Here is a 132,556-nt window from a genome sequence, read left to right on the forward strand (position 1 = left end):
GTTTATTTTAGTTTAATCTAACAAAAATCATCAAAATGCATTAAAACCACAAAAAACTGTGATGGGTATTTAAAACTATTCAGTTCTCATCTCTAAATCACAATGAAAAATACAGAAAATACAGAGGTGAGGTGAATGATAAGACAAGGAGTGAGAATCCTGGATCATTTTGAATCCTGCTATCTATCATCGTATCTGTTGTTTAAAGGGAAGTGATATGATGTGTCATCTTGCACACAGACAATAAATAAGATGGATGAAACAGCTTAGAACAGCCCTTATTTGATCAGATTACAGAGAGATCTGCTTTTAGCAGATCAAGCCTCTCTGTGTCTCACAGAGTAGTACAAATATGACCACTGGCTTAAAATAATAATAATAATAATAATAAAAATATGGCAAGGCTAAGTTTCCAGATGCACAAGCAAGTCAGAGGCTGTCAGAAAGTCTCTTGCTTCATTAAGCAAACCATTCCTAATTAAAACCAGGGCACAAAAAAGGAGATTGCAGGACACTAGAATTTATTATTTATATTCTCCTTTCCTTCAAAAGGGACACGGTGGCGCTGCAGGTTAAACCACTGAGCTGCTGAGCTTGCCGAATCTGCATGACGGGGTGAGCTCCCATTGCTAGTCCCAGCTCCTGCCAACCTAGCAGTTTGAAAACATGCAAATGTGAATTAATAGGTACCGCTTCGGCGGAGAGGTAACAGCATTCTGTTTAGTCATGCCGGCCACATGACCATGGAAGTGTCTACAGACAAACGCCGGCTCTTCGGCTTTGAAATGGAGATGAGCACCGCCCCCGAGAGTCGGACACGACTGGACTTAATGTCAAGGGAAACCTTTACCTTTACCTTTATTTCCTTCAATGTGTACAGAGTGGCCCATGGATGTATTGCTGCTGACTCACCCATTGCCTCTGCTCTCCAAAATACAATTCTAACAGGGGGTGTCTGCAGGGAGGGTGTCAAAAAAAGTCAAGATGGCAGCCACAACCATGTAATCAAAACCCGCCCCTTTTTTATGTGCATAGCATCTTAAAAAGGGGTAGGGGCTCAAATGCATGGTAGTGGCTGCCATCTTGACTTTTTGACCCCCTTCCTGCAGTGACCCTTGCAACAACTCTACAAGGTAGCATAGGCTGAGAAATAATGAGTGGCCAAACTTATCCAAGTGAACTTACTGTCTGAACTTTTTTTAATCCCACCTTTATTATTTTTACAAATAACTCATGGTGGGGAACATACCTAATACTCCTTCCTCCTCCTATTTTCCCACAGCAACCTCCCTGTGAGGTGAGTTGGGCTAAGGGAGAGTGGCTGGCCCAACATCACCCAGCCGGCTTTCATGCTTAAGGAGGGACTAGAACTCATGATCTCCTGGTTTCTAGCCCGGCGCCTTAACCACTAGACCAAACTGGCTCTCTAATTGAGACTATCTTCCTCCCTTGTCCTATCGCAGCCTTTAAATACATAACCTGGTCTTAATGCATGAATATTTGGAGGCAAGTCATACAAAAAAATTAAATGAGCATTAAGTATATGTGCATGGGATTGCAGTTCCTCTCTATTTTCTAAAAATCAAAAGCTTATCAGGCAAATTTCTCCCTCCTCCCTCCATCCCCCAGGAATTGATGTGTTGCATAGGAATAATTGCCACCTAGTTATTTAAATTGTACCTCTACATTTCAAGAGTTTGACAGAAGAAACCTTCAAGATGTCAAAAGCTGCAATGACAAAGGTTGGATCAATTTCAGACCCACTTCGGTTTCCTCCATTTCCAAGACTGGAAATAGCAGCATCGTCTACCATGGAAGTTATCCCACCAGAAGGGGTCACATAAAACCTAATCATGCCTCTTTTGCCAATGGAACAGATGGCTGTGCTTTTTGGTAAAAAAACATGGTGCCACACAGACATTGTCTGCAAACTTGTGGCCACGTGCGACTTAACTCATAAATCAGGCAGCCAAGGCTGAATCTACTCAGATACTAGTTCTGTGCTTCATTTATTAATTGTGTAGGTCACCTTGACTGATTTTGAAAACTAAGCAGGTTTGGCCCTGGTTGCTACTTATGTGGGCAGCTGACTAGACAGGAGGGCCAAAGAATTTTCCAGATGTGAAGACACTCTGGCTGAAGCATTCCCCCATTTCTTAAAGATCTTCCTGGGGAAAACACATTGTCAATGGAAGAGTCCTCACCTAGCTTCTTACCTGATTTTCAATGTGCCAGGCAATATTTTATTGCAGAGAAGGTCTTTTGGCAGAATGCTGGGAGCCATATTCCTTAAAAGTGGGTGGGGCCAGGAAAAATAGATGGGGCTGAGAGAAACATTAAATGTTTTCATTTAATTCGCATGTGTATTTGATTCTAATCAGATTTAAAATAATGAATAGGAGCATTTCATGATCTTCCTTTTCTCCTGGGTTAAAAATTGGGACCACACCCAAGGTTTCAAAGGCAGAGGTTTCTAAGCACTGGGGCCCAGGGTAATCTGCAGGGGGAAGGGGGTCAAAAAGATCAAGATGGCAGTCACAATAGCAACTGCCATCTTGACTATACTTGCTGCAGTCCCAGATTATAGACTTCCTGAGAGCATTGTTTTACTGGATTCAGCAGCTCTCCGGTTAGATTATTGTAATCCATTCTGATGGCGGTGTTTTTTCAGATCGTCAGAAATCAGAATTTCCTTTCCACATCATAATGCTGATTTTTGCTTCTGATGGAAAATGTGACAATCATGTCTCCAATCTTCAGGATGTAAATTATATGCTCAACAACGGAGCTATGATTTTCCTAAAGGAGTAATATTTTATTGTATTTTGGACTACAAATTCCTCAATCTTTAGCCAGCACAGCCAGTGGCCATGCTGGTCAAGAATTATGAGAATTGAAGAAAAAGGTACATAAGGAACCCCAGAGCAGAGAAAGCTGTTCGTAGCATGTATAAAACCCCCATTTTCCAACACTGGATTTCCTATAGTGTTCTTAGATTCTTTCTTGCTGGAGGCCTTGCTTCTGAAACTTATTGCACTGAGAAAAAGGGGGTGTAAGAGGAGGATCACACTGCAGAAATGGAACAGGATCCTATTGTGTAATGAAGTTGCTCTTGGCCAATTCCTTGAGGCTAGGTGCTAAAAGAGTATGATATGTAACAACAACCTCAATTAGCAATATAAAGGTTATATATGGATCTTGGAAAACCCATGGGAAAGAAAGAAATTAAGATACCACACTGAATATTGCAGGCCATATTTGCTTCCTATTCAAGGCAGTGGGCTAGTTATTAAGGGTTTTTTTTTTTAACGATGAAGATTTGGCAAGAGGACAATCAATACAACTGATAGGTGATGACTGGCATCTGGCATATAATTCTGAAACCTTTGGATTCCCATGGCTGGCAGTTTTTTAAAAATAATTTTTACCGAATAATTTTTTTAACAAAGTAAAAAACATAAAAGAAATTAAATAAAGAAAAATAGTAAATAGTGAAAAAATAGAAAAAGAAATAGAAAAGAAAAAGAAAAATGATAAAGAAGCGGCTTCCAATCTTCTTGTCAGCAGTTACAGATACATTTATTTTTTGCCCTCTCTCTTTAAAGTTGCATCATAATTTCCTTTTCTCCGCAAGCTTCCCTTTCTAACCTTCAGACCCACAAATCACAAGTTCGTTGTTTTCTTTTTTCAGCAAAAAGTCCGTAAGAGGTTTCCAGTCACTGATAAACGTAGCTGCTGATCTTTATCTAATCAAACAAGTTAATTTTGCCATCTCTGCTAGTTCTGTCATCTTCACCAACCATTCCTCCATTCTGGACATTTCAGAGCCTTTCCATGTTTGTGCATGTAACAGTCTTACAGCAGTAACCATCTATAAAAATAATCTTCCCTGGCTCTTTTCTACCTGGCTGTCCATTAATCGGAGCAAGAAAATTTGAAATGTTGATCTTCAAAAATTCTTTGTACCATTATATGTATTTGAACCTGGAAATTTCTGGCTTTTTTACAAGTCCACCAGGCATGATAAAATGGCCTTTCATGTTGTCAACATTTCCAACACATGTTTGAAGTACATTCTAGACAATTTTTCTGGAGTCATATACCAACGGTACATCATTTTATAAAAATTCTCTTTTAGGTTATAACATAATGTAAATTTCAATCCTTTTAACCACATGTTTTCCCACTGTTCCATCAGTATATTGTGTCCAAAGGTCTTAGCCCATTTTATCGTAGAGTCTTTCACTTGTTCTTCTTCCGTTCTGTATTTCAACAAAAGTTTATACATTTTAGCAATTACATGTTCATCAATGGTACATAATTGTCTTCTGCTGCTCAATTACAAATGCCATGGCTGGGAATTCTTAGAGCTTAGTTAGCACACCGAGAGGACAGCATGTTAGAGAAGGCACGGTCTGAGCTGACTTCAGTGTGACCTCAACAGTCAAGCTGTCACCGTCATACGTCATTTCTTCTCTTGTCCAGTACTGCAATTCCTTGATGTTTTTATAAACAATAAGTGTCCAAGATAGTGTATGGGATGCTCATGACTCAGGGGTGTCTGCAGTGGTGGTGGCGGCCTAAAAAAAGTCAAGATGGTGGCCACAATCATGTGATCAAAGCCTCATCCTTTTACATGTTTCATGGTGTAAGAAAGGGGTGGGGCATCAATTTCATGGTTGTTGCTTCCATATATGACCCTCCCCACCAACCCAGGTGAAGACCTCTGTCAATAATGGAAGAGTGTTTGAATGTGAAAACTTAGCATATTTGGTTCCTTTCTTATTTGAGCAAATGACTGTTTGGTTCTAGGCAAAGAAGAGTGTTAACGATACTGCCGTATTCTAGGGTGGCTGAAATGATTGCCATGTTGATTTTTTTTTTCCTCTGTGCAATTGTGGGGTAGACATATTGGAAAGGGCATATTCCTTTTCAAACTGACCATGAATCTAGGGAGGCCAAAGAATGATGATAGATTTATAACCTGCCTCTCCTCTAAAGAGGTTAAGACACCTGGAACACTCCTCCTTTACGATATCCCCAAATCAACCTGGCAAATTAAGTTAGACTGAGAGAGTGTGACTGGTCAAAGGCCACACAGTGAGTTTTGTAGCTGAGTAACCATTTTAACTAATTAACCACTAATCTCAGCAGCCTAACCATGATAGCAGTGTTTCTCAACCTTGGCAACTTTAAAATGTCTGGACTTCAACTCCCAGAAGTCTGGGAATTGAAATCCAGACACAGTTGCCAAGGTTAAGAAACATAGCATTACACTGTCTCTTTCTAAAATCCTGACGCTGGTGGAACCAGAGCTTTGCATTGCAAAGCTCAGAGTGAGTTCCTCTGAGTTTATGATTTATCCCTGCCTGCTTGAGAACCCCTAAATGTGTCAGTTAAATACAAACTACTACAGCAGCAGAAAAAAAAGAAGTTTGAAATTGTCTGGCTCTGACATTTATTGATTTATTTAGTACACCACCCAATTCCCAGCAATTTGGGGTGGTTCACAGAGTAAAAAGATAGAAAAATAACAATAAGACCAAAAAAAAAAAAAACCAATAAAGACAAAAGGAACAGAAGGTGGCAAAATGGAGAAGCAACAAGAGACATACCCACACAACTCAGAAAAGGCTTGAACCCCACCCCTGGGGGGGGGGCACCAGGATCTGGGGTAAACCTCATCCCAGACAAAGAACTGTTAGGTTCTCTACTGATTCTGTTCACCAGATGTTAACCATTCTAGAAAGATGAAAGATCAGCGTTCCAGCAGAACCCAGACACAGCTAAACGCTTTAAGTCCCATGAATGACTTTAGTAGGAAAGTTGAGCTGAGGCATAATTCTTGCTCACAGAAAACAAGGAAGTAACAATTCTTAATCTGGTCTAGACCATTGTCTGCCCCAGCTGGATCTCCATGTTAAAAGCAATCGTCTCTTAGTGCTAAGATCAAACAGACTCTAATGGCATTTTGATACCAGCAGATTATGGGGAATAATCTGACTGTAAACTGTGCTTGGATAAGAATCAGAAGAAGATCTATTAAGATGGTAGCAAAATCCAGCTGGTTTCAGTTTGAGGGATAGGCATTTGAGCAGAAACAGCTGTGTTTGAAACGTTTGGCAAATTCATTGTGGCGGTCTACTTGGAATCCTACAAATAAAATAAAAATTAACGTTGGGGGGGGGGAAGCTTTTAAAAAATTATGTGACTTTCCCTCTAGCTAGAAAGGGTTTTTCACACATTACATGCTTAGATGTACTTTAAGCTGTAGCATGGAAATGTGCCAAATCCCTGCATCACATCAGAGGTCCCTTAGATTCTATGTCAAGCTCAACCTTAGCTTTCTCTGAATGTGTCAGACGACCCCTAGCAACTTCCTCCAGAGCCATATGCCTATTGTCCCAGTGGCAAGGGCTCTGTATTATCCTGGAAGCTTGCAAACTGCTCATCTATTTCTGTACATCTTTCTGATCTTTCCGGACCAATATCGCAAGTCATGCAACAATCTGTAGGGTCAGTGATGCACCAAAGATTGGGGGGTGGGGGGGGGAGAGGGAGCGGGGGGAGGAGGAGGAAGATCCCAGCCGTCTTTTCCTGCTGCACTGTTGTAGCAAGGACGACCATCCGCGCGGGAACGGAACTGATGCTAGTCGCGTATCTTCGGGTCAGGCCGGTGCCTCGTTCCTCTCTTCCGTACCTTTCGCCTCCCCGGCCGCTTCTCCGCCGCCAGGGCGGGCTTCTTTTTTTAACAGGTATGATGATGTCAAACGTGATGCTGCTCCTCCAGTGACTTAAGCCAGCCTCTTTTGGCGCAGACTCCGTAATTCTCCCCGGTGCTCGCCGAGCTGGATTTCAGAGAAGCGCATCTGCAAAGCAGGTCACATTTCGACGGGGCTCCGAGCATCCTCTCTGCCGGAGTCAGGGGAGTAGAGCGGGCCGGAGCCAAGCGCTTTGCGGCGAACGAGGACCACCGCCATACTCCCACGATGAGAGCCCCAGGCTGCTGTCTGGTGCCGGTTCTGCTGGCCATCGCCTGGGCGGAAGGAGACGGCAAAGCGGCGAAAGAAGGCGACAGCCCCAGCAATTTTATGGAGGACGAGCAATGGCTGTCTTCCATCGCCCAGTACAGCGGCAAGATCAAACACTGGAACCGGTTCCGAGACGTGAGTCCTGTGCCGAGACCCCCCAGTTCCACCGCTCCGAGGACGGGAGGGTTGCAATGCTCCGCTCCGCAGAAGCATGGGCAAGGGGCGGTGGGGGGGGCGAGAGTTGCTGCTGGCTGCCGTTCGATTAGCAGCTTGCAACCACTGCTCCTTTCGCAGATGTAGTGGGCGGAAGGCGAAGGCGGAAGGAGCGGGCTCGCTGGCAGCGGCCGCCCGGCTGGCAGCTGCACTCTTGTCGTGCTTGGAGCCGCTGGAAGTTGCGCGCAGCGGCGCCGCAGGGCGCGGGCGCCTTCCCCGGCGGTGCAGCTGAAACGGGAAACGGGCGGCGGGAAAGGATGGGTGGGTTAGGAACTGGCCCCCGGTTTGCACCGCGAAGGAAAGCCTGGGGTGGGGGACAGCCTTATTTCTGATTAATTCGTTCGGCATCGTTTATTGGTATAACGATCGGGCGGAAAATGGGACGGGCAGGATCGCCGCTCAGCCGTGGCGCCCGGCGCAGTCGGGGCTGCGCGGCGCGCCTTGCCTTAAAAGCGAAACCTCGCCCGCTTGCAGAATGTGCGAAGGCTGCTCCGACCGACGACCTGGCAGCGGCCGCGTCGGTTTCGCCAGAGGGACCCGCCCTGCCAAGCGTCGACGAGCGGACGGGAGCAAACCGGGCATGGAAGGGCAGTCTGAGTGGCGCGTTCCCGCCGCCGAGACCTCCTCCCTGCCTCTCGGACTGACGTCTCCCCCCATCTCTCCTCCCCCCGTTTACCCTTCTGGGCATGGCATGCTTCGCCCACCTGGTACCCGCTAGCGAGGCCTGGGCTGCGGAGTCCTGCTGATGGGAGTGCGGACTGACTGACGTCTTGGAGGGCGCCAGGTTGGGGGACGCATGCCCTGGGAGGAACGGGGGCGAGGGTGGGGCGGGACGCAGAGAACAGAAGAGCTTCACGTGGGGGTGCCTTGGGCCGGGCGGCGCTCCCATTGCTGCAGTGGTGAAGAACTCCCCTTCTCCTTCTCCTTCTCCGGGCACCCCTAGGCGAGGGGTGCTACATTTAATAACCGAATAAACTTGTGGCAGCTTGGTTTTAGGGATCCCATTGCAGGAGAGGCTGCACTGAGTTTGTCAGGGTTTTCTCCTGAATTTGCTCAGATAGGATGGAAGGCTGGATCCCTCTGCTTGCTTCTGTCCAGCATTCTCACAGAGTCATCTCTCTAGCATAAAAGGACGTTCTTCTTTAAGTTCTTTGTTTAGTTTGCTGAACAGACAACGGAGGACTAAAAGGCTATTTGGCTCAGACTCATGCAATCATATTAATAATTCTCACTCCCCTCCCTGGTCTCTAATAGGATAGGATCTAGAATGAAATGAAAGAAGAACGAGTTCACAGAAGATCCTGTTTCCCCTGCTTTACAATTTAACTCTGGTTATGCTTTCTTGCCAATAAAACCATGAAATCCGTTACTTGTGAGACTGCCATCTTTTTAACTACTTTGTCTTTAGCAAAATCTGAATTTCCTCTGTTTGTAAATTTAGCCAATGAAATCTCGGCCACTCTTCTTCATGCCAGGCAAAAATTTTCCTACGTAATTTCTGAGTGCTGGATAGTAAAGGTATAGAAGCAATGAAAAATGAAGGGAGATCCCCATCTAAGCTGCTCTGAGCTCCTGGAGGAAAAAATTAATGAAGTTTGCCATTTTATTCATGGTCCTGTACATATACAGCAGATGGTTTAACATCTGCACCAATAGACAAAAACATGATAGTAATTCCTGTGGGCAGTAACTGAAGACCACTTATTATAAAAATGTTTTCCCTCAAAAGATTTTGGAAGCCCCACTCTGATTTTTAATCACGTTATGGTCAAATGTTGGATCACTCCCAGCCACAAATCAACATTCAGTGTATCCTTGTGAGCCTAGTGGGAAATCTAATTCATAAGGGAGAGAAGCAGCAAAACATTGTAGTGCGCCCGGTCCAGCCAGCCAGCCAGCCAACTGTGCCATCTTCAAGGATATTCCACTCTGTTACCCATTTTCTTTTCTCCTCCACCTCACCCAACACAGATGTCTCTGTCCATCACTAACTGCTGTTAGTCCAGATTGGTTTGCATTGGATCTCTTCACCCCCTTATTTTTTTTCCCATGCATTTTTTGTACTAGTGCAAACTTAGGGTTGCCCTGAGCTTGTTCTGTTGGCAATCCCCCATGGAATTTAGCAACTCTGTGTACAGAATCAGGACATGTCAGCTATTCCATTTCAATCATTCCCCCAAGAATGATGAAAGCTGTGAGCTTGAGCACATATTTTCCAGCATCATCCTGACATCTGGTTTGGTATATCTGAAAACTCATCCCGGAGATTAGACTATCTGCTCAGCTAATGGGGAGAAAGGCCTGGAAGCAGCTGTGGTTTCACCTAATGGCAGCTTCATCAGTAGGGAGAAGCAATTTGATTAAGCAGTAAAACTCAGAAAAGCTAGCTTTTGCCCCTGTGCCCATATCTGGAGAGCAGCTTCATTTTCACTCGCTGTCCCCTTCCCTCGATTTTTTAGCGAATGCCTTCATCAAGGGCGGGATGGCACCCAATCTAAGCAGCTTGACTCAGTATATACAGTACTCGTGGGTCTGTTTTCATGCAGCTACAGGTTTCCTGAGACATCTAAACAAATTCCCAACAGTCTCAGCCAGCCTGGCCACTGGAGAGGGTTGCTGGAGTAGGGAAGGGGCACTGGAGCCATTCACAAGTTTCCCACCTCCAGTGTAAAGTCCAAAAGACAGAGCTAGGATCCCCCTACCTCCAAGTTCAGGAGTTCTACTGCCTCAGAAACTGCAGCCATCAATTCCTACAATTTGTAATGTTGAGCTGCTTTACAAGATTATAGTTAGAAGTATTAGGAGGATCATGCTACGTATTATATATGTATATATGGTTGCATTAAAAGGCACCATAAATGGGGGATCTCTTTTTAATTCTTTCTTAAAAGGCCTTTTCTTTTTCATTTAGTGTTTTCAAGTCAATCTTGACTCTTGGGAACTGTCTGGGCTAGTCCCTGCAGTTTTCTTAGCAGCATTTTTTTTTTTTTTGGAAGTGCTTTGCCCTTGCCTTCTTCCTAGGGCTGAGAGAGAGGGACTGACTCAGAGTCAACCAGTTTGCTTTGGGTCTGACATGGGACTAGAACTCACTATCTCCCAGTTTCGGTAATGGGCAGAAGGAATGACCTTGAGGAACAGGAAGAACTGCAACCAAGACAACAGTCAGATAAAAGAAATCTGACTCCAGGACAGAAATGTAATTTGAGAGAGCGTCTCAGACAGGACCTTCCCTAGTTCTCACAAAGATAAAGGAAGGGAGGGGAGAAGCTTATTCAGACTTGCAAGACTTGTTACTGTAACCTTGTAATAAAAGTAGCATTTGCATTCATAACTGTGGTTTCCTAGTCTGGTCTACCTTGAAGGGCTGACAGTTTTTAGTCCGGTGCCTTAACCACTACATCAAAACTGGCTCTCTACAGTTTTTCTAATGCTCTCATGTGGACATCCCTCTATTCTGTAGCTCTTTTTGGATTCATTTTATATTTTCTATTCATTTCCAAGATGGGAATCAATCATCTGCACTTTGGATGTATTGCATCTCCCCACTTTTTTAAAATATGGCTTTAACTGAATCCGATGTCCTTGTAATCAACCATCTAATAATTTTAGTTATTTGTTTTTTAAATATACTATAAAGGACCACTAAGTAGTTTGTCTAGTATTATGGTAGGCTATGCTGGTCTATGACCAAAATAAAATTGATTGATTGATTATAAGCATAACTGTAGTAACAATATAAAATTACAAGGGAAGGAACATAAAAGCTATAATGAAACAATAAACACAATAATGACCCCCCCCCTTTTTTTTTTTTTAGGATCAGTATTTTAAATTTACCATCTTCGGGCAGAAAATCAAACATTCTGATTTGGTGCTAATACAAAACCAAAGTTGGCACTAATCATACCTTCCTTGGGAAGACATTTAAATCAGATTTTGCAATAGAGAAGGACCTGTGTAATATGTTTGTCCTACAAACAAAGTTTAGAGAAGAATGTCTCCAATGCATGTAGTAAAGTGATAGAGGACAGTTCATGCCATCAAATATTTTAATCCAGGCTGTAGGACTTCAAATGAGAACCAGCATCTTGAGAGCCAGTTTGGTCTAGCGCTTAAGGTGCTGGCCTAGAAACCAGGAGACGGAGAGTTCTAGTCCGGCCTTAGGCATGGAAGCCGGCTGGGTTTCCTTGGGCCAGTTCCTCTCTCTCAGCCCAACCCACCTCACAGGGTTGCTGTTGTGGGGAAAATAGGAGGAGGAAGGAGTATTAGGTATGTTTGCCGCCTTGAGCTATGTATAAAAATAATAAAGGTGGGATAAAAATAAAATAAAATAAATACATTGAGATAGGTGGTGTAGATAAGCATTAACATTTCTGAAGAAGGGATGTGACATCCCTCTTCTAGGATAGGGCATACAATCTGAGTCCCCAAGGCTGCCTGTAAGATGATAAATTTTGAATACCTCCAATTACCTCCAAAATTGCCACCAAAATACACAAGAGGAAAACTATTAAACATATTAAATGTAAATTAACAATATTAAACGCATTTTAATGCTAACTGAAATTAAACATATATTAAAGTAATTCAAATTTAGTTTTTGTCTGGGCCGCATCCACTTCATTCTTCTGGTGCTGTTTACATTTGGGGATGTGACCCTGGTTTGCCATTTAAAGGTCAAACGCAGTTTTCATCCTGAGAAAAGTAAGCTTGAAATGTTACAGCGGATCACAGCACCTTGCTGACCTTGAATGATCTTGAAAAAACAAAGCAGGGTTAATTCTGGCTAGGACTATGTTGTGGGACCACCATGACTGTAAGCTAGACCAGGAGCCTAAAAGAACATCCCCAGAAAAAGGCAGCAGCGAACCATTTCTTCATTTTTGGACAAGGGCAACATACACATCTCTATTCAGCCACTAAGAACTGAGCTTGACTCAGAAGAGTCTACCTTTGCCTATTCCGGACCTTGGTAGTACCACTTCTAGTTTCTGTATTATTATTACAAATTTATTGAAGACCGCAGAATAATCAAATCCTGGGAGAACTCTTAGTATGTGATGAACCACAGGTTAAGGAAAGAACATTTGTTAAAAGAAAGCCAATATTTTTGGGTTCAGCTATTGATATATTTACCAACAAAATATTGGAAGAAGCGTTCTGAATCAATTCTGAATTATATGGGTGCTTGAATCAATTAGTCTGGATGATTTTCCAGTATATCAGAGAATGCTCACATGTGCATGGCATACATAACACAAACAGGTATTTCCCTTCCAGGATGAGCAATGTTACTGCTGCTTTGGCATTAACTTTTTTCATTGTAAGACATGCTGTAATTCTTTTGTGCTTTGTCCATGTATTTTCCTTCCATCAAAGAAATGCAGAAGGAAAATGCTGTTTTTACCATCACTGCCATGTGTTTATCTTTGAGAAAGTAGACTATTTCAACCAAATGTGTCTTTGTGTAGGATTACAGCCATGGTGCCTGCTGGTATCAATGAAAACTAGCTGCAGGAATCTATGCTAGGTTTACATTTTGTGGTGAGAAGCTGCTGGTGAAAGTGTTACACGCAATTACTTCATGTGTGAAAAGTAGTCTTTTCAGTGCTAACATATAAAGCACCCTCAAGCTATGACAATTCCCTGGGATCTATTTAAGTAGAAATGAGAAAGGAAATGTTGACAGGTGGGCATAAGCAGAAGGTAAGAAGCAGAAATAATTTGGAGGATCCTCTAGTGTGTAAAGTGTGTAATGTTATGACCATTAGAAGATGTGATACTAGTGACTGGAACTGAGACAGCTTTGGGGTTTTGTAGTATTATGACAATCAAACAAACCATTCCCAAACATCACAAGAGTGTGCATGGGTGTGAGAAATCCATAAAGTACTGATATTCACATCCTACATTTAAGGAACTTCCCCACAGAAGAGATTTTAAGGGCACATCCACAACCTTCTGTTTTTGCTCTGTAAATCTTTAGAAAAGCACTTGTGCCTCCCTGCAAGGTTTTTAACCTTTTTTTTTTTTGCCCAGGAATAGATTGGCCTTTCAGTACCAGCTGCAAAAATGGCAACTCCAGTTCCTTGCCTTGCTCTATTTGTTTTGGCAGCAAGGCTACGTGGAACTGTATTTCAGGAGGGAGGGGAACACCTGAGGAGGCAGAGTAAGGGAGGATCTTCACCCAGTGGGGAACCCGCATTTCACAACTCCTGAAAAAAAAAGCACTATAGTAGTACCTTGCAAGGTTGCCTCTGGAGAAGCAGCTGAGCTACATGTTAGTTGGCTTGGTTTCTGAAGACGTCCGAAGGCCCTGCAGCACTGTAGGGACATGTGTGTGGCACTGATGCTGAATCTGTACAGCTCTTGAATATGGAAGGGGCCCAAGTTTCTGAGCAGTCTGCAGGGACAGATAGTTGTGCAATACAGAGAACTGGTGTGGTTGTAATCTTTGAGGACATTTTCTTCACTCCATTAAATGCTGCATCATCTTCATAGCAACGTGGGCACGCTCTTCCTTGTAATACTTCACTATTTTTTTCTTATTGTCAGTGGCTTCTTCACTTATTGTCAGTGGCTTCTTCATCTGAGGTGTGAAGATTTAGAATGGGATGTCAAGATTCAGAAACAGGACATTCCAGAAAGCTTCAGAATGTTCTGTTGTGCAGCAGGCCATGCCATTCCAAGGATGTCTCAGCAATTTCCCAGAAGTACAGCTTCTGAACCAGAAATGGTTCAAATGGTGATCCAGAGACACTCTGGATAAAACAGGCCTGTTTGGGGCCAGACCACCCCAAAAATATCTCCAATCACTTCCAGGTCTGAGGATTTATTTCCAGGAAGCCAGTATACCTTCTCCAGAACAGCACAGTCTCTGGAGAAGGTTGGCATGGTCCAGGGGAAGAAAGTTCTATTCCTGAAACTCTTGAGTTTTGCACATCCCTACTTCATCATGGTGCTGCACACTTTTTTTAGATTAAGTATTGTGACTCAGGACTGAGGAGTGGACCACCTTTTCAACTAGATGGTTAGAGATGACCGTTGAGAAACCAGGATCAAGAGAAGGCACATGTACAGTGTGCATATAAAACCAGCTCTTTCTTGTCTGCTTTAAGGTAAGAAATAGGACTTCCCCCACGTAGCAATGTTCACTCTGGCCACATGGGAGTTACGAGGCAGAACTAGAGTTACTAATCTCTCTTCTTTCTTTGCAGATTCTTTAGTTGCTTTCCTCGTCTCCTATCTTCTAGCCATTGGAACCAGTAGAGAGAACCATGAAATCCCTGCCTCTCTATTTTTCACCTTTCAGAAAGGTCACCTGAAAGACAGACTTCATGCAACTCTGAAACTGACAGACTTGCCTGAAGTGGACGATTTTACCCAGAGAAAGTTACCACACACATCTCTGGCTGTAATATTGCACTGTGTATGGTTAACAGGCATAATAATCCTGCTGAAAGGGCCTTTGGATAAACTCAACATCCTGACATATTCAGCCTGGCAGATGGAAGTGTGTGGGGTGGTCTGGACCTTTTCACTCTGTTAAAAAGAAAAAGATCTGTTCCTTTGTTCTGATGCTGCCCATCCCTACCATGACTTCTTTTGACTCTTTCCAGTCTTAGAGTGTCCTGATGTTAGAAAAAGCCAGCCTGGGAGGAAGAGGAAAGCGTCACCCAATGTTTTCAACCTTCTGAAGCTGAAGGTGTTCTTCTGACCTCTGACAAGAACATTCAAAACATACAAAGGCTCCTGGGACACTGTTTCAGCAGCTGTAGTATTGCAGCTGCAAATGTTCTTCTCCAAGGAGATTTGCCTGCTGCATCTTTGTATGAATAACTGCCCTGGAATATAGAAAGCTGCCTCATATTGAGCCAGACCAGTAATCCATCAAACTCTGTGGTGCTTCTACATCAGCAGTGCAGGTTTTGAAGCAGGTAATTGAATCTGGGATCTGCTGTTAGGAAGCATGCTCAGAATGAATGAGTCATGCAAACTCAAGAGAAGGCAGGTAACAGTTATTCTTTCACACTCTGGATGTAACTTATTTTGGTCACAAGGACAAAGTGTGAATCTTTAATACTAATTAAGGAAAAGTATCCCATATCTCAAGAGCCTCATGTGGCGCAGAGTGGTAGGCGGCAGTATTGCAACCGAAAACTCTCCCCGCGACCTGAGTTCAATCCCAGAGGAAGCTGGATTCTCTCTTGGGTAGCCGGCTCAGGCTGACTCAGCCTTCCATCCTTCCGAGGTCGGTAAAATGAGCACCCAGCTTGCTGGGGAAGGTGACGACTGGGGAAGGCAATGGCAAACCACCCCACTATAGTCTGCCAAGGAAACATCGCAAAGGGTCAGGGGGTGCACAGGGGACCTTTCACTTCACATCCCATATCTCAGACTTTGTGGAAGCCCAATGTAACGATTGCCTAAACCCAAATACTCAGTCTCACAAGCTCGGGCTTAAAGATAACTTTTTAGTTTAACTTTAACAGTCAGTGTGGGGAAGTTTCCACTCACCGAATCATGGTTACGCCCAGTTTCTTCCACCTGCCCTAGGGCGCCCTTCAGGGCAGGTGGTAGGCTTTTCCCGCCGGCTGCTCGAATTGCAACTCTTCCTCCTCTTCACCGAAGGGAAGGTCTGGGGGGTCCAGTTCCGCGAGGGCTGCCTTCAGTTTTCGTGGTGGAGCAGGAGCAGGCGTCTTTACCGTGGGTTTCGTCTGTCGTTCCTCTGGACGGCGTCTTGGGCACGAAGTGGCTCGATGTCCTTCTTTCCCACATTGGAGGCACTGACCCTTGGAGAACCGTTGCTCCCTCTCTTCTTCCCAGGTTTTTGGTTTAGGGCGGCTGGCAAGTCCAGATGTGCGAGCTCCTCTAGCCAGACGCGTTTGTCTAAGCTCTTTGGTATGGGCATAGGTTCGTAGGGCATTTTCTGCGCTTCCCGCCAACTGAATCCACCCATATAGCGTTTTAGGATCATCTCTACCCAGAGCCCATCGAAGGATTTCGGGTTCAAGCCCCTGCTTGAACAATTCGATGATTGTTGGCTCAGACCAGTCTTCCACTTTTCCTGCCAAAGCTTTAAACTCCAACGCATATTTGGCAACTGGGAGGGACCCTTGGTAAAGTTTCCGCAGGTCATTTTTGGCCGTTTCTTGAGCTAAGGGGTCTTCGAAATGCTCTTTAAGTGCCCACAAAAAGTCATCGAAGTCCTCTAACTCAGTTGCCTCAGCTTGGCATAGTTGCACATACCAATCCGCTGCCTTTCCTCTCAGCTTGTTAGCAATGAAATTGACCTTGCCATGTTCAGACCGAAAATTTCGACCCCAATCTTCTATGTAGTGCTTGGCATTAGTAATAAAGAAGGAGAGCGTGGTGGGATCCCCATCGAACTTCACTCCAAATGGTGGGAAGGATCTTGCCGGCTCAGCTGGCTGTGGCGGTGCCGCTAATGTCAGCGTGCGCCGAGCCCCCATGGGTGGTCGATCCCTAGGAGGTCTTGCCTCTCGCTCCCCCCCTTGACGGGCTGATCGAGTCTTGCTTCTCCCCCGGGTCACCATGGTACTATGCCTGGGGTACTGTGACGGCTCTTCCTCCCAATCCTCCGGGGTGGGCTCTGCCTCTCCGGGTAGATCCTCTTTGGGTAGATCCTTGAGGATCGTCACAATTAAATCCATTTTATCTTCTAATGCCCTCATACGGGCCGGAGTGACCGGCTCCTCCGAGGGTTGGTTGGTTACCACCACCCTCGGTGACAAGGGGACTTCGTGCTCCCAGGTCAATTGTGGAGACCCCCTCCCCTGCGCTCTTTCCATGACAGTTCTATGTTCACTCCTGAGACTCTCCTGCATGGATATCAGCAGCTCGTCCAATTGGATATCTCGCAACTCTCGACGGGCTGCTCTTTGCGCTCTCGAAGTTAGCACTGGCCGGCTTTTGACCGCCTCCCGCTCTTCTTCGCTTCCCTCACTTGCGCGAAGTTGAGGTTGAGGTTCTGTCATCGCTAGCGTTCCCTCTTATCCAATGATTGGATGGGGCTAGCGGAAAATGGATAGAATGATTCTCAGCTTTATGTAACGATTGCCTAAACCCAAATACTCAGTCTCACAAGCTCGGGCTTAAAGATAACTGATTTATTAAAGGAATAGTATGCAAATACAGAGAAAGCTGAGAATGAGCAAAAGCGCGCCAAATACAAACTTAAAAGCCTTGCTTGTGGGCCGGTCCCGCCCCATCTCCCGTCAGGACGCTCCCCCTCCCAGGTGCTGAAAGCCGTTAGACGCGCCTGGGAAAGTAACCTTGAACAGGAGCGCAAACCCAAACATGCATTCCAAGCCCTCAAAACAAGGGAGGGCGAAAGAATGGAAAAACCCCGGGTGAAGGGATACGGAACAGAGAATGACATGTGAAACGTTACAATGTTAACCAGACATTAGAATGAGAACATGACACCCAAAGGCAGAACTAGAGTAGATAATAATTTTTGTGGCTATTTTTAGATCAAGTGTGGGGAGCCTGGGGCCGTCATGATGTCACTGGATTTCTTTTCTGGTTCAGATGCAGCAATATTTAGTCGGCTTGTTGTCCTCTGAACAACCCCCATCAAGTTCAAGCTATGCTAAAGGCAGCTTCACTTGAGTACTGGACTTCAGTGCTCCAGCGGCATTCCCAAGTGTGACTAAGCTTAAGGTCAGTTTTAGGCCTGTTGAACAGAGTTTACTTGAGGTTAAAAGGAGACAGCCATGCAAAGCTTTCCTATATCAACAGTACCTATGATCCTGATGCAGTCAGTAATAGGGATTTGTGAGGTTTCTGTCTCCTGTCCCCATGTTTCCTTCCTGGCCCTAGACATACCATTCCTGATTCTCTGACTAGGCAGAGCCAGTGCAGCCAGCTTGGTTAACTGCAGTTTTCACTGTTGAAAATGACTAGTTGGATGCCATTGAGTCAAGTCATACCCTTGGCATTCTATGGACAAATGCCTGTCATCTCAGTCTGTCTCCAGTGATGACTCCTAGCTCTCCCAAGAACTTTCCATTCATGTCTTTGATTCTGTCCATCTACCATGTCATTGTCTTCCCCTTTTACCTTCCTCACCTTTCCAAGTGCAGCCATTTTTTTCTAGTACTTCACCCACTCACATGTCATGCCCAAAGTATGCACTTTTCTGCTTGTTGAGCATGGTCTGAAGGGAGAAGTCATCCTTTATTTTTGATCAGAACTGATTGCTTAGTTCTTCTCCCCGATACACTTGGTGACTGTCTCCAAATCCACAAACTGAAAGGGTCTCTCTTCTGTCTCTTGCTCTTAGTATCCAACTTTCACAGCCAAACATTACCACTGATAAAAATATTGCTTTAACTATTCTGTCTTTGTTGTCATAGAAATATCTGTATCCTTCCTGGTCCTGTCTTAAGTTTGTCATTGCCTTCCTCTGCTGGATTTATCTCTTTCCTCCTCCAACCCACCTTCCTTCTATCTAATCTTGAGCCCAAGAAAACAAAGCTACAGTATGCGTTTCCTTCACTTCTCATGTCAACTATAATTTCACCAAGTTGACATCCCTTTATCTTTGGAATAGTCAATATCAACACAAGTTTTCCACTTTCTGTGTTTACTGTCAATGTGGAAACAAATCAGGAAAGAACGCTCTTTTTTCCAAAGGATTTCAGAGAGACATCCTCAGCTCTCTTTCCCCTTCTCGACCAGATTGGATGCTGAGCCACCAGATCAATTTTTCCTAGCCAACTCCTAGGAGTTCTCAGTCAGCATTTCTAAAGGATGTTATGCTGGGGAAGGTTGCCGCAGAATGAATAATGAAAAAATGAAAAGTTGCTGCATAATAAAGGAAAAAAATAGTAGTGAATAAGTATTTGGCCAAAGAAACCCTGAAACTTAGGGTTTGCTTGTCCATGTCCTAGTTTGTATCTCTATTTTTTCCTCCTAGATAGACATTTTATCCTCCTGTATTTGATAGTTGGGGTTTTATTTCTTTTTCCTAATGCTTAATATACACAATTGTCCTCTGATGCCCCCTTCCAAATAAATTGGCTGTACAGTGTGCTGAAAAACTGCAGTAGGCTGAATGGAGGACTGACTGGGCTTCAGAATTGTGTAGTAACTGGGTTGACTATGATTACTTTATTTGTTTTTAATCTGTAGGAAGAAATTTATTGTGTTTATAGGCTTTTGGCTGTACAAGGGTAATCATTCCTCATCCCGACCCACTGAGTTAATCACTTCTTCTTGCAATCCAGATGGTTTTCTTCTTTTTTTGATGCAAGCACAGTCAGCCCTCAAATAGCAGGAGTTTAATTCGTTTTTTGCAATAATGGATATGATTGCAGGAAGCCTGGAGCCTTCTTGTGATTGAGAAATGACCGGCATTCCATCTGTGGCAAAGAATTCTGTCTTGCATACTTGTTCCATGGAGTAAGTCCCATTCAAGTTGATGGGGCTTACCTCTAACATAAGTAATCTTAGGATTATTCTCAGTTTGCCTTGCAACCCATCCATTCAGCCTGGCTTGGTATCATTTGATTAGTTAATTAATAAAAGCTAAAAATGCAGAATTCATCATTAGTAAAAGGTAACGTCATTCTCAAGTTGAGCTCAACTCATGTGGAGGGCAACATGACTATACAGACATGTCTGTGTAGGCTTTTGTGGCAGCAATATGGACAAGGATTGCTCTTGCCTTTCTTTAGAGTGTTTTTCCAACTTCCCAGCCTTGTTTCCAGTACTAGGATTTTTGTGGTAGCATCCCAGCCAAGTACCAGTCAGGTCCAACTCTGTTTAGCTTTCAGGGGGCAGCAAAGTGCTGCCACCTGGTTGAGCTCATTATTAAGCAAACCCTCATTTAGATAACCAGTATAGGGATTGAATAACTATGTAGTTTGGTTTTTTTTTAATGGACCAGTGTGATTGATTCATTAATTATGCTCTATCAAGTTGTTGTTGACTCTTAGTGACCAATAGATAGATTTTCTCCAGGATAGTCTGTCCCTAATCTGGTCCTTCACATCTTCCAACAGTGCACTCATTGCTGTTGGTCATCCTCTTCTCTTTCCTTCCACCTTCCTAGCCTTAGACCCTTCTCCAAAGAGCCAGATCTTCACATAATGTGTCCAAAATTGGATAATTTGAGCCTGGTCATTTGTGCCTCAAGTGAGAACTCTGGGTTGATTTGTTCAACGATCCATCTATTTTTCTCAGCTGTCCACAGTATTCTCAGGAGTCTTCCAAAGTTCAAAAGTGTTGATACCCTTTCTATCCTGCTTTTTCAGAATCCAGCTTTCACTTCCATAGAGTGTCAAAGGGAATACCATAGTCTGCATGATTCTGATCTTTGTAGGTGCAGACACATCACAGCATTGGAATATCTTTTTCATGGCCTCCATGGCTGCTCTACCAGGTATTAGTCTGCAGTGTATTTCTTGACTGCTTGTCCCTTTACTGTTGATGGTTGATACTAAAAGGTAGAAGCTCTCCACCACTTCGATGTCTTCATTTTCAATTCTAAATGGACCGGTGTAGCTGTTTTTAGTTTTAAACGATGTAAAATCACTTTGCTGTTAAAAAGTCAGAATAAAAACAAGAAAAAAATCACTGCTAAAAAGGGTAAAAGACAAGAAAAACACATTGCATGGCTGTTGTTTTATATTTAGCTTTAAAGGCTTAAAAATCAAGCAGGTTTTTGCCTTGCGCCTGGATTCTGATGGATGGAAGTATTTATCATCCCCGCGCTTTTAACCATTTAGCAAATGACCAAGGGTTCAGGAGCACCACAATTTCTTGTCCAGCCATGCCAAGTGACCTGTTCCTTCTTGCATGCACCATCATGAACTTCAGATATGGGGTGGGAAAGAAAGTCCTGTTACTAGTAGTTAAGTGAGAGGCAGGCTGAAAAGCTGCTGAGGTCCCAGAATTCACTCTGGGGCACTGTGGGAAATCCAAAATAATAGCTGGGAGCTGCTACCACCCATTCATGAAAGGGACCAGGCAGGATCCTTGGTCAAAGTCTTCTCAAGGTAGAATTAGCCTGCCTGGGAAGGGGCCATCACAAAATTCCATAATGAGATAGTTTGGTGAACTCTCATGGAATTCCTTTGAACTTGAGTCTCATGTTGTTGGGAAGAATGTTTAACATAAATTCACAATCCGGGGCCCACATTCTATACCCTAACATGTATTTGTCACCCCAGAGCACCTCTGCAATAGATGGAGCCAACATGTTCAGTTTTTTCATTTCGGTGGGTGAGTTGAGTTTAGCAGGCAAAACCAGTCCTTTTTCCCCCTAAAATCCCAAAGAGGCCCAAAATGTTGCACCCATCCACTCTTTGTTGTTGTTATTAGTTGCTGTTGAGTCGTTTACGACTCATGGCGACCCTATGTATAACAGAATGAAACGCTGTTTGGTCTTGTGCCATACGCCTGACTCCATTCACTCTAGCAACACCTTAATGTTGCAACCATTAGCAACAAGATAGGTGAACACTCAGGAGGTGGTGGTGGTGGTGGAGGAGGAGGAGGAGGGGGAGAAGGAGGAGGAATAATAATAATAATAATAACAACAACAACAACAGCAGCAGCAGCAGCAGCAGCAGCAGCAACAGCAGTGGCTTTGGCAGTTGACTCTTCCATCTGCTCTGGAAAACTGCCAGTGCTAATAGGGTGTGAGTCAAGGCACACAGGATGTTTTTTCTGCATATAAACTAATGTGAATAAGATGGAGGATTATGATATGTTTCCATGGCATCTCTTTGATAAAAGTATTCTGATCATAAACACTGTTTAAAAAAGAAAACAGGGCTATAGGTTCATAGAAGCTTGTTTTTATTAAAAGAAATAATGGATGCAATTTTAATGTTTGTATCAGGACATCTGTCACAGATGGCAACCAAGTTATTTCTGCAAAGTCTTTTTCTCTGAAGTCATTTAATCTCTAATATCTCTCTAATATCTTCCCCAACTTTATTCATTCTCTTGGGGTTTTAATTTAGCAAGTTGCAAAATTCCCTTCCAGTTCACATTAGCTCAAACAAATGTAAAAGTGCCTTTACTTCATTTGTAAGAATAAAACTCAGTTCCATGCTAGTTCTGCTTTAATTATAATAATTACTAGTCCAGGTTCAACAGCTCCCCATACTTATGTGGAAATCATTGGTTTTATACGCAGGAAGCCAAAGTCCCCAATTTGGCACCCACAACATACCAATTCCTGGTACAAATGGCACCATAACAGTTCCGTACAATGCTACATCATTAAAGCAGGTGGTGTATGGTGGGTGTGTTTGTTAAAATGTTTCATGGTTCCCTCGTTCTGCTGTGAAAAGCCAAGCTTAGAGGCCTCTTTAGGAGATTGGGCAAAGGATGATCTTCATGGTTTGCATGCTCTTTCAGAGTTACATCACTGTGGAATTGTGGTTTGTTTGGGTTGGGCTTATTGCGTTGCATGAATGCTTTGTAGTCAGTTAGCCATGGTGAGCTTTGTGTGAACTGGGACATTGTAGTTTGTTCAAACCATGGTTAGAAGAAACTGTTGATGATAGTGCAATGATTGAACCCTATAAAGCCACTTTGGTTTTACAGAGAAGATCATGTGCAAGTTATGGGAGGGCACCTGGGAGTTCTCTCATCTGCACACCAGAAAACGCAATTATATTTTTCCCCATCTGTAATGTGCCAGGGGCGTCTGGGGGAGGGGTCAAAAAAGTCAAGATGGTGGCTGCAACTGCATAATTGAACCCAGGCCCCTTTGTACATGCATCACACACAATGAACATAGAAAAGAGATAGGACTTCAGTCACATAGCCGCAGCTGCCATCTTGACTTCATCACCCTCCCTGCGATGCATCCTGTGAAAAGAGAGGTTCAGTCTCTGATCTATCAGGCAAACAATTCAGGAACAAAAGAGTAGTTACATTTTTATTAGATTTGCCAGTCATTTTGCTGGCCCTCTACTACTGCTTTTAACAGCAATCCAAGATAAAGATGTTGATTTGTATGCCATTAAAAATACAACCTCCTGAGTGGCTGGATGTCAAAATAAGACAAAGAGGGACCAGCGGAAATAGCCAATAATCCTTAATTCTTCTGGCTCCTCTCTTGTCTCAGCAATACTTTGCCATTCAATAACACTTTAAAAAACTTTTCGTAGGGATTGAAATCGACTGTACCAGCAGGATTTGCCATCTGATTGAATTAGTTTCATTGCTCAGTTGAATTGTGCAGAAAGCAGCTGCAGTTGCAAAGTAGGAAAATGGAGCTAGGAAAAAGGCACAAATTTTTTAAAAACACACTTATGGGATAAGGGAGACTTGGCTTGGCAATAATAATAAATGTGAAGGTTCTTGGAAATTTCTTGGCTGCTGGAGGCTCTATCGATAGAAGTACAGTTGTGTAATCCTGGCAAATAATAATTCTGCTAATAATTAAACTTTGGTCAGACTCCATCTTGAATTCTGTCTCCAGTTTTGGGTGCCATATTTCAAAAGATGCACGCATATTGGAATGGGTTCAGAGAAATGTTATAAGATGATCAAGCCTGGAAACCACATAAACAAGGAAAGATTAAAGGAATTTGGTAGGTTTAGCTTGAGAAAAGAAAGCTGAGGGAGACACTGGCATTGGTAAGGGGGGTGAAAAAAGGCAAGATTGTAGTCATGGCAGCACGATGAAAGCATACGTCAGTGTCACACATACACAAGGATGGGTCATTGATTGAGCTGCTGCGATCACCATCTTTTTTTACCCCCTTGTGGGAATCAATAGAGGAGATACTGCCAACACTCTTCAGATTCCTGAAAGGAAGTCACACAGGAGAAATTCAAGCCTTGTTCTTTATCATCCCAGAGTGCAGGACATGGGACAATGCTCTGCACACTGTCACTCAAGCCTTGGTCACCTCCAGATTGGACTATTGTGATGAGCTCTACATGGGGCTGCCCTTGAAGAGTGTCCAAAAGCTTCAACTGGTACAGAATGCAGTGGCACAGGCAGTTATGTGTGCCCCCAGAAGAGCATGTATTACACCTCTGCTTTGCAAGCTGCACTGGCTGCCAGTCTGCTTCCAGGTCCAATTCCAGATGCTGGCTTTGACCTTTAAAGCCCTACATGGCAAGGGGCCAGGATATCCAAGGGACCGCCTCTCCCCGATTACACCAGCCTGTCCCATTAGATCAAGAAGGGAAGGCATGTTATGGGATCCACCTGCCAGGGACTTGCGCGTAGTGGATCCCAGGAGGCGGGCCTTCTCTGCTGTGGCTCCCTCCTTGTGGAACATTCTCCCCCCTGAAATTAGGCTTGCCCCTTCCTTGCTATCATTTAGGAAGTCCCTCAAGACCTGGCTATGTCATCTGGCCTGGGGCCTTTGGGAACCAGAGACATTCTTAGATGGCTGCCCCGTGACTGATATTCTTGCTCTATCCGTGGGGTTGATATATTTTTAAAATTTTGTGATGATATTACTTTAACAATCATTTTATCTTTTTATACTGACTGTTTTAATTTATTCACTGTTTTTATCTTATTGTTGTACACCACCCAGAGTCGCCTTGTGTGAGATGGGCAGCTGTCATGAGTGAGGATGGCGAGCAGGGATCTCCCATCCAGGCTGTAAAGCGCATGCGTAGTACTGAGGAATTAGGTGGCCATTCAAAGAGACACAGATTGGGCCCGCCTTAGTCTTTGGGTTTATATGTCTGGGTTTTTCCCACGCTTCTTCAGTTTGTTAGGATTCTCTGTTATGTAGCAGTAATAAGACACTAGAGACCTACTCCTTGTCTCAGCGTGGTTCCTGGCTGTTAGGACAGCAGCCATATAAATGTGAGCAATAAATAAATAAAAATAAATAAAAGATTTAAGTTAAAGGAAGGCAAATTCCAGAGGAACGTTAGGGAAAATTCTCTAACCATAAGACCAACTGTGCAGAAGTTCCAGTTATCTGGGAAGGAGGTGGGCTGTTGGTCAGGGCAGGGTAGATGCCCCTTTCCAGCTGTCTGCTCGTATAAAGATGCTTTCCTCTGAAGCAAGGTTGGTCTTCTCCATAAACATGTTCATTTCTCATGGTGCCAGGGGTCGGAGACTTGGGGTGACAGTGGTGACAAGTGGAGATTTCTCCCATCAAAATAATGTGTTCTCTTCTTCAATCTGCAACATATTAAGCCTCTTTCAGATTTACTCTTCTGCCCAGGGTGGCTGTGTTTTTACTGTTTTCTGTTTCCCTTCCAGGCCTGTTTGCAGAGCCCTGTGACTTTTTCTAAACATTTCTCTATTTGCCAAGTTGATGTGGGGAAAGAAAATGACAGCTTCCACTAGTGTGTGTCTTTGTCTTTCTGGGCTATAATATTCTTTCTTTTTAATGGCTGGCTGTGCTGTTTACTCTTGCGATGCTCCAAATGGCCTGTGAGGCTGTTTTTACCGGGGGTGGTGGTGTAAGCATTTTGTGTATCTTTCTGGGTCTATTTCTGCCCTCTTTAATGATCTGACAGCAGCAGGCTAAAACTGTGGTGCCGTGTTAGGGCCTCAAGGCAATACTTGATTAATAAAGCAAGTCTTTTGGAACGCACTTCTCTGCTGAGAATGATACTGTGCTCTGTGAGTCACAATTAGCCGTGTTGCCAGAGTCATTTAGGTGGCATTAAAAATATTCCAGCCCAAGTTCTTGCCTTCTGCAGTGCAGAATGGAAACAGAGGTGGTAGAAATCTGGGAAATGAGCAGAGCCATTATCTTTCTCAATCTCCTCTTGTATGGTTATTCTTGATATTGTTTTAGAAAAAAAGTAGATTTGGAGCACTTGGTACCCAATAATGTCCTCTCTGATATTCCCATCCTTCAATTACAAATAGACTCATAGAGTGTTGGAAGAGACCTTTGAAACCATTTGTCCAACCCACTGTCTAGTGTGTATCTTCTTGAAAGAAAAGAAGTGACTTGATCAGAAGTGCCCCCACCAGGTAAGTGAGTATGGGATTACACCCTAGCCTTTCTTTTAAAAGCTGCTTCTGCATCACCAGAAAGTCATATCTGTTTTCCAGCCATCTATGTGTCTGCTTTCTTAGAGACTTTTAGGAGATAAATTGGAAAGGCATCCAGTTTTCTTTTTCTTCTAGTCTCCCAGCCAAGTACCATTTAGGTCTCACCCTCCCCAGTTTTTTATGATCAACCAGGGTTGGCTAGGTGCTGAAAAACATCCTAGGAGAACACATTTTTCCTGTTGTAAATAAAACTGCCACTTGTATCTGTGTAGACTCTGGGAGTCAAGCTCAACTTGCAGGTGTCTTTATTGTTGGTTTTAGTTAGCTTTTAAAATAGAATTCATAAATGTGACAAGAGATATTCTGAATCTTAAATCAGCAGTGGCATTCATAAGTCTGTGCCAGTTGGGCATGGTCAGAAAAGGCTGCCTGTCTTGTATTGAATTCTCCCTTTTTCTCGAACAAAAGAGCCAAAGGGGAAGTGAACTGTAGTAGAGATCCCTTTCTGCCTAATACTTTTTGGAGACCTGGGATATGTGTTAGCTGATGGCTGAAATAAGAGATGTCTGCAAGAATGAATGCCTATTTTTCTGTGCCAAAGAATTCAGTCTTTTAATATTAGAAGCTTTCCCTTACTAAGGTCATTTAACTCGTCAAAACATGAAAGCCAGTTCTTCTAGCAGTCTCTTATCAGCACATTGTACCCATAAATATAAAATTCAAAAAGCAAATTGCCCCTTTGTAGAAGGGTTGAATTAAAAGCAGTGCTTCCAATGTTACCAGTCACCAAAAGTAGCCAGTACTGAAGTACTAGAAGTCCTAATGTATTCTTTAGCATCTGTTATGGCAGGAAGTTGCTGTAAGAAAAGGTAGTGTTGCTGTTTTTCATGAACTGGAAGCCTGCAGTGAGAACTTTAAGCAGTGTGCACTGTGATTTAATTTTTGACTCCTGAAGGAGTCCCTCCAATTGAAATTTACCACCAAATGAAAGTTATGGTGATAGCTGTGTTGATATGAGTACTGTGCATTGCTTGGCCAAAAAATGTACAGATGGTGAACTAGGAAGAGTAATTTGCACGATCAAGAACAAAGTGGACAACCTTCAAGTTTCACATGAAAAATGCTGATGAACCGACTGAGGGCAATCAGCAGATCATTTCAAAGGGAAAATGCTGTCAAGCTTGGCATTTCATAGGAATGTGTGGGTCACGTTATTGATGTTCTTCAACATCAGAAGGTTTGTACAACATGGGTTCCTCACAAGTTGACTGCACAGATGAAAGCTTCAGGCATTGAAATTTGCCAGCAATTGTTGTCACACTACAAAAATTAAGGTGAGGAATTTCTTCACAGCATTGTGACAGCTGACAAAACATAAGCTCTTCAGTATGATCCAGAAACACAGCATCAGTCCATGGAATATCATCACAAAGCTTCACCTGTGTGTGTGTCGAGGGGTGGGGGGATAAAAGCCCAGGCTTCATCAGGAAAGCTCACAGTTACAGGTTTTTGGGATGTAGATGGATTAAGTTAGATTCATATGGATTTCCTTGAATTTGGCACCACTATTAACTCAGAGAGCTACATTACACCTTTCAAAACTTTGAAACAAGGATTAAGCAGTGTTTGGAAGCATAAGAAGGACATTTTGCTGCAACATGACATGACAATGTTAAGCCACCCAAGAGGCAATTGCAAAGTTAAATCTCACCATCTTCTCCATCTGCCATACAGCCTAGACTTGGCACCATACGACTTCCACCTTTTCCTGAAAATTGAAGGAATTCCTTTGTGGGCATCTGTTTGACTGAGATGAAGAGGTGGAAATGACTGTGAGGACCTAGCTGAAGAGACAAAATATGGAGTTATCTTGTGACAACTTTAAGCTTGTCCATTGTTGGCAGAAGTGTATAGTGAATGATTATGTAAAGAAGTAAATATAGTTAACAAAAAAAACTCATTTCAAGGATTACTTTCCTGTTTCATTTATTGAATTATCCCTATTTAAACTAAAGTTAAGAAGGCAGAGGCATTGTTTTTCATTCAGTCGTCATATTTTTCAGCACTGTCCCAAGCTTCTGCGTATACAGTACATTTAAGGTGGTGAGGATAGCTTTGGAAGAGAAGTAATGGGTCCAAAGCAGGACTGCAGAAAGTTGGATATTGGGCAAAAGTGTGGGTCTGGTTTGTGTTATATTCCCTGCTTATCACACTGCCAACATATATGTATATTGCAGTTGTTGCTATGTGTATAATTGTGATTATCATGTGCTTCTTCAAGTAAGCTTCCCTTATTTTACAATAACCCTTTTAGGAGTTTGGGTGAGAGACGAGTTCAGAATTTTCTACTGGGTTTTGTTCACCCAGCATGGATTTGAAGCTAGATCTCTCTGCAGATGACAGAATTTGGTTGAGCTTATCAGGGCTTGGAAGCTCAGTAAGGTTGGACTGGATTAGTACATGGATGGAATACCATCTGGGAATTCTGAGTTGTAGGCTAGACTGGGAAGTTTGAAAAACATCCCAAAAGAAGACAGTAGCTGGCCACTTCTGTACTTTTGCAAAGAAAACTGGATAGATGTGTCCATGTACTCACCAAGAGTTAAGCTTGACTTAACATCATTTTTACTCCCTGACCAAAGTCACACTCCTTACTAATAGTCCCTGGATTCAGGGTGGGTTGTGTTTAAACTATGTCCATGATACAGCAATTAGCAACCTGGAGCTATCCAACTATGCTGGGGAAGCTACTCTGAAACTCTGCACTTAGCAAAAGCTGCACTGATGAGAACTCTAGGAATTTCTGTCCCACCATAGGGATGCGGTGGCACTGCGGGTTAAACCGCTGAGCTGCTGAGCTTGCTGATCAGAAGGTCGGCGGTTCAAATCTGCGTGACGAGGTGAGCTCCCATTGCTAGTCCCAGCTCCTGCCAACCTAGCAGTTCGAAAACATGCAAATGTGAGTAGATTAATAGGTACCACTTCGGCGGGCAGGTAACGGCGTTCTGTTTAGTCATGCTGGCCACATGACCACGGAAGTGTCTACGGACAAATGCTGGCTCTTCGGCTTTGAAACGGAGATGAGCACCGCCCCCTAGAGTCGGACACGACTGGACTTAATGTCAAGGGAAACCTTTACCTTAATAGTTGTATAGGTCCAAGTCTAAAGTAGAGAAAGGGAGTTTTAAGAAATGGTGTATGATTTAGTGCTTCTTGCAGTGATATATATATATATATATATATATAGAGAGAGAGAGAGAGAGAGAGAGAATATATCAACCAAATAAATCAGTTGGCAGCTACATTATTTTAGCTGATACTGTTTTATATCAGATTCTAGTCTTTCTGTGTGCTTGAAAGTACATGCATGCAAGTAAGGGGATCCAAAATAGAAAGTCTGCAAATAAATAAATAAATTCTGTTGGGCCTGATTCCATTAGCCACAGATACCTTCTGGAATGGGACGCCAGGAAAAAAGGCTTTTTAGACACCCAGTAGGCCTACTAGGAACACCAGTGTGCCTGAAGACAGCTTCCTTGGTGCCCACCAGATTCCGTGCCCCAGCTGACTTGTACATTTAAAAACACTATCCAGATGTGTTGGACTATAACTTCCACCACATACAACCAATAGGTGTTGTTGATAGGAGCTGAAGTCTAACACAACTGGAGAACTTCAGGTTGGACATAACTGTGTTATAGGTTATTCTTCCCTGGCCAAAGAGAATTTAAGGACTTTTCATTTCCAAAGAGTTTGGAGATGGGAAAGGAAAAATAGAACCAAGAAAGTGGTTTCACATAGAGGTAAAGAGAGATCCCCCTCTGCCTCTCCCATTCTGCCCAGGAACCTGGAAATGGTCTGACAAGAGGGGTCGTTGCTGTGAGTGAGAGCATCCATCTCTGTTTCCCTTCCAGCTAAGCCCTTTTGGCAGATTCTGGGATTGCTATAGAATCTATCTGGCCCTAAATAAGAGGCACATATTCACCCATTGAGGAGTTTTCTGGAACAGGATTGTTGGCTTCTGTATTAACATGTCGTAATGAGCACTGTTCCATGTAGTATTGTCATGGGCATCCAACCATTTGGGCACCTACGCTTCAGATCTCTCAAGCCATGGACACCCCCTGAAAAATGGGCAGGATGGGGGAGAGAGTGAGCAACTTTCCAGGCTTTTTATCCTGCATGAGGCTCCTCTGAAAGATTCCATGTTTGGCTTTGAAGAAGAAGCCAAAACAGAACTTGAGCTACAACAAATCCTCAATTCAGAAAAAGACACAGTGGCGCAGAAGTGCTGCTGACGTGACCAGATTTATAATTGGATTATAAAGCTGGGTTTGTTGCTTGCTTCTTGATGCTGTCTAGATTTAAGGGATTCTCTCATTTGCCAGGGGGTTCTCTTTTTTTTTCACTCTCTGACTGCATCAGTCTTCAAATAACATCTTCAGGTTGTGCCACCCCGTTATCTTGCCTTGCTTCCTGCTGCTGCTGTTCCTTCTTTTTTAATTTCTAATCAGCACACCAATGTTGATCCCTTTGCTTTTCTCCCCACCAGTACTATCATGGATACTTAAACCAGTATGGTAGGCTACCCGTGGCCTCCAGATTTGCTCAACTCCTGGTAATGATATAGATCAGTGTTTCTCAACCTTGGCAACTTTAAGACATGTGGACTTCAACTCCCAACTATGCTGGCTGGGGAATTCTGGGAATTGAAGTCCACATGTCTTAAAGTTGCCAAGGTTGAGAAACACTGATATAGATAGTATCTATGTGGTTTCCCAGGCAACAGTGTAGAATGGTTTGCTCTTTTGAGATGCTTTTTCAACTTCCCAATCCAGTCTACACCCCTGGGTCCAACCAGACTTAGCTTCAAGATGAACTAGTTGCTGTAGAGTAGCTCCAGGCATCCTTCATGACTGAGCATGTTTTCTGGGGATGCTGGGGGTTGTAGTTCAGCAGCATTTGGAGTACCACAAATTGGAGCTAAAGTTACATGTTGCCACCAGCTTTGTGTTAAATATGTGGGTCGTTGCTGTGTAGACTCTGATGAGTGTGCTACCGTGTTGGATAAAGGATTTAAACTGTGTTAGCCTATGAGCCAGAACAATTGTATCTTCGAGTTTGTAGTCTTAGAGTCAAAGGCAAGAAGGAAGGAGAAAGGCCAAGTGTGCAGTTATTGTAGCATTCCTCTGAGTAATCAATCATTAGTATTCCAGTAGATCCAGAGGCATCTTGTGTTGTTGTTTCTCAAGATAGACTCATGAGATGATTGTTACGCTACCTACTTGTTTTATTTACTCCTGTTGGGAGCCCCAGGCAATGCCATGCCTTCCTCTGCCATAATGAGCGGCATCTGTTCTCACTCCTTCATTGACAAGAGAATGAGGAATGGACTGAATGGGCCAGGCTTCAGTCAGACATGAACCACGGCTGTGTCTTTTTCTAGCTCAAAATTCTGCAACAAAATTTGCATCAAAGGAACAGACCTGGCACTAACTCTCCTGCGCTGGGATGTGATGCACTGGCAAGGTCTCTTATTAAGGCTGTATAATGAGATAGCTTCTGGAGGAAAAGGAATTCAGAATTTGCCAGCTGTCAGTTTAAAAAGAATAACTAAACAAAGGTGTCCATTTAGAGAGATTTGAAGCTTAGGCTTGATGGTCAAACTTTTTTACCCATCAAAATTATTAGTGGTAATCACCACTGTCAACTTCTGTTGTGTGGAAATATATAACCCCTGTGCTTATACACTCACACACACGCAGGTGTGTGTAGTCTTGTTTATGCTTATCTTGCCATAAACCCAAACATTCTCTGGCACACAGATTCATGTTATAATAATCTGCAGAAGCAGAATAATAATTTGCAGAACCATAACCAGATAACCACATGTTTTCACTGGGCTCTCCAGCCCCAACCTGCTAACAATGGGCAACTGATCACTCACTTTCAGTTGATCTGAATGGTCTACATCAGTGTTTCTTGAAGTGTGGTCCTAGGATCTTTGGGGGTCCCCCAAGGCCCTCTTGGGTCCAAGAAGTCAAAATTATTTGCCAGCCTGCGTTGAAAATTATTACAATATTCAAATCCCATTAAACAATCATGAGAACGGTAGTGGCAGCAAATGCATCCATTTTAATTTTTAGTAGGTAAATATTAATAAATATAACCCATGCAGACAAAAGCCTTTTTGGGGCCCTCCATAATTTTTAAAAGTGAGAAGTGGTCCTGATTTAAAATAGTTTAAGAAATACTGGTATACATCACCTTCAGTTCATCCCTCTACTGTAGTGTTTCTCAATCTTGGCAACTTTAAGATGTGTGGACTTCAACTCCCAAAATTCCCTGCACAATGCTGGAAATATCTACTTGGACCAGGCACCACTGTTTTAGGCCTTGCATAAGCAGGAATGCTGGCATGGGAGTTCTGCTAATGGGTTAGGGGTTTATGAGACAAGGATCTTACCTTGAGATTATTGTCAGGGGGTGACTTTTGAAGGACTACAGACAGGGATGGTTGCAGGATTTTAACACTGCCCAGTTTCAATCCAAAATGACCAGACCCATCTTTCCTGGGCTAATATGAGCTGGGGATGGCTCTCTCCCTCAATTTCTGCACTTCTTCAAATAATATGAGGGTGGTTTTTGACTCAAGAAGAACTGTGTGTGTGTGTGTGTTTGTGTGTTTGTGTTAAGAAATCTGGATAAAAATACATGCATCTGGGGAGGGGGCAAATAATTCAAAATTCTTGTCTAGGGATTTTGTTTAAAAAAAATCTCAGAACAATATGGAAAAGGATCAGAGCCAATTAAAGATGAACGTAATGTCCAAATGATGTAGAGAATAAGCAGACTGCTTTGGACATCTCCAGATGGTTGCTACGACACAAGCAAGCTTTTAGCAAAACAGGAGCGTTCTGTTGTGCTGAGATGATGCTATCTGTGTGAGGCACATATTCCACTGGAAAGTTAGATTTGTTTTTATTTCAAAATTATTGAAGTTGCGTTAGGCAGAATTACAGCATCAATTGTAGAGAAAATTTGCCTGGGAGATAAGAAGAAGCCATTATGTACTGTGGATAACTGCTCCGTCTGTCTCAGGATTGGCTGTTGGAATTGTGCAGCTCTTGAGATCTCATCCCCAACAGGTGCCTCAAAATGCTTGGGAGCACTAACTAAGTTCCGATCTGCAACTCTTTAAAGCAGCTGTGTATTTTTCTGGGATCTTGTGGTTGCCCTTTGCAACTGCTACACAGTCCCAGAAAAAGGTGCAGCCCTGGGCACTCCAAAGCATCTTGTAAGATTATTTCTGCGGCCCTTCACAGCCCTACTGCCTATGCTGAGTGTGGTTCTCAAGGTTTTTGTGTGTGGAATGTGTCAAGCCCTCCAGACATTGAGCGTGAGAACTTTTACATTCAAAGTGTGCACTCTGCTCTTGAACCTACAGCCTTCTTAATCAACTTTGATGGTGGGAAAAACAAACCTAACTTCCCTATCCCAACCACCAGGCTGTGTTCTTTCACCGAATTATAATGCCTTGTTGTTTTTCTGGTTCTGCAAATTGATACGGAGCACCTGTGATATGGTGATGGAGCTTATCTCTGCATTCACCTGAGACTGATCCTGCTGGATCAGCTATTAGAAAGAGATAAGACTATTAATACACACACACACCGACACAGTATGGTTGCAGTCTAAAAGCTGAGGGCTATTATTCATGCAAGAATTCTTTGGAACACTTGCCTAGGTGATTTGGATCTAATTAAGTACAAGCCACTTCACCAACACATGAGGACCATTTCTTTATGACTCATGCTTGCAAATAAATGGTGGGGCAGAGCTTCGGGGAAGGCTCCTGCCCAGAATAAGAGCTTGAAGAGAGATTTTTAAAAAAGTCTTTGCCTACTCTAGGTCTCAATTTTGGAGTGAGAGAAATAGATGATTTCATTTAGATTGCACATCACACATGCTCACCCACTTATTTCAAAAAAGTCTGGGTGATCAACTGAACAGCTAATAGTTGTCTTATCATGGCTGTTCATACAGTGGTGCATGAATCCTCACCTGCAGTGGTATATCCCTCTCTGGGCTGTACCATCTGACAATCCTGATCCTGTGGTTTTGCTAGATAAGTGCACTTCCATGAGCTGCATGTGCTCTAAACCCTGGCAGTCACCCAGGATGGACATACAATGCACCTTGGATGGTCAGAAGCCTGCTTAGACCCTGCCCTTGCCCACAGCTATAATACAAGCACTTAGTTTCTCTGTCAAGCAGACCCAGAGCTTTAACATTTTGTCCAAAGGACATTAAGGTCTTGCGTCTCACCTTCATGCTCCATTGTATGAGAGAGAGAGGGGAGGGGTACTTCCTCTGAAAAATACATTGCTGTCACCTCTTCCCTGTTTGGGAGCTCCATGCTGTGACATTTAATATAAGTTACCAGCCATTCTCTCAGCCTCCCCACCCGGCTTGGTTGCCATTTCAGCTTCTCTTTTCTTTTCCTCCCCTTTATTAATGACCCTACAAGGAATCAGGAGGGTCATCTGGAGGCCCTTGCCTAAGGATCAGTGAGTAATGAGTCTCTGCTAGGCACCTTTCCTGCTTCCCCCATTCTCTCCCCTCCAAGTCAGTATATTAATGTTTCCCTTAATGTGCCTGGCCAAGCACGGCTGTAATGGATATGCCGAATGGAATGACCTCATTCTGGCACAGCTCATAAGCTTGGATGGAAGCAGCTCCTGCAACAGGGTTAATTGCTTTCCCTGAACTAATGATGGCTACTGAAAGCTAATGCATGGAGCAGTGGCTCTTTTTCTCTCCTCCCCCAATAATTTTTAGTATTATAATTAGGCAACCAGGAGTTTTGAGGAAGGATCAGGGGCAGAGGCAGCAAACCTGTTCCCCCTTGCCTGGAAGTAAGTTCCATAGAACTCAATGGAACGTACTTTTGAGAAGATCACATTGCATTGCACTCTCTCGTTCTTTCTGTTTTGCTTGGAAAAAAACAACCTTGGTGCAACCACCGGTTCATGAGAAGGAAGTCCCTGGGATTTATTTTAACAGGATGATTTGAGGTCTTCACTTCACTTCTTTGGTAAAGACATAAACCAGGAGGTGCTTCAGAAAAAAAACTTTTTTTTGTCAGATTTAATCAGAACTGAGTAAGCTTTGCTTTGAGAAAATAGCATTGGGGATGTGTAGCATAATGGTTAAGGAGTTTGGCTTAGACTCAGGTTCTAGTCCATGTCCAGGCACAGAAGCTCATGGGGACGGTCATTCTTACCTCAGAGGGTGGTTGTTGGGGGTAAAAATAGGAGGAAGGAGCATTATGCATGCTGCCTTGAGCTCCTGAAGGAAAGGCAGACTATTAATCAAATAAATGTATGTATGTATATCTTGAGTTTTGCATGATTAGTTCAGCCAACCACACAATACCATGGCACTATTCATAACCTATTTCCTTTCTTGGATGAAAATAACATTAGAAAGAGTTATGTCTTCAGAGCTTTTTCCTTCAGCACGATCTAAAAAATAAAACCAGATAAACCTTGATCTTCTTTGCTGTAGGAGTAAATATTCCTACAGTAACTAGGTGCTATCAAGGAAGCAAAATCAATCCTGATTACCTCTCCATTGCAGGATGACTTTCTAACCTCCCCATGGATCCATTTCGTTTTGTTAAAAGCCCTGATCTGTAGTAGCTCAGGTCTAAATCTGTATTATATTTGTACAGGTTGTCTCTATATACAAAGATTCTTCCTTGATTCTAGGTTGTGGCTCTCAGGATTGAAAAAAGAAATCCTGGAGCCTCCTGAGGCCTATACTGGCCTTAGAAAAATCAATGCCTCCCATCCAATGTTTGAAGATGTCCACATTTTCTAACAGGATGTCCTCCAGATACGTTGGACGGTAACTTCCAGAATTCCCAGCTCCCATTGATCATGTGGCTGGGGATTCTTAGAATTTATAGCTTATAGAATAGGAAAGTCTGCCGTAAACATATTTATCTTGCCAGGTTCTTGCCGAGAGGAAATGACTCAAGCTAATGTCAGGACCATGCTGCTTTGCAACTGGTGCATCTTGGGGAATTGGGAAATCTTCCAGAGCCCCAGGAAGGCAGAGATCTGTCTAGGCTAGTGAGCCAGTTTTTATTGGTCGTGGTTAGTCTCATACGGCATCTTTGAAATGAGATAAACATGCCCAGCTTTGAAAGATGGAAAGAATAAGTAACTTGCTGAGACTGCATGAAATGTCACCAGTATGGTTAAATGCATCAAAGTCTGGGCATTCCTCTAAAAACAATTGTATTAACATAAGGTTCAAGGCCGTGTTCTTTGCTGCTGCTATTTTAATGGGTGGGCTAAAAGGTAAAGGTAAAGGTTTCCCTTGACGTAAAGTCCAGTCGTGTCCGACTCTAGGGGGCGGTGCTCATCTCTGTTTCTAGGCCGTTAGAGCCGGCGTTGTCCGTAGACACTTCCGGGTCATGTGGCCAGCATGACGACACAGACCGCCATTACCTTCCCGCCGAAGCGGTACCTATTGATCTACTCACATTTGCATGTTTTCGAACTGCTAGGTGAGCAGGAGCTGGGACGAGCAACGGGAGCTCACCCCGCCGCACGGTTTCGAACCGCCGACCTTCTGATCGACAGCTCAGCGGTTTAACCCGCAGCGCCACCGCGTCCCTAATGGGTGGGCTAAAGAACACTTATTCCTACAAGTACTAACTGAGTCCAGCTCTGGTCAGTTTTTCAAGATCAGCCAAATGGCCTGCAATACCGTTGCCTACATAGATCTACTTTGGTTTTATTTGGGAAAGGTCCAGGTGAATAATACCTGTGCCACCTGTTGCACCTATGCCATGCACTGCCTATCCAAGGGTTGCTCTTTAGGTAAGCTTGTTGGTTTAATGTCCAGCCAGGTCTCATGCAATGTAGATATCAGTGATGCTATCAGTGGGTAGCTGTATCAGTGGCTTGCAGAATACAGACAAAGGTCTGATTAGTGCTTGGTATGTATAATCTAATATCTTTGGTAAGCATTGCCATGGTTTGCTTAGGAATGGCAGCCTGGGTGAAGAAAAGGTACAGACAAGAAGTGAAGTCAAGAAGATCTGACCTAGCTGAAGGGCAAGTCAAGAAGGATATAGGAAAGGCCGGAACATCAAAGAGACTGATATTTTCAGAGTAATCATCTGGTACAAACCTGTTGAGATTGCACCATTCCAGGTTCCAGATTGGCTGTTTCACACCATGAAACCAACAGAACTTGGTTCTGTTACATTTAGAAAGGAACTTAAAAGTATTCTAGTGCTAGTTCTCTAAACGCAATTTTTAAAAGTTAAATTGTGTTGTTGTTGTTATTTGGGGCAGCATTAGAGCAACTGATAGCAATAGCTCACAGGCACCAGTTGCTGTGATTCTATTACATGAAGACATGTCATCAACATTACAGTTTCAGCAGCAGTTGGAGAGGCAAGCCTGAAGAGGCTGAAACAGTGTGCCTTTTATCGCTTGCCAGAAGAGGCATCCAGTCTTTGTCCTGAAGAATCAGTTCTGAGAAGCACTGACTGCAGGTCACTGTGAATTGTGTCCTTTAAAGAGATTGTACCCTTGCAAGTGCTCTTGACTGCCAATTGCAAACCATAGATAGATATGCAATTAAGCTGAAGAAGAAGATAGTGATGAAGATGCTCTCAGCTCAGTGACCTGCACGGCCTTTCCTTAATAAAAGAGTGGCAAAGTGCCTTGTTTTTTTTCATTATCTGGATTGTGAACTAGAATCCATCTCCTGCATGAAAGCACTCTTCTGCTTGTGACTGTGCTGTGCTTCTGTGCTTTCAAAGCAGCAGGATGCAGCAGCCGATCGCTCTGCAGTCTTAGTCAGCAGAGCGATAAATGAATCGGTTGATTTCAGCTCAGAATGTAAATGTTGCCTCACAGATCTAGACTGTTTATCCTGACAGGGATTAGGATTAGCTCTGCTGTGCTGCACAATTTCAACCTACTTGAAATGAAGGGAAAAACAACGGATTATAGTATAGGAAAGAGAAGATGGGGGAGAAATTGGTTGAAAATAAATACTGGATCCTGTTGGCCACACAAACGTTCATCCACAGTTTCATAGGATGGTATTATTTCTTTATAGACTTGGAGATAGTCTTAACTTTAGGTGACTGTCTTGGACAGAGGTAGTCAACCCAAACCATAGAGCAGGGTTTCTCAGCCAGGGTTCCATGGAACCCTAGGGTTCTGTGAGAGGTCACTAGGGGTTCCCTGGGAGATCATGGTCTATTTAAAAATTATTTCAAATTTGGGCAACTTCACATTAAAGAGGTAAGTTTCATTCTTTAGTTTGAGTTTAAGAACACTGTTAATGCATATATACAGGCCTACACATGAAAAGAATATAATAATTTTGTAACTTCTGGCCTATATTTGAGCTTGAGTGTGCAGGCTTGAAAAATATTTCAAGGGCTCCTCCAGGATCAAAGGGTTGAGAAGGGCTGCCATAGAGGGTTTCCCCTTCCCTTGTCCACTTGATCAGCCATCAGTGGGATAGCAGCAATCAAGAACTGTTTGTAGAGAGTTGACTGGGAAAATATTTTGTTGTAAAATACAGTGGGAGGATCTGTGTGGCCTAGCAGTTGAGGAAGGTGTTGGGCTAAGACCTGAGGGACCACCTTCAGCCATGGATGACTCTGAGGATGTCACTCTCAGCCCAACTTACCTGACAAGCTTATTGTAGTAAGGAAACAATGGAAGAGACAGGACTTAGCATGCTACCTTGAACTCCTGAAGGAAAGGCAAGATATAAACCAAATAATTAAATAAGAGAATGAATGTGGTTTGGTAGAATCTTTCAAAAATTACCTGATTTCTTTTTTTTAATGGGCTTACGTATTTAAAATCCCAAGTGGTGAATTAGAAGTGATGAAAAGCAGGAGATATTTTTCACAATATTTTAATGAATGTTTCATTTCTAGTGCTTCACCCTTTGAATCTTTGTATTGCAAATACAAGATTCTTTGAACTGATGCAAAGAATCTTTCTCTTGTTCAAGAACAATGGTGTATACGTGTGTTTACAGATCACAGGTGGGCTTCACATGGGTCCTAGTGCTCCTATCTAGCCCCCAGAACTCTGTCTGCAATTTGCTGCCAGTGGTGTGGTTTGATGGTATGGTTTAAAAATATTCAGTGCTTAACTTCTTTTCCTCCTATTTTTTAATGGATTCTTGTAGGGATGGAATTTAACTGTCTTCCTTGGGGATACCAACTTTTTTGAGTGCATTGCCAGGTGTATCTTTCAGAAGCCAAAGCTGAGCTCTTAGGCAGAAAAATAGTTGCCCCCAAGAGATGTAGACATGAACTCCCAGGTTGGCATGGGATGGTCAATGCTTAAATGGGTAAGCATTAGGTGATTTTCTTCACAGGAGCTGATAAGAAAGAAAGTTGAGCAACTGTAGACTGGGTCAATAATAAGTAAGAAGGGACAGGGGGAAATACTTTCTGGTTCAAGAGCTGAATCTTGGTAGGAGGTAAAATGCCACTGTAAAGTTTTGCTTAAGGTGCAAATACTGGAGCTACTGCAGGTACACTTATGCTCAGTGTTATTCATAACTCCTGTCTGCAACAGAAATCATGTTTGTAACAGCTGAGGCAATACATTCCCACCTACATTCTCATTGGTAAAGGAAGCTACACTTTATGATCCTTGTTCTGAAAGCATGATAGAAATTTGGGGGATGTTTTGCTTGAAAGTACAAGAAGCTGTATTTCTTTGAGATTTATGCCAGGATGTGTTTTGCCTGGGAGTGCAAAGAAACAAGAAAACAGACAAAACATTGCCTCTTTTAATCTCAAGCCTAGGAATTGGAGCAGCAAGCTGGAAAGAAGCAGCAACTATGATTAATGCCAGATTGAAGAGGAAAAAACTGCTCACAAGACTCCCTGAAAATCAGAGTATACATTGGCAGGTCACCTTCACCATAGTTTATGATGAAGCTTGAGTTTGCAATCCCAGGCTTCTCCTGCTCATCTGGTGTCACATTCAGACTGTCACCATTGGTTGGTGTGACTGGCCATGTTGCCTGCTGAGGTCAACTCAAGCCATTTTGCTTCCTGAGGAGGGAGAAATGATGGCACCCCCCCACCTCCATTTCACAGAAGTCAACTGAACTGGTAGTTGAATCTTCAACACTAATGTTAGGATGGTATCTATCACCATGTCTGACACAATTGATTATTTTAAGGGCTTCTCCTTTGGCAGAAGGGGAATGTCACCAGTTGATGAGAAATAGCTGGGAGGTTCCCACTGTTGTCCCTTAACATCTGCCATCCAAAGCAGTTGTCTCATTCCTCCTAATGGTGAGGCCAGCCCTGTGACAGACTGTGCCCAGACGGCGAAACGAACCTATATTTCTTCTCTCTCTTTCTGCCTCTCTTCTCCCTACTCGCCCCCCACCTCCCTCTTCAGCAGAATGGATAGAAAGTAAGGCAAAATCGGCTGGTGTTTTGCAGTAGTTTAGCAAACATTAGTAGCTCCCAATACTTTCACAGTAGCAAGCAAATAAATGGGAAAAAAAGAACAAAAGAAAACCCATTTATCTCTGCTCTAACTAAGGTAAAGGTAAAGGTTTCCCTTGACGTAAAGTCCAGTCGTGTCCGACTCTAGGGGGCGGTGCTCATCTCCGTTTCTAAGCCTTAGAGCCGGCGTTGTCAGAGACACTTCCGGGTCATGTGGCCGGCATGACGACTCGGAACGCCGTTACCTTCCCGCCAAAGCGGTACCTATTGATCTACTCACATTTGCATGTTTTCGAACTGCTAGGTGAGCAGGAGCTGGGACGAGCAACGGGAGCTCACCCCGCTGCACGGTTTCGAACCGCCGACCTTCCGATCGGCAGCTCAGCGGTTTAACTGGCCTTTTGCTAATCACCTCTCTCTTAGTCTCCATGTTCTTCATCTATAAAATAAGGAAATGAATTGGAGCTGTTTGAGCTGGCCCTTGTACAGGAACAGTTTTGTGTTTAGAAGCTCCAAGAGTTTTTCACATAGAGATTTTAATTTGTATACATTGTGGCCTACGGTATGACTCCACTCTCCCCTACCACTATTCTGCACCTGGTGTTCTAGCAAATAGAAAAAAGAACAGTAGATTCCAGTCCAAAGTTTATTTCCCATCTCCATCCTTTATGCTATGATGGTAATGATGTGGTGGGAGAACTTCTTCAGATGCTTGAGTGCAAAATGTTGGTGCTGTAAACGAATACTATAACTTAGCCCTTTTATAAATTTTATAAAATAGGCAATCTCCTATTGCCTTTCCCCATACTGATGCCCTCCAGACATATTCTCATTGGCCACCACTGTGAACATGTGAAAGTCTGTATTTTCTGTTTCTCTTAGACAGCTATAAAATATTAAGGTGGGTTTAGCTGACATGTTCCTTCTCATTTTTTATTCCTTTTTTCTTTTAGTAGATGGGTCTTGATTTAGTCAAACACATCAGACTTTAGAGACTTTGAACAGATGTCAGACTTGCTGGAAAACAATTGCCAGAATCTCTCCTGTGTTCTAGAGTAGCTGGAAACATTGTAGATACTTTGAGTCTGTGCCATAAAAGTACTCAATTGCTTGTCCTTCTCCAAGGTAATGTATCTTTGCTAGAAACTTGCAGTCCAAAAATTGGCTAGGTTGTTCAAATAATGAGTGAGATGGGTAGTGACTAAATTTGAAATATAAATAAAAAAAAAAAAATGTTTAAATCAGCTTCACCATTGTCTCTTGTTCTGCCTCCTCCACTTCCATGTTGATCTCCATGTCACAGTCCTGCATTGATGCATCAACTGGCTCAACTCTTTCTCCAATGGTCTAGCCCGCCAGCCCAGAAAGCTTCATGCTCCATTTGTTCCTTTTCTAGGTTGCATTTAGTAGAATGAACAGGAGAGTTCCTGATGCAACAGAGGTCTGAATCCCCACACTTGAAATAAATATAGCAATACACATTACCACCTAAGCAGACTTCCTCCTTCTCCTCCACTTCCTCCTGCTCCTCCACTCCTCCCAATTTAGCTCAAAGTGTAAACTTGCTAAAATGAATTAGCCTGTTGCTCCCCCTGACAAGAAACAAGCTAATGTTTCTTCAGAATCTGCTCTCTGGGAGACATAGTAGTTGATTCAAGGAATGTGGGATAACATTTTGCGATGTCTTTCTTTTTTTATAAAAACTAAGAAGAATGAAAGATTACTGACAGGGTGTGGGCAATCTCATAGACAAGTCCCAATGAAAAATCCTTCCACTGATTTGGAGCTGCTGGTGTTAACTCCAAGTCAGAATCTCCTTCATCTGCCCTTCTGGTTCTTCCTTCTCAGAACATTTCCCGTTCCACAGGTTCCTTGTCTTTAGAACCCATGTTCTTGAAGGATGCTGTGCTATGAGGTTTTTCCCAAAATAGACATGCATTCTTTTGGATGAAGTGAGGATGCTGAATACTCTTCACTGGGTAGAGAAAAAAAATGGAATCTGGATCCTCTCCTTTCCAACACAGTGCTATGCAAATAACAACATACATTTAGGTTTCATTTGAATTCTGATGCATATTGTAGAGTAGATTAGCATTAGATGCATGCATGATGATGATCCCAAATGATTTAACTTCAGGATGAAGGTTCCTTCATTGAAGGTAATGGACCATAACCTACCATACTGGTCTAGTATGGGTTGGTTTGTGTGTGTATGTGTGGTGTCTGTCTGTCTGTTTTATTCATATTGGAACCTGCTATATGGGCAAAATCAAATTCTCCAACCATCTAATCTATGGATGAGGATAGTATTGGCCACATTCTGCTTTCAAGGCCTTTTGAGCCCCCTGAATTTGCAACAACTGATAGTACTCAAGATGGGCATCCCAGTTATGTTTCTAGCAACCTGACAAACAGCCTTCAAGATTATGACTTAAAATGGGCAAGCTGGCACAATGAATTAGCAATTTCTAAATGTCATCTGCTCCACTGAAATCATGTGTTTCCCATAAGAAGCCACAAAGTGACTTTCATAAGCAGGACAAGAAGGGTTAACTCTCCTCATCACTTTGCACCAGATGGATGAAAAATGCATGTCTGTGTTTAAACATGTATGTTTAAAAGTGCTTAGGGGTTTGAGGCTAGATAGGGGAAAGTTATGTCTATGCAGGTGCATCTCATAGCTCACTAACCATTGCTGTGTAAGCTCTCAGAGGTACACAGAACAAGTTACCTATTTCTGATCAAGACCTATCCTTTGACTGAGAATGGGCTGTCTGGAGTCTGAGATGGGAAAGAACATCTCATTTGTTCCTACCTGATCTTGTTATCTGCAGAAGTCTGGGACTGAACATTGATTCTCAGAGTCCTTAATGGTTCATAAAGGCTCCTTGTTAAATCTCAGAAGTAGTCTGTGAAAAGGGTCTATTGTTTTTCTTTGGGCCCCTCTTCTCCCCCTTGTCAAGCATTTATTTGAAGTATCCAATGGCTGGCTGCCCATGTGCCCACAATAGGAAGAACACCAATGTTTTTCCAGCTCATCTTTGCTGACCTGGAAAAGAAGCTGAACAGGGTCAGGCCTGGTTAGCACTTGGATGGGAGACTGCCAGGAGACCCCTGGAGCTGTTGGGTAGACTTGGGATTTGAAATACATCCTGGGAGAAGCAGTGGCAAACTAGTTTTGTGATTTTCTTGAAAAACTGGATGGATTCCACTAGCAGGAATTGCACTCAACTTGAGACATTACTCATTCTAACGCCAGACAATAGGTTTTGTCATAATAGGCATAAAATTGATTGCTGAAACACCAGAATATGCATGGTACAGTCCGTATTAGGGATGGTGGCCAGGTCACATGTTCCCAATCCCTGGAATCTTCTCCCCAGAGAAGAATAATGATATAAAAGTTGAATTCTTCTGTGGACATCCAAGAGATGGGACTTTAAGTCAGTGTTTCTCAACCTTGGCAACTTTAAGATGAGTGGACTTCAACTCCCAGAATTCCCCAGCCAGCCATGTTTTCCAGTTCAGTCTCTGGCTGTTCAAGTTAAAAAGAATAAGGAGATGGGGGATGGGGGATGGGGAAGTTGAGGGAGTAGGCAACACAAGATGGAGAAATAGTTTTATCACTGTAGTATGGTCAGGACATGATGAAGAAGGTGTTTCTATCTTGTGAATTCAAATGAAGACTATTGCATTCATTGAATCAACTTTTTTTAAAAATTGCTTTTAACACTGTGGGCTGATTCCACCCGCCTTCTCTGTGCCTGTAATAAAACAGTGTGAATAGTCTTCTGGTAGTTGTGTTCTGCTACTCTATTGCTCAACCTTCTTTTCAAAAATGTTGATCTGACCCAGTACCTTGAGATAGATAAAGAGGTGGGCTGAGACGGTTGCCCCACTTTGCCAACTGTATTGCAGATGGTGAATTGGGGCAGACAGTATTGAATCAGCCTCTGCATTTTGAATCCCCAAATGCTTTCATGGGGAAGAGGGGGTTTGCAATAGTGATAATTAGCGTCTTCTTATTTCCTCTTTTCTTTTTGAATCCTCTAAGGGCTACTGGTGTGGATGGTGGAGTAACAGAGCTTCAGCTGCAGTTATCCCTGCATTCTTCCATCCATCCATCCATCCATCCATCCATCCATCCATCCATCCATCCATCCATCCATCCATCCATGAAAATAGCAATAATAAACAGATTCAACTACAGCTGCAAAATCTCCTGCCCTTGAAATGTACTTCAGGAGCTGTTTTGCTGGACAGCTCCATAGTGATATCATGTTGAACTCTTAAGAGCTGAAGATTTGGAATATTATTTGAGTCTTAGGTGTGCTTTAAACCATCCATTCACCACCTCTTCTCCTATAAAGAAGTCTTCAGTGCAAGGTCCAGAATCCTGAAAAAGGGGTAGCCAATGCAGATTGCTAACGTAGCAGAAGGAGGAAACTATCAGACTTGACTGGAGAGGAGCCAAAGTATGTTTAATTTGAATTACACTGATGTATAGATGAAATGAAATCAAATTTAGGATTTTATAGAATCAAAGACTATAAGGGTTGGATGGGACCTTAGAGATCATCTAGTCATGTGCAGGAGTCCACTACTGAAGCAGCCCTGACAAGTGGTCATCCTCAAACCTTAAACAAAGGAGAGTCCACAACCTCTCAAGGCAGTCTGCTTAATTACTGGACAGTTCATGTAACCCATTGTTTCTTGTGCTGTTTTCTGGAACAGCTTTGGATGGACAATTTTGCCCCATCTTCAAGTATCCTTCAAATACTTTAAAACACAACTCAAAGGGAAAGTGGACCCTTGGGTCCCAGAAGGTGCACATCTTTGTTTTATCTGGTTCTTGTGCAGACACATATGTAAGAAAATTGGTGTTTCTCACTGTAAATGTTTGAGAACTTTCTGATTTAATCCTTGGGTGCTGGCATCCATAACCCCTCTTTGCCATTAAGAGGGAATCCTTGAAGAGTATTTATAAATAAATCATGGTTTGAAGGAATCCTTTTTACTTTTAACCACAATGTATGTGTTTACATCATTTCTTCAACTGATATTTGTACTTCAATTACCAGGATGAACTTTAGTTCCCAGGTTGACTGGGAGCTATGAAGTCAACATATCTGGAGGACACCATGTTGGAAAATGATGTAGCATTAGTGAACTGTAGTGTGTGTGAGAGAGAGAAACAGAAGGGAAGATCTGCAAATGGGAAGGGAAGAGGCCTCAAGAATTATCTGCCTTGCAAAGTTTTGTTTTCATGCTTCTTTATAACCAAGTCATGATACCTATGAGTTAATGTCATGCTGAACAGTGGATTTTTTGAGACTCCCTCTCAGAGGGTTGAAGGAAGATACCAATTATCATTTCAAGTAGTCATTAATGAATGACCAGCCCAAGAGAAGGGATGCCTCCCAGATTTCTAATATTGCTGTATATTTTGTTCCTTGTGAAAACTCCTGTCTTTGAAAAGCCATCATATAGAAGAGCCATCACTCATGAACCAATCTTCTATAATGCTATCTGATAGAACAGTGATCGGTATAGATGTGACTGATGCCATGAGAGCTAAACAATCCAGTAAGTGGCAATATGGCCTACTCAGAGATCTTGTAATCTCTCACCATTCATCCTTCCTCCCTTTCCTGATACTTTCCTTAATAAGGCCTTTGATAGTCAATTTCTGAGCAGCTCCAATTTTTCCTCCTTGGGATGATACATTTTCTCTCTGGACCTTGGTTAATTGCCTTTTATCTGAATCAGCAGCACTTGCATGAAGGAAAAAGCCAACTGGCTCTATTTTTAGCATGATCTAGTCCCCAAATTTGCCCTCCTGTTGCAGATGAAGTGATGGAGATATGCTGAAGCTCATAAAAGTTTATGAAAGGCATCCTTCCCTAACCTGGTATCTTCTGGAGGAGTGGAAACTATAACTGCTACATGGCATAGGGACTGGATATGGACAAGACCACTTGCTTCAAGTAGAATCTGTCTGCCTGAGGCATGCAGGTAGAGGACATTTGTTCTGGGTCCCATCTTTTATGACAGAAAGTCAGAGAGGACCTGGAGATAAGTCTTCTCTGCCAGATCTCAGAACTGCCCTGAGGAATAAGAGCTGCATCCTCATTATTAATATTTTAAAAGCTGCTAAAAACCAAATTTATTTAAGCCTGCATATGCAAAGTAGAGCTGTATGAATTAGATACTTAAAAAGTATATGGCTCTATTTTTATATATTTACAAATGGACTGAAATTCATGCTAAGGGTTTTTTTAAAAAATAGATTGTACTGTTATTTCTTGCTTGTATGTCTTATCATGTTTGTAAGATGCTTAGATTGGCCTGACGGAAGCAGCATAAAAGTATCAGTGCACTCATAGCTGGGTTGAGATTTGAACCCTGAGCTTGTTGGGGGCACATGTCATGCTATTAACACTGAGATGTCCATCAGATTCACCTACTGTGGAACTAGGGTGATCCCATGCAAAGTTCTCCTTAATGGAAGAATAGGTGGGATGTGTCTTGCGAGTTTCTTTGGCTCTGCTTCATATGATTGGCTGCTGCTAGCTAAAGTCAGAGAAGCACACTTATTTGATTGGACCTCATAGGTGAGAGGAAGTGCTACCACAACTGCGGGGCCATTTTCAGAATACCATGCTGGCTGCGGCAGAAGAATTCTGCCATTACATACAGAGTTGATTCTTAGGCAAGCCTTGAGGGAGACTTTGAAGAGGAAGATCTGTTTTCAAAGTTGAGTTGCTTGACGTGGTTATGTTACAGAAGGCTGACAAGGCATGGACAACCATTACAGCTCTGCACACGCTCTTTGTGAACTCTCTTGCTCAGCAGGGAGATTTCTCTTCGGTACTGAGAAGGACAGGAAGAGTCTCCCTCCATAGTGTGCCTTCCCAAGGGAGCTTCCGTCTCAGGTGACCTGCTGTCTCACTCCAGAAAGAGGATGGCAGAGGTAAAAAGTGCTGACCAGAAAGCTTTGCTCAGTGAAAGTAAACCCTATGAAGACAACCCCCTTTCCCTGTTTTGAGCTTGGTTTAGAACTTAATAAAATTCCTTGTGGAATGTAGATAGTTTAATTACATGTTGCTCACTGGCCACATCTGGATTATCTTTCTCGGTTCTAGAAACTATGGCTTCTAAAGCCTGGTAAGAGTGTTGACCTTGGGCATTTTTTGTCCCTTTGTATTTATATCCTCCTTTTAATCTGAGAGCTCCAGGAAGTTTACATAGCAATCTTCAGAACAATAACCTTGTGAGATGGGCAGGGCTGAGAAAGTGCCAGGCTTAACACCAGGCAATGGCAATACGTTTCTGCCCTCCAGAAATCCAGCCCCTCATTTAATAACAGACCAACAGAAGTGTCATGTTCACGGTTCCAATGTTGCCAGTACATCGTAATGTTTCGCATGTCATTTGGCTGATGTGTGTTTCGTCTGGGAGGGGAGGAGGATTCTATCTCGTGGGATTGTTATATGTTAGCAGCTGGATTGGAATGTGTTTGGGTTATCTCGGGTGTTCAAGGTTCCTTTCCCAGGACATCAGCAGAAACAGTTACCAGCACCTGGGGGGGTGGGGGAAGTTTGCAACGGCAGGGCGAGGGGAGGGATTATGTTTGAGCCAAGGGTTTTTAGTTTGTATTTGGTGCGCTTTTGCTCATTCTCAGCTTTCTCTGTATTTGCATACTATTCTTTAATAAATCAGATACCATTAAGTTCCTGCTTGTGAGTCTGAGTCTATTAGAGTAGGCAATCATTACATAAAGCTGAGAATCTCAAAAAATTTTCCGTTAGCCCCTTTCCAGATTTATTTTGTGAGGGAGAAGTGCTAGTAATGAGCAAACCAAATCCCCAAACCATGGAAAGCGAGGAATCGAGCGAGGGGGAACCCGACTCCATGGTGATAAGAACAGAGAGAGTCCCTCCTCGAGAGCTCTCAGAAGTTCGAGAGGGGTCGAGCTCCAGCCTAGGAGAAGAGGAGGTTGGAGGTAAAAGAGCCCCTGAACCGACCGGCAAGTCACCAGGCGAACTGGTCACCTGGGATGAAACACAGGGACCCCTACCAGGGATGTCCAAAACGTCTTGGAAGCAGCGATACCCGATGTCCCCAACCGTGGTGACGCAGGAGGGAAAGGAGGATTCCCAAACCCCTGACCATATAAAACTGGTGGAGGCCAAATTGGAGTCACTAGAATTTATGTTTCAGAAAATGTCCATGGACTGGGGTCCCTGGGAGAGGAGGAGAGAGGAGTCTAGTAACAGGCATTCGACTCCTTCTTTGCCCCCACCTTCCCCGGAGGAAAGGAGTAGGACCCGGTGCAGAGAGGAAGCAAGGGCGCCGAGGGTGAGAATTTCAAGGTCCCCTCCTCGTGACCAGAGATCCCTGGGAGCTAAAAGGAAGCCCGACCGCCCAGCTGTGGCGAAGGGACTGCCTGGAGTGGGGGTTAAGGGCTTTACCATTAAATTTGATGGAGATCCAACTAAGCTATTGTTCTTCCTTACCAATGCAAGGAGTTATATGGATGAATGGGAACCGTATTTTCGTTCAGAAAGAGCCAAGATTAATGCCATTGCCACTAAGCTCAAGGGGCGGGCTGCCGATTGGTATGTGCAGTTATGTCAATCGGATGCCCCTGAGCTGGAGGAGTTCGAAGAATTCCTGTGGGCATTGAAACTACACTTTGAAGACCCGCTAGCTAAAGAAAGAGCAAAATGGGCGCTGAGGGAGCTTTGCCAGGGGCCACGATCGGTGGCAGACTACGCTCTGGAATTTAAGGCTCTGGCTGGGAAGGTTGAGGATTGGTCCCAATCTACATTAATAGAACTTTTTAAGGACGGTCTGAATACGGAGGTCCTGAGGTGGTCGCTCAGCAGAGACGACCCAGATACCCTGTATGAATGGATACAGCTGGCAGGGAAGGCTGAGCATGCCCATGAAACCTTCGCTCACAGAAAGGTGATGAGATATTCCGGGCTCAGCAAGGGTTCCCGCACTGCTGCGCCCACTGGAAAGTCCAGTCAATGTGCCTGGGAGGAGGAGAGGGAGCGCTGCTATGCGAAAGGGCAGTGCCTCCGATGTGGGAAGGAAGGTCACTGAGTGGCGGCGTGCCCGAAGGGCAAGACCGATGATCGTTCGGGGAAGCCGACGGGGAAATCTCCCTCCCTACCCAGGAAAATGAAGGCAGCCATGGCTGAAACTGAAGTGGAGGAGGTTCCTTACTTCGGGGGCAAGGGGGAGCCCGATCTACACCAGCCGGCGGGAAATGCCAGCCGCCTGCTCTAAAGAGCGCCTGTGGGCAGGTGGTGGAGGATGGGCGCGAACATATTTCGGTGAGTGCCAACTATCCCACACTGACCGTTAAAGTGAAGTTAGGCTCCCGCACAAGAACCGTTGAAGTTTGGGCATTGATCGATTCGGGGTGTTCGCGTTGCTTGATGCACCCTGACATGAAGGCTGCTTTGGAGGCATGGCGCCACCTCTTAGAGGGGGCTAAATGTCCTTTTGAGGTTTGGACTGACCATAAAAATTTGGAAGCGCTCAGCACGCCCTGTAAGCTCAGTCCTAAGCAGATCTGCTGGGCTCAATTTTTCAGTCACTTTGACTTTAAGTTAAAATTCATTCCGGGCAAGAAAAACTTCCTAGCTGATGCGCTTTCCCGTCTACCCCAGGATTCGGTCCAGGCACCTGACGTTGTGGGTACGGTGTGGACAGCACCCCAATTGGGGTTGCAAGCTGTCACACGCAGTCAGACTCTTGCGCAGCTGCCCCCAGCTTCGGTTTCACCAGGTGGGGGAAGGACGCCAATTCCCTCGCAATTGCAACAACAGTTTCTGCTAGAGCTGAAATCTGACACTTGGTTGCAAGCGAATAGAGACAATGTTACATTTGACAGAGGCTTCGCTTGGAAGCAAAACCGCCTCTATGTCCCCGACAGTTTGCGAAGGGAAATTTTGATTAGGTCTCATGATGATAAAGTGGCTGGTCATTCTGGGTTTGTCAAAACCTTGCATCTGGTACGCCGCCAATTTTGGTGGCCCACATTGAGACGTGAGGTAAAAAGTTATGTTGCTCCTTGTCCTGTCTGTGCCATGTCAAAACGGAAGGGGGGCAAACCGCACGGGCTGCTGCAGCCGGTGGCCAGCCCCTCCCGTCCTTGGGAGGAGGTTTCCATGGACTTCATTGTGGAGTTACAAGAAGTCTCACAGACTCAGCACAACAAGGTTAGTTGCTCTATCGCAGATAAGAAAGAATTCGTACATACACAGAAGATTTGCCTACCACGGGACACTGCAGTGCTTTGAGAGTTGGAAACTTCTGTTCCATGTTTACGTGGCATGTCTGGCCTGAGAACATCAGCTGTTGCCTCATCAGTTTCAGACCTTACAGAGAGACTGGCCCCAGTCTCTCAGTGAGCTCTTGATCAAGTCTACAGTCCAAATCCAATAGCTCTGTATCCTTGTGTTTCATTCCTGGTTCATGCTAAGACAGGGTTCCCCTTTACCTGCAATCTCTGTAACCTGCACAACTGAATTCATTTCCTACTAAAAATAATGCAGCTCAGATATGACGTGTGATAATAATCTTATTTACACTCATGTTATCCGAGAGTCAACCAGTTTTTAAGTCTTCTACAGAAAAGAAATCTCTTTACCAAATCTGGAACAAGCATGTATACGGAGTCTTGTGTTTCGCTTTAAAATTTATAACCTTTCCATTTAAGTCCCCAAAGGGAGGTAACAGCTTCCATCTCTCCACCTTGTGGCTTTGGAGTTGGTGAATATAAGTGCAGTGATCTGTCATGGCTGTTTCAGATATTCAGGTTATCCCAAATGGCAGTCATGGATTGAGGAATACACTTGTGAATTCATCTCCTTAACAGCAGGTCAGTTAAGTGGCAGTTAGATTTGTCTTGCCAGTTTCTTCAACTTTTACTTGATCATGCATCTTGGAGAAGGAGTGGGCTTCAGACAGCCCATACTAACACTGAATAACCTAATATAAAGGAAGAGTTAAGGAACTTCCCATCTCTTGCCACCATGCCTTTGGGTATGGAGTTGGTGTGCAAAGAGGTTCTCTGAATCTAGAGATGTTTCTACATAGAGTTGCCTCCTAGGAGGTGGATCCCCTGCATAGGGTAGAAGCAAATGCAAAACTATTTATGGTACTGCCATTGCAAATGGCCTCCCTGAACCAGGTTTTCTCTCTCTAGTCTGCAGTCCACTTTTTTTGAGTGAGTTTATTGCACCTCCTTAAACAGTCATAAGAGAGCCAGTTTGGTGTAGTGGTTAAGGCATCAGGCTGAAAACTGGGAGATGGTGAGTTCTAGTCCTGCCTTGGGCACAAAGCCAGCTGGGTGACCTTGGGCCAGTCACTTTATCTCAGCCCTTGGAAAGAGGCAATGGCAAACCACTTCTGAAAAACCTTGTCAAGAAAACTGCTGGGACTTGTCCAGGCAGTCTCCAAAAATCGGACATGATTGAATGGATTAAAAACAACAACAGTCATAGAATACTTCTGCTTAAAATGGCCGCCATGACTCCCATTCTTGGGTTACTATTGGAATGTTGGATAATGTGCTCTGTGGAATTCAGTTCACAGTTTCCAACATCAGGACTGTTCTACCTTTCTCCTAGTCCTTTTTTTGTATCAAAACAAACAGGATGAGGTTAGCATCTGTTATATGGGACATTGCATTACGTCCCCCAGTGGAGAGGTGGAGAATCTGCAGAGGCAACAAAGCAAAGCAAATATGTAGTTTGCCAACAGTTGCCTCTTGGGTTCCTTTTTTTCCATAGCTTCTTAATATTCAGTGTCTGCCCCCAGGGAACTTGATTAAAAATTCTGAGTTTATTTATTTCATCTGCATTCTTTAAACAGGAATCGGGACAATCAGTGTGTATGTAATATTATGTCAACAGCAATATTTTAGAGAGAAAGACTAAGCAAGACTAAGAATCAAGATTGCCCAAGAACAGCAGAGACATGGATGGGTCTGGACATTCCTTCGATCACCTTGAATTTTTCTTTAGGGTTACTCCTTTTTAAAGGGTATTTGGATCCCTGCTTTTGAAAGCCGTTCCCAAATGGCAGGTGGCTCCGTATTTCAGCACCCCCACCCCCACCGCCACCCCCAATGTGAAGCTTCATTTGTTCACTTGGCAAAGCTGCAGGGGTGGCAATGTGCCAGCTCTGACAATGTGCAGTTTCCTGTTGGGCTGAGATGGGATGGAGAGAGAAAGAAACATGGTCGTGCTTTGTATGCTCACTTTTGGTTGGTGTTATTGAAAACGCACCCAGCGGGAGTGCAGCAGGCTAAAAGGGTTGAGCATACCATGCAAGAGAGAATATATTTTTGTTCTCCAGCCTTGGAATTGGCAGCCCCAGAAAAAGCTGGGAGGGCAGATAGGGACTCCTGATGCATGTGAGTTTGAGCTGTGCTGTGGTGTGGCTTCTTCGGCTGCAAGGATCCCTTGTCTCACAGTTTGGGAATTCCAGCTGGGCTGGGAGCTATGGCAGAGGGGGGAGAGGAGGGAGATACAGCCATAGCATTTTAAAAGAAAAACAATGGGTGAACGGCTGCTACAGGACTGTAGTCAGGGAGATAAATGGCTTTGAGGTCCCTCCCAGAGTGGAAATGAAAGAGGCAATGATGACTCTGTTGAATGGTTGCTGGCTGAAAATACAGCTCTGAGGAACACTGAGAAGGGTATGAGCCTTTCTGGAATGGAGAAATGCTATTGTTGATTTGATGTCCATGTAATTATGAAGTAGGCCCTTATATTTCCTTGAAGATAAATTTGGTTGACCTCACTATTTGGCAGTTTCATTTGGTTGCAATTCTCTTAAGTTCCTGATGGCCCAAATATCACTTCCAGATAAGTGATGGAGGAGCTGTCCATGACAAAGGGACTTCTTATGAGGGAACAAGCTGTTTTTTACAGGTGCAAGGTTTTAGATTCAATTCCTGGCCTGTCTAGTTCCAAGATTTCAGAGGAAGAGATTTTCAAAACCTTGAATTTTAAGTGAAAGCAGATGTAAAAGTATCCAATAATATTATTCATTTGTCTGTGGGATTGACTTCTGGTTGTAACAACTGGCTTATCTGTATGTCTGAATCTGCTTTTGAGGGGTCTCGAATGAAGGTGGTGGGCCACTCCATGAAAAGTACTTGAGGTGAGGTGATAACTCCACATGGTGCTTTACCTTATAAGGGCCTATTTTATGCAGTCTCCAAGAATCGGACACAATTGAACGGATTAAAAAAACTCATCAGGAGATGCTGCTGTCCTGAAGTGCTGAAGCCATCTTAGGAAAACAGTCCCTAGGACCAGCTTCCTTGGGATAATGCAGAACCCTTTCCTAGCTGGATTTTTTTTTTAAATCTAATTGGTTCTTGGATATAGCAGCTAGTTGTGGCTGGACTAGATGACCTGCTGAGATCATTAGACTCTAATCTAGAGTGATGTTTTTGCAAACCATAGACAGCTTCATTTTGCAGAAGGATAGGCTTTCCACTTGAGTGGCTGCTGATAAAACAGGCAGGACTCCTTTTAGCACTGAGTGGTCCCACTGCTAACAAACTACAATGGGAGTAGATCCTTCACAAATTCTTTCCTTGGGATTTCATGGAACCGTGGGAAGTCAAGGAGGCTGCAAATGACTGGAGAGATGATTATGCCCTGGAAGAATAAATATTCTCACCCACCCCTTGTCCTCAACATATATAAGAAGGCTGCACTGTCCCCATGAGAAATTCTCCTAAATTCCCTTCTCCTCTGAAGTATTTTTAAAGCAAAATCTCTTTAATTAAACTGGTAGGAAAAAAATGAAGACTTTCTCTGCTAAGTGCTAATAAGTCCCAAAGGCTTGCACAACCCTGCATTTTGTTTCCAGAGTGTCAATGGGATGCTCAGGCAATGCTCACTAGCTGGGCAGAGTATCACTGTGCCCTGTCACCTGGTTTCCCCAACAACTGGTGCTAATGTGTAGCCCAGCGTTTCTCAACATTGGCAACTTTAAGATGTGTGGACTTCAACTCCCAGAATCCCCAGGGAAAATGGATGGATCATACACCCCTATTTATATAGGTAAAATCTGTCCAGAGATTATGGGATCCTTACATTACAATTCCATGTCTGTTTCCTCATACAGTACAACAAGCTTGTACTATAAGGAGTACTGCCAACAAATAGACTTAATTGTGCCCTTGCTTCAGTTTTATTTAGAGGCAAAGGGAGAAATAAACAAGTGTATGAATTGCAGAGACTGTCAGAGTATGAAATATGTTGTGCAACTCCAGAAGAGTCCACTGAGACTCCATACTTCATGCCCCAAAGGCAGGAGAAAACCTCTGGAGGAAGACATTGCTGCTTAGTAAATGTCCTGAATTAACAGCCCTTGTTTTGATTAATATTCCTTTCAACCCCAAGACCCCACTGCTGTTGTTACAAATGACTTAATGCATTTCAACTGGAGAAACAAAGCAAAACAAAAATTTATTTATTTATTATTTCAATTTATATGGCCCCCCGTCTCAAATTCATGACTCTGGGTGGCCGTACAAAATGGCCCTAGCGGAATGGTTAATAAGGCATCCTTTATGGAGAATGAATTCTGATGGTATCAGAAAGTTATGCAATAGAAAAAAAATTGGGTACCCTGCCCTGCTGGTATGCATTTGAACCACTGTGTGCTTGCTTTTTCGTGCATGAAGGTTTTTCTCTCTCTCTCTCTCTCTCTTTTTCTCTCTCTCTGCTGCCCTTCTGCTGCGGTCTGAATTTTCCAGGAGGTGGAGGTTAGTACGGATTTCTTTTTTAATCTGCTTTTCATTTCATCAGTCCTGTACCATCTTCCTTTGTCTTCTCTGGCACAGTGCTTTGGTTTCCTTTAAAGGGCATTCTAAGTGGTGGAACAAGGCCCATGAAAAATTGGCCAGGCCTTCCTGCCTGTTGGGGATGGCCTATAAATTCAGAGCAAGTGCAGAGAAAAAGATCTAGGCACTGTCTCCAAATAATCTCCGCAGCCAATTCACAGATGTGGGTCAAGTCTCGCATTTGCTTTCTGTCCAATCCTTTTGAGAACCAGCAATTTTGACACTTCCCCAAAGCCATTTGGATTAGAACAAAAGGCTTCTCTTTTCAACCCGGCCTCTAATTGTAAAGATTGGCAGGAGAAATGGAGAGGGATGTATAACACCTTGTCATCTCCCCTTAAAGAGGCTGTTGTCTGAAGTCAAAATATCTCCTTTTATCCTCAAGTCCACCCACCTCCTTTTCCCACCACATCTCTTGAAGGAAAATGGTGCTTGGCGGAATTGATTCTAAATGCCATCTCTGTGTTATCACAAAGAAAGCCTATCTTAAAATCATAGTTTCCTTTGTGTTCCATCATAATCTTTAAAATTGCATGAAAACCAGCATAGACATCACCACATCTAGCTTACAAAAACAAACATCCATGTGTAGTATGACATGTTACAGAGGAAATCGCATAAGATAAAGACAGCTTTTTTGTTTCAGACAACCGCATGTTTCTGTGATCATTTTCTTTCTCCAGGTTTCTCACTGCAGATGAGGTCCCTCATTGAAATAGATGGTTTGCATCAGCTTTTTTTTTTTTTTTTGCTGTAATGTCTGTACTAGCTGTCAAAAATACATGCTTGTTGACAATGCCATCAGTATGTTAAATGTAAATCAAAAGATCTTGTAGACTGAGTGTTGTTCTTCAAGGTTGCACCCATCCCTTGCCAAATTTTCAGCAAGTATTTTTACAAAAATATTTGCATGTTTTTGGCTGTTCCTAGCTTATTGACAGGCTTCTCCTTTTACCACCAGACTAGTAAAACTGTTAACCCCCATGGCAAGGTTACCAGTTTCCATATTCTAGAAATCAAGTTGGGAACTGTGGATTTTTACTACATACAACATTTTCATAAGGCATGGAAATTGAGGAGGAAAAGTGTGGTGTTCAGAACTGATCACGTCAATCGGTTTTAAGCTTCAGCAAACAGAAAGCTGCCATTGTTTTAAGTAAAAAAAGATTGCTGAGATTCTGATGAAACAGAACGGCAATTTTGTACCCTGATGGTTCTATCATTAAACCGTTTTTATTTTGTTCTTCTGGTTTGGTGAGCATGTTTATATTTAATTGCGTAAGGCTTTTAAACCAGAAAATGTTGCACTGATTTTCAGTGGACTGTTACCTTGTTTGTTGCTTGCCACTCTCATTAAAAAAAATAAGAGGAATGAGGATATGGTCTGGTGTTCTGGAACTCCTGGCTTAAACATTTTAATTGAACATGGGCAAATTCCCTGGGTTAGATTTTGTCCATTCCCTTTTTTATTTTTTTTTTGTGCAGCTTTTTGTAGACCCTGGGTGATCCAATACTTGGCTTCCTCATGCAACAAAAGTAAGTCTAACAGAAACTGTAGGCAGATAATGGTTTCTGTTTCTGGAATTAGGTCCATCAAGGAAGTATCAGTGGTTGCACCCTCTGTGTTAATGTTACTTCTAAAGCAGTCTATCCCAACTCAGTGCTCTTTGGCCCTATTAAAACTAGAGGTCTCCCAAATTCCAGTCCTGTAATGCTAAGCCCAAGATAGAGGAAGACTTTTGATTTACCTGGCATTCTGAAAAACAAGATTTTTATAGCTGACATTTTCTGCGGTTTAACTAGTAACTTGTTCTTTTCTTCTTCTCCCTAATAGGATGACTACATCAAGAGCTGGGAAGATAATCAGCCTGTAGATGAAGGTAAATTTTCCTTTTTATAGCCCTTCTCTTTTACAGTGTTGTTGCCTCCAAGAAATGAATGGCTAAAGTCACTTGGAAAGAAAGGTTTTTCTAAAAATCACTGAAAATGAGAGGAACTTTAACTGAGATGGTTCATCTCATTTGCTTGTTATCCAGTCTGTAAACATTTGAAAATAGCTGCATGGCAGGATGATCATAGAGACAAACGTAAGGAAAAAAAGTTCTGCCCCCTTCAGTTTTATCAGCTATGGATGCAGTTTACAAATTGCAACTTTCCTTGTGGATGAAGGTTATTATCTTCCTTTTTACCTTTAAAGCTTGGTATTTTTCTTTTGGAAAGGAGCCAATTCAAATATTAGGACATATCAAAGAACCAGTGCCAGGAGTCAAGGATGCATTCCAATTATTCCTCTCCTTAGTTAAAACCCATCTCTGTTGAATGGCTTCCTTTGTGATTTTATATTTCCTAGTAATTTGTCTGTGTTCCCTTTGTTTTCCCAATTCTCTTGGAAATCCTTGTTATATATCATATATATTAATACAGTACATATAGGCTTGCAGTTTTTCTTGTGTTAATTTAGATTATATTGCCCTCTAATAATATTCTGTTTGATACTTGTACTTAGGATTTGCTATAAACAATTTTTAAAAAATCCTCTGGGCATTAACAGCATGATTGCATTTTGAACTCCATAGAGTTCAAACTGTTGTGACTTCCATTCATATACAACCTTCCTGCTAATGGGTATCCTTAAATTAATTGAATTGCGACTTGAGCACAGGTTATTTTGTCATTTGTTTCCCTGCCCTGGAATTCAATAGATTTGACTATCTATATCCATAGCCAGCTATTTTGTGAGTGAATTTGGATTGTCTTCCAGGTGTTTACTTAATTACAGTGCAATCCTACACATGTCCATTCAAAAGTAAGCCCTATTGTCTTTAATGGGGATTATTCCATGATAAGTTATTGTACAATTGAACTGTTACTCTTTGTTTGCTAAATGTAGTGGGGCTGCACTAAGCCATTGATTTAGTTTATTGGTGGGATGGGTGTTTAGTAAAGCTGAATGTCTACTAAATGGCAAAAATAAAAATAAAAAATAAAAAGATTTTCAAGCCCAAAGACAAATTTGTTCATGATGAAGCTTACTTTATGGATAACAGTGAATACCAATATTGAAGGGGAGAGAGGGCATTCTTCAGGCAGTTTAACCAAATAAATAATTTTGTCTGTTGTTTGGGCAAAATCCATTATTGCCTGAAATTTGGACAAAACTTGGTACCAGTGGGTTTTTTTCCATTAAATCAGTTGAACGTCCATTACACTGAAAATTTTCTATATACAAAAGGAGTCATATTGACCTAACTGGTTAATTCCCAGGAGGTTAAATTTAGTCCCAGACAAATGCATAAGGTTAAGCTAATTAAACCAGTCAGTCATGTTGGGGGACCACCTAAATCCCTTCAATTAATCTAGTCCTCCAAAGTCAAGCGGTGAAGAGAAAGAAGAACTGAAAAATCAAGTCTCTCCATTACAGAACTATGTCAAGACACAGAAAAACAGAACACACCTCCTAAGCACTGATTGGCTACAGTGGCTCAGCCAAGCCTACTGCTGCCTACCAGGCCAATGGGAAAGCTTTACTGAGGCAATGTGACTTTGCCAATGCTGTTCTGGGACTGGGGCTCATATGATGCTAGGTGCTTTGCTTATTGAAAACACATGTATGAACTTTGAATTCCAAAAATATTTACTGTGATCATGGACTATCCCCACTGATAGGAAGTTTGACAGGGCTAGCAGCTGTGGGAACAGGACTGTGGTTTATGTGAATGGTGGAAGCAAGCCATTTTTATATCTGTGGAGTTTACATTTTTACACGTGTTACAGTTTGCTTGGCTTCCTTTCTTGCTGTCAATTAATTGCTAGAATCTCAGAGTTGTGATATCACAATCAGTTGATCCAAAAACATTGAATGGGTGTACAGTATAGGAAATGAGAAGTTTGTTCAGCAGAAGTAAAGAATTGAGTTTTGAGTAAATGCCCATATTATAAAAAGTAAAACAGGGTAGGATTACATTTTATGGAAGAAATGGAATACACAAGGAGATAATGTAATATTAATCAATTATGTTTTATGACTTCCTTAAAGATATGACTGATCTGTAGGATAGCATTCTTGGGAGACACAATGCCATTTTGGAACTGCCATGGTTACCCACTGACCATTTTTATGTTTAGGTATTTGATAAAAAATGTATTATTTCATTTTTTTAAAAAATGAATATTTAGTGTAATATAAAGTGACTACTTCTTACAGTGTTGGCTCAATGTACTGTATATATGAAACAGCTGATCAAGTTTTACAGTTTTGCTGTTTAGAAGGGAGGAGGAGCAGAGGCACAGCTACATTTATTCATTTGTTTGTGTTTTCTCTTTCAAATATTTCTAAACTACTTTTGATAACTAGGCAAGTCTGTAACAAGAAAAGTAATTCCTTAGATAGCCATGCTTAAAGTTGTTCACGGCTTTATATCTTAAACTGAATTAAACTTTGAGCTGAACATGGAAAACCACTGACAAACAATGTATATTTTAAACATTGGGAGTGATGTAGTCACAATGCTGCATACCTCTTAGCAGCTAAAATGCTACATGTTATACCGGTTGGAGCTTCCGACTGCACTTCAGGCATAGTCTCCTGTAAAACACACTGCAGTAGTCAAGACAAGCTATAACCAGGTCTGGAAAACTGCTGGAAGTGCAGCTTTCACAGAGTTTATCAGCAGAGTTGAAATTTAATATCTTGCTGGTACAGTTTTTGTCCTGTCAGTTGATAGACTGTAGAAACATTTCAGTAATTTTTAATAGGTAATGTATAATAAACAAACAAACAAAACTTTTCTTAAAAGGTTGATTTTTAAGATAAGTCTGAAGAAAAGGAGAAAGATGGCTCCTTAGCTTCTGGTGCCTTCCAGATGTTGTAGATGATAGCTTCATCATCTGTTAGCTCCTGGATTGCTGGGTGTTTCTAGTTAACTAATGCAGTAGCATTAGTTATCTAGCTAATCAAATTCCTAGATACCTGACTGACCATGGTGCTAGGGATTATGGGAGCTATATTCCATCCAGAAACCCATTGGGTCAGGAAGAGCTGTTGTAGAAAGACCTTACTGAGCTAGACAGACCAGTGGTACCAATGGAAGAGAATATCCTTAGCTCAGGGGTGAACTGTGGAGTCCTTGGTGCTCTCTGAATTTGGTTATTTGCTTGCAGATGTTTCATTACCCAACTAGGTAACATCGTAAGTGCCCAGACCAGTGATTTGACATAGTACAAGGCAACTTCATATATTCAAGCAGTAAAAATGTGTAGGCTCATCAATTACCACATTGGCAGACTTCATAACATGAGATGTCAACATTTTTAAAAAGAAACTTCCAGGGGAGAAATAAAGAGGAAGCACTCAATCACCAATCCTTTCATATCTGTTAACTTATGAAGTCAGTTCAGTTCAATCCAATCTAAAGCACGTCTTGACTTTCTTGGAATCCTGATTTTTTTGACCTTCAGAAAATTGTATAAGAGCATCTGCCTAACAACCTTTCCCTGCCTGTAACATTTGCTGGTTACAAACCCACAAATTCTTTTATTTTGTCCATTGAAATGGAGAGGCCTAAGGCTACACCCAAGCATTGTTTGCAATCCAAATCTAGCAATTATTGCAGGCAATTAGTGATATGTAACTGGAGGGCCTGCACTGGGGTTGCACATTTTGGTTCACTTAAAGAGACTCAAGCTGTCAGTATGATGCAATATTATGGATAAGCACTGTCATGCGGTGGCAGATATGTACCCTAAGTCAGTGGCAACCTGCCTTTGGCAGACTTCTGATAAACAGATCAGCTCTGCTGGATCAGAGCAAATGGGTGATCATTTCCTATTTTCCTAGACTGAGTCACTATGATTAATTACAGTGTTCAGATTTTGAGCCCGAATGTCACTAATTCAAACTGAGGTGTGCATGACCAGTCCCAAGGTGGTTTGGCTGGAATCCATAGTTACTGTTTCTTTTTCTTTTTTAATCTAAACAATAATATGGGTTATGATTGAAGATGGGAAACAGTCTTTATGAGATCCCCTTACATTAACTCTGGTGGGAATCACATCAGGATTCATGACTTTCCAATATTATGATTCAGCAGATGCTTTGACCGCAAAGCAAGAAATTCATCTGTATAAAACAGTATTTTTCAAACTTGGCAACATTAAGATGTGTGAACTTCAGCTCCCAGAATTCCCCAGCCAGCATTTCTAGACATCCATTCGATTAAAAAATCAAATCATAAAATGACATCAAATCCTGAGATTGCTGCATAAAACAGCACTGTAATAGGTAACCAGGATTGTAACCAGGATTGCTCTGTAGTATATTAGATGACACTCTACATGAAGATGCTACAGTAAAGATTCAGCAGGGTGGGTGATATTTTGGATAGTGTAGTATGTGATAACACACATTCCCTTTGCCTCTTTTTTTAGGTCTGGATACCACAAAAGATCCTTGCCAGAAAATCAAATGCAGCCGGCATAAGGTATGCATTGCTCAGGGCTACCAGCGGGCCATGTGCATCAGCCGCAAAAAGTTGGAGCACCGGTAAGGAACCAACTAAGTTACACATTAATGCCTGACTGAGTGATTTGGCTATTCTGTTACTTGTTGATTTAACCAGATATTTTACGGCTGGCTGGCCTTATGGCCACTTTAGAGAAGGTGGAGTTATTGTAATTCTGGAAGAAATAGCCAAATCCTACATATAGTAGTCTAGGCCAGTGGTTCTCAACTGGCATGCCACAGCACTCAGGTACGCCATGGGCTTTTTTCTTGTAGGCCACAAGATTTTTTTCTTACTTTTTTTTTGTACTAGGTATATTCAGTTTAATCCATATATTCAATACAGTGCAGATATATATTTTTTTAATGTATAACTTCCCCTTAAACCATGCCTTACCCATTTAAAAATAAATATATACAATTAATAATTTTTTGGTGTGCCACAAAACTACTGCTGTATTAAATATTGTGCCATGGATTCAAAAAGGTTGAGAACCCCTGGTCTAGGCACAAGCCTTCCCCAAATCTGGGTTTTCAGATGATGTTGGATTTCTATTTCATTATCCCCAGGCAGCCATGTGCAACATCGGCCAGATCAAGAGTTAGCACAGTATGTTGAGTGCCACGTTTTATGCCTATTAGAGCCTTCCCACCCCCCACCCCCAAATCAGAGGACTGCTGTTTTTGGACCCCTCCACTCTGGATGACTCAGAAGAGATGCTAGGAAGTTGTACTTCTGAGACCTCCTTTGAAGCCTAACATCTGAGGAACCAAGACTGGGAGACACTAATCTAGCAAGATGAAAGTTATTTGTTGTGTTTTGTAAAAGTGTTAATGATGTTTGCCATCTAGTGCTATTGCTCCTCAGTGACTTGCAATTGGGGAGCCTGTATGCTTTTACTGAACAAGGAAGTAGGATATTGCCAGCTGTACTGCATAAATAAAAGGAATGCCATCCTCTTTTCTGGTCTCTTTTTAAATTTAAGAACGAAAAGTCAGAGAGAAAGAGAGGTGTGCGCTGCACACTATTACCCATGGTTGAGGCCCCCTTCTGCTCCTGCACATGGACATCCAGGCTGATTCAACAAAGTTCAGTTTCCATGTGCCTTATCTTTCTCCCTTAAAGACTGCCTTGTCCCTTCTGCCATGAATAAACCATTCAGTTGAAAGCTTAGAGGTGAACCCTTGCTTTTCACTGCTGCTGTGAAACATTTCTCTTGATTTGTGCCTGTTCTCTTCAGGGCCATGAGGCAACCTTAGCTAACCTAATGTCTTTTGGAAGTGTCAACATTACAGCTTCCATAATCCCCATTAGCTATGCTGGTTGGGAATTTGTGAACCTGTACTCAAAACACCTCTGAAGAGCACCAGGTTGGGAGAAGATAGCCCTTAGTGACTTCTCCTCAGGGTTATTAGCATTGCAGTCAGGTCCTCTAGGTCCTTTGTGGAGCCTCCTCCTCTATCCTGTGGGTTGGGGGCATTTCACATTCTCAAAACAGGAAGAGCCCTTGAGCTTAGCCCCACTTTAACATGTGCTGCTCTTTCTTTTTTCTCTCCCTCCGGTGCACCGGCACAGTATCAAACAGCCTGCCATGAAGCTCCATGGAAACAAGGAGAACTTGTGCAAACCTTGTCACATGACCCAGCTCGCCTCCGTCTGTGGCTCCGATGGCCATACTTACAGCTCTGTGGTGAGGAAGAAAACAACAGTATCTAATACTGAAAATAAGCAGGGATGGGGAGCAGAGGGGGAGACAGACTTTGGGCTTGCAGAGCATCAGCCTGCTTTATACCAGATTGGACTTTTTCCTGGGGATCATTGAGAGGATCTGAACTTTTGCCTGGAGTTGGTACCTGTTGCAATGGCCCATCAGTTAAAATTTCATTCTAGAACATAAGTATGTAAAGCCTATGTGTGGGTGAAGCATTCCTTTTTTAAAAGAGTCACGTATTATTCTTGCCACATCTTTCCAATTCTTTGCATCGCCTCTACCCTCACAACAACCTCTGTGAGATACGTTTGGCTGGAGAAGATACCCAGAGGGAGAAAAAAACCCACTGCTCTCTGGGTGCTTGGATTTCAACTCCCATCAGTCTTGACTATTATGGTAGAGGATTTGGGAAATGGTTATCCAAAATACCTGGAGGCTCCAGGTTGCATTGTCTCATTCCCTTTGAAGCTATGCTGAAGTGATGTTAAATTGCTTCTTTCAGCATGCTATTTACATATGTGCCATTAGATGCATGGATTTTGATATGGGAAAAAAGCCTTTAGCAACTCCTAATTCTTAGCAACAGTAGTACATATGGGGGGGGGGGGGGCTTAACCTGCTTAATTTCTGCAGACTATGTATATTTTGATGGCACAGAAATCAGATAACTAGAGCACTAACATCCTGATAACAAATTCCCACAACCCTTCAATTTAGAGTGGCCCATTGAGTTTAATCTGCAGTTTCCTTTGGCAGGCCCTGTACAGTATGCTCAAGTCTGAAATTGAATCAAATGTTCTCTCATGGCCTAGCATGCTCGCAAAGTTACTTGAAGAGTAAAAATTTTGTCCCAGGAGGAAAAGTGATATATAATGTAATAAGTCATCTTGATTTGTATCTCACAAGCTGTTGGTCGTGTGAAAAGTATGGTTATATCACTTGTTAGGTCCTCTTTGATGAGAAAGGAAGCTCAGAGAGCTGATATCTGATGTTTCCTTCTGAGCTAAAGCAGAGTAATACAACAGCTGTTTTTGTAAGAATAAAATATTGATTTGAGCAGAAGGGAAATATATATGTCCTCTGTCTGGATGAAATCCAAAAATGTAGAGAGAAATGCTAGTTACTTAGGTTGCATCCTTTCAGTGTCAAAGCCTACCTTTCTGTTTCAAGGATAGAGATTAGTACGTTAATATCATTCATTTTATCTAAGGTATCTTCTGGGAATACATTAAGGAGATGGGTTTCTCAAAATGTTTGCTTCTCTGTGAAAAGTGGGAACAATAGCTATCTCCTATGAAAACTGTGAGGACTCCACATCCAAAACTGTGAAGCACTTTACACTTTATCACTGCTAAATCAACGATTACATTTATATTAGTAGAGACATCAGAAATGAAGTTACCCAAATTATGTCAGTGATCTTGATCAGAAAAGGAAGAGTTTGTGTTCATATGTTGGCATCAAGATGGCAAACATCTTCACTTGGTGGTGATGGCGACAATTAAAAATAGATTTGCTTAGCTGGAATATCATAGGTAAAGCTAATTGTTTTTAAATGGTTAGATAGCAATAAAATATGGTCAGAGTTTTTTGGGCAAAGCAAATCTCTTAAGTAATGGTGCAGGGGTATAATTAGAATGCCAAAAATGTGTTTCTTATGCGTGCCTTACATTACATTCAGGACAATCAGCCTTGCATTGGGTAATGGGACTTCCCGAATCAAAGCTTATTTGGTTATCCTAGGTTGTGCTGTGCTGTGCTGACCTATCAATCCAAGTCTCTTATGAAGAATTATCTTCCCCTGATTGTCTCAACTCAAATTAGTGTATTCTTCCTACTACAAACAAAGGCTAAGATTCATACAACTCCCATATCATGCTGGACCATGCCGGGGCAATCAAAGCACATTACAACCAGCTACTGGGCAAAGCAGCCATTAGATTACTCTTTATGGGGCTGAAGATCCTTTTCAATCAGTCAAGGGATCATGATAACTTTGTGCTCAGCTTCTCATACATGCTTCAAGGGAGAGTAGATGCCCACTTCCTTCACACTACATCTAATATTATTTCTATCATTTCCCTTTCTTGTTCTTTTTTCCTGAGCTAAAAACGCCTCAGTATGCCTGCATTTCATGCCAGCAAGGTCTGTATATGTCTTGGCAACATGTCAGAAACCTTTCCTACCGATATCCCTGCTACCAACAAAGGCCCCTCTTCCCGTACATCCCATATACGCAATGCTTTGTCCTATGCAACACATCTACCATCACATTAAATGTAATTGATTTCTCATTTTTCATACCCTTTTCTCAGGGCATCATAATTTATTAAAATGTTTGTGCTCAGGTCAACCAATGACTGGAAAACATGTTTATAGCTTGCAGGAGAGAAGCAGTCAGTCTGTAATATATTCTGCATCTAAGAATGTCGGGAAGCCTTAGTGTGATTAGTCCCAAATACAGGACACTGCAAGAAATTTCATTTGGGAAGATTAACTCTAAGAAGATTCATTATTCTTTGTTTTGAGTTCCTCATTGCTTGAAATTTAAATAATAAAGCCGTAACAGGATCAAAAAGCCAGCCTGCTACTAAATCCTTCCCATACAATCCCATACAATCTGCCCTGGAATTTATAAAGTCTGAGTGAAGAGAGATCCATATTGCTGAAAACATGGTAGGGGGAAAGCTGTTACTCTTCTGATATATTGCCAGGAAGTAAAGCATCAGATGTATCCATTTGACTGCTGTGCCAAGAAGAAGTACCAGCTTGGGAACAAGGGAAAATGCACTGGAACGAGAGCCTTTGAGAAATTGGCCACAAGAACCCTGCAGGGCGTATAATGTGTTTTGGACTGAGTTGTAAGCAGGACCATGTATACCATGCATTAAAATTGTGCATGGGTGACCAATTCAGTGAAGGTCCAAGCTGGATTCCACAAACAGTATGCATTTTGCACAATCTCTTCATGTTTTGCAAGTCAGGAGGCAAAAAGTTATTCAGGTCACTGAAGCCTGCTCCCCAATATGTAGAGCTTTCATCCCCCAGCTCCTTCTTAGATTTCAAGCCATCACTCACAAGCTGGTGAGCATACGTTCACCCTACCACAAGGGACAGAAATATGCTTTTACAAAAACTAAAACTAAGAGCTGAGGTTCTCAGGTTGATGGTATGGAAACCAGTGATGTTTTCTTGGTTCCTTTGGAATTGCCATAATCTTAGTCACATACAGTCTGCCAGTTTAGTGAAAGGATTTCTCTCTCTGCAGTTGATCTCTTCAGTAAGACAGCTTTACAGAGCACGTTTGCTACACCCTGATCTAGAGTTGGCGTGTCTCATTATATTGGTCACTGACCAATTTGAGAACTATTGTTTGTGAGGAGTGTTTTGCACTAGTCTCTTTTTGCAGTGCCACTGTCACTCCCCAAACCACCAGAAACTACAATCAAAGTGAGGGGTTCCCCCCCAAAAAACTGAGCAGAATCCTTATCATTAAGCTTCCAGATCCAATCCAAGGCTGGTTTTAACCTGTAAAATCCTATATGGCTTGGCTTCCAAATTCTTTAGGGCCATTTCCTCCAGTTTGAATCTGCTCATCCTGTGCATTCAGCCCACTGGGTTTTGGGAGTGGGGTCCACACATCCCATGGAGTTAAGCAGATGTGTGCTTGGATGAAGTCCTCAATGGCACCCTCAAACAGTAGAGCTCCCCTGAAGTAAATTTGGTATTCAGCATCTTGTTTTTTTGCAAAACCATTAACACCACAGGCTCCTGGGCACAAATAGTGACATTGACTACCTTTTCATTTTGGTATATTTTTAATCTGGTTTTAAGTGAATGGGATTTTATATATTTTAATGGGGTGTTGTGTATTGTAGGAATGATATTGTGTTCTGTTCTGGTGAACTGCCTTGAGTTTAAGTTTGGGCAATATATAAATATTTGTAAGAATAATATAATGCTAATGCAGAACAAAAGAAAGTCACAAGTTATACAGAATCAGTTCAGAACTGATTTATAAAGCTCTTTATGGGTACTTGGGCCTCTTCCCATTTCTTTAACAATCTAGATCTTTTCAGACATAGTTGGGAGTTGTAAAGCAACAAACTGTCTCACCAACGGTAGCCAAATTCAGGTGTAGGGAAAAGGAACCATTTGCTAAAACTGTAATATTTGTGGGAAATCATATTATGAATATAAAAATAGCTACAAGACATTCTTTTCAAAATTAGTTGCTGCTTCATTTACAGAGACAAAGAACCAAGAGTCACTTTGAGGTGGCTATATAAATCTAAATAAATAAATAATCATGCCAGGAACACTAAATTAGGATAATCTCTATGAATCAGAATGTGTGACAGAGTTAACAAATGCTGCGAAGGTATGTTCTCAAGGACTGTATGGGTCTGTGGCATTGCTGATTTGGCCACAGAAATATTGAATATATTTCAGAATTGATGAAGGAATTTACAGTGAGGTCCTGCTGCTCTGAATTCAGATGTATTGATTGTATTAAAGCAAATGCAGCTTGGAATAAGCTACTTAACTTACACAGAAAGACAGTCAAAGGAACCCTTAAATATAATCTACAGCAACCTTTGCAGGGCCTTTCCCATAAAGGTAACTGGAAGGATTTTTTCCCTGGTATTTGTAGATGATTTTTCAAAATGTGTTTATTTGTTTATTTATTTGTCAAATTAATAAAGCTACCAACTTCATGAAGACTCTGGTGTACAATGTTAAAAACAGCAAGGAAGTAATAAATAAAAGAATCATGCATGTCCAGAAGAGAAAAAGCCATTCCAACTAACTTGCAGAATCCTATCAAGGACTTGCAATCCACTGTAGCCCAAGGCCTGGGGAAAAAGCAGGTTTTTAAAAGACCTTTTAAATGCAATTGTCACCTACCTTTTCAAAGAGAAAAGTGAAACATTACAAAGCACAAAGGATATGTGGCGAGCATGAGCAATAAATTTGGAGGAAAGCCTAAGATTTTGCATACTAATTATTTTTATTATTGTATTGTGCTCAGCCTTTGTTGCCAATACTGTAACTTGTGCATTCTCTAGGTATCATCAGTAGAATATACAAAAGCTTAGCCACCATCCATAAAGACTTCTAAACAGAGTGGAGTAGTCCACCTATGTCTGATCTAAAACACATTAGAGTGCTTAGATCCAAGAGATATGCTTATATTCTTAAAGAAATGAGGGGCAAACTAAATTATGGAAGTGTTAAAGGGGCATACTTCTGAGTTGACCACAAAGGATATGCCAACCTTGATCTTGTTAAAGAAATAGTTGGATTACCGAGTATGGTGTATACGGATGACAGAAAACAATGTAGACATCCCAACTGCAAAGAAACAATACAGCAGCCTCAGAGGTGGTCATTAATCAAGCAGCCTGCCTCAGAAGGTGGTAGACTGTTTTGCATGAAAGGTTTCAAGCTGAAGCTGAAGGACCACTGTTCAGGGATGATGTTGCAGTAGGTCTCCTGCATCAGAAATGAGTTAGTCTGGTTGAACAGAAGTCTCTTTCAGTTCTAAGAATGAATCCAGAGGCAGATGTATTTCAGTAGGAATATTTGTAAGATCTACTGTGACTTGAATTAGTGACATAGGGAAATTGCAAAGTATGAGAATGTATATTTCTGTTGCGTATCAGCATATTAATATTGTGTGGTAATATATTGATCACCACAAGGAATGTGTTTTATAGTAGAAGTAATAGAAAGATTTAGCAATTAGGATGATTAAAAATAATCTGTTACATGCTTATGCATGAATGTCCAGCTGCTGCATTAAATCCTTATCTTCTTCTAGAATTAAGATATGATACAGTACCTCAAGTTTTATAATCTGTTGAATTCATGTCTGGGCATTGGAGGACCAGGTGAGTTGAGGCTAAGGTCATCCAGACAGACCTTATGAGAACACCAGCAAGGTTCCCTACCTTTAAGTTATTCTCATTTGATGGCCATGTGCTTCTGGCTCATCTGACTTCCCTGTTTCTCTCTTGCAGTGTAAACTGGAACAGCAGGCCTGTCTGACCAACAAGCAGCTGACAGTCAAGTGTGAGGGTCAGTGCCCATGCACGGGTGAACATAGTCCGACTTCAGCCACAGATGTCAAGCAAGGTCAGAGATCGTTCTGCTCAGAATTTGGATGATTGTATCCTCCATCTTGTGGCTCTGTAGACACACAGAATGAGCAAGTGCACTGGGTGGATTAGACATTGAACTGTATTGCATTGCTGACCTTTTCTGTCTCCACATGACATTCTCTGCTGTATACATGTGTTGGTATCCTGGACAGTGCCACCATCTGAATATAGATGAAGTTAGTCTTTGAACATAGATGAAGTCAGTCCTCCAGTAATACACAAAACAGGTTCTTTGAGGACAAGATCAACATTATTTGGCTGGCAACATGGCCACGATTGACCAGATAATTTTGTTGTAAACTGCCTCTGAGAATAAGCACAAGGAAGCTTTAAAGCAGAGATTCAAACTACTAAGTTTGGGGTTCAGTTTTCAATGAGAGTTTCATAGTATCTGTAGTTCAGTTCTAGTTCAAGCAATAAAAGATAAACAAATGAGCATCAGGAGATCACTGAACTGTTCATATAATAAAATTTGTTGGTCGTAACACACAAAGTTCCCATAACCTACTGTATATATTCATGGATAAGCCAAGAATTTCAGGTGCCAAAATACACTCCCTAAAACAGAGTTTGGCTTATCTGCAAGTATCTACAGAAATATTTTTTAAAAGTACCCATATATCCCATATACAGTATATACTCATGGATAAGCCCATCTGCAGAGAAGCAGACCCTCAAATTTTTAACCAAAATGCCATAAAAAGTGTGGGTGGCCTTATTTACAGATGGCACATATTTCATGGTATTTTGGTTAAAAATTCGAGGATCATCTTATCTGCAGATGGACTTAAACTCAAGTATCTATGGTATATAAGAAATAAAAATAAGTGAAAACTTAGCATGACAATAAAACCTGATTTTATAGACCATTTTCTGGCAGATTTCAGATACAACAGTCATAATGTTAGCATTGGACTTCACTGCCAAATAACAGTCAAGGTCCTGTTATTGGAACAGTTTCTGGAACAGTCTGGACCATTGATCTAATTTACCTCTTTGCATCAATTTGCATAATTACCTAATGACACAGATGACATAAATTACATAGATTCAAATTTAACAGACATTCAAAAGAGCCAGTTTGGTCTAGTAGTTAAGGCAATGGGCTAGAAACCAGGAGACTCTGAGTTCTGGTCCTGCCTTAGGCATAAAAGTCGGTTGGGTGACCTTGGGCGAGTCACTCTCTCTCAGCCCAACTCACCTCACAGGGTTGTTATTGTGGGGAAAATAGGAGGTGGAGGAAGGAATATTTGGTATGTTCACCTCCTTGAGTTATTTATAAAAATAATAAAGGCGGGATAGAAAATAAATTATATATATTTTCAGCTTTAATAGATACTCCTTCTCCTTCTCCTTCCCTTCCCCCTCCCCCTCATGTGGTCTGTAAAGTTGAGGTTTTATTGCAATTTTCTATCACCAGATTAAAGAAGTCTTAGGTGAGCCACTATACTAGCTGATCAATTTCATTGCTGCCCTAGAGAATTTACTCCTCTGTATTCTCCTCCCCCTACCCTGACACGAGAATTTATTGCATGAGCATGAAATACCACGTTGCTTACTTTTCTCATGGACAAAACAAAGTTTTGGTATCCTTTGAACAATTGTGTGGGAAAACCCTAAGAAGGACTTGTGTACCAGCACAGTAACTTTGTGCTTACCTGCTTGCTGTCATCTGGGATGCTCACATAAGATGCTACCACCTGATTTGCAGAAACCTGCACTGGACAAGACTTGGCCGACCTGGGTGATCGACTGCGGGACTGGTTCCAACTGCTGCATGAGAATGCCAAGCAGAACAGCTCTGGAAACACTGGGCCCAATCCAGTGAAAGGTATGCAGACTGCAGTTTTTGTCCCTTGTGTGTATGTACAGCAGAAGTGGGCAACCCTTGGGCCACTTGCATTTTCCCAGCACTCCTAGATTGCTGCCAGAATTTGACAGCAAATGGCCAAATGTATGTGGTGCAATTTGGGGCTGATTTTTGGATTTCAGGGCAGCCTTGGGAATGGGAGCAGGGTACCTTCCAATGGATTCTTCTTCTCCCTCCCATCCCATCCTTACCTACCCACCAGAAAACTATCCCAAAACAGGCTGAAAAATGGTGGTAACATGACTGCCTCTCCAGATGTTCTCCTGCACCTATTTCAAATGTTGGGAAGATCAGTTGTGCCCCCATCCCCTGGTCCTGTGGAAATTGCCCACTCCTGATGCACCCAAACTGGTTAATCGTGCTGTCAGATGAGAAAGTCAAGTCCTCCCTTAAACTGGACCTTTGGTGGAGGAGATATCCTTGTTTTCTTGTCAGCAAAATGGCAGTGGCTTGGTATTGCTTTCTTCCAGGCAGAGCTGTCCCCAAGGTATGGACAAAAATGTCAAGATGGCAGCCACAATGGCTCAAAGCTTCATCTGGTTTTTTATGTGCTTTGCATAGCTCCATTTCCAGGATGTACATTTTATTTATTTTTATATTATTTATTTGTTAGATTTCCCACCTTTTCTCCAAGGGTTCCAGATGGCTTACATGGGATCTCCATTCATTATATCCAACAACAGTCCTGTGGGATAGGTTGGGGTGAGAGAGGGTATGACTGGCCCAAAGTCACCCAGTGGGTTTCCATAGCTAAGGATGGCCTTGAACCTGGCTCATCCAACACCTTAACTACCATCTACTGTACCACACGGCCTGTCTCTCTTTTTATTTTAAACTCCTGGCCTAGTCTACAGTATATCTTATGAATTCTGTTGGTCTTCCAATCATGCTTAGTTTTTTCAAGAGCAGCCAAGGTCAGTCAGGGGTCACCACCCACAGTGATTTCACCCAGTTTACCAAAGTCCATATCCAATGGCTCTCTTTGTCCAGAGGAAACATTTATCTTGATATACAATGCAGTACATTCCTCCTAGGCCCTTACTAGTTCAAGCCAAAAGTGGGGGAATCACATAATGAACATCCTACACCAAAAAGACAACATTCCCTCCTTGCTCATGAAATTCTTGCATGGGGGAGGAGTTTCTAACCTCCGACTTCTCTTGGGCAGGTGTAGACTAAGGAAGATGACCTCAACAGAGCTATGCAGGTACTATTGCCTAGGTAAAAGGAGCTAAAGCACTTTTTAAGTCCAGAACATCCAGATAACTTTCGGAAGCTCCCTCCTTAATTCACTGAACTATGAGGAGGAAGAGAAGGCAGACTTGCATGGTTCTATTATTATAGCTAATCTCAATAAAAGTAATTTTACCCTTCCTGTGGAGTTGTGGTCTGCTCTACTTAGTGGGGCTGACAGCAGGCCAGTTTTTTTTAAAGATCACAAGATATGTAATCCAATCTTGTCAGCCATTTTGACAATTCCACTGAAGAAAAAGGCACTGAAATTAATATCTGATTGGGAACTTGGAGAATGTGCAGCAGTGCAACAATGAAAAAATTGATAGTATGTGTGTTTATGTGTATGTATATGTATGTATATACAGTATACACACACACACACACACACACCAGAGATCTAACCAAATTTAAGCAAGAATGGTTCCCATAGATACAATACATCATGCAGCGTGGCAAATATAGTGACTTACACTTTGGACTTAAATGTCTACAATATAGCAAATTAATGGATGTACAGAAAGGGGGAAGTTAGAAACCCGATAATTCTTTTTTCCTTTTTCCTTTCTTTCCATTCTTTCCTTTCTTTTTAATGATTTTATTGTAGTTAATTTTTGTTAAATATGATCTGCTTAGCTATTTTTTTCCTTTTATTAACATATTATATATATGTTACTCATACTCAGTCTTTACTCATCTCTAGAAGGGGTAAGGACTAAACTTTTGGTTTAGGCTTAGGAATGCCTGCTTAAGTGGACCTTCAAAACAGTTGCATCTCAGTTCTGAACCAGCCTTCTCAGGTAACTGGGCTGATGGATCTGCCATTCAATAATCTTGTGCCCCAGATCTTGTGATCCAGTGGAATCAGTTGCACTAAAGCCAGTCCTGGGAGTGGAATTTCCTATTTTTGATAGCTGAAATATCCTGACGTTTGTTCCCTAAAAATGAGCCAGGCCCTACAGAACATTGGAAACTGTGGCTTGTTCTTGGGAATTATTGTGATTGCAAGTCATGCCCAAATAGGACCAAAAGAACAAGCCACTTTGCTCCCCAGTTGGGTGAAATGTGGGAGCTATCCGTTCTGCCAGTTGCTAGGTGAGCACAAGACAGCAAACATTTTTGTGTACTTATTTTAAAAAATCCCCAGTCCCTGAGCAGAGTCGGCAGATTGATCCCAAAGCACTTGCAGACTATGAAGTGCCATCAGTCAGGAAGAAGATCATTAACTTAAATGTCACGGAATAGAAATAGCTTTCCTGGGGAGTGAGCTGGATGAAATCAACTCGACTGGCTGGGTTTCAGACAGGATGCTCTTTTGCCATCCTTTCCAGTGTGTCCACAAGGAGTGGGGGCAAAAAAGTCATGATGGTGTGATCAAAGTCCTGCCCCTTTGTTGTGGATGCCCCTGCAGCCTTGGCAGGGGATTTCGAGTTGTTCTATCAGCCAGTTTTTGCAGATGGGTGCATTAGCCATAATGACTTGCCTCCAGCCACTGGGAAGTTCATGGGGAGCAAACTGATACATATTGTGAAATTAGGAGAGGGAGAAGGCATTATTGACCAATTTCAACCCCTTGATCTCTCACATCTGTAGTGTGTTTTCCTGGAGAGCTATATTGAGAAAAGAGGCTAGGAGTGGTGGGTGTGGTGGGAGGTCAGCATTAGGTCTCAACCTCTTCAAGTGAGCTTATGGCTCTTCTGTTGCCAAACGTTGTATTTCTTTCGCTTCCAGGTTAGCTTCAGAGAAAGACAGGCAATTGTCGATCTGGCCTATAGGCCCGCAGTTGTGGGTCTCATGCTTAAGTATGCATGCTTAATTAATATATTCTCTTTGGAGTGCTTTCTGTCTCCAGTGCAAAATTTCACACTGCATAAAATTCACTTTAAAGTCTGAAGTTTGAACCTTGCCACTCATTAGCAGCATCTGCCAATCTTTCCCAGGGATAATACTCTCCATTATGTATACTCGGTATAACCTTTATATAAATTAACATTGTGCACTCAGAAAAGCTGAATCCCATGACCTGCATAAATGATGCAAAGAAGTATGTTCGTGGAATGTATATTGGCTTCTTCTGGTAGTCTTGAAGAATAGAATAGCACTGCATACAGAACTGCAGGACTTCTGCTTCCTAAATAGAGGACATTTTGCTTACATTTTTGGCTTGGCTTTGGAAAGCTCACCAAGGGTTGACTGTTCAAGGCAGGTATGTCTTCATCACCAGTGAGGGGGATGTTGGGAGTTGTAGCAATACTTGGAGGGCCTCAGTTTCTCCATCCCTGCTGTAAGGAGATGGGTTACTCCTTAAAAATAGCAGTAGGACCTACAGCCAAATACTGCAAAGTATTCTCTTTCTAATAAAATGGTCCCATCAGTGTTCTACCCAAACATTCCTTCCTCAGTGTTCTCCACTCTATTACTACACATGGACATATGTTTTCATGCGCTCACGCACGCACGTGCACACGCATACACAAACGAGTGTATCGCTTGCTTTCTGATTAGCTCATAGCATTCCACAGCAACTGGTTATGCTCACTCTTCATTAGGCTGCCTCGAGAGGAGATGTGTGTGTGCCTTCAAGTCAGTGTTAAGTCCAGTGCCTGGACAAGTTCCTTCAGAGAGGAGATACCTCCTCCTTTTTAAGGACATGTGGTACTCCTATGAAGGTCAAATGACCCATACATGCTTTCTCTGGTGATCCTGTTGTTGTTGGAGTTATCAGGGGTCAACTCAGCATTGTCTCATAAGCATAAGGGGGTCTCTCTAGCAAACACATCTCTATTGTGCTTGTGGGATGTCACATGGTCACCTGATTTCCACTTCCTCCTTCTTGGGCTTGGGGATTAACAATCTCCATTACCCTCCTGGCACACATGCAAGCAGGAGGGGCTGCAGGAATGCAGCCCTCCCCCAACTATCCTCTGCTACCAAGAACCAGTGATGATTAAGTGATGAACCTTCCTACTATGAACCTCCCTGTATCCAGATCTACTGAATAAAAGTAAGCTATCTCTATTTTTCTTCATCTAACTACAGTGTGAAGACTGAATTTATTTCTGAATGTAATTAAGCTTAATGTGCAAGTTTCTTTTTTGGTTCATGCTTCTACTCTGCAAGATTACTGTTAGCTGCTTGGAGTTCTTTTATTAACCTTTAAAAACTCCATCAGTTGTGACCTAACAACCATCAACCACTTGGGTTCACTATTCGAAGGACTTATGAAAGTTAGGATTCTCTGGATGTGGAAATCTGCATCCCATTTCTGCAACTTCATGACTGCGGAATACAGACTTCAAAATTTTGTGAACCGTGGAAGTGCAAAGATACTCACTCCTCTTTCTGCCTCTCCAGTTATTTTAATTTTCATTTATTTGCAGCACTGGACAAAAATCTGGTGGCCAGTTGCAAAGACTCCATTGGCTGGATGTTTTCCAAGTTGGACACCAACAGTGATCTTTTCCTGGACCAAGCAGAGCTGGCGGCTATCAACCTGGACAAGTATGAGATTTGCATCAGGCCTTTCTTCAATTCCTGCGACACCTACAAGGATGGGCGTGTCTCCACTGCAGAGTGGTGTTTCTGCTTCTGGAGAGAGAGTGCGTCACCACAAGATTTTTTTCTGGGGACAGCTTGGGCTTTTCTGCTATGTCCTTTAAGTCAGTAATGCACTGGGTTGTTCCAGGTGGAAGGCTAATGATTATAGTACAGGTAGTCTTCGACTTACGGCCATTCATTTAATGACCATTCAAAGTTACAATAGCACTGAAGAAAGTGACTTATGACCACTCCTTGCACTTATGACCACTACTGTATCCGCACAGTCAGGTGATCAAAATTTGGACACTTGGCAACCAGCACATATTTACGATGGTTGCAGCATCCCGTGGTCACATGAGTGCCATTTGTGACCTTCCTAGTCAGCTCCCAACAAGCAAAATCAATGGGGAACCACATGATTCACTTAACAACTGTGTGATTCACTTAACAACTGTGGTGATTCACTTAATGACCACAGTAAAAAAGGTCATAAAATTGGGCACAATTCACTTAACAACTGCATCGCTTAGCAACAGAAGTTCTGGTCCTAATTGTGGTTGTAAGTCAAGGACTACCTGCAGCTGCTTACAGACAAATATAGATATTATGATAATATTCTAAATGCTTCTCCTAGGTGTACATTGATGGTACCACCACTGCTACCAGATTTCAGGGAACAAAGCAAAGGCCTGGTGGGCTTTTGTATTTTAGAGTTTGGGTTCTGTTTCTATTTAAAACAAAGTAATAAAATGCCTAAAATGCATATAATGCTTTTTCCTAAGTTCATAGACCTATTTGCATATATTATCATAGTCATCTTTACAACAAGCTTGTAGAGCAGGCAAATGCTCTTGTCCTTCACCTCCAGACTGGGGAAGAGTTGCAGGAAAGCAACTTGCTTCCTTAATATGTTCAGAAGATCACGTTGAGCTGATTTGGCACTGATGAACTCTGCTTTGGCTATTACAGAGCCTCCGTGTCTTACTGAGCTGGAGAGGATTCAGATCCAGGAAGCTTCAAAAAAGAAACCTGGTGAGTTGCTGAGATAAAGCAGTAAAGAAAATGGTTTGGAGACTTGCAGAAGAGCAGGAAAAGAGACCTTTTTTGACCACAACATTTTTAAGAGGCGGTAGTTCTCAGTGATCTAACTTGGCTATATATTAAGAGTTTTGGGTTATTTAAGCATGTACATTTCAGTTATTCAGATCTATCACGTACTTTTTTTTCAGTTCTTAAAATAATCTTCACGACCCTCATGGGCCTTTGCAGAGCTTGCAGCTTGTATGAGAATAATGGAAGCGGCCTCCAACCACAAGCTCCACCTCTTGTACATTCCTGAGATGTCACCCCAAAGAGGCGGAGCATGTGTCTCAACACCAGAAAACTGTTTTCATCGTTCTGCTTCCCTTTGACACCCACCCCCATACCGTTAGACAGGTTGAGACTGGAAGCAGGGGCCATGAGTTAGAAGGCAGAGCTATGTGGGGCAGGCTACCCATCCTTTGCTTCCTAGGCTAGCTTCTTTTCTTCTTTGGTGGCATCTTTCACAATGTGAAAGATGCCACCAAACAGAATTTGCACTGGGGATGTCTAGACTCACAGTCACTCTGGAACCCAAGCTCTCCATCCAACTTGAGAGGCTCTTGATGTGAAGGTTTTCCCAAGGCAAATTGAACCGCATAACCAGTGGTTTCCTTTCTCAGGCTGAGCAGGAGCTGCTCTGCGTCCAGATGCTCGGTTTAAAAGCAAATTCTTCCAAGGGCATTGGAGCATTGATGCAGGGTTCAGCCCTGAGCCACGGTTTCTCTCTGTCCTGCCATTAAATATTCCACCTCTGTGTCATTTCACAAAAAGCTCATCTCAACCACACATTGCAGCTTGACCAGTTTTAAAGAAACTTGCCTAGAGATGAGTTTGAATGGAATTTTTAAGGTAGTTGAAAGTGGTTTGGGTAAGGCTTCATTTCTTGAGCTTACAGACACAGTTGTATGTCCCTGTCAATTCTGTTTGGGTAATTCTTATGAAACAATACTCAAACCTATCAAACTCATTTATCAGAGGCAAAGAAAAATAATCTGAGGGCATCCATCTGTAGCAACTGATGAATTCAAGCTGCCTTCAATGCATTGTCTGCCTCCAGTCTATGTGAATTCAGGCATTGGAGCGGGAGGCAAACCAATGTGTACGTGTGCTCAATTTCAAAAGGAGCAGAGATAGGTTGACAAAGGCCTGTTTCCTGTAGTAGGCGTACTTCACCTAAAATGATCTTTGCTCATGATTTCTTTAAATGCTTGCAAATCTCAGAGCTGCAATTGTATAAAAGTCTGGGACTCAGAGTTGTGATAACAGGGGCTGCTTCTTCACGTCCTACTAAGTAAAACATGTATCTGACTCCTGCCCATACTGTACACTCACCACCTCATGTGAAGTGAGGACCAGCATTTAATTTGTTTACTGTATTACTACGCCACCATGTTCCCCAAGGGTTCAAGAATAGTTATGGAAATACGATGTGGAGTTCCCAGAATTTAAAGATTGTTGAGAGCTGTGTGAACCCATCCACAGTCCTTGCATTTTCTGTGACTAGAGAAGACTCCAGTGCTAAAACATCAAGCACTCTTGCATTCATCAGAAGATGGCAGCAGATGTAATGGATCCCCCGGGCCTGATCCATTTGCGTGGGTGGAGGGCTGACGGAGAAGCTCCACACACAGTAATAAGCCATCGGAGTGAGAAAAAGGCTTAGCAATTTGGAATGGCTTTAATACTGCTAATGTAATGCCTCATTTGCCTGTTGACAATTAGAACCTAAATCACATTTTTGCCTAATTATGTATCGAAGCAGTATATGTTTTCAAAAACAGTACCTTGCAGAATATAGTCAGATGTTTTGGTCCTTTAAAAAAAATACTGATCTAATTGCAGCTAATTTAGCCCTTACGGTTGAAGCTTTTTTCTTCTAAAAGCATTTCTTTAAGTTTTCAGGGAAGAAGGATGGATTCCAGTTCAGCACTAGCCTGCAAACGTTAGATACAGGAAGTCCTCACTTAATGACCACAATTGGGATCAGAATTTTGGTCGCTAAGTGATGTGGGTGTTAAGCAAATCCAACCTGATTTTACGACCATGTTTGTGATGGTCATTAAGCAAACCACATAGTTGTTAAGTGAACCATGTGGTTGTTAAGCAAGTCACATAGTTCCCCATTGATTTTCCTTGCTGGAAGCTGGCTGGCAAGGTTGAAGATGGCGATCACGTGACTGTGGGATGCTGCGATGGTTGTAAATGTGGACCGGTTGTAAATTGGGTTTAGTGTCATCGTAAGTCTGAATCGAATGGTCGTTAAGTGACGACTACCTGTACCCAAGGAGAGTGTAGCTCTCCTTCCTGAAAATAAATATAGTTGTTGTAGTTCAAGCCACCTGCACACTCCAGCCTTTCCATTTCCCACTCCCTCAATCTGAAGGTGACTGGAACACAACGATGAGGCAGAGCGTATCATGCCATGATCCAAGTGGAGTTGTCCCTCCATCTGGCCATCCGAGAGTGTAAAACAATCACTCCCACAGGTGCCCACACCCAGCTACTTCAGGTCCTGAGACAAGAAAAATCACATTGTCTGTCCCATAACTCCATGCAGGATGCAAGTAAAATCATTTGTAAATCTCCTCCTACCTTTCAAGCACATACTCTGTGTGTATTTCTCTTCTCATTTACAACCCGCCCCCCTCCATGTTATATATTTACTTGTTTGATCCCTATGTATGCTGCTTCCATCACAGAAGCAATTCTAAGCAGCTCACCCTTTAGGACAATGTTTCTCAACCTTGGCAACTTGAAGACGTGTGGACTTCAACTCCCAGAATTCCCCAGCCAGCCATGCTGGCTGGGGAATTCTGGGAGTTGAAGTCCACACGTCTTCAAGTTGCCAAGGTTGAGAGACATTGCTTTTAGGATGAAAAATAGCAAAATAAGCAGATAGATAACGAAGAGAATTAAATGCATCAGAGGAAGGACAAGCAAAACTCAATGATGGTCACTGAGGGAGTAGATCATACACACCCTATTCCAGGGCCTGCTGGAAAAGGCAGGTTTATAAAAAGCACAACTGGATCAAGGCCATCAGTGAGCCAGTTTGGTGTAGTCATTAGGGTGCTGAATCTGAAACCGGGAAACCATGATTTCTAGTCCTCCCTTAGGCGTGAAAGCCCGATGGCGACTTGGGCCAGTCGGTCTCTGTCAGCCCAACCCACCTCACCAGGCTGTTGTTGTGGGGAGCGTTATGTCGGCCACCTGGAGTTGTACAAAAACAAAAGTGGGGCATAAATCTAAAAAAATAAACTTCAGGGGGGATGCTGTTCCATGGGGGAGCTGATATGTAAGCAAAGAGGTCATTTCAGAGGCGATAAGCCATTGTTACTGCATTGCGGTTCACTCCAATCCCTCGCAGAGTGGTTGCTGGGGGAATAAAATGAGCAGAGACCATCATGTAGGCTACAGTACCTGCACTCCCAGATGAAAGGCAGGATGTAATTGCAGTAATAGAAGCTTCTTGCTGGCAGTGATGGTCAAAGGATAGCAAGCCTGCCAGCAGTCTGGCAGCCAGAGGCTTTTCCTGGTAGCCGCAATCGGCAGGGGCTGGAGCGGAGAAGTAGGGAAATATGGGAGCACCAGGGCTTGTAGTCTGGCTCCAGAATGGGGCCATGAGGGGCTGTGGGGAAGGAGAAGGGAAGAGTTGTGGGGAGAAGCAACAAAAGTCATTTCACTCTCCAGTGCACACAGAAGGGGAAGAATGGCAGGCACCCGCCCTCATCTATGAGGCAATAACTCAGAAGAGAACAAAGCCAGCCAAGCGGACTGGAGCTTTACACATCCTCACCCTGTTGAAGAGAAAGGGGAAACACGCAATGTTTGCTACTGGAAGGATTGTGAGAATCTGCCAGCCTTATAAGCCGTCCCAGTCAATCCTGGGGTTGGTTTAAAGCAGAATACGCACAGTGGTGTGCATTTGTCTGGTTGTGTGCAAAAAAGGCAGAGCTGTGACTGGGGGGAGGCCCTGCCAAGCTGTCAAGGCCCCTTTCTCTTCTAAGGACCCTTGAAAAGCATGACAAGTCTGATGTTACCAGGGGTGGGGCAAGAGTTCCAGCCAGTCGAAAAACTGATCACTTGCAACTTCTGCAAAGCTTTACTAGGATAAGCAAGAATATTACCAGCACCACCACCCCAGTTTAGGCTGGAAATATGTCAGCACAACTTCTGAATGAAGACAATGGTGTGAGAACACAGAGGTCTGGAGCTGCATTCAGGGAATCCTGGGGTGGAAGTGCCCAAGGTTCTCAGGGCCAGTTTTATTTAACACAAGTGGCTGGTTTTCTTCACCCAGGAGTCTTTATTCCCAGCTGTGACGAGGATGGATACTATCGGAAGATGCAGTGTGACTCAAACAGTGGGGAGTGTTGGTGTGTTGACCATCTTGGCACAGAACTGACAGGGACACGGATGCATGGGAATCCAGACTGTGGTAAGAAAAGGGGAGAGACAAGGAGGAGATTTTGGGCAGGAGGAGATTGAGTATACACATTACACATGAAGTAGCATAAAGACATCTTCAAATCAAACTCAACTCTTGGTCATTACATTGACACAACTACAGTTTTCTTGATAACAGTACAGAGAAATTGTTTGCCATTGCCTTCTTCTGGGATGTTGTTTGACTTCACACTCTAATCTACAGTTCTGGAATTCCTTGGGAGGTCTCTGCTAGTCAGGCCCAGTGCTCAGCAGCATCAGTAACAAGACATGATGATGTCAATGTGTTGATGTGCAACTGGATGTCATCCCACAAATGGCACAATCAAGTGTTTGTGTCATGTCTCTTAAGATTTTTTTTACCTACTTGTTTAACTACTTTATCAAATCAGCTGAATTTGTGCTTAACAAATGCCTTTTTGGATACATAAATGTCATCACACAAGGAAGACTAATTCTAAGAGATGGAATATCTGACTGCATTTTTAATTTGGGTGGTCCATTTAGTGCAAGTTCCTCCAGGAAGACCCGACTGCCCTCCAGGTGGCAACCACTTTGCAAGCATCCCAGAGTTGTTCTGTCCCAGCAGTCCCACATCTTACCTGAAAGATGGCCAAAAGGAGCGAATCCAAGCTTGCAGGCATTCCACTTGAGCATCTGTGAGAGCGCTGTGTTTCAATATGTATTCCATAGTGGGATAAGGAAATCACTGTGTCCAGGATGGACGTAGGATGTCCACTTTGTCTTCCATAGACTAAGGAAGATACTTACACAGACAGTTCCCCCCCCCCTTTTTTTTTTTGGATGAAGTAGCTTCTTGTGTTCTCCTTTGTGAAGAAATGCATGACTCCATGGGGGGAACAGGGAAAGGGTGGATTTCCTTCCCTTTTGGTATCATGTAGCATGTTCCAGACTTGGGAATACACCTAATTCTCTACTCCCTTATAAATGTAAATAGGAGGACCTGGTGAATTAAGAGGTTTTTGCTATTCTTTGCATTTTGTTTCTTGCTTATTCTTAACTCAGCTCACCTCCTTAATGTTCAGTTCCTTTGGTAAAGGTACAGTGGAGACTTCAGATATCTTCTGCAATTGGTCAAAGTATAGGTTAAAGTGGATATAGCCTGAGATGTAGATGCAATTATGCAGAGTGCTAGTATTCGGCATCTTGGAATCCAAACTCAAAAGAATTCTGCCTCTGATGGTTAATGACTGCAATACAGATTGATTTGATTTGAATAATTCTGCACACCTGGCTTGGGACAAGGGCAACTTTATTGCCCATCAGTGCCTTATCCCACATTAATATCAGACTGTGGCAAAACGGTTTGGAAATAACGAACAGCTCTCCATGGTTCAATTTTTGCAGCATTGTAAGAATTTGCATTCTGAAGCAGCTGCTGTAATCCTTCAAACTAACACTGAAGAACGTCAAATCTCTTTCCTAGCAAATCTAGAATTAGGGGATGTATTGTTGGAGCTCCCTGAGGTTGGTTTTCTTCTTGCAGATGTTTCTGCAGAAACCCAACAATTCATCCCTGGGCTGCATACATTCTCCACTATTGAAGGATTGGGAAATTTCCTCGTCCTACTGCATTTCTCTTGTTCTTGTTTCTATAGATGACATTGTTGGATTCTCAGGGGACTTTGGGAGTGGTGTCGGATGGGAAGACGAAGAAGAGAAAGAGACAGAGGAAGCCGGCGAGGAAGCTGAAGAGGAGGAGGGAGAAGCAGATGATGGAGGCTATATCTGGTAGATGCCACCAAGAGCACTGTTTGGCCAGGATGCAGGCTGTAGGGCTGGGAGGTAGCAGTCAACACTAAATGGAGAGGAACAACTGAACAAGATGATCAGGAAACACAGTTGAATGTAACTAACTATGGCAGAATGTGCAAGTGCATGTATGAGTGAATGTATGTACACTTGCCTGGGTGGGTCCATTCTCTTTACGTGGCTGTGGAGATAATCTCTTTCTTCCCAGCTTAGCAGAGATCAAAGCTATAGCCAAGCAAAAGGGGAGGGGGGAAGTACTCTGCACTGTAGGTTCCAGAGGATCTTATGTTCATATTAAATTAATTTTTTTAATGATCAGTGACACATTTCAGCTCCTAACCAGGCTCAAAAGGTGTGAGAAATACCTGCCTCCTTCATCGCTCTGGCTGTGGTGCCCAGCAATATCCTACAGTAAATGTCCTGTCCAAACGCTTGTCAAGCAATCTGCCAATCATTTGTGAGTCTTCATTGCAGCAGATCACCAGAATTTGCCTAACAGGTCAGAAATCAGGAACAATCCATTCTCCTCTGATTAGACATTTAGATCAAGGATCATATTGAAGAGGGACAGATAGTGTATGGCTAGTTGCAAATAGAGCTCCACTGCCGTCATTTCAGATACCTAGATGGGTTTCCAAAATCTCAGAAAAGTTCCCCTGGAAGGTTGTACATCCATGCACTGAGTTAATAGCTATTCGTGATCGCCTTTACTGGACTTAAGTTCTTGGTTAGGAAGACTCTGGACTTAAGTTCTTGGTTAGGAAGACTTACAAACTTGTCTGTATTTGCTTCTCATGTAGTTGGTGTGCTAGCTAGTGCAGTAGAATAAATCTAGACATCCTGATGGAAAGGCAGGGGGTTCTGACATGGAAATTGCTGAGAATATCAGTTAAAAGAATAAAACAATTAGTTGTGGAAAAGAAATCAGCGGGCTAGATACAATAACTGCAAGAAATGGTTTCCCATGATAAATGGATTGGTAAAATAGATATCTCCATAGCTTTGTTTTTATATTGCCCTGTGTGTTGGGTGTGTGAAATTTGCATCTAACTAGAACCCAGTGTGCTCTTCCTGTGTTCTGCAATACAATCCTTTATCTTCACAATATTGGAGGAGAAAAACATTAGGCATTACCTACAGAAATAAATTCAAATTATAACATCCATAAAAAAATGAGCATGTGCTTTAGCTAATGCTACCACTATGAAAATGTTAATTCTATTCAGCATCCTAAAATCGTTTTCTTTTTAAATTAGGCATTGTTTTTCAAGCATTAACCAGTGGAAAACATCTGGAAAAAAATATTGTTATTTTCTTGGTTAGTGGTATGTCAGGCTTTTTAATCCAGATAATGTCAATTAAACTCTATTTTAGGAAGACCGTTTCTCCACTTCCCCTCATTTGGATACACTCACCACTTTGTGAGTGTGTATGCTTGCAAGCATTTGAACACGTGCATTACAATCCTGTACAAGTTGCAACTGTGCATGTCCTTGGGTGACATAAAGAAATGTTGAGTGCTGGTGTGTGTGTAAGTATGTGTGAGTACACACTGAGAATAGGGTAGCCAGCTTGGCTCACATCAAGCACCCCAGAGCTTATGCAGATACTGAGCTTCTGGTTGAGCCCTTAGGGACACTGTGCTTCTGCATAGCCATCAACCACATCAAAGAAGCATGGGATTTTAAGCAGCCTCACCCCCAGTGAGTCCAGCCACATCCATAACAGAGATTTCTTATGTAGTCCAGCTGTGATAATAAATGAGACTTGCTGTGTTGAATTCTCTATCTTCCTCCAATTTACTCCTCCTCCTCCTCCCTGTCTGCAAACTCCCACACTCCCACACCCTTGCACACTTCGCGGTCCTGTCTTCAGCTGTTTCTTTGCCTTTTCTCATGAAAAAAGAATAGATCATGGCTGAACAAGACTTGATTTGGTCATTACCAGAAGGAAGTGATCTCAGTCAGTGCCCTCTGGGGGATTTCAATGTTATAGAGCAGTGTTTCTCAACCTCAGCAACTTTAAGACCTGTGGACTTCAACTCCCAGAATTTCCCAGCCAGCCAGGTCTTAAAGTCGCTGAGGTTGAGAAACGTTGTTGTAGAGGCTGCAGTTTTTGTGTCCTCCAACTCTTCTTTTTTGACTACCTCTTCTTAGCCTGTATCCAAACATTGCATTGAAATTGTCTTCCTCGTTTTTTTGTCATGGCCTTTCCCTCCATTTCTGTCTGTGATATGAGTCTGGGCAGGGCCGCAACTAGGGTCTGTGTCACCCGGGGCAAACATGGATTCCATGCCCATTTTGGTGCCCCCCCAGCACTCATTTTGGCACCCACCCAGCATGGTGCCCGGGGCACATGCTCTGGTTGCCCCCCCCCCCCAGTTTCAGCCCTGAGTGTGGGTGGGTGGGTTTACATTTCCTAGTTATGCCTGTTTAAGGAGCTGGAAATATATTTTTCACACTAAAGTTCACTCTACTGTCCAGGATAGCACCCACAGCTGATATTTGGTAGAGGTAGGCAAGACAAAAGCAGTGTTTTGTCTGTGTTAACTAGTTAACACAGTTAACACAACTAGTTAACACTAGTTAACTGTGTTAACTACTCTTGCAATTTAGATTTGCTTGTCAGCCTTTCTGTGGCTACCAACAGACAATTGTTTGTTTGTTTCCCTTCAGATAATTGAAGGTGATACAATGACCAAGCACTGAATCCTGCTGGTAACATTCCCTCCAACATTTATGCCTTTCCTCACAGGTTTTGCAGGTTTTCGTGATCAAAAACTTAATTATTCATCTACATTGAAGAGCTTAAATAACAAGAGAAGAAAGAGGGGGAAACAGCATTGTGAAAAATAGACAGTAGGATGCCACTTTCATCTCTTTGAGAAGAAATCCCAGTGAGATTTCTCTGAAATTGCTTTCAAGTCTCTTAAGAAAAAAAGGTTGCTTAGCGCCAGTCTTAATTTTATCTTAAAAGAAGCCCATTATTTGCCTTGCATTTTCAGCTAACTCACAGCTGTGTTACTGAAGCAAAAACAATAATATCCCTAAAGATATCCATAAAAGAAACTCAGATGAGCCATGCTGGGTTCACCTTGACAAGTGGATATGGATGCAGATCTGGCTAGAGTTGCTATCTGCTTTCCTAACAGAAGCCAGAGAAATCTAGAAGAGGTAAAATTGCTCCTTTGGCGGGGAATAGAGCTTTTTCTATTGGTAACATTTTTCCCATTGCAGAAACAAGTCTTAGTCCTTAATCAGATTTAATCAAGACACATCCAAACTCTTTTACTAAGGTTTCACCTCAAGGGCATCTGCCAGAGGTTGTCAAAGAAGTCAGATAGGTCCAAAGCCATGTGACCAAAACCCCACCCTTTTTCTACATTCATTGCATGTGCAAAGGATGGGCTTCAATCACATGGTTGCAGACTCTGCCTTGACTTTTTTGTCACACACACACACACACAGACACAACCCTGCAGACAACCTGTTTCATCTGGGTGCACATGGATTAGAAAAGAAACAAATCAACCACATCCCCAAAATCAGACAGCCTCAGCTTTTCCCCATATAAGGACTCCATGGTAGAGTTTGGGGATTTTTTTCCCCCAAATAAAGCATCTGATTTTGGAGGCAGACTTTGGAGTCAAAGAAGTTTCTGCTACCATCATACGAGAGCCTGGATGGAGGAATATGTGTTATCGTTTTTACTTAAGATTCATTAAATTAGCCCATCTTCCAATACAAAACTTGTTCTAACCTAAATTTGTAAATAAGGAAGCAATATTTAGTTTACTCACTCTTAACCCCTTTTTTACAGCTCTGTTGTCCATAATACCCATCCTTTGCACATAAGAAAAAGCTATCTAGCCAGCCTGGCATATACGAGCTCATTTTCAAAAATGAAGGTTCTCTTCCCTGAGGAGAACGAAGTAGGCTAGGATATCATCATCTGTGTCCTTCTAAAGTAGAGCACCACCTCTAACTCTAGGGAACAGCATACCAGGTAGCAACGCCACTCATCTTACCATCTTTGTGCTGATAGAACTAGAAAGAAGACATGGGTCATGGAATGCATCTTATTGTATGGTTAGTTTCAACCAGATATGGAGACATTGGCCTTCTGGAAAACATTTCTATTCCTTTTTTGAAGTCGGAATAATTGAGAGTTCCATCTAAATGCTAGGCCGTGGATTATCAGAGTTCGTATGCATTTAAATGACTATAATGCAAATAAAGAATAGCAAATCTTTAATCTTAGAGCTACTTGACTGCATGGCCTGCTGACTTCATACTTTTTGAGATTTTTCCCTTAGGATTTTTACACTTTTAGATGAATACTTGTAGGTGTGAATGTAGTATGTGTCTATAACATGTTCTCAAACCATGTTTATCATGGAGAGAACTTCAATTGCTTGCAGCTCCCCATTGGGTATACATTCAAGAGCAAATCTAATCTTCTCTTTATAACATCCATGAAATATCCCTATAGCTTTGATCTTTCAGTTTTTGATCTTAACATTCCGTTTTCTACCATTCTGAACTTTGAGAATTAAGCTTCTCTGGTTCTTTTCCCCAACCTTTTATTCTTTGGAGTATGGTGTGTATCAAGAAACAGCTCAGCCAGTACTTAGCTGGCTGAAAAGTTGATTCCGCTGGAACATTATTTCAGAATGCATTAAATTAACAGCCATCAAATGACTACTGAATGGAGGTTGCTTTTTTCCTTTCATGTGTGCAAGGGTTATTTTCCTTTGATTTGCATCTCTTGTGGATAATTTGAGGAAGGGAACAATGTACCTGAAAAGTTCCACAATTGACGGAGAAAATGCATTGCAAGCATGAAGGGGGGAGATGGAATTACTTCTGCTCTCAACTGTGAGACTCTTAGTGATAATCACCCTGTATATCAGGGTTCCTCAACCTGGGCAACTCTAAGCTGTGCGGACTTCAACTCCCAGAATTCTGGGAGTTGAAGTCCGCACAGCTTAGAGTTGCCCAGGTTGAGGAACCCTGCTGTATATGCTTTCTTCCAGGAATCGTTGAAGTAAAAACTAAAGTTGAGCTTGACTGCTAGTGAGTTCATGCCCAATGGCCATGCAGTTTTCTTGGTAAAAATAGGATAGTGGTTTCAAGTCCAGTTAAGAATTACTTATATATGCGTCTCAGTCCAGCACTGATTTGGTTCAACAACTATGGGATCACGTTACGGCTGCATGTTGCAGTCGACATTAAAAATAGTAGTAATCAGTTCAGAGCATTTCCACACCACCCTTTCCATTCCCAAATCCCACTAAAGTAGTTTAAAACCAATCCGCCATCATCTTCACTTCAGATACCTTGGGAACAAATGAAAATAACTACTCCCCCTCAAACCGCTGGTGGTATAGCAACAACAGCCACAAAAATACTGTTTCCCTCACACCACTCAGAGGAAAAGAGAGAAAAGTCTTGTCAGTTTCATCTTTATTTGCTTGACTTGGGCCACCAGGGTGGGCAGTGAAGTGCCCAAGCCACCATTCCCTTGATGGAGCAGAGACAGAACTCTTGTTAATGTGACTCTGGGTAAACCGTACAAAGGACTTGACTGGCGTGCTGAAGCTGGATGAGGCAAGAATTCCCTTCAATGAGAACATGAGCCATCCCCCTTGCTCTGCAGAGCTCCAGTAGTCCATCTGGAAGCCAGATTCAGGGCAGTTCAAGAAGCTCAGCAGCCAAAGAGAGACAACAGCATGGGATTGCGGACCTGGGGCCAATCCAGAAGTGACTTGACCAACTTGTGTGGAAGTCCCCAAAATAGGTCCTGAGATGTGGCTCTGATGCCAATCTGAATTGCAGTCTCATTGGTTGTGGTGTCCACAAATCAGCTTCTGCAGGTGAATTTCCCTTATTAGGGTGTTGTTATGGTGCTTTATTAAATCTGCGCCCTACACAAACATGTGCACACCTCTCTGCTGCTGTGCTGAAAGTTAAAATTTCTACCTATTTTATCATGGGACTCCCAGTTTGCTCATTATAAACCAGACTCTTGACAAACTGGCACCCTCCATATGTAACTCCCATCATGCCAAACCAATATAGCCAAGAGGTTTTGATGACTGGGGATTATGGGCATTAGAGTCTAACATCTGGAGCCTATCATACTGGGGGGCAGCTGTTCTAAACATAAATGTGTTTATTCTATTAATCCTTTCTCCTTTATATTCAGCTCAGTATTAATGGACAGACTGTGTTTTAAAAACCACCAATAGATAACTATTTTAAAAGTGTTGAGGGTGTTTGCTTTTTTTTTTTCCTTTTTAAGAACAACATTATATGCTTAATAAATCAGAATTGAGGAGAAACAAACTTGCCTATAACCTGGAAACCTATTTTACGAGTCTTATGTGCAATGATAACTTCTGAATTTTAGAGTTAAAGATCGTGTTCGTGTTCAATTTCAGTTTGTATATTTAAGTGCTATAATTGTATCTCAGTAATTCTAGATGTTGAATACAAAACCAAGCGTTAGAATGTATGTGTGTGTGTCATGGGTGCTAGGACACTGTGGGTGTGATCCTACAAAGTTCATCACCTATGCGGTTCCATTGGGAGACTTAACCTCTTCTTTAAATCTACCCATTGGAAACCCTTGGTAGGACATTAAAAGAGCTAAACTTTGGCAGGATCCATACCCTGATTTTTCTGTTCCTAGAGCTTTTCCCCATCGCCCAGCTGTGACATTCTTGTGCTGCTTCCCTATGGCTCCCTGGAAAATCTATTTCACCTTTGTGGTGTCTGCCTCATATTTTACTTACTTACTTAACTACTTACGTAATCTAAGGAAACAAGTGCACACATACATCAGTCCAAGAAAGGAAATATGACAATATTTTTTAAAAAAAGAAATAAACATTTATAAACACCCTTCTCTTTATGTTTGCATTTTGTCAGCTGTGGTGTTGAAAGAAATACAAGGTGAATGAGGGTTAGGTTGAGATTGGCAGACTTAGGCTTCATGATAAGTTCCCACTTCGTCACCCTTGCAAGGTAGTCCAGACAAGAAGAATAACCAGGAATACTAGCTCTATCTTTATTGTAAGGTTACATTAACAGAATCTTGCAAGTCTGAAAGTACATCTCTCCCCTCATTGTCTTCACAGTCCAAGAAACTAGGGAGGGTCCCTTCTGAGATGTTTGACATGTTCCCATTCCTTCTGGGGGTTCAGCTGCCTCTTATCTGACCATTGTCTAATCTGTGGCTCTTCCTCCTGCCTCCTAAGGTCACTCCCACATACCGTTACACATTTCTTCCTATATGTCAGATTAAAAAACTCATTTATGAATAAGAGAAAGCAAAAGAGAACCTTGGAACAAAGTCTGATTTGTTATGGTATACAATTTTGTGGACGTTAGTCCGCTGCAGAATTCAACAAAGTTTCTTCAATAATGAATTTGTTAGATTCTAAGATGCCATGACACTGTTTCTGTAGCCCCAGACTAAACTGATTGGCTCTCTTGAAAAATGAGGAATGGAACTTACTCTCCTGAGTCAGCTTCAGATATATTTTTCAGAGCCAAAGTATTCACACGGAAAATTGTTTCATTCCCTTCCTGCGCAATGCTTTAGATTCTTGCTCCACATACTCTTGGCTACTGAGCAAGTGACGTAATGAAAACCTTAGTAGAAAAAAATGTCTCTCCTTTGCCTTATCGTTCTGTCAAAATGCAGGTCTACAAGGCTATGTGTTCATGCATATGTGTGTATTTCTTTGGGATGCAGCAGATAAGCTTTCAAAAGGCTTATATCACATTCTTTCTAAAACTCCAGCATGTGAATGCCATCAAAATAGAAATGGGGCATTTGTAATATAGGAACAGCTACCGTTCACTTTAGCAACAGATAACTTTGGAGGTTTAATTATTAGGTTTGGAAATTTGAGATCATGTTGGAGATATTCTCTTCCAAAGAAGCTATGGAGGGGCAGGGACATGCCTGTTCACAAAATGGCAGCCACAATGGTTTTCTTACCTACATTGACCAAAAGAAAATGTAAATTTCCTAAGAATGCCTTTGGCACCTGTGTGGGACCCAGAGGCATTCATGAAATAAAAACAATGCAAGGTGGTGTTTTATTTTGCAGCATCTGATTTTCCTACTTCATTGTTTATTCATTTATTTAATTTAAAATAATCATTTTTAAAAAGATAGAACAAACACATGCAACAAACAAATGCGACAAACAAAAGGAAATGGACAAACACATTTGGTTTTTACAGACACTGCCTTGTATACCTTTGTTTTCAATTGAGACTACAGAATAATAATAATAATAATAATAATAATAATAATAATAATAATAAACACAGGATTCTTTTATGTATAGAATAGAAATCCACAGCATGACAAACATGTTAAGACAAGCACCTGATTTCGCAGCTTGGAAATGTGTCCATTTTAAAAGCCAAATTCTATAAAGCCCTTAAGTGGCTTAGGGAGATTCCTAAGTGTTCTCCAATAGGTGGACCAACAACAACTGGAGAGGGTCTGTTCATGATCCCATGGGTAGATTCAACTCAGTGGCCAATGGCCACTTGTAGGGCCTTCTCAGGGCCTGCAATTATGGAATTCTTTCCCAAGGGAAGAACAGCTGGCTACCAAACTGTTGTCTGTTAGGTGGCAACTAGAGATGTGTCTGCTTGTGGAGGTGTTTGTTGAATAAAAGCTCATCCATGACCATATTCTCTTTCAGATTGCTTTTATTTTTTTTAAATAGACTTCCTTTTTATTCCTGAAGTTATTGGGTTTAAGAAACCTGAGCCTGCCAGGTGAAAAGCCGGCAGTCTCAAGCCTCCCTTCCAAAAGTCCACTGGATCATAACACCTGGCATTACCTTCTCCTTTGGGGTAACGATTTAATACTTCCAGCTGCCACCATCCATGCTCCAGGGGCTTCCTCAGATTGTAAGCTCTCCCAGACCAAATGGGTGGGAGAGATTGGGTTCTCACATCCTGTGCAGTATTTCTGGTGATTAAATGTATACCAAAAGAGTGAGATAATGGTATGCCTCTATTCAGCCTTTCCATACTTTTAGGAAAGAAGCCAACTTCAGAGGGAATAAAGAAGATGGAACTTTCTTCAAAACAATTTAACCTCCCTTTTAAACTTTAAATATTCAAATACAAAACATTCAGTGTGGAGGAAGATTACTTACAACTGTCCAGTTTATGGGGAAAACAGGTAACAGGGTTTTTTTAAAAAGAAAGAAAGAAAGAAAGAAAGAAAGAAAGAAAGAAAGAAAGAAAGAAAGAAAGAAAGAAAGAAAGAAAAATCCAAAAGAAAAGACAATGGTCTGGGCACATCCCAAGATGGCACTGGTCTGTTACCAACGAAATGCTCTCTGTCTGAAAGTCTCCATAAAGAGAGGAAATAAATTAGCATTACAAGATGCTATAGAGGAAAATGTGCCTTCTGGAGTAAAACCTGAAGTATGGAATTAAGGCTGCAAACACACCATCCCTTGACTTCTACAGAGAAATAAGAACATGAGACACGAGACTTTAGCACTATACAGAAAACCAGCCTAGCTAACACTATACCTGTTTCTACAGAAGTAACACTTTCCCCAAAGAAATGTTCCTCTGCTTAATCTACCTGGACTTCCCCAGATCCCAGGACATTCCAAACTTTAATCAGGGACTATGGGAACAATGATAGCCCAATATTTTTTCCAGCTTCAGTACACAGACTTATGCTGAGTTCTTCTTTTCAGACAATCAGATTCTGCTGCTACATCTTTCCAACCTTCTATGCTAGCAGAACAATGGCCTATCTCTTTCCTTTCTATTGGCAAGTCTTACTGGAAGTAAATATTTCTTGAAAAACTGAATGCTGTTTACAAAGTTAAAGCATCTAAATACATGTAACAGCAACCAGGTTTAAATAATAGTTCCTTTCTTGAATTTCCCCAGCCTTCATTCCTTCATCTCTGCTACAGATATTGTTAAAAAAATATGACAATTGAAGTGCAATAAAGTGGAATCTGAAGCCATTAGCGGTCTGCTAGAACCACTGAATGGAGCAGAACACAGTAGAGAAGCTGTGGACAGAAAAAGAATATTATCTAAAATAGCTTTAATGAGCATGTCAGAGAAACACAGGTTATTGATCTTACACACTCAGCCCTCCCAAGCATAAAGAATTACACACTTAGACAAAGTAGGTTTAAAGTAAAGTAAAAAGAGTCTTACTGACTTTATTCTTGGTCCAGTTACATTTCCATTCAGAAAGGATGAAATCGTTGTTCTTCTTTTTCCTTAAACTTAATTCACCCTTAGCCCTCATAGCTGCTAAGGGCTGCGTGCAGAAAGGGGGAAAAGTTTTCTTTTCTTAGGCTGACTGCATGGCGCCCAAGAGATGGAGGAGAGCACACAGCCGCATGCTTATCTCCAGGTGGTGAAGAAGGAGGAAGAGAGGAAAGAGGAAGAGGAAGTGGAAACAAACAGTTTCCTCAGAAGCACAAAGATTTGCATCGTGGGACAAACTCCTTTTACATGCTAATGAGGCATGCCGGATTTGCCAGGACCTCCAACAGAATCACGGTGCATGGATTTGTCTAAAACGAAAGTAAAGAAGGCAAGCTAGGCAGCATAGTTTGAGCTGGTCCAAGCCAGAAAGCACTACTTTTGACACAGTTAACAAGCATGTCTGGACATGGGTTTGTGGGAGGCTAGGTGCCAGTAGAAGAACATGATATCTCTTCCTGCCATCTGTCAGAGGGTGAGAATGGACAGGAAAGAAGCTAATGAGGGAAGATAGTGCTGTTTATTACTCTATAAACATTGTGCAAAGTATATTTACAAGACTTTAGGTGTATAAGTGTTTTCTTTTTTAATCTGTTCAGTTGTGCCCATTTCTCAGAGACTGCCTGGACAAGTCCCTGCAGTTTCCTTGGCAAGTTTTTTCCAGAAGTGGTTTGCCCTTGCCTCCTTCCTCGAGCTGAGAGAGAGTGACTGGCCCAAGGTCACCCAGCTGGCTTTGTGCCTCAGGGATTAGAACTCACAGTCTCCCAGTTCTAGCCTGGTGCCTTAACCACTACACCAAACTAGCTCTATAAGTGCTTATCCATATGTGTATCTATCTATAGTGGCCTAGCATAAATACATACTCAAATACTTAGCTTAATAGTTAGAACTTAACTAAATGACTTAAATTTTTACTATTTTGCTTATAATAACAAACTGCTTCATGACTAGTTTCTTCCTCCTCCCACGCTACCTTCTCTACAGGCTTAGAAATGCTAACAGCTTCTCCTCTTAAGACTCTCCTACCCAGTTCTTCAGCGCCTGGACCATGTGGAGTTTGCTCTGCCACTGTATAGAACCCAGGGCTGTGTTTTCTTTCTGCTGGATTTTCTTCGGTTTCAGCTGCTTCAGGTCCCTTCTTGGTTCTTCTCCCTGGCCATGGACCTTCTGGCTTTTGGCTCTCTCAGCTGTTGCCTCCTCTGCTCCCCACCTAGTCTAGTCACCTCTCGCTCCAGCAGCATCCCCTGCCAAAACTAGAAGAAAATCTCCTCCTTCTGTCTACCAGCTCTGTCTTCTTTTATGCTTCTTTCTTTTGAAACCTGGATGCTAGCTTGCAGGTGACTCTAAGGCAGTGTTTCTCAACCTCAGCAACTTTAAGCTGTGTGGACTTCAACTCCCGGAATTCCACAGCCTGGCTGGGGAATTCTGGCAGTTGAAGTCCACACAGCTGAGTTGAGAAACACTGCTCTAACAAGTTTTAAACTTTTGCCCCCTTTCTCTGAAAATGCCTACATGCCTAAGCTGAGCAGGGAACAGATCTCTGCAGAGAAAAATATTTGACCTTGACGGTTGCTTGGAACATTTTTCTGTTTCAGAGAAGGTCATCCTTCCATACCTTCTGGAAGTGGTTGATGGCCTATGTCCACCAGGCAGTGCAGAGATCGTCCCTGGCTCTACCCGTGATCCAGAGCATCTCTCCTCATGGGGATGTGAATTGACAGTGTGGTAGGAAAGACTTGCGGGCAGGTACATTCACAACAGTTGTATCATTGCACGTGTTATTTGAAAAGATCTATTGCTCTTTTAGAAACAGTTCTGAGAAAATCTGGAAGGAAAAGTGGCATAGAATAAGAATACTAATTTTTAATGAAGAATTTAGTATCCTGAGACGAAAGAAAACAAAAAAGCAAAGTTGGTGGTCTTCAAGTTCAGAGGATGGACTTCAATGCATTTGACCTGAAATGTGTCAGAAGCCAGAGAAGGAAGGGTATAGGATTGCCAATGAACAGGCGGAAATCCAAGTAGGCAGACGCTTCTAAACATCATATGCTCCAATCTAGCAAAGGAATCTGTGTCTCAAAATCTTTCCACTGAATCACACTTCTGGTACAATGTCTTTATTTGTAGCAACTTTGTACAAAAAAAAAAAGAGCTATTAATCAGCATCAGAATCAGTTTAAAGATATAACACTACAGTATTTCTCTCAGTGGCTGGTAGCCCCAGCATCTGCATGAAGTCAAGAGTCATGATTACAACTGGAAGGACCCTTTATCTTCTTTTCCTTTTTAGCATAAATGTACAAAGATTGGATGCAAGGGGGCTCCTAATGGTACTCATCAAAAGCCTCTGTTCTGTCCTTCTGTTCTAACTAGGTCATAAGGTTAAAAAAAAAAGATTAAAGACGCATGAGGATACACTGGAGTGTTAGAAATTAAAGGCATTGTCTGCATTAGTTTCCCCTGTCATCAATTCACTGAGTGGGATAGTACAAGTTTTGTGCAGAAGATTTCACTGTGTGCTATTCCTGTGGAGCTGACAGCCTGTTTGCTTCCTAACTTTGATACAAAGACAAAAACAGGCTTAGCCTCAGGAGCTCGTCAAAGAACATCTTCCACCACACGCAGTCTCCTACTGCAGATTTGAAAGGCATCACTGCTGGAAGAGGTGGCCCCCAGTAATGACTCAAATCTTCACCCTAACTATAAGGGATACAGTTCTTTGTTACAGGGATATGATTTTTCTATTCTTTCTATGCCTGGGCATCCTTATAGAGATAAATGGGGCTTGCAGTAGGACCTTCTTGGCTCTGCAGAACAGTAGCAGAAAAGGCAACTCCGGTTTGCTTGTTGGGATTGCGTTCTCTGATTCCTCCAGGCCTGAGGAAAGGGAGCTCAGCCAACTTGAAATGGGGGGGAAGCACTGAATTCCTCCCCCATGGCAAAGGCTTTTTCCTGTGGCAGCATGGGTGTCGCACAATGTCAATCAGTGACAGCAGTTCTTAAACCACAAGCCAACAAGCCACAAAGATTTTCCTCTCTCTCCTTTTTTTCTCATTAATATCAAGGCATTGCTCTGGGATGGGCCTCTGGCCAAGACTTTGCAAGTTGCAGCTGCCCCTTTAGCTGCCAACATTCCTTGGTCCATTTTCAGGAGCCCACAATGGTCAGCCTGTTCCATGGTTTTGTATGCTCAGCACCTGCTGGGACTTCAGGGATCACTCTCATTTCACACTCCAAATACAGCTTTCAAAGTTCAAAGTGCATGCAATTCCCTTCTCGGTGTACTTCATCAACATGGCTGGCCCTGCTACATAGCACAGTGAAGCAAACCACCTTCCCAGAGCAGGTGGGGACAGAAGGGATGCTGCAAAGCCATATTACCAAAGGGGAGTCATCACTGGAGCTTTTCCTCAGGCAGCAAAAAATATTGGGCCAATCTTGACAAAATATGTCAAAAAAGATAACGAAAAGAATAACAACAATCTCTCTTCTGTTCTTGACAGTAAAGGTACTGATTGTGGTTTCTCCCCATTCAGTAGGAGGCAAGCTTGTGAAGAAAAATGTGGCTTGAAGCAGAATCAGGAGGCATGTGCCACTTAACACCAGAACCTATCTCTGCCATTCCTCTCTTGGAGAAGATTCTAGAATAGAAGGTTCTGAAATAGAAGGTTCTAGAACTACTGATACTCCATCTATTGATGAAGTCCCAACATTCTTCGCCCCGGCCATGCTTTCCAGCAGGGCAGATTCAATCTAAAATCAAATCAATCTAACCATCATTCATATCACTAGTTAGGAATATTTAATTCAATGATTTAAACCATGATTTATTTCCTACTCTAAAAGATTCTATAATCATCACTAATAAAAGTGCAGACTTGTCTGCAGTGGCTTGGTCCTGAGTAAAAGTTTTTCAATACTCAGAAAACAAGGTAGATTTTATTTTTAGAAGGCACATACTACATAAAGCAATTACTTGCTGTGATTTTTTTTCAGGTTAATTTTCATCATAAAATGGATTGATGACCTTACAGCAAGCAAGCAAGAAGATACTTCTGAAATGATTAGGAGCTGAAGCAGCTCTATTTCAATTAATTGCTGGGGATATTTGGAGGACATTTTTACCATTTTAAATTGCAATACTACATCATCTCAACTTCACTATACGTTACCTTCCTTGTCTCTGTATGTTTAGAGAGAGGTCTGTTGACATAGCTCTCATCCACATAATAGAAAGTAGAAAAATAAACATTATGTTCATGATAGTACCTTTGAGATGTGTTAATCTTCATGAAACACTTTTTAAAAAGTTTTAACATTTTTTGTTTTTTTAACAATTTTTTAAAAAACAGGATTTAATTTTGCAAATTCATTTAATTTTTTTTAAATCATTGAAGTTATAGCTATGGATTCAGTGAATTGTGGAGTTTCCTATCTCTGCAGCTTAAAGCAGCCCACTGCAAGAAATGTGGGGAACCTTCCACTCTCCCACAATTCCAAGCCACATATCACAGCTCCAACAGACGGGAAGGCTTGAAGCCATTAGTGGCCTGCTAGAACCACCTAATGGAGCAGAGCTTAACACAGCTGAAAAGCTGCACAATAAGAAAATTATCTTAGATAGCTTCAATGAGCATGTCAGAGAAACACAGGTTATTGATCTTACACACTTAGCCCTCCCAAGCATAAAGAATCACATGCTTAGTCAGAGTAGGTTAAGTAAAGTAAAAAGAGTCTTACTGACTTTTATTCTTGATTCAGTTACATCCATCGGTGGAAAATGAAGTTCCTTGTATCTTCTGTTCTTTCTAAACTTAATTCACCCTAAACTCTCAGCCCTAATTGCTGCCAAGAGCTGCATGGAAGAAAATGGGAATTCCAGGCCCACTGCATGGTGCCCAGAAATGGAGCAGAGCAGCACACAGCTGTGTGCTTCAGTCCGGGTGGAAGAAGGAGGAGAGAAGAGAGAGAGAGGGAGTGGCAACAAACAGCTTCCTCAATAGCATGGAGAGTTTGCATCCTAGAGCAACCATCCATATGCTAATGAGGCATGCTGGATTTGCCAGGACTTCCAACAAGACTCTTCAAAAGTATCTCCTGATGAACCCTCTCATGGAACAAAACCATGAGAAGGAAATATTGGGGGAGCACATTTTGGGTTCAGTGGCAGTAGGAGATGGACAGATCTGATATATCATGTACTAGCTACTGGGAAGAGAACAACAACCTTCCCTGGACTTTAATGTTTCACTACAGCTTGCTCTAAGTAGAATGTGGTATTACTTGGTTCATGATAATTGAAGAAACATACCATTGAAATGCTCCAGCTCAAAATAGTGTTGTTAAAAATACTTCATGCATCATTGTTTGCCATCCAGTATGCTGGGTATTTCGGCACAAACTGAAAAACAATTCAACTCTCACAAGGTTTCCAGGCTCTTGAACAGTCACATGATGGCCCTTTTGAAGAGGTCTCTGTTGACTCTGCATCTCACAGCAAGGGTTGACATAACACCAGCTCCAGAAAGCTCCATGGGGCTAGCTTCCACAGATGCAATCAGATGCGGCCTGTCCCTTTCTGCTTGGTTAAGCTCTCCAAGGAATTTCCAGTGGAAGCTTGGACTCACCCATTGTTTCCAATGTCACTTACTTGCTGCAACTGCAAATGTTTGAGGCAACTAATCAAATGCAACAATGGCAGATAAAACATTCTTATTTAACAGCAGTTAATGCACACTTTTTTTACCAACTGATGGATGATTTGGCCAACCCATAAAGCAGCAAGAAGAGGGACAACAAAAATGAATTTTGGGGGCACCCAAATTAACAATGGATGGGGGTGATATCATTGAAGTTAGCAGGGCTAGGAGTTATAGGCAAGTTGGTGAGTTGTATGGATGTACATAGATCGTGCTTTAAGCTGAAAAAAGGCCGTACATCACTTTCTAAAGCTATTGTCTATCTAAAAAATACTGTAGGAAGTTGTAGCTGTCTAATGAGGCAGTCTGCCCGTAAAATTGGATGATGCAAATTTGGGAGAGCTGGGCAAGAAATGGAATGGTTCACAGGGTGCCCCTCTACTGCAGTAGAGAGAAATGCTGACAGGACCTTCCACAGGGAAGTAAACGAAGTCAAGATAGCGGCTGTTCCCATGTGATCAAAGTCCGCATCTTGACTTTTTTGACCCCCTCCATGGAAACCCCTGGATGCGGAGCCTTTTTTAAATTCAGGACAGCAGAACTCCAGCAGGCTGCTTGCCAATCTGTACATTAACATGACTCAAAATTGATTTCACCCCAAATATCTTTGCTCCTTTTATAATCGGGCTGAGACTGGGAGGAACAGGAGGCCAGGAATCACCTTGTTTTCTATGCAGCCAGATCTCCCTTTTTTTGAAAAACATTAAAACAAACAAACAAACGAACAAAAAACAACCTCCAGTTTATTTCAATGGAAACAAATGATCCATGGCAAGTTTGGAAAACAAAAGTCCCATTCCAGGGAGTTATGGGGGAAACTGGATAGTTTTGTATCCAGTGAATACACAAAATCTCTTGGAATACCTGATTTTTCCCCACTTTTTCATGAGGACCACCAGATTCAATCTTTCTGAACTGCATTGAGGAAGCTTATGAAAACAGGATTTCAGTTAGAGTATATGTGTGAGTATGGGTTTGGGTGAATGTACGCATGCATGTAGTGGGAACAGGGGATCCCAAAAAATGATGCAGTGCCTAGGATGCCTTCTCAGGAACATTTTGCAGGCATTTCATATATAAAAGTGTTTTGTAAAGAATTAATTAACAAAAAATAAAATGCATGCACACACACGCACACACACACACAAAATGATTGCATATTGCAACAGGTTCTAACATGAACTAATCAGGAAGTTTATATATACACACACACAACTGATGTCAGCAACTGCAACCTATGAACCTCACCTCTGCTTTACTATACAGAGACTCTTTTTGCCTCTTTTTGCCTTTTCCCAGACCCCTTAGTCAAGGGAAGCATGTGCACACAAATGGGTAATTCCATCGTAACTTTCAAAGGCCCAGAGAACACAAGTACATGGTCTTAGTCCTCCCTGGCACTGGCTGCCTCGCATCTGTGAGCATTATATTTCAAGACATACAAGTATCCAGGTAAGTTGGCCAGTGTATGCTAGTTAACTTTCTAGAGGACATGTTGCAAGCTTTAACAAGTTCAAAGACAGCTACTGCAAACAACTGACCAGCTTTGCATCTTTCAGGGCTGGTTTGTAGAGTTTACCACTCAAGGACTTCAGGGCACCACAGAATGCATGTGATCTGCTGGCCAGAGTCCCAGAGGGTTAATATGTGGGGGGTTCTGGTCACAGTGTTGTTGTGTGCCAGAAATGTGCTAGAATAAGCAAACTTCGGGAAAACTGGTCTTTGGCATCTGTCCATGCCTGCTAGAGCAACCATTTTGTGAACAGGCTAGGCAACCCACTGCAGCCTTTTGTGTGTGGATCCCCACAGAACTTGAACTTCCAAATATGCCTCTGAATAGATGCTTTACTCTCTGCTTCTCCTTATCAGCACAATGTGTTTGCTTGGGTTTCGGTGTGGATGCCATCACTATGTGCAGGCTGTCAGATACTGCCACTGCCACTTGTCCTGAGACGAAGTCATCCTAGATGAAGAGAATAATCACTGAAATGTCCAAGAAAGCCTTCAGCATGGCAGTACTCCAGGGAATTCTGGGAAATAAGCTGGAATAAAAGTGTAAACAGCCAAGAGCTAATCAGAGGGAAGCAGCTGGTATCAATGGCTATCAGTCTGCAAATGTCTGTTGATGCAGGAAGATATACATGGAAAGTGTTGGCCTTCAAAGGATTTCTTTGGATATTGACTGAGCTAGGCAATAGACAGCTCTTCATAAGCCATAACAGCACAGGTCTTGGGTAAAGGGATGTGCAGTTAATTTGCTCGTTCTTTTATGGATTACTAAACTTATGAAAAAGTTGGAAGGGAAACAACACTTAAGCAGATTGCATATATATTCCTTAGATGAGCATATTTGCTTGGATCCTTTGCAGTGTTGCAGCTGATTGCTAGTTACCAGTTGTTTGGATGCTCATACCCAACAACCCTGTGGTCTATGCTGACATACCGATTGTACTAATAATTCCATATCCAGCCATGTGTAACCGTGAGCCCATCTGTTGGGGATGATTTCATTTGGATTTCTGGACAGAAGAGGGCTGGATTCTATGGTCTAAAAAGCTTCTTTCAGCTCTATAATTCTGCCATTTGCGCTGTGCCAGAGATGGATAATGTCCCTATACAACTTTAGTTCTTAATTTTTGCCCTTTCTTAATTGATGCTTGCTGCATTCCTCCAGCTATTTGCCTGAATCCTGTTCTCCAGCAAGGGATACTCCACTGGAGGCAAGTGTAGAACTATCAAGGGGCTATCCCTGCCTTTACTGAGACAACAACTCACAAGCAAAGTAAGTGATATTGCCTCTGGGTGATGTCCCAACCCAGTAAAACCTAGCGCATTAAACAGACCAAATTGGGGCTTTCAGAATTGAATGTCATTTCATGAGTTTGCCTTTTTAATTTGCCTTGGTCCCTGTTTAGCTTTCACCCATCCTGGAGAAAAACAGAGATTCCTTCCATCTTGGTTCATTAATGAATGTATCAAAGCAGACACAGGCATTTGCCTACATTTGCTAGAGTTGTGATGTTCCCTAGGTTGCAGATGCCAACACCTTGGCAGCAGCTGCAACTCCTTGGCCAATTCATATGTTTGCTTCTATAAAGACAAAATCTCTGCAGGCCGAGGAGAAGAGGAGAAAAGCTATTTGAGCTTTCAGAAAGTTGCATCTGAATTAGAAGCAGCCAAACAGGCTGACATGGGCTTATAAAGAAGTAAATCTCTTTTGGTCAAGGTTCTCTTGACCTTCTTAGCAACAGTGCAGAAGAGGTTTGCAACTGCGTTCTCAAATGATTTTGATTTCCCAGTTTAGCCTACTGCTCTGGTATCTCTTTAAAATCTCATCCTAATCAGTCTAAGCCCTCTTTAGCTTCCCAGTCAAAATAAGGTCACTTATCTGGATAGTACGTCTACCCATCAGAAATGAGCATCACTAAGTCTTTCATTCAAAAAAATGAATGACTGTACCATATGTAACATCCTATTTGAAGCTAAATCTGTTTGGACCTGGCTGTTATCCTAGAGAAGCAGCATGAAGGACCCCATTTTGAGTTAGCATGTACTCCTTGCAGATACCAGAAATCTGGAGGGATGGTATCAGCCAGATGATTCATCGTCCTGAGGTTTTCAGCTTTCAGCTTTCTTTTTTGTTTTGTTTTCTGAGAGCAGTTTCCAGGCCTTATTGTTGCAAAGATATTTGGGGAAACACCTAACTAAAACTCAAGAACCGGGTTGAACAAAATTTGCAATAGTTAGGAAAGAACATCAAGCTGCAGGCCTATTACAGTTATCTGAAAATGTCACTCACTAAAGGTTTCTTACTTCTGAGTGGATACATATAAAAGTGCCGTCTCCCAGGATTCACAAACGTTTAGCAGAACCTCAATGTATTATGCAAACCAGTACATTTGACTGAATATATTATGCAAATATAATGGAAATCAAGGAATGGTATAATATATGGGGGTCACAGAATTGACCTTATCTAAGGATGAAGGCGGATGATAATATTTTCTTGTTCATACTATACAATTCTGGAAGGAAAAGGAGGAACCTAATGTAACACCAGCTATATGAGAGAATGTGGAGGGGCTGGAAAAATAATGAAAGGAAGATGAGCCATGAGCAATCAAGTGGCAAGGAGAGCCTGTTGGTAGCTTGTTTTGTAAAAGGCAACTCAGCCCAGGTGGCAAGACACCTGGGAAGAAACATTTCATATTATCCAAAGAAACTCTGCCTGAATGAACTTACTATAAATGAAGGCACGAAGTTCCTCTTGCAGTTTCCAAGATTCTGTATTTACCCCAAGACTAGCATTAGAGATATGTTAGTGGGTCCGCAGAGGGGTCCAAAAAGATGGCAGCCGCAGCTGTTCAGCTGAAGCCACAGACCTTTTTTCTGTGCACTGCACACACCATGCATATGTAAAAAAAAAAGAGAGCATATCTTCTGTTGCGGACGCCATCTTGACTTTTTTATGCCTCCCCACCCAGCAGATGGCCCTGCTCAGAAGTCTATATAGGCCTTGCTTCCTCAATTTTGCCCAACTTTGTGGGACTTGACAAATTAGTACAGTGTTTCTCAACCTTGGCAACTTTAAGATGTGTGGACTTCAACTCCCAGAATTTCCCAGCCAGCCATGCTGGCTGGGGAATTCTGGGAGTTGAAGCCCACACATCTTAAAGTTGCCAAGGTTGAGAAACACTGCTCAGACCAATGAATCACCATGTAGTGGCAGTACAGTACTGCCATTCCAAACTGAAGATGCTAAAATTAAACGCAGTTCCACATCCCAAAAAGTCACTCCCCAAATAAGCAAGAACATCAGTTGCATACATTTCTCTTACTCATCAGCTGCATATTTTTTCCTGCATTCCTACTTTGAAGTAAGGGAAGCCATGAGTTGGAAAAAAAGAAATGCTTCTCCAGTTTCTTCCAACCATCCTCACCCGTCACCCCCCCACCCCCCACCCTGGTCAATACAAACCATCTATGGAAGCAGGGTTTTTCCTCTCTCTCCCTTTTTTATAATAATTTTTTATTAAATGTTACAGTTGCAATGATTAAAAACTAGTATAAATTAAGAAAAATATAAAATATTTTTTATATAAAAAATATAAAAAATATATATATATAGTAAAGAAAAATGAGGTATAATGAAAAGACTTCCCCCACAAAACTTCATCACAAGTAAAAACAATTTCAGTAAATCACCTTCTCTGATATAGAAGCAGTTTTTTTTCTCTCTCTCTCTCTCTCTCAGCTATTTGGCTGAATTGCTCTTTGCTGTGCATCATCCTATACGTGCCTATTCCAGAGTTAGCCCAATTGAGTTAAATGAGGCTTTTTCACAGGTAAACGTGTCAGCACCTGATCATTCGAGCATTCACATAATCACAGTCAGGAGGCTGGGGTTCCTTTAACTGTTTTAATGAAGCATAAAGAAGGCAAGCTGCAAATAAAGATTTCCCGCTCAAACCTAACTTAAAAACTACATTCTCTTAGTTAGTCCCCTTTCCCATGAAACCATGTCACCCCCCCTCCCATCCAGATGGTATTCCTGCCATATCTCAACCCCGTGTCCTTGATGTCCTCCATAGCCATAATAAACCACTTCACACTCCAACTTCACACCCCCTCCCATCTGGCGACACAGATTCCATTCCTTGGAGAAGGAAGTGATGGGAGATGCTCCGATAAGGGTTTCTGTGAAACCTTTGATTGAGGGGATCTGACAAAATGGGTAATAGGACTGCAACCTTCTTATACAGAATTAAACAATCCAAGAAGAATCAAACAGCACTGACTACATTTGCAATGGCTTCTGAGAAAAGACAAAACACTTCATCACTCCCTTCCCCTCCAGATCATTGGTTTATATTAGATAAAACAAAAAACAAAAAAAAATCAGTATATGTGGTATCATCATCATCATCTATTCTGATCATAGATCAGTACAACGTATATGAATAACAAGCATCGTAGGAATACATATTTTAAGGTATAGAATAATGAATTAATGACAAAGTTATAAGGATTACTAAAACAAAATTGTAAAACTTGGTAAAATTAAGAACTAATTATAATCGTTGGACTTGCTACTGATATTAAAATTATGAAGGCAATGACATGGTGAAAGAAAGTAGACAATAAAACAAAGCAGCATAAAATAAATGAAATGAAACCAAAAGAGACTAAACACAGTCAGCAGATCAAGCATTCTAAATACAAGATGTAATAAACTGAAATTTTACATTACTAGCATGAAGCGGGAGATTCAGTTTGTTTAGTTCAGGCCAAGATCAAAGACATAAAGGAGAGAGAAAATGCGTAACAGACAGAAAGAATAGACAGATGGAATGGAAGAAGGAAAATCCAAGGTTGGAATAGAGGGTAAGTGTACAGGTCCACTTTTATAACATCTGTGATACCATTTGTTACCAATTTCTTTGCCACCTTATGGATAGGTTAAACCTGATAAAAAGAAGTCAACATAAACACTGTTCCTTCCGCCTGAGGATTTAGAAGAGAACATAGAAGAGATATTATGAATAAATGTTGGGATCCCCCAAAGAATGAACAGCACAGCATTGTTGCATATATCAGGACTTTATCAAAGGTCACCAAACTCAATTATTAATCATCCTAATCATTGTTAGAATTCAGCACAAACTCTTGAGGTCCTGGAGGCAAGAGGAATAAAGGATCCTTCAAGTCAAACTCAGCTCTTTATGATTTCATAATGGGTCAAAGTAACTTTCTTGGCAACAGTACAGAAATTGTTACCATTGTGCTCCTCCGGGATGTTTCCTTTCAACTTCCCAGTCATGCCTACGGTTCTGGCATTTCCTGGCAGTCTCTGATTCAAATACTAGCACAGCTTTTTTTTTTCCACCTATCTGATCATAGAGCCAGTTTGGTGTAGTGGTTAAGGAATCAGGCTAGAAACTGGGAGACCGTGAGTTCTAGTCCCGCCTTAGGCACAAAGCCAGCTGGGTGACCTTGGGCCAGTCCCTCTCTCTCAGCTCTAGGAAGGAGGAAATGGCAAACCACCTCTGAAAAACCTTGCCAAGAAAATTGCAGGTATTTGCCCAGACAGTTTCCAAGAATCAGACATGATTGAATGGGAAGAAAAATCTGATTATAAGGGTTGCTGCCATCTCTAAACCATAAATAGGAAAGAATTGACTGAAGTTGTTAAAGTATCATTTTTGAGTTGCCGTTTTCCTTAGTTGGCCAGAAAAAGATCACATTTTCAGCCTTGGGAAGAAGAGAAATCTTCCACTGATAACCGTGTATTAAATGAGTATGCCCAGAGAAAACCCTTAGAGAGGGACAAACTGAAAATAAACAGAGTCTGAAGAGAACAGCATAAACTGTTCCAAGTGAGTTTGTTGATCTCAGTTGTTTGCTGCTGGGATAATTTCTGAGATCACACTTTGAAAACAATGGCAGTCCTGCAAAATTAGTGATTGTTGGTAATTATGTATACTTCACCCTTGACTTGATGCACCCCAATGTAGGAATGGCCAAGGGAAAAAAAAGCTGAGGCCAGGTCAAAAATCTAATTTCTTTTAATTAAAATTCAAATGAATTAATTCAATTTAGTTAATATGACTCCTTCCCATGTATTTAATAACTTTCCCCTTTTGTTCCATTAAAAATGATAATTTCATGCCAAGTTTTGGAGGACTCTGGGGCCACATCAAAACCTTTCAGTGTTGGTATGAAGCTCTGGGGTCTTAGATTAGGTATCTTTGCTCTAAATAATCAGCAATATAGCCTGGAGGGGCAGTAGAAGAGAAGGAAGGAACAGGGGTGTCCACAGAGCATGGTAAAAAAGGAAGAAGAAGATGGCCACCATGTTGGTTCAATCAAAGCTCTGCCCAATTTCTTATGCCTGGAGCTTTGATCATACCTTTATGGTGGCCATCTTGACTTTGTTTACCATACACTACTGGGAAGAAGGATGCAGTTCTGTGGCAAAACAGTTCTGTGACAAACTCTTTCTACTCTACTTACCCCACTGGGCTCTTGAAAAGATACAATTCAAAGACAAGGGTGGAACAAGGAACAAGGAAGGGTAGGATTAAGATGGGCATCAATATAGACAGTGGCCATAACTAGTTTTTGGTATTCCAGACAAACCTACTTCACTCCTCTTCTTATAACTTCCCTGGGATGTGAGAAAACCTGTTAAATATTTTATTATTAAGCCCCTTTTATTGTATTTTTTATTTATTAAGCCCTATTTTAGTATATTTGGGTTTTTCCTGCTATTTTTATGGTTTTATTCCTCTGCTTGCTTCTTTTTTTTTAAGGTAATGATGTTTTAGTCATTTACAAAGGCTTGCCAAGGCAACACTGGATCCAGGGGTGTGAAAAAAGTCAAGAGGGTGGCCACAACTTGATCTCAGTGGCCACCCTCTTGATTTTTTGGACCCCCTCTTCTGGGAGGTGCCCTTGCTGGCATAGAAAAGCTCCTAGAAGCCTAATGTTTAACAGATCAGATTTTCAGATATAATAGGCATGGAATTCTAGACACAATGATAAGCTATGATCCTTCTGGAAGAGCTCTGCTGGAGGGAAAAACAAATTTAGCCAGCTGCTTATATATCACTGGCTACTCAGCAAGAAAAAATTATGGGAAATCTATCTTTGATCCAGGGTTAAAAGTGCAGTCATGCTCTTCCAATATGTAACTGCAACACAAGTCGTGGTGTATACAGTACTTCAAAACCAGCAGGCTGGAAGCGATGTTGGCTGGTAGCAGCTTCCATCTCCCTAGAGCAAGCACAGGCTGTCATCTTCTGAAATCACCATCTGGCTGACATGACTAACCCCTCCAGTGCCCAAAACCCCCTAAGCAAGGCCAAAGCCAAGGATGCTACAAATAATTGTAAACTATTTCAGCTGGGATTTAGGTTTCTTTCATTCTCAGTTATACTTGCATCCTTCCAAGCAATGCTGATATAAGTAGCCCAGAAAGAGCACGACCTTTGAGCGTTCAACTGCAAACTGGTGCAGACTTCTCCCTTCACTCTGCGCTGTGAAGTTTGGTTCCTTCCACTACCTGCTGGATTATGGCATTCTGCGTTTGTGGATTATGGATTATATGGCAATAAGGGAAAATCAAGGCCTGCGTTGCTTTGCCCTGAAGGTGGATGGCAGATAAACATCTTCTTGGCCAAAACCCTGTTCAAATACATGAGGTGCACTCAGAGCCACAATAACAAGTGCTAAATTCACCTTGAGGCTCAAATTTAAAATAGCTCTATGGCAGACACAATATGCTAGTGTGCTTTCCTAAGTGTGAATGTTATTCTGCCTGGCCCCTTGCTGCCTGAAATATGGAAATATTATGAGGCAGAAGAAATTAATGAAGCTGAGGATCCCATCAGCTGAGCACATCTGAAGAGCAAGGAATGAGCATGTGAGGTCCCAGAATTTTGTGAGTTCCATGTCAGATCCTTGGCAGTGGCAGAGAAGAATGGAAACCAACTTTGACAGGCTGAAGTAACACAATTGTGGGAGAACATGGTACTTGGGCCAAAAGTCGCTTTACAAGCTTAATAGCACGTCTGCCTGTTCATTTTTTGGAGGTGATTTTGTGCATCTGCTCAAGGAAAAGCCATTCAATGCTACAAGTTCAATGTCAGTTTCCTGGGAAACGCCTTTCTTACAAAGTGGGGAAAACAGGCCTTCTCCCCAGCAGATGCCGGTCCTTCCCTTTGAGTGTGGCTGCCAACTGACCCAAAAAACAATAAGGGCTGCAACTAAGCCTTTAGCCACACCATGATCTGCAGAGATCAGCAATTACCACTTTGATACCACTCGTCTAAGCATTGTGTGCCTGCAGTGGGTAGTACCTGCTAAAGGCATTTTGGGTGGGAGCTGTTTGATTAATATGAATTCCGTGCTGTTGTACTGTTCTTCATCGTGTACTTTAAAAAACAATATTGTTAGCTATCTTAGACACCATATCCTGGTGAAAAGCTGGGATGTAATTCAATTCAATCAAAGAAATAGTGAAAGTAGATTAAGCAGCAGTAAAAGGCACCAGCCGGGGTTAACAGGCAGGCAACTTGGTGCCTTATTTTAGTGAAGGAGCTATGGAAAGTTGAATGTGTTTTCCCCCCTCCCCCAGCATTTAGCTCAGGGGTAACCTGGTACACTCCAGATCCTTTGGATTTCAACTCCTGTCATCTCCAGCCATGTAACTAACAGCAAGAGATGATGGGAGTTACAGTCCAAAACATCTGCAAGACATCAGCTGTGGACTAGGATTTCTCCTTGAACAGTATCAACCTTTAATAAAGCAAAGCCCAAAGAGCGTATATATGGCTCATTTACAAAATAAAATGGCCGTACTAAGATCCATTCTTAAAATGACCAATTAGATGGCAGGCACAAGGGGACTCTTAATAGAGAAAGGCAAGGTAAGGCAGACAGGCCATTCTTTCAACTTCTCCAGAACCTCAAAGGCTGGAATTTAGACCTTTCCCCCTTATCGTTGGCTTTGACTGCTGTTTGTTCCCATGTTTTGAAAACCTCTCCAAAGCTAAGCAAAATCTTTCAGCACCTGAGGATTATAAGCCAGGCAGAGAAGGGAGTTAGCACTCTTTACCCAACTAGCCAAAGGTGATTTTGAGGCCAAGCAAGCAGAAGAGGAAGTGTGTGTGTTCCAAACAGGGCATCTTAACATGTTTTGCTGTTTGAGGTGGACATTTCATACACAGAAGCAGCTGGATTAAATGTTCAACACTGACAACAACCCCACCCTGTCCTCAGGCCCCTGCCATCTGAAGAGGTCACCAAATCCAACCCATGGTAGGGCCAATCAGGGCTCCAAAGCAGTGTTTCCCAACCTTGTCAACTTTAAGATGTGTGGACTTCCACTCCCAGAATTCCCCAGCCAGAACGCCAGCTGGGGAATTCTGGGAGTTGCTGTCCACACATTTTAAAGTTGACAAGGTTGAAAAACCCTGTTCCAAAGTGAGGGTCATCCCCTCTCAATTTTACAGTGGAACAATGGAGATATCTGTCACATCATTGTCCTCTTTCTCCCCTTGCTGCAGATTAATGAAACCGCTTTTTGACTTATTGGACCCTGCTGTAGCTTAATTTATTTTTAAAACAAAATATGGTTTTTTGATCTTTTGAAGGTAAGCTAGAGAGAACATGTCCCATAATGCTGTCCTATGATGCACCATTACTTGTTCATAATAAATATTCCATTTCTTGTATAAAATAGCAAGCTCTGATGTTCGCATAGTAAGCATCTGCTCTCCCACCCCCATATACACAGGATGGAGCCTAACATGAAGGATAACAAATTTGTAAATTGCCACCTCCCATCCTAAGAAGAGGATTCCAAAACCCCTCCCTCAGGACTGCTTCATGTCAAGAAGGCTGGTTTGGGAAGAGAAGGTGTGCCTTTCCCATGGCTACCAAGATAAAATTTGGTGTCACTTTTGTGACAGTAATTGCCCAAAATGAATCCTGTTTTGCTAGAGCCACTCAAATGGCCCCAGCATCCTTGTACACCTGAAATCCAACTTGGCCATTAGTATACAGTAGGAGCAGCTAAAGGGCCAGGCTGCCCTCTAGTGCATGCTCAGGGTCTAAAAAACCAAGTCTCACAATTCAAATATTGTTGAAGCTTTTTCATACATCACATGATTAGCACAAGAACTTACCAGCTTGCGTATACGCAGGGATTGGGAAGTCCTTGGCCTTAGGACCTGATTACTCATTAGCTTTATACAAACTGGATCCTGGTCTCTACTAAGTCATTCTTGCAAACCTCCAGTAATCAAAGTTATTCAGGGACCAGGAGAGAAAAAGTATTACGATCAATTATCCTCTGAAAAATCCAGCTTTTCATTTCTGAGCAATGCAATAGTTTCTTGTCACTGGAGAATTATTTTCCCCAGGTCCCATCTGCCTGGCATCTTTTATATTATGCTAGGTTAGGATTTATCTCTTGAAAAACAGGTGCACAGGAAATCCAGCTCAGAGTTAAGTAAGCTCTGGAATTTGCTATAACCCAGTCTGGTGATGACCAATATAACAGGGATGGCTTAAGAGGAAATTTAACAACTTAATGGAGCATGAGCTTGCAGTGGCCAGCAGTGATAACGGCCATCCACTTCTGCCAGAATCAGCAGCTGTATGCTTCTGAATATTCTAGTTCACACATTACACTTACTTTTGTTCTACTGAAAAAACCATAATTGGCTGGCTTCTCACAAAACCCAAACAAACCACATTATGGCTAAGGATTGTATAGGAACCAGGTCTCTACCAGGGACTGAAGAAGGAATGCAGAATAGCCTTCCCCAACCAAGACGTGACTATTGCTTAGAACTGAAAACAGAGCCTCACATCTGAAGCCGTCCTACCCTGTAAAATGCCTGTAATGGTATGTGGAAATGACCTTGGGAGGCAGGGGGAAGAGCCACAGCTGGGGAACAGTCGGATAAGTGGCAACTGAGCCTGCAGAAGGAATGGGGGCATGGCAAACATCCCAAAAGGGACCATCCCATTTCTTGGGCTGTAAAGGCAAGGGGGAAGAGATGTACGTTTAGACTTGCAAGATTCTGTTAATGTAACCTTACAATAAAGTAGAATTAGTTCATCTGGGGTTGCTTCCGCTCTGGACTACCTCGCAAGGCTGACAATACCCTCCCCCCATGATCCGGCAGGCCTCCATCCTGCTAGCCTTCCAGAAGCCTTAAAAAGTTGGCTTTCCCCCCAAGCATTGGGGTCGGGTGAAGCTGAAGCACAGTGATTGTTGTCATTGAGCAGTGCTGCTTGAGGGCACTGTTTTTCTTTTTTTGATGTTGCTTTTTTATTGTCTCTTGTTTGTACTATTGTTGTGAGTTGCCCAGAGTTATGGTATATAAGAGGGACAGCCACATAAGTTTTCTAAAATAAATAAAATCCACCCTAAATGGACCTTGTTCCAGGGAAGCACTTCTGATGTCTGCTAAATGAAATCACCCAAAAGTAACCCATGATACATGGCAATGACCAGTTACAGAAAAACTGTTCGAAGTATCCTTTTAATCTGTGTAATCTTATATTGCTTCATTGTTAATTTATACAATTTAGAATACTGCTTTTTATATTATTTACCTCTGATTTGGCTTATACCACTTTGATGGTTTCCTGGCAGAAAGTCAGCATTAAATAGTGTTCCTAATGAAGAAATACCCCTCATTTTAAGCATGCACAAATGTTGTTTATTCACTGCTTGGTGCAAAGCTCATTCCATATGCGTGTAAACCTTCAATTTGTTTTCCTATTACAGAGTGCAATAACAAATAATTAGGTTGACCGCATTCTAACTTTGATCAATGTTTATTTACCCATGGCTGAATCACTAAGTTGCACTCAAGTGCACTTTTAAATGTCTAACCCTTTCCAAACAGCATAATGGAGCCAAAACGATATGCTGTCTTAAATACAGCCTAAATCCATATCCATTTTATACTCAGTTCCCAATACAACTGATGATTTGCGCAACTTCGTGTTGTGCACCAGTTACACCCTTTCCTGGACCGAGAGGCCCTCCGAACAGTCACTCATGCCCTGGTCATGTCCCATATAGATTACCGTAATGCGGTCTACATGGGGCTACCCTTGAAGAATATCCAGAAGCTACAGCTGGTCCAGAATGCAGCCACGCAGACAATCTTGGGTGCTCCAAGATTTGCACACATAACACCTTTGTTGCGTGAGCTGCACTGGGTCCCAGTGTGCTTCCGGGTCCAATTCAAGGTGTTGGTTATCACCTTTAAAGCCCTACATGGCATGGGGCCAGGATATCTGAGGGACCGTCTCATCCCTATTACATCGACCCGCCCCATCCGGTCATGCAGGGAGGGCATGTTACGGGCCCCATCTATAAAAGAATTCCATCTAGCGGGGTCTCAGAAGTGTGCCTTCTCTGCTGTAGCTCCCACCCTTTGGAACATCCTTCCCCCAGAGGTGAGACAAGCCCCCTCGCTCCTGGACTTCCGCGAAAGATTAAAGACCTGGTTTTGTAGGCAGGCTTGGAATGGGAGGGCGAATAATTACACCTGGGGATGGCTAGCACCATGAAGTGATTTGGAGGGACCTACCACACTGAAGGACTGATTAAGATCCCTTCGCCATGTAGATTTTATTATATTTATATTTTATTGTATTTTGTAATTGTAATGGTTTTATATTTTAATCTTGTTTTATTGTAAGCCGCCCAGAGTCCCTCTGTAGGGGAGAGATGGGCGGTGAATAAATTTATAAAATAAAATAAAATAAATATGTATGGTTATACTCATTTGTATATACCTCCCCTTAGCAAGACTAGGGAATTTGGATTCCCCAAACTGGCATGCAACACCAAGATAAATGAGAACACACTATTTGCATAAATTCTTCAAGTCAAGCAGTTCCCCATGCTTACATTTATTTTTCATAATTATGACAAACAATTACTTCGGTTATTCTGCTTCAGCTAATGGATGGAAGTCAGATCTGATGAAGAACCCATGCTTAGCTGGATATTGCTAGACTGTACTGAAATGGGGTAGAAGAAAGAAAACCAGTATTAAGAAAAGTCAAGATTTCTGAAACTGCAGTGTCCATCCAGAGTTAAGAGATTATGTTAATAAGGGGAACAAGAGAAAGGCAGCATCAATACATTGTTTAACAGAAAATCAAGAGTGTGAAGCTGAATTTTTAACTGCATTCACACAAAGGCACGAATTCTAAAGTCAAACTCTGTTGAACAAGCCACAGGAGCCTGGTTTATACATCATGACAAAAACAAACCAAGTTGCTGTATGTTACAAATGTAACAACCCAAGATGCTGTATGGAACAAATGCGCAACTCCATTTTACAGACAAGTGGCTTGTTTTGTAAACCTCTGAAGATGACTGAAGTTGTTGTTTTTTTTAAAAAAAAAGCTCAACAAAGCAACAGAGAAATTGACCATTATTTAAAATAGTGATTACTTAAATATCCAGTGATAAAGATACTATGCACCATTCAGTAAAAAAGATAAACCACTCTCTGTTATTATTTATTTACATAGCACCATAACCATGAGAAGAAAAGATCTGTTCTTCCAGAGTAAACCTACATTTCAACTATTCAGGAAGACAATGGGAAGAAAAGGGAAAGACGCAGTCCATACATGTATCTTTTGTTTCAGTGGCAGGTGTCTTCTAGGAATGGGATGATAGAAAAGTACGGGGTTGCAGAGACTTCCCTGGAACAAGCGAGCTTTTACAAAGGATTTGAAGGAAGATATTCGGAAAAAGAACTCCAGGCATAAGGAGCAATGGAGACATGCAGTACATAAGGGGATAAGCTGGTTGCTTGAACAAGAAAGACACTGGCAGGGATATAATGGAAAATTAGGGCAGGAAGTCCAAGTGGGTGTTGTTGAAATCAAACTAAATGCCTAGCTAAGAAAGCTACTCAAATACATGAGAGAATTCCATAAACTTAGTTGACCACCCAGCAATAGAAGCACTTTAGCCCAGCACAGTAGATCCTCTTCTACTCGTCTTCATTCAGTGAAAATCCTCATAACTTGCTCAGTGGAACTTCCACGGGATCTCTTTGGAGCCTCCAGACAACCTGAATTCTTTCTCCTGCCCTGTCTAGTTCTTGAAAGCCATGCAGGCTTCTCTTGTGGATATATTCCAAGATGGCTGACTGCAGGACTGTAATGGGGATGCTGAAGTTTAGGTGGGGGTACGTCACTCTGATGCTGTTATCCCTCGTGTTGCTGGCAACAATCCCTATGAATGGAACGCAGAGGACGAAAAGAATGCCACTCAGTATCACAACATAAACACAAAGTGGTAAAAATACAACATGAAAGGAGAACAGATCAAGGACAGGCATTGGGAAGATTTGCACTGTTGAAATGTATCATTCAAAGGATTGCATAGTTTGGAAGAACTAGGGTGACAAATCTTTTGTGCTGAGGCACCTGCGGAGAACGTCACACACACATGAAAGAAGGCGCAGGGCCTCCACTGAATGTTCACAGCTGCCATCTTGATCTTTTTAATCCCTCCTACGGACAACTCTATTTTGTATTGCCATTCATCTGGTTCACAAGAAACGGCCATCAAGTGTAGACTTGATAACTTTCCTCCACGATCAGTATTAGCTGTACATGAAATAAAAATACCCAGACTCCTGTTTTACCACAATGTTATCACATGGTCAACACAGTTCCAGGACAATCAACTGGAGTCTGGTAGCACCTTTTCTGGAAAAAGTGCTACCAGACTCTTTCTGAAGTTTTGCCAGAATAGACTAACATGGCTTTCCTCCTACAGTGAAGATAACTAACTGTGATCCAATTTTAGCTCAGCAAAAGCAAAGCAATTATAAACAGGTCTGGCTTGAACTTGGCACTTGCGGCTATCTTAGGCTTTGAGAAGAGAAGGCCCTCTCCACTCCATAAGCATTGTCACACAGAGATCCTCTTTCTTGAGTAACATTCAATAGTTCAGCTGATTTTACATCTCCTCGCTATAAGTTTAAAATAAGGTATCTTCTACTTCTGCTCTTGATTAATGCTTTACTGTGGTTTATTAACAGCACTGGCTGCCAAGAACATGGGAATGGAAAATTAAGACAGAAGTGACTGAAACAAATAAAATAAAATTGTATACAGGTAGCCCTTGTTTTCCAACTGCCTCGGACAGTGACCGTTCGCAATTACAACAGCGACAAGAAAGTAACTTTGTGACCAATGCACATATTTACCACCTTTGGAGCGTTTCTCTCTCAGTCACATGTTTGCCCTGACAGTCAGTTGGTACGGTATCATGTTGTCTTGTGCATGATGTTTTTTTTTTCTTCCCTACCCCACACCCCACCAGGCAGAGCAAAGAGATTGCCTAAACAAGCAATCTCTTCCTGAGCTGCTTTTCTCCCCAGTGCAGCAGGTCCCTAAAAAGTGCTAACCCCAAGTTAACAAGCTCAGCTCTGTGACCTTAATTATTGATCAGAATCCTCCAGTGGGCTGGCATTGCTGCCTGAAACTGACCAGACCCTAATCAGTTTTACACTGAAGGCTTTTGTTTGCCTTCTAAGGAGAGCTGAAGTAAAATCTTAAGCACAGTCAGGTCACATGGTTTTCACTTAGCAACAGCTTCACTTAATGACCAAGTCACTGGAACTGTGGTCACTAAACGAAGACTACCTGTAATTAATGAGGCAGCGTAAAATTTCTCTTTTCTCAAAATCCATTCCTAATTCCTTTAAACTGTTCAGGATTATTATTTAGCCTCAGGTCTAGAATACCTAAAAGGTAGTTAAAATGCATCCCTAATATTTGGAAATGCTGCTCACCTACAGCCAAGATTTGGCCAAATACCGCTAAAGGTACAGATTAACTCTCCCTCGAGTTTAGCTTAATTCCTGGTGTCAACATTTACACATCAACGTTGTCTTCCTGACAACAATACAGAAGTATTGTTACCAAGGTATTAATTATTTCAACTCTTCCATTTGGAATATCATCCTAACATTTCCTGAGCAGTCTCCCTTCCAAATATTAAGCATCCTTGATCCTACTTAGTTTTTCTGGATCAGTTCACTGCTGACAACTCCTGTAACAAATAGGACTTCCAAACTCTTAAACCAGCCTTTCGCATGCTGGTTTAAGATGGGAGGGAAATCTTTGGCTTGTCAGATGCTGCCACAGCTCCCCACAGACTAGCCAGATATTTGAGACAAATCGAAATACACAACTATAGACAGGCTACGATGTTAGCATGATTCAGTGTCCTACCTAGTGCTGTTTTGGAAGTGAACTATAAGAAAATCCATTATAATGAATGACTTTTTCCACATGGAATTGGTCAGGTTGAAACCACTGCTCATTTTTTTTTCCTGTACTGCCCCTTGTATCAGGGTATTCACACGTTATTTGACACAATTATTATTAATCCACCAGGCTGTACTGATTCATTTTATCTCTTGCTGTGTTTTGTCCAATAAAAATTATAGGAATGTTGCTAAATACTGCTACATTGCCTGCAGATTTTGAAAGGGGATAATTGCCTGACTCACTGAGAGAGTATAAAGTCCGTGGTTTGCATTGGTGTTTATTACATATCATTCAATATACAATAATGGACTGTTTTTGTTATTATAGATTTATAGATTTTATAGGTTTAATCTTGTAGAATAGTTTTAAAGGATCATAGGTTCTGTTCATTTTTATAGATTAATAGGCTTTTGTAAGACTATAGGCTTAGCCATTTGGCTTAGTTTTATAGATTTTTGTCATATTTTATTTATATTTCCCTGATTGTTTTATTGTATTGTATTATATGCTGATCATTGACCAAATAAATTTTCTTCTTCTACAACGCCCCGCCCATGCCATTATTGGCAGTGCTGATTGGGTCTGCTGAGAATTGTACTTCAGTGTAGTTCACAATTTCTCCTTCCTTGAACTGAAGGCTAGAAACTTGTTTTCTTTAAGCTGATATCCTCAGGATTATTAATACATTTGCACAGTGAGATCATGGGACAAAGTGTAATCACTCTACACCATGGATTTTTCTTTATATTACTGTTCTGGATGTTTCTATTTTTTGTTAACTGTTGAGAATTTGGTTGATTGCAAAGCCATCCATTTATCTATCCATCTTACCTAGAAGTTTCCCACTGTGGGTGCCAAAGAGGGCCCCTCCACTTGAGCCACTATGAACCGCGCTGGTTGCCTGGAGCATCACCGGCTTGCCTTCCACGGTGATGACTGCCGACAGGATTCCCGATGTAACAGACGGTCCACAGGCCTGACCAAAGACACCAAAGCCCACAATGCTCACATCTTCTCCTGATTGAAGAACACACAAACCAGACAAGAGTCATCAAGAACCTTTTCATCATGGAGGAAGGCCAGAGAAAGGTTCCCTTGTAAAAAGAGGCAGTAGTCCCATCTTGTAAGAGCAATTCTCAGACCATGTTCCCAGGGGGGAGGTGAAAAATGGGGCAAAATTTCACAGCAGATCCCACATGAAGCAAACCAGAGCTCAGAAACAACTTTTGGCCAACAATGAAGGACAGAAAAACAATCATTCTCACTTAAGGCACCTTCATGTAAATGGAAGCTGCAACACTCAGAGAGCCATAGTTCCTCATGCTGTCTCTATTTCATGTCTTTATTTCCAAGACATCTCAAGAGACGGTCCTTTGCAAGCAGAAGTAGGAGAGGGAGGGATCACTTTGGCCTTGCCAGTCACTTTTCTTCTCTAATTCAAAGAAACGCTCCCCAAGGAATATCAAGGCTTTATTGGAGATTGCCAATGGCTACAGTGTAACCTATAGCCTAGCACTTGGACCAAAACTGTCTGAAGGTGCTGGGATCTACCCCAATTTCAGTGTACATTGTCTGTGGCAGAGGAATTCGGGAATTCCCCAATTTTGTTAGACAGAGAACAGACTGTGCAATTACCTTCTGTCATTTTCCTGGCGTTTGACTAAGTTCAGGTTCTGGAGTTAAAATATACTTCATCCTTCGTCATTTTTTGTACATCAGCTGAAAAATTCGCTAAGGAAAAGGGCAGATAAAATATACTACACCCCAATAGTTTTTAAAAAAAGTATCCCTGCAAATAAGAAGCTAGCTTGGGACAAAAAGTTGGTTCTTGTCATTTGTAAGTAGCTCAAGGTGGAAAGTGTGATTCTCCTACCTCCCTGATCTTCTCACACAACCCTGTAAAGTAGGCTGGAGTAAAAAATGATAAATTGCCTAGTCACCCAGTCAGATTCATAGCTAATCAGGAGTTCAGCCTCGGTAAAACCACTAAAGGACATGGATGCACCAGAGCTTCCTGAAATATGGGAATCACTGAAAAAAACAAGAAGAGGTAAAGAATGTAATGGCTCTGATTCTTACAGGAAACAAGGCATACAAATTTGGTTCAGACATTCCAAGTGACCATTTGCCTAGAATTCATTTATAATCCTTAAGGATTCCAGAAGAGCAACTTCGGGTGTACGCAGCTACTTGGATGGAGTATATATGAGGAATGGACACACTGAATTCATGCATCAGAATCCTGCCCTTTCACCTGTTCATGCAGAGCTCTCTAAATGGTGATGCCGTGCAAAACACTGCAAATGCAAACCACTTAAAGCATGAATTTTGAGTATGAAATAATTACTGCGTGTGCAAAACACATTTCATATTCTGAATGCTTTGAAAGTATTTCAAGTTCAAAATAATTCTGTTGCAAGCCCCAAATACTTCCAAAATGATTAAAATAGCTTGTTCCAAGGGAGAAGCAATGGATTCCCCCTGGAAGCAACTGCTTCACACTCAAAGGAATTGTTTGGAACTCAATTTCAGGTCAAATTTAAAATACATGTGCCTATCTCTACAAAGATGGTTTCAATATGTAAGGCTTCACGCTTTCCCATTAAATGTTTGATACATTATTTATCAATGTCAGCTTCAAAATTAAAATTCTTCAGCAGTCCAAACGTTGAGTGATAGACACACCTTCTTTAGAGTCCTATGTGGGCTGACAATGAAAGAAGAGGCACCAAGCCGGACACACTATTCTGCTCTCACCTGGATGAAATGTTGACGCTAGAACAGGCTCCAGAAATGCCGATAAACTTTCTTCCAACTCCACCAGTGCAACATCATAGGGAGAAGAGTCCTTTGTTGCAAACACTACTTTTCCTTTCACTACAGAGTCCCTAGGAAGAAAGGAAAATCAATATTTGAGAGAGAGTGAAAGCAAAACATGATTTGGCACTGTCCAGCTGGTCAAGATGAGGAAGCAACAAATAAAATCCATCAGGAAGTTTTGCAGTTGAAGTAAATCAAACCTATTGAAAAATATTGTATGTGTGCCAGATACTTTCTATCAGGGAGTCGAGTCATGCCTTCCTTGGAGGTCATGGGCAAATCTGAGGGGTGTTGAAGCCATCAGAGCCAGGATTCAAATCCATTTCAGTTTAATTCACCTCCAGGCCAGGGACCAATATTCTTCCTCAACTGAACTGGGCTACAGCCAGCTCTGGCAACGCTGCCTGGGAAAAGCTGCTGAGCCCCCCTCAGTCTGAGAATGAGACTGTGCATGCTCACATCCTCAAGACTGCCACCCGTGCACTCACCCAAATCAGTGCCATGTTGGGAGATAGTGATAATAACTTGGATGAGAACATCCAAGTTGCATCAGAGAGACCCAAGGGAAGAAACATCAAAAGGCGAATCTAGGAGCAAAGGCAGAGGACCTCACAGGACTTACTTTTAATGGGCTTTTCTGGGTTGCAATAATTTCTCCACTGCTCTAACAAATTTCCAGAGGAGATAATATGAAGACAAACAAGAGAGCAAGGCCTTAAGAGCTATATGGAAAAGAAACAGAGGGCTGAAGCTGAAAAACTTTCCTTTTTTCTCCCAAGCCATTAACTGGGTCTGCTTTGGGGATCATTTCGGGGAAACAATGGAAGGAGCGATGAGGCTGAGTGAAAATGTCTCCCAAGCCCAAAGGTGCATAAATATTTATCCATCCTAGAGAGAATGAAATCTGTGCTTTGTTTTTTTCTCCACAATCCCCATTACATAATTAGTTATTAGTATTTACATTGTTGTTCTGATTAGCACTGTCTCTCCCAACACGGCACTCATTTGACTGTTATACATGTTGGTTAAAGAGCACTGCCATCCACTTCTCCATTAAAAAGAAACAAACCACAACTTAAATTCAAATGCATCTGGTCTGTTGCCAAGAGTATTAGCCTGGAATGGATTTTCACTTTCACTTTGTCTTCCTTTCTGCCTGTAGGTGGCTCTCTCTGAATTTATGATGCAATGCATACAGTGGGAACTGCAGCGTATCATTTTAATTGCACAAGTCATCAGTTCTTCTAAAACAGCCTCCTCCAACCTGACTCACTTAAGATATGTTGGAATCCAAAGCCAGCTGTAATTGCACACAAGTCAGTGCTGCTCCAGGAGTTCATATTTGACAAAGAACGCAGATTGAGGGCTTGCCAGCAAACAAACTAGCACAAATAGAATAATACTGGTTTTGACCTTTAAAGCACTTCCTGGCACGGGCCCAGGTTATCTCAGGGACTGCCTCTCCCCGATTACATCAGCAGCAGGCATGCTGCGGGTTCCATCTGCTAGGGACTTACATTTGGTGAGTCCCAGGAGTCGGGCCTTCTCTGCTGTGGTGCTGCCCCCCGCCCCACGAAGTTAGGTTAGCTCCAACCCTGTTCATGTTCTGGAAGTCCCTCAAGACATGGTAATGTCACCAGGCTTGGGGGTCCGAGGAACCAGTAACATTCTAAGATGGCTCCACTATTGTGGTTGTCATATTCTTTCTCTCGATGCCTTGTGGTTTGTACATTTTAATTTTTAATAATATTTTAGTTTTTTAATAATGTTTGTTTTATACTTTTATGATTGTTTTATATGTTTGTTTTATTTGATTGCTGTACGCCGCCCAGTCACTTCTTGTGAGATGGGCAGCCATATAAATTTGATACATACATACATAACAAACATATCTTGAATTCTGCACCTCTTCATCCATCCATCCACAGCCAGTGCAGTGCAGTGGTTAAGCCACTGGACTAGGAGTGGTGAGACCAGATTCTTGCCCTCCCTTAAGTAAAGAAGCCAGCTGGGTGACTGTAGGCCAATCACTCTCCCTCAGCCCTAGACTGGGAAGTTGAAAAACATCGCTCATTGTGGACTGGATCAGCATGGTAGATAATGGTCCATAACCTTCAATGAGGAGCCTTTATCCTGCAGTGGATTGATTTAGGCTGATAATTATACACATGGTATAGCAGTGGATTACAACAGGCACCCCCTGCCAACACTGAATCTGTACATCTGGTAAGGAGAGAGCCAGTTTGGTCTAGTGGTTAAGGTGCTGGGCTAGAAACCAGGAGTCTGTGAGTTGTAGTCCCGCCTTAGGCATGAAAGCCAGCTGGGTGACCTTGGGCCAGTCCCTCCCTCAGCCCAACTCGGTGCAATGTAGACTAGCCTCCTCGTGGTGCATCCTGGGCAATGTGACTTCTCATGGCTAAATAGTCTACACATCTGGCTGCTGGACCTCACAAGGATTTCCCAGCAAGAAAAAAAGCAACACGAACACCAAACTGCTATGCCATACAATTAAAAAAAAAAAAGTCTTAGGAATGCCTGTGAAGGGTCCCCCGTCCCTCTGAAGTGGCAAAATAACAATATTCTCTGTGGAAGGACCTGCACTTTGGAACTTCTTACCTACAGATGATCGCAAAGCTCCCTTCCTCCTTATTTTTAGAAACTCTTTGAAGTTTTATTTCACTGTTCCTTCAACCTAAATTTTATTGGTGTCCATTTATGGAGAGGGTTGATTTATTATTGTTGCTGATTGTATCATTTTGATTTATTATTCTACTCTCGTGTTTATAATATCAGCTTGTTAGAACCCACCCTGCATCTTTCGAGTTGGGCAGGCTATAAAAAACTATAAAAAGAAATACATAAGTAAATATTAAAATCCAAACTCACTTGTTGGGACTGGTTAGAAACCTTACGCAGACCTTTGATGCTCCACTGACCACATGCCGACAGGTTAACAATAGTCTTGAATTCATCATCACCCCAGACCCCCAGGTTGGTCCACATTCCACCAGAACCACAGCATCCAACAGCTGCCTGTCCAGCCCATTTCTGACTACCATCATACCATGTGATCTAGTCACAAGTTCCATGGGGAGCAACCAAGGCTTCAAAAAACCATGAGGCCCAGAAAGGATTTTCCCAGCACTCTCCAGAATGGAGTCAATGGCACAAACCAGAGTCAAGCCAACCCACTCAGTGGATTTCCAGCAAAGCGGAGCTACAATTATTCCAACTAGGTGAGGACCGATTCCTGACATTACAAAGACAGCTCCTCCTTCAGTGCCAGGCAAGCAACGCGCATCAATCAAGATGAGGGCATTGCCTGCTCCTGCCATGTTGCTGACTATCCCTTTACTAAGGGTATTCATGAAAATGTCTGGGCAAAACGACCCAAAAGGAGAGCCACACGTAAAGACAGTATCACCCTTCCTGAGGGATCTGGCTGGAATACAGTTTGCCCAACTTGCCCCATGACAATCAGGATCCAGAATTCTCAGCAGAGCAAACCAGTGCAAGAAACGCAAGTTGTGCTCAAAAGTGTCGACTTCCTGCTCAAAGTCATTCCCTGCAAAATGCCATTGATCTGAAGTACTGAAGATTTTGGAGAACGCATCACGGAACTGCGGGCAGGGGACGACCATCAGGAGCTCAGCTTCACAGTCTCGGGAGCCATGGGGGGATTGACGCCGACTGGAGAGTGGGTTGAACCTCAGCGCTGGGTTACTTTCCCCCACGTCTCCACCCAGACAACTCCGGTTCGCTCGGCCGCTGCATCCACTGGTCCTAAGCACCTGGATCCGGAGGCCCGGGAAGAAGCGATCAGCTAGCAGGACTTTGCCCTGAGACCAGTCCGGGTGCTCAGATTCCAGGAGGAAAGGGGAAAAGATGATCCCATGGCAAAGAACAACGCCCGGGTCTCGACTCAGGAGGACGCCACTGCCGCTCCAAGGTTCGCCGGGAACCTGGGAGTGAGACACGGCGATCACGCAGCCAGCTGTGGCTGCTGTCAATCCCAGAGTTTCCGACATACCGAAAATAAATCGACGCCCCTCACCAGCGAATACTTCTATTGACCACCAGGAGGGGAAACAGGGAGGGCGCGAGACGAAAGGGAAGCCCAATTCTGCAAAACGAGGGGAGTTTAACGCAAAGGCATCCAGCCGTCAGTGGAAGCGCCGCCCCCTCAATACTGCCCCGCTCCTCCACGGAAAGATCAGAGCCCCCTCGCCTCTGCGCTTCACATCAGGCGCAGCCGCCCAACGTCGCTCCGCCGCCGAGGCCCCCCACCACCCGCAGCGCGCCGGACCAGCCCCGAGGCTCTGCCGAAGCCTCAAGCACGGCCGAAATTAGGGGAGAAGGGAAAAAGAGCTAAGCTCGCTCCTATTGGCTGGTCGGTCAATTGCAGCGCTACGATTGGTGGAGGAGGCTCGTGCGAGGAACGTCCTCTCCCATTGGCTGCTTTTAGGCGTTTGGCTACATTGCAGAAAGCTTCGGCAATCTGTTTGATTACTAACTAACGCGGGGGAAGTGGGGATGTAGCTCCAGAAAGTGGGAAGAATTGCCACCCTAACCCAAACTTTGGGATTTCCCCCCCCCCAAAGGGATCCTTCCTTGGATTAAGTCCCAGAGTCATTCGGCGTAATTGTTACACTGACAAGCGTAGGCTGGGGAAGAAAATGGTTCTTGGCACCTGCAGAGATTTGTTCCCTTATCTTTGGGATCCCTTATTTAACTCTGAAATAAGGAAGCAAAGAAGAAAGCCGCTGAACAAATGCAAGGTTAATTCCATCGCTAATAACTGTCTGGCTCCTGGCCGCGATTATCGATTGCTATCGATAATCCTAAGTGCAAAAGCTGGCTTGCAGCTAAACCTCAAAAAAACCAAGTTCATGGCAACCAGCTTGATTGATAACTGGCAAATAGAAGGAGAAAATGTAGAAGCAGTGAAAGACTTTGTATTTCTAGGTGCGAAGATTACTGCAGATGCTGACTGCAGTCAGGAAATCAGAAGACGCTTAATCCTTGGGAGAAGAGCAATGACAAATCTTGATAAAATAGTTAAGAGCAGAGACATCACACTGACAACAAAGGTCCGCATAGCTAAAGCAATGGTGTTCCCCGTAGTAACATATGGCTGCGAGAGCTGGACCATAAGGAAGGCTGAGAGAAGGAAGATCGATGCTTTTGAACTGTGGTGTTGGAGGAAAATTCTGAGAGTGCCTTGGACTGCAAGAAGATCGAACCAGTCCATCTTCCAGGAAATAAAGCTAGACTGCTCACTTGAGGGAATGATATTAAAGGCAAAACTGAAATACTTTGGCCACATAATGAGAAGACAGGACACCCTGGAGAAGATGCTGATGGAGTGGAGGGCAAAAGGAAGAGGGGCCGACCAAGGGCAAGGTGGATGGATGATATTCTAGAGGTGACGGATTCGTCCCTGGGGGAGCTGGGGGTGTTGACGACCGACAGGAAACTCTGGCGTGGGCTGGTCCATGAAGTCACAAAGAGTCGGAAGCGACTAAACGAATAAACAACAAATCTATGGGCCTATGCGGCATTAAGTGCAAACGTCTCGCGAAGTCTGTGTCCTGACTCAGCAAGTTTGGAACGACCGCTCGTTCCTGATCTATGTTCTGCATAGTACCATTTTCCAACCATCCCGACCTGCTGTCCTCCAGATGTGTTGGATAACACCCATCCTTCCCCTTATAGCTTCTTTCAGAAATAATGCAGGCTTTGTTACAAGCTACCATATTTTCCTAACTGTCCTTCTGTCGATATCAGCTGTAGGTACAAGCCTTGGAAATCCCCTAATTATTACAAATAACCGTTTTTCTTTAAAAAAAAAAAAAAAAAAAGAACAGTGAAGGAAAGAACTGACGAAACATTGGCTAACAAATGCAGATAAGGCTACCAGATCTGGGCTGCTAAAATCCGAAGGATTACTATATGAGAGAGAAAATTCTTAAAACTTTCCTGCCACTTAGAGCCCATTCGGATTCTGCAGGTCAGCTCTAATAACCCTAACTGAAGTCAAGAGACATTCCTTCTGCAGGAACCTGTCCCAGACGATTTATTGAATCCGAGTAACTAAAAGTGTCTGTATTAAAAGACAAGCAAAACAAAAGAAATCCACAAAAATACTAATGCATGATGGGGTATAACTGTACTTCTGGCACAATTATCTGGGAGTAAGAAGCACCACTGAAGTAGATAGATCCAATAACACATTTTCATCCAGGTGAATCGCAACCCTTGGGCCTGTGAGCAGAAATGCAATATGGACAAACTACTACTGTCAAACAGAAACCTTACCTCATCATAGACAGCAATAATTTATTTTCTTCATTCCCCAGGGTTAAACCGTAACAAACAGTAGCAAACCATGAAAACCATTTTAGTATTCTGTTCTAGTGACTGTTGTGCTTAAGTAGAGAATGTCAGCAATTCTGCTCTGAAAAAAGTCTCTGAGCTTCATTTTCCTAAGCCCCCTCCATCACATCACTCCCCAGTTCTAATATTAAAATATCTTAAAGAAAAATATCAAATGCAAGTCTCTGGAGCAGTGTTTCTCAACCTCAGCGACATTAAGCTGTGTGGACTTCAACTCCCAGAATTCCCCAGCCAGCAGGGCTGGCTGGGGAATCCTGGGAGTTGAAGTCCACACAGCTTAAAGTCGCTGAGGTTGAGAAACACTGCTATAGGGTGAAGGATACCTGCTTAATAATAGTGGATACAATCAGAATCTTAGAATTATAGTTGATCACACACAGAATATGAGTCAGCAATGTCTTGGAGCTGCTGTAGAGGAAAGAAGAAGAAAAAAAGGCATATACAATGTTAGGGAACAATTTCTAAAACTGGGGATCTAATTGTTCTACTCTATTCTACATCCCTCAGTTCCCACCAAAAATGCTGTGTCCAGTACGTGTGGGGTAGTGGTTCAGGTGCTAGACTGGCAACCAGGAAGACCCAGGTTCTAGTCTCCCCTCAGCCATGGAAGCTCACTGGGTTGACTTCAACCCATTGACTCTCAGCCCAACACCCCCTCACAGGATTGTTGTTGGGAAAAATGGGAGGAGAGCTATGCATGCCAGCAGGAATGTGCAAGATGGGCAGGGATTTGATTGCAATGCCATACCTGCCATCTTGCGCAGTGTAATCCTTTCCCTGTGGGCACCACTGTACCCAGCCTAATGAACAAATTACTATGTTAAGAAGAGGACAAGCAAACAAGTTCAAGTAAGGGCACTGATGCTGATTAGGAAACTCAGGCTTAGCAAGACCAAGTGAAAGAATTAGGCCTTGCCTTGATAGTGGAGCCCTCATTAAGTATGTGAAGGGTGTCATAATGGAAAATCTTACCTGTTTTCAACTTTATTACATCTTAAGGTACATGAAGTCAAAATACTGCTGAATGTTAAGAGGAAGCTTGCTGGTATGGTAAGAGCTGTTTGTGAAACCAACTCACTAGGGAGGGAGTGGGCTCTACTTTGCTGGGTGGGTACAGAGGACGTAGAGATATCTGTTGAAGATGCTTTGATCTGGATTTTTGCAGGGAGTGGGCATTGGACTGTCTGTTCCTTTCTACCTCCAACAGTTACTAGTTTTGTTAACTTGTGGACTAGTTGACAATCCATGTTCTTTTAAGATAAAACATTTCAAAAGAGTCATTTTGGGGAAACTCTAAATCAATGCAGTCCAGTGTTTCTCAACCATGGCAACTTTAAGCTGTGTATACTTCAACTCCCAGAATTCCCCAGCCAGCATTGCTGGCTGGGGAATTCTGGGAGTTAAAGTCCACACAGCTTAAAGTTGCCACGGTTGAGAAACACTGATGTAGTCTACCAATCCATTAAATAAGTATTTATTTCTGAATTCAAATGGTCACAGACATGAAAAAAGTGTAATTAACCAAGTATGTGTTATTCTAGTTGCTTCATTTCCTGTTGCTTAGTTCCATTTTATGATCCCTTGTTCCAGAAATATGATGGGAAAACATGTCTCGCCTTAACTATCAAACACCTCTGTCATGTCCATCTTTTCCTGCCAATCTTTTCTAAGCTAAAAAAGCCAGGGCTTGTTAAGTTTCCTGGCAAGTTTGCTGTTTAACTTCAAGTATTTACATTTCGGGTGGCCTGTTCTACATCTTCTGCAGGTCTGCAATATTCTTTCTTAAGGCGACATCATCCTAAGCATGATGACATTAGAATTGTGGCAATTTGATTTTCAGTTGCAATTGAGAAGTGGCTTTTTTTCACAACAGCTACAACCTGGGTTTCTTTTATGTGGAGAGAGCATGACAGGTATAACCTGCTAGCATGTTCATGGGAAATACTTAAACCCGACTCTCTAAAAATAAAAGCCCTCTCTCTGCTTGTTATTGGGCAAAGCAAACCATAATATTCTCTATAAGAAATGAGGAAGTCCTTCTAATTGATGTACATCAGGTCCCAAAGACGTCCAACCTAGTTTAGTTTTTTCAAGATCAGGTAGCAGCACTGGACAACTCTGAATGATCTTGAAGCTGGGCTGGACCTTGGTTGCTCCTTGGATAGGAGACCCACAAGGGACTGTAAACTAGATTGGAAAGTAAAACCAAACAAAATAAAAACCTGGAAGGCAACGGTAAAGTACTACTGAATTGCTGTCAAGAAAATCATACAAACATATCTGTGAATCAAGGTGACTTTCAAGACATCTTTACTTTTAGCTTAGGCCAGGGTTTCTCAACGAGGGTTCTGTGGAGCCCGAGGGTTCTGCGAGAGGTCACTAGGGGTTCCCTGGGAGATCACAATTTACTTAAAATTTTATTTCAAATTCAGGCAACTTCACATTAGAGAGATAAATTTCATTCTTTTAGTTTAAGAACAGTTAGTGCATATATACAGACCTACACATGAAATGAATATAATAATTTTGTAACTTCTGGCCTATATTTGAGCCTGAATGTTCAGGGGCTCCCTGAGGCCTGAAAAATATTTCAAGGGTTCCTCCAGGGTCAAAAGGTTGAGAAAGGCTGGCTTAGAGAGAAATGCATGTTTTTTTGTTTTTTGATATAGAGTTCCAAAAATGTAGTACAGGCTTAAGATGTGCTGGCTTTACATTTTGTCAGTTCCCAGGACTATCAGTTAAGAAAGAGCTAAAATGGAAGTTTTGTTAGAGCAGGTGTGACCATCAACACTGGGTCTGAGTCCCATAATTTCCCTCCTATCCCTCTTGTGCACAGGAGAGACGATTGGCGGCAGAGCTAAATCATGACTCCTTCCCTTCAAATAGTCACTATCCAGCTGGTAATCAAGTCACCAAAAATGTTGAAAGCCTTGTGGTGGTGGTGGTGGTGGTTGAAGAAGAGTGGGGCTGTTGAAGCCCTGCACACCTCTTGGTTAAAGGCACTGCTCTCTCTCCGATGGTCAGACTCAGCTGGACTGGCCTTGTCCCCTTTGGAAAATTAGCATGTGTCCCAAGCAGAGCTCTGGTTGGGAATGTGCCAGCTGAAGCGCCCACAACCTGGGCTCTTGCACCTTCAGTGAGGATCCAGACTACTTCCAGGCCCTGAAGACCAAATGGGGTGACCTGAAGTTACCCACTCTGTTTCCAAGGAAAAACAGGTTTTAGAACTAGAACGCCAGTTGCACAACATGAGCTAAATAGATAATTCTTGAGACCTTGGCTCTGTGCCTGGAGCTGCCATGTATCGAAGCAAGAGAATGGAGGCATTTCCTTCATCACATTGCAATAGGGGTGGGGAGCTCTCCTGCAGCTGTTTCTTGACTGGGGAGGATTTTCCTCCCTCTTTGAACATGTGGAAGTATTTCTTTACTTGAAGAGGAGCAAAGCCCTTCTCTGTTGGAAAGCCCCTTTTTCTCTCCTTCTCCACTCTCCTATTTTTGTGTCTAGTTGCTCCTGTCCTTCCTCGTTCTTTTCTCCACTCTGTGACAACCAAGAGGGAGACCTGCATTTTATGGCTTGCCTACATTTTGGGACTTGCAGCCATTTTCTGGTTTCATCCACAGCATTTGTTAAAATGGCAAATTGTGTCCACAGATCCTAAACGGTAAGAATACCAGAGGAAATGAAACTCCCATTTTAAAGAAGACCCCCAGAATATTGGGCACTGGCCAGACCATGGAATGCAGACAGAAGATCTTTTCAGAAACACTGGGAAGCCACTGCCAGCCAAAATCCACCACTGGGGGCTTGAGTTTTCAGCTTTTTGTTCCATTTTTCCAAAACTTTCCTGCAAGTTGCTGGCATAAATTGGCTGCCCCCATCAGCAAGAGGGGTTTAAAGAGGAGGGAAATCTACAAGTCAGTAGCTGAACCTATCCATATGAATGGAAGCCCCAGGTCCCAACCCTTAAGAGTAGGGTAGGCAGCCGTCCTGATGGGTCATGGGTGTATACACAGATGCCTTGTGTCAAAAACACACAGTACAACCAGCTTGTTTGCTGAAGTACTGTATAAAAGCTACTAGAGGGCAATACCTAATGACACTCCCATATAAGCAAGGGCTCTTGCAGCAAAGACTGTGAGTATAGGAGCGTTATTTCCCAATACGTTGAACACAATCCACAATCTTTTTATCCTCGGCAAAAAGCTGATTAAACGGTAGCATCTAGCAGAGGTATTTCAATTTAACAGGCATACTTACTCATTTTCTTCTCCCTCATGTAGTTTTTCCATAAGCAGCAAGCTCCTCACTATGATTCTCAATGTGTTCACATGCTAGGACCTGTTATTCTCCTTAATTACTTGTGGCTGAAAAGAAATGATCTGCTCCCTATTTAAAACATTGGTCAAGAGTATCTTTCTGGCCCAGGACATGGACACTTCCTACATCTGTCTCTGGATATGGTTAGGGCCAGATTCAACCCAAGTATATATATATTTTTTTTTTAAAACTTTATTAAAATGTTTTGGATACAGACAAACCTTCTCTGCAAACATGTTTCACGTTTCCAGAAACTGGAAGTTAAAACATTTTGCTAACAGAATGTTTTACTCTATTTTCCAAACTGTAATCCAGTTCCTAAGGAATATATTAAACTTTATATCCAGACATTGCAAGGAGACTTGTCCAAAGACAGTACATGGCAGGCAGAAGGGAAATCAGATCATACACAACCATTTTCTCCAGTGGCTAGAAGACCACTTTCATAGAAATTGCTTCTTCTGGGCACCAACTTATACCTCTGCTTACCGGGGCCTTCTTTTTAAGCATGTAGCTGGAGGCAAGGGTTATCAAGTCTCAAGTTGATCCAACAGGAGCCATCCACTTATATCCCTTGACTATAGCAGCCATTAAGAGAATTACAGGTGCTCAGTGTAGGAGACACTACATTATTTGCACCTATCAATAGTTTTTTCGTGGGCTCCTGCACGCTGATAGTTTTCCACATCTCCTTGGCACCATACGCACAGGCACTTTGGCCTAGGAAATATTCACAAATGATTGAAAAGCTTCTTACATAAAACCCAAAGGTTTTACAGACCAAAAGTGAACTCAACAATGATGCTAAAAGTAGTATTTTGATGAAGACACTGCAAATAGTTCAAGAATAACCATATCAGAAAAGAGCCTGGTTAATTCTAATGGGACTCTTCCCTAATTACCCTTTTCAGGAATCGGCTACTCTGTCATAGCTCTTCCAAAGGAAATATGACTTAAATTACCTCCAGAATTGCATCCTGGACTCTTTCAACCTGTACAGTTTTAACATGCTTCATATTTGTAAAATAGTCAGCCCTTTTTGCAGGCAGAGAAGTAGAAAATTTATCCTAACTGATAGCTGCATTACATACTTCAGAAGGCTCCATGAGTTTTTACCTGAAATGTTAGTACCCTTAGGTAAAGATCAATACATTTTCACATGCCAATGCACTGGGTGAAACTGACGATTTAGAAGTTCTTAAAACCCATTTCAAAAACAGACAGAAGGATTTCTGGG

The 132,556-nt window shown here is 42.3% G+C and overlaps 2 protein-coding genes across 4 annotated transcripts; one reads left to right on the forward strand and one right to left on the reverse strand.

The window, feature by feature from the left end:
- The first annotated feature begins 6,783 nt into the window (after positions 1–6,783).
- On the forward strand, positions 6,784–84,784 carry SPOCK2 (SPARC (osteonectin), cwcv and kazal like domains proteoglycan 2). 3 transcript variants are annotated; one of them, XR_010068230.1, is made up of 11 exons: positions 6,785–7,175; positions 57,475–57,520; positions 62,067–62,181; positions 63,716–63,830; positions 69,875–69,989; positions 71,727–71,846; positions 76,499–76,717; positions 77,628–77,690; positions 82,042–82,179; positions 83,807–84,680; positions 84,711–84,784. XR_010068230.1 is itself a non-coding variant. In XM_063307501.1 (10 exons), exons 1-10 carry the CDS (start codon positions 6,990–6,992, stop codon positions 83,941–83,943), a joined length of 1,245 nt encoding a protein of 414 aa, XP_063163571.1. In that variant the 5' UTR covers positions 6,784–6,989; the 3' UTR covers positions 83,944–84,693. The 3 variants fall into 3 exon arrangements, 2 of the variants coding, with proteins under 2 accessions (XP_063163571.1, XP_063163570.1); XM_063307501.1 differs by lacking the exon at positions 84,711–84,784 and having other exon boundaries at positions 6,784–7,166; positions 83,807–84,693; XM_063307500.1 differs by lacking the exon at positions 84,711–84,784 and having other exon boundaries at positions 83,807–84,693.
- A 29,587-nt stretch (positions 84,785–114,371) lies between these two features.
- On the reverse strand, positions 114,372–124,747 carry TYSND1 (trypsin like peroxisomal matrix peptidase 1). Its single transcript, XM_063307495.1, has 4 exons — positions 123,490–124,747; positions 120,541–120,671; positions 118,615–118,800; positions 114,372–115,732 (listed from the first exon to the last, which is right to left on the reverse strand). The coding sequence occupies exons 1-4, from the start codon at positions 124,629–124,631 to the stop codon at positions 115,515–115,517; spliced, it is 1,677 nt and encodes a 558-aa protein (XP_063163565.1). The 5' UTR covers positions 124,632–124,747; the 3' UTR covers positions 114,372–115,514.
- Between the last annotated feature and the right edge of the window lie 7,809 nt (positions 124,748–132,556).

Source organism: Candoia aspera, chromosome 6 (genome assembly GCF_035149785.1).
Source record: "Candoia aspera isolate rCanAsp1 chromosome 6, rCanAsp1.hap2, whole genome shotgun sequence".
NCBI lineage: Eukaryota > Metazoa > Chordata > Lepidosauria > Squamata > Boidae > Candoia > Candoia aspera.

What these genes read in the sequence shown, in the direction of transcription:
- SPOCK2 (XM_063307500.1), top strand. Translation starts at nt 6,990, where the DNA reads ATGAGAGCCCCAGGCTGCTGTCTGGTGCCGGTTCTGCTGGCCATCGCC. An exon ending in GGTTCCGAGACGTGAGTCCT is followed by an intron (nt 7,176 to 57,474) that starts GTGCCGAGACCC and finishes TCTCCCTAATAG; the next exon opens with GATGACTACATCAAGAGCTG. An exon ending in AGCTTCAAAAAAGAAACCTG is followed by an intron (nt 77,691 to 82,041) that starts GTGAGTTGCTGA and finishes TTCTTCACCCAG; the next exon opens with GAGTCTTTATTCCCAGCTGT.
- TYSND1 (XM_063307495.1), bottom strand. Translation starts at nt 124,631, where the DNA reads ATGTCGGAAACTCTGGGATTGACAGCAGCCACAGCTGGCTGCGTGATC. An exon ending in TTTCTAACCAGTCCCAACAA is followed by an intron (nt 120,672 to 123,489) that starts GTGAGTTTGGAT and finishes CTTTCTTCCTAG; the next exon opens with GGACTCTGTAGTGAAAGGAA. An exon ending in AGCGTCAACATTTCATCCAG is followed by an intron (nt 118,801 to 120,540) that starts GTGAGAGCAGAA and finishes TTCTTCAATCAG; the next exon opens with GAGAAGATGTGAGCATTGTG.